Source organism: Phyllostomus hastatus, unplaced genomic scaffold, assembly GCF_019186645.2.
Source record: "Phyllostomus hastatus isolate PE091 unplaced genomic scaffold, TTU_PhHast_1.1 phas_scaffold_78, whole genome shotgun sequence".
In the NCBI taxonomy this organism is placed as follows: Eukaryota; Metazoa; Chordata; class Mammalia; order Chiroptera; family Phyllostomidae; genus Phyllostomus; species Phyllostomus hastatus.
In genome coordinates this window covers 14,841,181-14,958,123 of record NW_025334041.1, presented here as the reverse complement: position 1 = coordinate 14,958,123, position 116,943 = coordinate 14,841,181, and the positions used below count along the sequence as shown (strand labels likewise).

Below are 116,943 nucleotides of genomic sequence, written 5' to 3'. Positions count from 1 at the left end.
GAGGTGGAGGGAGTAACCACAGAACATTGATGCACAAGCCCTGCACACGGACGACAAACTGGGGGCTGGCTTGGGGAGGGGAGAGGATGGGGCTGGGAGGAGGTGGGGAAAGGGGGAAAAATAAGAACAATTGTAACAGCATAAACAATAAATATAAAATAAAATAAAAATTCAGGCTACAATTTGAAAACTACTTAGCTCCTCTGAAACTTAAATTGCCAATTTGCAAAATAACATTTTGAATGGTATTTGTAAGGACTGAAGGAAATAATCCATATAAAAGTGCTTAGCACAGTGCCTGAACCATAGCCGGCATTCAGGAAGTGTTCATTTCCTCCCTGCCTAGTGCCTACTGGGAAATGTCATTTGCTGAATAAGGGGTTATAGAACACACTTATTTATTTCCCCAAATATTTCCATTCATAAGTGACTTAGTAAGTAGCACAAGGAATGGAAAGATTCTGCCTGTGACTTCTTGGCTAAAGCTTTTCTCTATCTAAGAACCCAGACAGAGAAGCTCATCCTGCACAAGAACAGCCCTAGAACTTCCGTCACTCCCCGCAGCACACACCCATGAATGAGTGTTTCCTTAACAATCTCTCCCAGAGTTTTTGCAAGTGCCCTGTGCAGGGCTGCATTTGAATTTGGATGACCATTTTCATGTTTCAGAGGTATACCTTTTAACCTGTGTTAATCTCAAAACAGAACAGTCACTGTGGGGTAAGGAATCTCCTCTTTCCTTTCACAGGCTCCCCTGCAACGGAGGGGTAGCAGCACCCACAGACAGTTTGGGGAACGTTATTTCACTCCTGACAACAAAGGTCATGCCTCCCTAGGAAAGAATCCCTGCTTTGAAGCAGCTATATCAACAAGGGAAGAATACCGCCCTCCAAGATCAGTGTGTGTTGTAAATATTTCCTGATTCACTTCCATGGGGTTTAAAGAATTGTTTAGGATGAATAGTTTTATGGTTCTATCAACACATCATTTTTAAAAGCAATAAATTTAGGAAACTCGGGCCTTTGAAATACTTGAAAAGTAAGAAGCTCTTATGTTTGTTTTAAATTTTAATGTTATAGTTGGTTGTGAGCTGTTTGGCTTTGTCATCCTGAAGAGCAGACATGTGGAGTAAATTTACAGTAAATGGCTTCAGAAGTTCTTTAATGCTGATACTTTCATATGACTTAATTCCAGCAGAGTGGGCATTTACAGCCTGGTGTTTTACACGGCCATGCCCAATGCTCCTTGTGGTCATGTTCAAAGCCAGTGCTGGACATTGGAAACTCATTCAGAGACCAGCTCCCTAACATGTTCCTTACCGTAACCAGGAAGCAGGAATTGATCGTGAAGATGAATGTACGTAATTATAACTCTGGTTGATGTAAAAACCACAAAATGATAAAAGCTTGTTTTATGGTCTCTCTTTATCTAACACGAGATCAAGAAAGCCTGTGGCCACTCTCTTGTGTCTTCATGAGCAGAGGAGAATATAAAATAGGGAAAGATCCAAATATGTCACTATTGATAGCCGTTCTTAATAACTCAACTCTATATTTGTGCCAAGTTTCCCTGTAGATTTTTTATTTGGAATATATATTATCTTATAAGTGTGTATACTTATATAACACATAGTTGTTCTGATGTTACAATACGGATAAATGTTTTTAATTACTAGCCACCAGAGCTGGGTTAATAACCAAGGATCTTGAAACTTCACGAGGTGAAACCCAGACGCAAGTCTGTTGCAGAGCTCCCCGAGTGACCGTAACGTGCAAGCAGAGTCAGAACCACTCATCTGAAAGCTCCACCAACCGCACATGAATATGAGGAACACATACATTTTCTCACCTTCACCGGGAACACCTACTACTAGTAGTAAAGTCTCCCAGTGCAGACAAGCTCAAGAGCCTTGCTGCTTGCTCTCTGCCTGCTCCCTCTCTCTATTATCCCCCCTCAATTTCCCCTTGAGCAGAATATCCAAGATAGGTTTGCCCGAGTGAGTGTGTATGTGTGTTTAGCAGCAACGTCCTGTTCTTTTGCCGAGTGATATTTCCTTCAGACTTAACAAATGAAACTGAACAAAGCGGAACTTACCAAATGGAAGTGGAATGAGTGCCTGGAGCCCTTTCTGTTCTCCAGCACCCTTCTCCTTCGTCATCGAAACCCCGGGGCTTCCGAGAACACCATTTCAAAACCTTCCGTGCAGACGCAGGTTACTTAGTGCCTGCCAGAAGGCTTATTCCAAACGTGAGAGGAAGACCCCCGGAACAATCTGCTGAACCGTACAGTAAACAACTCCACCCCAGGCGGGGCCTGGATATATCTCTGCTTGCCTGTGACCTTGCCGTGAAACGCTAGTAACTGGATTCTTGGAAGACTGTTATCCTCCTGTGATTGGTGTGAATAGTTCTAAGCAGAGCCTTTTCTAAAGGGTAGTGGAGCGAAGCGAACCATACCATGCTCTGCCCTCCCTGCTGTCTTCCTGCCTCAAAATCTGGTCTCAAGGAACATCCCAAGGGACCCCAGAAAAGGGACTGCCAGTCACGAATGAGCAGTATACGGTCTGAAAGGGGTGTGAGGAATACAGGAGGGCAGTTTCATCGTCTTTGCTTTGGTGATTTGAGGAAGTAGTGTTGGGCAGGTAGCGTATGAGTCTTGGTCTATGTTAAAAACAAAACAAAGAAAAGCTGGTTGACATCATGTCCTCTCTGGGGCCTCCGAGTCTTACCACTCTTCTTTGTGAGCCCCCTCCAGGGCTTGAGACCTGCATTAATCATTTTGATTTTACACACAAAAGAGAGCTTGGCCGAAGCTGCTACCTGAAAGTTATAGGGTGCATAAATGTTCTGTGCCTGCCAACAACCCCGTGGTTAACCTCAAGTTAACTTCTCTAACCAATGCTTAGAGAAGTTAAGCAATTCAGCCAAGGGCTCAGAGCAGTGCAGATGGAAGTCCACTCCACACCTGACTCCAAAGCCCACGGGCTTTTTTAATTTTGTCATCTTGAAGCATAACAGAATTTTAGAATACATTTACAATAAATGGCTCTAAGGACTGCATTTTCTTGTCCTTGGGCCAAGAAGTTTTGATTAGAGGATGAAGTAAGGGATGGGTGAATGTAGAGTCAGAGTAGGCCTAAGTTAATTTTTTTAGTAGGGGTCTCTAGGAAGACATAGGGAAGCGTGGAGCCCAGCCACCAGGGTGCTGGGAGGGGCAGGGCGAGGACAAGGAGAGGGAGGATGCGAGAGACAAACACCCCTACCCCCCAAACTTGAACACCACGAAACGAGCTCTGACCCCTAGACATGACTACATGTTTTATAGAAACTAAATACGTGTAGCTGTTAACTTTTGTGTATCTGTGTGACATTTTAATTTGACATTTCAAATTCTGTGCTCCCTTAATTCTCATCTCATTTGTGAAGCGGTTAACACAGGAAGATAATGTGACTTGTCAGAGGTGGTCAAACATCGCGAAACCTTGCACATTGGTTAAGGTGTCAGAGTGGTGATTTGTTTCACACAGATCACCAGCGGGGTTGATTTCCGGCCATGTCTTTCCTGGGCTATGTCAGAAATAGGTAAAGAGAGTCAAAATGTACAAACTTCCAGTTACAAAATAAAGAAATAATAGGGGTGTAATGTATAGCATGGTGACTATAGTTAGTAATACTGTATTATACTGTATTGCATATTTGAAAGTTGCAAAAAGAGGAGATCTTAAAAGTCTTCATCACAAGAAAAAATGTAACTATGCATGGTGATGGATGTTAACTAGACTTATTATAGAGATCATACTGCAATTTGTACACATATTGAATCCTGGTGCTGTATACCTGAAATTACTGTGATGTTATATGTCAATTGCATCTCAGTTTAAAAAAAAAAAAAGAGACATGCCCATTACTCACTGGTTCAGGAGTTCACTTACAATTTGTCATTGAGTCCCTCCCAGCTGCTGTGTATGTGGGTGTCATGATAGGTAGACCAAAATGAGGTAGTGTTCTAACTAATTTAAACAAGGCAGCTTAAGTAAAAATTAGCTCTAATCATCCTAATTCAACCTACCATTTAAAAGAACGTATAAGGCAATCAGGGAAATATGAACACTCACCGTAAATTTGATGTTAGAGAACTTACTGCCTGCTTCTTTTGGTGTTATAATAATAATAATATGATTAGTTTTTTTTCTTTTTTAGAAAGAATATGTATCCTATACAGCCACATACAAAAATATTTACTGATGAGATGATACCACGTTTGGGATTTACTACAAAATAATTCAGTGGTAGCGGGAGGGAGTGAAGAAAACGTAGGCAAGTAAAGATGTAAAAGATTGGCTGAGTTAACAATCGGAGAAGCAGGGTGAAGGGTACCTAGAGGTTCCTTACACTCTTATGGACAAAAAGGAGCCACACGCTAACCCTGACGAGGTCAGCGGAGGCCTGCGTGGCAGCCTTACAAACTCGGAGACCTCAAGTAACCCAACAGGATGGCCTGAAAATAAAACTTATTAACCAATAGCAATTTATAGCTAATAGTCATGCCCCAGGCTAGAATCTTCCCTGATAAAAGTCGGTCTTTACCTTAACTGAGCTTGTGTATCGTCTTTTCTGCATCTATGATAACATGCCTTTTGAATGTCAAATTTCTTTTTTCTGGACCCCTCAAAGCACAGGCACACACGAGAGGGAGACCACGAATCCCCTCATCGCCATTGTTATCGTGTTCATTGTTGACTGTTAACTATCCTGTACCCACCCATGTAAAAGAAGTATGTGTCTATTACTTGACTTTTTATCCAATACCAGAGACCTGCCGCATTTCTTTCTCCAGCCTCCCTAATCTATCACCAATGGATTTCACGTAACCCTCTTGTTACCTCCTTTAAAAAATATTTTATTTATTTACCTATCTGTCTATTTATTCATAGAGGGAGGGAGGGGGAAGGCAGGGAGAAAGAGAGGGAGAGGAACATTGAGGGGAGAGAGAAACACTGATCATTTGCCTTTTGCACACGTACTAAATGGGACCGAACCCGCAACCTAAGCCTGTGCCCTCCCTGACCGGGCATCAGACTGACAACCTTTTGCTCTGTGGGAAGATGCCCAACCAACTAAGCCACACCAGTCAGGGCACTACGCCTCACCTTTTGATTGTAATGGATAAAACAAGGTGCAAGACTGCCCTTTTCCCGAGCATTTTCACCACGTGCTGAGGTTTTGTTTTTCGGCAATTGTCAGTTTGGCTCCAATAAACTCACAAAAATTCTCTCCAGTTCGAATGTTTCTTATGTTGACACTATCCCCTCTTCCTTGGTTTTGGTTTAAGTTTTTTTAATTAAATAGCTTTGTTTTTCTAGAGATAGATCTAGTCAGTGCACCATCATGGAAATTTCAAGGGCTTTGGAGTCAGCAGACTCGAGCACAGGTGCTGGCTCTCTTCACTAACCAGGGTGGGGGCAGGGGGAGAGCCTGGGTGAGATCCTTAAACTCAGAGCTGCTTCTTCACACTTAAAATGAGGAGACCAACTTGTCGTGCCCTATAGATATTGAGAATTAAAGAAATAATATCTCATGCCCTGGCTGGCATAGCTCAGTGGATTGAGTGCGGGCTGCAAACCAAAGTGTCGCAGGTTCGATTCCCAGTCAGGGCACATGCCTGGTTTGCAGGCCACGGCCCCCAGCAACTGCACATTGATGTTTCTCTCTCTCTTTCTCCCTCCCTTCCCTCTCTAAAAATAAATAAATAAAATCTTAAAAAAAAAAGAAAAAAGAAATAATATCTCTAAAGCAACTAGTACAGAGCTTGATACATAGTAAACACTCGGTAACTACTTTTTTAAGTATATTTTATTCATTATGTTTAAAATGGAAGGGCAGATAAAGTGCTTCCCAGATAAGGTCAAGTTAAAGGAGTTCATCATCACCAAGCCCTTATTATATGAAATGTTAAAGAGACTTATCTAAGAAATAGAAAAAGATCAAAAACTATGAACAGTAGCTATTGTCATAACTGTATACTGTGTATCGAAGAAGTAGGCATTTCAAAGAAACTTGGAGCAACGTATTTTAAGATTTCAATGGAAATAAGTCTCAAATCAGAATGCAGTGCACTCACAAAGAGGAAGAGGTGCTGCACTTTCAGAGAGAGCCTGAGGTTAAAACTTATCTTCCTAGGCAACCAGACAATTACTCAGAACACAAAAGGGAACAACTTTCTGTCTACCTCATTTGTAGGTACCGAATTTTTTTGATGGTAAGACGCACTGGACCGTAAGACACACCTAGGTTATAGAGGAGGAAAATAGGAAAAAAAAATTTTGAAGCAAAAAATGTGGTAAAATATTGAATAACATAAATAACATAGGCTGCAGCCTGCCCCCATCCAGTGCCCTCCCCCTACAGCAACCAGGTACACTACATTCGGACTACAAGATACACCCCAATTTTCTAAAAAATTTGTGGGAAGTGAGTCTTATAGTCTGAAAAATATAGTAACTACTGTATCGGTAGTGAAACAGCCCAAAGGTAAACTGAAAATGTGGTTTGCAAGGTCTCCCATTCATTTGGTTTCAGTATTTTTTTTAAAGATTTTATTTATTTTTAGATAGGGGAAGGGAAAGAGAAAGAGAGGGAATGAAACATCAGTGTGTGGTGGCCTCTCACACCCCCCGACTGGGGACCTGGCCTGCAACCCAGGCATGTGTCCCGACTGGGAATTGAACTGGCGACGCTTTGGTTTGCAGGCTGGCACTCAATCCAGTGAGCTTCACCAGCCAGGGCCACTTTCTGTATTTGAATGAGAAGTAGCAAAGAAATGTGTCCTTGACTGGGGAAGAGGAAAACAGGATCCAGAATTTTTAAAAAGATTTTATTTATTTTATTTTTAGAGAGGGAAGGGAGGGAGAAAGAGAGAGAGAGAGAAACATCAATGTGCGGTTGCTGGGGGCCATGGCCTGCAACCCAGGCATGTGCCCTGAATGGGAATCGAACCTGCGACACTTTGGTTTGCAGCCCGCGCTCAATCCACTGAGCTATGCCAGCCAGGGCAGGATCCAGAATTTTTTTATTGATGTTTTGCTCTAACTTAAGCTTGTACTGGTTTTAGATCTCCTATGTGCAAATGGATCCTTATTAGACAATTGTGTTTAAAATTTGTTCTTCCTAATAAATTAACCAATTATTGACTTTACCATCCAGCTACTCACACCAGAACTCTAGTATACTTTGTATAGATTCAATTCCCTTTTCCCTCCTCGCCTCTCCTCTCCCTACACACTTTCAATCAATTCCCAAACCCACCAGTTTCACATACCTTTTGAAAGTGTCCCTTAATGTACACGTTCACTATCACTGCCTTGGGCCAGATTCAGAGCATCCCACAGTTAGATTTCTGCAGCAATCTTCAAACTGGTTTCCCTGTCTCTAGTTTTGCCTTTCTTCAGGTCGTATTAGAAAATGCTAGCAAAATGACATTTTTATACACAAATCTGGTAATGTATTACTCTGGGTAAAATTTTCAATAGCTCCCAACTGTCTACGGGAGAAGTCCGAATTCCTTAGCAGGGCAGACAAAGCCCCCTTGTCTGCTTTTCTAGCCACTTGTGCTCTTTGGCTATGCATTCAGAGGCGCTGTGTCCCTTGCTCCCTGGCCACACTAAATGAGGTCATTTTCTCCAAGTGCCACGTTCTCTTTTGCTGCTATCTGTTTTTGCATATGTGACACTCCCTGCCTTCCAAGACATTAGTTCCCTGTCTATTTGACAAACCTTGCTTATGCTTTAAGACCCAGCTTTAATGTCCTTTTATGGTCAAGTTTACCCTTTCATTAGGAGTTGTTCACAGCCACCATAATGAGTTAGACTGTCCGGTCTCTGGGCAACATGCATATACCCCTATTTTAAAATCTAACTGTAATTTTTGTATGTGTGCATGTGTGGGTATACATGAGCTGCTAGAGAACAGAAATCATAGCTTATTTGCTTTAATCTCATTAAGCCTTACCCACTACCTGACACAGAGTTGGATGCTCAGGAATATATAGAATGAATAATGAAGAGAACGAATTAAGTACAAGAAAAGTTAACAAATGTAATGCAATCAGTAACTGTGCTGGAATCTTTCAAAAATATTTATCTTTGTTAGAATGCATGTGGTACCTTGACACTGTGGTACCTCAGGTTACTTCTGTCTAGAATACCCTCCTCTTCAGTTTTATCCTTGGCTCATCCTTCAAGAAACTGCTCAGAGGGTACTATCATTATCACTAGTAGGCTTGGTCTTAGCCTCTTGGCAAAGTTATCCAGCTCCTCCCTTGGATGCCCATGGGTTTATGTGAAAAACTGACTCTCATTAGACACTTGAACTTTATACTGTATGCCACAGACCCATGGTGCACACCCCGAGACCCCACGGTTTGAACACGCACATGTTTACACGGCTGCTGGGTCTCTAGAGGCACCGCAACCCCGCCAGCACTAAGAGGTTTGCAGTGACATATCTCACTATGGTTTTAACTTACATGTCCCTAATGACTAATGATCTTTACAGAGTTGACCTGCCAGCTGTTTCTTGTTTTGTGAAATGTCTGTTCAAATACTTTGTCTATTTTTTCATGTGATTGTCTCTTGTTATTGAATTGTCAGAGTTCTTTCCTTATTAAGGAACTCGGTTGTTTATTAGACAGTGTTTTATAAATATTTTTTCCTGTCCGTGGCTTCTCCTTCATTTTCTTAACAGTATCTTGAAGAGTAGACAATTTTTATTTTGATCAAATCAAATTTGTCAACTTCTTCTATTCTGGTTTGCACTTTTGGGATGTTTTTAAGAAATCTTAGCCTAACTCAAGGTACAAAGATTTTCACCTGTTTACTTCTAAAAACTTTATAGTTTAGGTTCTGTACTTAGGTGTCTGATCCATTTTGAGTTAAGTTTGTAATATGGTGTGAGGTATAGGTCAAGGTTCACATTTTTGCACATAAATGTTTAATTGTTTCAGCAGCATGTATTTTAAGTGCATCCTTTCTCCATTGAATTACCTCAGCATGTGTGTCAAAGGTCAGTTGACACACATGCATGTGTGTGTGTGTGGCTGGATTTAACTGGCTAATACTTTGTTGGTAATCTGGGGGTCTATGTTTATGCAGGATACTGGCCAGTATCAATGGTTTGCAATGGTTTGTCTGGTTTCCATGCAATGGTTTGTCTGGTTTCCATGCAATGGTTTGTCTGGTTTCCATATGAGGATAATGCTGGCCTCATAAAATGAGTTTCCCACATCAACCCCTCCAGTACAAATGAGACAGCTTTTCAATTTTTACCCACTTACTTGATGAACATATTTAAAGACAAAAGAACCTCTTCAAAGTGATTCCCCACACAGGCATGCCCTGTTTCCTTGCACTTTGCCTTAGTATAAAAACAAGTGTGCATTAACAAAGCCTGTTTAGGATGTGGATGCCAAGCAGTAAGCTAGATATACCTATTGGTTCAGGAACTAGATCCAAAACCCTCAGGGTCTCCTCAGGGCTAAAGAAAAAATTATAAGCCTCAGTGCAGCTGTAGATTAGCGTACATAGGTCTCTTATTTTGGAACTAGCCAAAAAACATGTGTTAAATCCAATTGCATCTCAGTCTATGTAATTGCTACTCTAATTTTTATTTCCAAAAAACAAAACCAAAATTCTTTCTCACCACAATATAATCTCCTTATGGATAGGACATATAATATGTTCATCTTTTGTATTTACAATGCTATTATAAGGCCTAGGAAATCTTGGACATTAACATAATTTATTTAATGAATGAATGAGTACTTCAAAAATTAAAACAAAGCTTTTTTTTCTTATAGAAAAAAATTTTTATATCGAAAGAGGATAGTCTCTGAAACAACATATATGTCATTTAAATCTTTCATTGCTACTACAAGTATTCAATTTGTCTTTGTGTTTTCCAAGGAAAAAGATGTTATTAAATATAAGTAATGGTTATTGTTGGGGTTTTTTACACAGAGGCTTCAATAAACCTCCATATCATGTTGAAAGCATAATAGTCTTAAGTTGCCTGCTACATTATGTTTCAGGAGTTATACTATTGTTAGTTATACATATTCCCTTTGTAGAAATGTGTATTTTTAGCTAGGCTTTGAAATCTCCTTTAACGTTCAAAATAACCACAATTTTATACTAATAGTAGCTCGGTACATGTTTAAGAAAAGAAGACGTACATAATGCCTTTTTAATACATATGCACGTCAAGCATCAAGACAATAACACATTTTTAAATTCCCTGCCTTCAGGGTGGCTGATCAGTCCGCTGGCCGACGCTACCACGACACCTAGTGGCACTACCAGGACTGAGCGCCCGGAGGTAATCTGGGTTTTCCTCTGTGATTACCGGCTGACATCATGACTTGCACAAGTCTGATTTTCTTAAGAGGAGAAATCGTGTGTTTTTGACCACTGCACCCCCACTGACCAATGTCATGTTTGTCACATTAAAGATACTCCCGGAATACGCTGGGCGATCGATCATGGCTGTCACTGTCTGACCTTTCAAAAAGCATGGTCTCCAAACAACACTGCAACAGTGACTTAAACTTTAACATGATGGTAATAAATGCACTAACAGAGAGGCTCTTCATTTTTGTGGCTGATAAACTTCTTTTAAATTCTAATAATGAAAATGTCTTGTGTTCCAGAAAAACCACACACAACTTTATGTGCAATGCCACGAAGGTCCTAACCCTGTCTCTCAACTCCAGATTGAGGTCCCCGTACCAGGAGGAAGCAATATGTTTTTAGACACTTTAAAGTGCACGTAGAAAAAATAAAATGACCATGAAATAACACTACCTACCTGTTAGAATGGCTAAAATCCAAACCATGGACCCCACCGAAGGCTGACAAGCATGTGGAGCAACTGGAACTCGCATTCCTTGCTGGTGGGGATGTACAATGTTGCAGCCACGTTGGAAGACAGTGTGTCAGCTCCTTACAAAACTAAATATATCCTGCATATGACCGAGTGCTCGTGCTTCTTGGTATTTACCCAAACGAATGGAAAACTCACGTCCACACAAAAACCTGCACATGGATGTTTGCAGCAGCCGTAATCACAATTGCCAAAGCTTGAAAGCAAAACAGATGTCCTTTAGTAGGTGAATGGGAAAGCAAACTGTTGTACATCCATACAATAAAATATTATTCAGCAATAAAATAAAATGAACAATGGAGACACAAAGAGTCATGGATGAAGCTTAAATGCATATTGCTAAGTGTAGAAGCCGTCTGAAGAGCTGACATACTGTATGATTCCAACTATATGATATTCAAGAAAAGATAAAACTGAAACAGGAAGTTCAGGGGTTGCCAGGGATTAGTGGGGAGGGAGGGGCGGACAAGCATGGATGGGGACCTTTAGGACAGTAAAGCTCTTCAGGATGACACTGTAGTGGTGGACACATGTCATTACACATTTGTTCCAATGCACAACACACGGGTGAGCTCTCATGTACACTATGAACTTCAGTTAATAACATATCCGCATTGGTTTCATCAATTATAACAAATGTATCACACTAATGAAAGGTATTAAAAACAGTCTAAACTTTTTTAATTAAAAGAGGCAAACATCTATTGTATTGAGACATATTGTAGGATCTATTTATTAGAGTAAAAAAAACAAAAAAAAACGCATGTAGTCCCAAAAGAAATTACTTGAACAGGCTTATATTCCAATGTTTTTCTCTGCTGCATTTTAAAAGACACATCATTCGTGCCAGTTTACTTTAGAAGTGCTCCTGTAATCAAGTCTCTCTGACAGAAGGTTATTTTGTTACTGTAAGCCCATAGGAGACAAAGGCTTTTTACTTAATCTTTGGGTTGACGAAATTAAACACTTCACTTGGTGCGCTTTTCATTTTGATGTCCCTCAGGACTGAGAATTGCTTTTCTCAGAAAGTCCTATAAATCGACTGTGAATGGCTGGGATGAGAGAGGAAAGGATGATTCTATTACAGCTTCTGCCAGGAGCTCTCAGGCACATCAAGCAAGCTGCTGCCAAGAAATGTTTAATAGGGTGGCAGGGAGTTCTACTCCCCGGATCCTTGTAAAAAACTGAAAATTGCTTTTGATCTGTCAGTTCCATTATAAAAAGTCTTCGGCTTTAAAACTGATTAGCATTTTATCTCAGAAAGTGGAGTGGCGGCCTGGCACAGCACGATTCATACAAATCCGCATCTGAACCCCTAATGCTTATGTTGGGGAGAGAAAATCCCTGCCCTCTCCCCGTCTTTAGTTCTTATGGCTGGGCTAATAATAAAATAATGAAACTGACCCAGGACTAGGTCAACAGGAGAAAACCCAATTTCATGTGTGCACATGGGAGAATCACAATGTGATGCTCAGATCATAAAATGAGGCTCAAATCAATGCTCAAAACAGGCATTTTTTTCTTCTTTTTTTTATTTTAATCATTGTTCAAGTACAGTTTTCTGCCTTTTACTCCCATTCCAGCCCACCCACCCATCCCTCCCCACTTCCCTCCCATTACCACCACCACCCCCCCAGTTTTTGTCCACGTGTCCTTTATATTTGTTCCTGTATACCCTTCCCATTCTCCCCTGAAATACCCTCCCCTCTCCCCTCTGGTCACTGTCAACCTGTCCTCTATTTCAGTGTCTTTGACTATATTTTGCTTGTTTCTTTGTTTTGTTGTTTAGGTTCCTGTTAAAGGTGAGAAAAATGGGCATTTTTAAAATTTGTTTTACACAGAATCAATAAATTTGTTAGAAATTGGCAGGACAGAGAAAGTTAGTGCTCATTAGAAAGGACTCTAAGTAAGGTTTGGGCTTAGGCGGTAAATTAGTGAAGGCATTCCAAGGTTTACTTACACAGGCTTTTTAGACTCTGGATTTTTTTAACTCTCCTGATTAGGTTGTCTCTCAGCCCTGAGCTGCCTTCCACATGGAGATGTAGGTGCTGCATTTAGAGAGACAGAGAGAGTCAGATAGCTCCTCCCACTCCTGCTGCTTCTCAAGCAATTTTACTTCGAAATGATCAGTATGCCACACTTACCAGAAAGGAAACAGTTCTAGGCCATCTCCTACAGACCAAAGGGAAGTGGGCATTTGGGCAACTGAACAACTTCAGGGCAGCAATTTGTCTTTTGGCTTGGGTTACTTGGAGTTTGGGTCTGTTATAATAAAATTTTCACAAAATAATAACTTTCTGCCTTCATTACTGAGAAAGCCTAAATTTAACTAACAGGAAAAAATTAACTGTAAGATAAGATGATAGCCATAACTGTTGATATTACTCAAGGTACAAGATACTGTTTTGGTCTGATGTTATTTCACGTGCTATCCTGAGGTCTAAGAAAAAGACACTGCCCCCATGAAGAGACAAAACCGAAGAAGGTGAATCTCCGCACCCCACTGAGTCCCACCTCGCACTGAGCTTGCTCAGGGTAGAAACTGGTCCAGATACTAAGGTCTGGTCCACCAGTGTTGGGAACCGCCCTGCCTGGTATCAGAAGCCATAACCCCTGCCTAGGCTAAGGCTAAGGGAACAACCTTGGAACCGCCCTTGGAACTGTAAGCCAGCAAGGAGACAAAAGCTTATCTCCCTAGCTTCATTCATAACTGAACCCCAAAGCTTGGTCGGTTAGCCAAAGATGGGTAAGATTTCCCCAAGGGGGGAATGACTTAAGACAGGCATGATCACGTGAGAGGCCCCCAAAAGAAGGACTTTGGGGGCTACAGCAAAAGGGGGTGATGGACCCTCGCTCCTCGGCTTTGACATAGCCTGAGTCCTCATCGTCTGGGAGAAAAATCTCCTTATCTCTTGGTTGCCTTAGTTCCCTTGCTCCACCTAAGCCTGAAACAATGACAGGGTGGGGCAGCTCTGTGCTGAAAAGGGTGGGTTCTCTGGGTGATCAGGCCTAAGAAAGAATATGTAAAATCCTGTGAAACCTTCTTTGTTTAGAATGCTCTCAGTTGAATGATAAGGGTCCAAGGAGGAAGTTAGTTTGTTCCTCAAAGTCTTACAGTTCTTTGACCCTGACTCAAAATAGGCCCTCAGACTTCCTTGTTATCTATTGTTTGATCCTTACTTCCTAGCAATGAGTAATGAGCTTTTACCTGAATTCTTATGCAAACGAAACCAATAAAAAGCCTCTCCTGAGGGGGAACGGGGTGCTCTCTCCACCAGGAAGGGTGGCCATGGCGCCCTCCAGGAGATAGCATGGTGGCCAAGCGCTCCCCACTTGAGGAGTGGCCCTGCTGTTCCTATTCCCCAACAGGACCTGGTTGTCTCTGTGTATGTTTTTCTCTTTCTCGCATTTTGACAAGCCATCCGCAGCGTTCCATCATCACTGCTGGCTGGTGACCCACGCATCACACCAGGACTTCAGAGACCTTTCTGAAGGAGAGAGAAGACCATGGGAGATGTGAGGGACCTTAGAGAGTCTCCTACTCTAAAGTCCCTACCTAAACTCTTGTTAGAAATACATTTCTTTACCTTACATTTGCAAGGGGTTTTTTTTTTTTCTTTTTTTTTTCAGCTCTTTCACTGTAAATGGCAATTCTAGAGGCCCTAACAACTTTGGGCAAATTCATTTGTCAAATTTCCCTCTTCTGTAGCATTTGACCAAAAACAAGACCCTAGAGAAATTATGTAACCTTCATGCATGCCGAAGATAGGAAGAGGCATAATTTGGGGAGAAGGTAGTATGGGGACACTCAGCAGTAGGGGGCGGGGGTGTTGCCCAAATGTGCTATAGCAGCAATGTCTCTGCTTCGAGGTATTTATTACAGGCGACAACTGCAATGGCAACTATTCAGACTGTTTGCCTTCTGCTCCGTGTCCAGATTCCTTTGCTGAGAAACTCAAAGTCTAAGATACCCAGGGGAGAAGTGTTATCACCTTTTCTAACATTTCCCCCTTCCTCGAGTACTGAATGTTTTATGTGTGGTGGCACAGCTTTGGCCAGACGCTAACCTGAGAAGCTACTCTGAGCTCTAGTTATCCTCGAGGGAGAGGAGTCTGAGTGGCTCTACTCCGAGCAGCATCAACCTGATACGAGCAGCCACTGAGGATCAATCAGGCCTGTCGACACAGAACCGTGATTACAGGGAAGGGGTGATGTGGTGGACATCCTATTAAAACAGGTCAGATTCTTAAAACTCGCTCATTAACACAGTCATATGTTAGGCACGGAGAGTCTAGCATTTTGTCCCAAGTCACACAATTAGGATTTAAACCCTAGCCCAGCTGATTTGAAGCCCACATTATTTCCACATCCTCTCAATGACCCATTAGGTTTCAGCCACTACTTTAAGTGCTTTGTATCCATTAACTCATTTAATCTTCCCTATAGCTCTGTGAAGTAGATACTATCATCCCAATGTATACGAAGACAACAAGCTGAAACAATTTACCCAAGGTCATGCAGTTAATAAGTGGTAAAGCTTGGATTTGACCCCAGGCAACCTTGACATTTCAGTAGGTGACCCAGAAAAAAAATATATATACATATATATAAAATAATACCTGGCTAAAACTGTAAGTCAAGATTTGCTTTTTTACAAATGAATTTTGAATTCCTTCCCCATGGTGATCAGTTTCAGTCATTAGAAAACATCTGTCTTCCCACTCTCATGCCGCCACCCCCACCCCCGGCTCTTCATCTGCAGCAGGTCAGATCACGGGCTTCCTGAGAGCGGACACCACAGTCCTTCAGCAGGCTCCCTCCGACTCAGCCGACAAGATTCAAAGCCTAGCTCTCCATCCTATCGGCAACTCCTATAACCTTCCTCTTATTTCCCTCAGCTTTAAAATGCAGATATTCAACCCTATCTCATGAAGGTATTATGAGGATTAAAAATGTAGGTTTGGGAGACTTCCGGCCAAGATGGAGGCATAGGTAGACACACTGTGCCTCCTTGCACAACCAAAAGAAGGACAACAACAAATTTAGAAACAAAAAGCAACCAGAACTGACAGACAGTCAAACTGTATGGAAGTCTGACAACCAAGGAGTTAAAAAAGAAACATTCATCCAGACTGGTAGGAGGGGTGGAGAAGGGCATCTGGGTGGAGAGGACTCTCAGCAAGGTGGCAGCTGGCAGACCGGGTGGTCCCACATTCCCGTGCAGATAAACTGGGAGGAACAACTGGGGAGCGAGATAGATGGGGCAACCCAGAGTTTCAGTGCAGGGAAATAAAGCCTCACACCTCTGACTGAAAACACCTGTGGGGGTTGAGGCAGCAGCAGGAGAAACTCCCAGACTCACAGGAGAGTTCGTTGGAGAGACCCACAGGGTCCTAGAACGTACACAAACCCACCCACCTGGGAATCAGCACCAGAAGGGCCCAATTAGCTTGTGGGAAGTGGGGGAAGTGACTGAAAACCAGCAGAGAACAGAGCAAGTGCCATTGTTCCCTCTTGGACCCCTCCCTCACAATGCAGCCATGTGGGATGCCTCACCCTGGTGAACACCTGAGGTTCCACCCCTTAGTACATAACAGGTGCACTGAGACAAAAAAAAAAAAAAATGGCCCAAATGAAAGAACAGATCAAAGCTCCAGAAAAACTACAAGTGACAAAGAGATAGCCAATCTATCAGATGCACAGTTCAAAACACTGGTAATCAGGATGCTCACAGAATTGGTTGAATATGGTCACAAATTAGATGAAAAAAATGAAGGCTATGCTAAGTGAAATAGAGGAAAATGTACAGGGAACCAATAGTGACGGGAAGGAATCTGGGACTCAAATCAACGGTGTAGACCAGAAGGAAAAAAGAAACATTCGACCAGAACAGAATGAGGAAACAAGAATTCAAAAAAATGAAGAGACTCTTAGGAACCTCCAGGACATCTTTAAAACATTCCAACATCCGAATTACACAGGTGTCAAAAGGAGAAGAGGAAGACCAAGAAATTGAAAACTCATTTGAACAAATAATGAAGAACTTCCCCAGTCTGGCTAAGGAAATAGACTTCCAGGAAGTCCAGGAAGCTCAGAGAGTCCCAAAGAAGTTGGACCCAAGGAGGAACACACCAAAGCACATCATAATTACATTAGCCAAGGTAAAAATGAAGGAGAGAATCCTAGAAGCAGCAAGACAAAAAGAGACAGTTACCTACAAAGGAATTCCCATAAGACTGTCAGCTGATTTCTAAAAAGAAACCTTATAGGCAAGAAGGGGCTGGAAAGAAGTATTCCAGGTCATGAAAGGCAAGGACCTACATCCAAGATTGCTCTATCCAGTAAAGCTATCCTTAAGAATGGAAGGGCAGATAAAGCGATTCTCAGATAAGGTAAAGTTAAAGGACTTCATCACCACTCAGCCCTTATTATATGAAATGTTAAAGGGACTTATCTAAGGAAAAGAATAAGATCAAAAACTATGAACAGTAAAATGACAACAAACTCACAACTATCAACAACCAAACCTTAAAAAAGAAAAAAAAAACTAAAACAAACTAAGCAAACAACAATAAGAGGAACAGAATCACAGAAATGGATATCAAATGAGGGTTATCAGTGGGGAAGTGGGAAGGGGAGAGGGGGGAAAAGGTACAGAGAATAAGTAGCATAAATGGTAGGTACAAAATAGACAGGGGGAGGTTAAGAACAGTATAGGACATGTAGAAGCCAAAGAACTTATATGTATGACCCATGGACAAGAGCTAAAGGGGGAGAATGTGGGTGAGAGGGGGTGTGCAGGGCAGAGGAGAAGAAACGGGGGGAAATGGGACAACTGTCATAGCAAAATCAATAAAATATATATATATTTTTAAGATTTTATTTATTTATTTATTTATTTTATAGGGAGGGAGAGGGAGGGAGAGAGAGAGAGAGAAAGAGAGGGAGAGAGAGAGAGAGAGAAACATCAATGTGCGGTTGCTGGAGGTCATGGCCTGCAACCCAGGCATGTACCCTGGGAAACTGGGAATCAAACCTGCGACACTTTGGTTCGCAGCCCACACTCAATAATAAAATATATTTTTTATAGAAAGAAGAAAAAATGTAGGTTTGTATAAATGTTCTCAGACCAGTAGCCAATACCATTTGATACATGGTAGCTATTATTATTGTTATTATCATCATTACTATTGGAATTATATTACTGTGTTGTTATTATACCAGGGACACAAACCATGAGGACGAGAGTGCTTGCCATTTCTAGTTACATATTTGCGTGCTATTTCCAAAGGGAGGTCCTCACATTTTCAATCCTGTGACAGTTGACTCATTGTTTTTTTTTCAAAACCATTTGAAGCAAAGTAGTAAGAATTGGGAAGAATAATATGCTTTATATGAAAGCACCATGCACCAGAGAATGACAGTTATTTCTCACAAGTGCCGTCAGACACTTGAACCCAGCTCTTGTCATGAAGCCAAAGGGCAAGGATGACAGGGAGGCATTAGTTATGAAGGAGGAGTTGCTCCCAAACACAGGCACAGTGACTCAGCACAGCAGCCCTGCCCACGAGGTCCACTGCTAGGAGCCATTGGCATAGAATCCCGTGGCAGACACTGTGGCCCCAGCTGCCTTTTCTTCCTTCTCCATCACTCCTGCAAGGCCAAATGTGTTCCGAGCCCGGCAGCCATCTGCTCGGGGAAGGTCCGTTCTGCCTCTGGGCCTTAGGCAGCCTTGGTATTCTCACTTCCCTTCACTTCCAGCAGTGTGATGCAAGCGTGATGCAACAGGGCTCCAGCAGCTATAAGGGGAAACCGGCCGAGGGTTATTAAGAAGATTTTCCTCCCTGATAAAAGAGAAGTCCTATGAGAAGAAAAACCTTTCTTTGTGCAGGCATTGTCGGATGCTGGTATAATGCTTAGAACAGTGGCAGCTATCTCCTGACCATGAAGGGAAAGCCAGGAGAATCGCAGCCTCGCTGACCAGATCTCGAGCATCCTCAAACCTCTGGAAATCCCTACCTCTAGACTTCTTTTTACCTGAGATAATAGACCCCTGTTGTTGAGCCATGTTTAATCAGATATTCTGTTACTTGCAACCAAAAGTTTCCCAATTAATTCAAACTGTGATCCATTAGGTTCTAAACTACAATCTGATGTGTGAAGTTAGGAGCGTTCCCAAAGCTCTCCGTGCAGGGATATGCAATGAGGAAGTAAGCATGGCATAACTTAACTAGGCTCACAATAATGCAGGGTTGTCACATACCCCCAAACTGCCTCATACATAGAATGAGAAAAGAATGAAAAGATGATGAGCTTTAGGATGAGACAGGTGTGGCCTTGAATCTTGGCTCTGCCAATTACCGGCCGTGTGACCTCCAGCAAATCATTGAAAATCTTCGCGTCTCACTTTTGAAATGTGTCAAATAAGAAGAACAATACCGACCTGATAGCACTTTTGGTAAGGAACATCTAGAAATACGTAGAAAGCGCTGTCTTGCTTAACCTCTCTTTCAACTCTGCAGACCCTGGCACAGAGGAGGGCCTTAATTCAGTGACTGTGCGATTTGTTGCTGAAACTGGGACTGATCCAGGCACCCAAGACACAGTCATCCTAGGTTAGTAAGTGTACTCCCTTCCCTGCCTCCAACTAACTCTCTCCAATTGAGAAACCATCTTGTTTAAACCCTTAGTGTTTACATGCAGTGCCGATCATGGCTGGAGGCATCTCAGCCCTCACCTCTCCTGCCACTCCCCTGGCCAAAGGGGGGAGTTGGAAGGCCTCTCCAAGATGTCAGTGAATTAGCATCTCAGGACCCCTCAGCTCCAGTCACCCATGTCCTCTTGAGTGGCACCAGCCCTGCACCTCACTACCTCTCATGTCAAACTTGGGACAAAGTTCTTCAGTGCCTATACCGTCAAAAACAAAACCACTCACACCTAACATCCCAGAAGAAAGTAGATTCTACTGAGGATTTCAGGGAGATGGGGGCGGGGGTTATACTCAGGTACCATAAGCACTGTCATTTTCAAAAGACCCTTTGGTCAGGCCACGGCCGGGGACTTTCACTGGCTTTGCCTAATTCCAGACTCGAGCTTGCTGGCCTCTTCCTCCACCTCCCCCCCCACCCCCACCCTTGCCTTTCCTTATCCTAGTATGATGCAGCTTACCCCCGCAACTCCTAAATCTTGACCTTATCCAACATCCAAGCCCTTGGCAGTACTTCCCTTCTTCCCAAATGTGGCAGCTGGAGTCTCTCAGATGGCCCTCATCACCCACCTCACGGTGTTCGTGTCCTTGTACAATCCCCTCCCACTGAGTGTGGACCACACCTGCAACCTGCTACTAACCAACAGAATGAGGCCAAGGTAGTGAGGTGTCACTTCTGTGACCACATGTCTTCACGTAGGCTCTGTCTTGCTAGCCACACCCTCCAGAGACTCTCCTTGCGGGCTGGTGAAGTAAGCAGCCCTGTTGGGAGGGGCCCGAGGCAGGAAACCGCGGGCAGCGTCTAGGAACCGTAGGGTTTCCAGGAGTCAAGGGTGGCCTCCAGTGGCGGCAGGAAGCTGGGGCCCTCGGCACCGCCAACGCAAGGAAATGAATCCTGTCAACCAGCTGAGTGAGCTCAGGAGTGTTTCTTCCCCAGAGAAGCCTCCCACCGAGGCCACATCTTGACTGCAGTTGGGTGAGGCCCGAACTAGAGAGCACAGCTAAGCTGTGCCTAGACTCCTAACCCGCAGAGATGGTGAGATGATAAACATTATTTTCAGCTGCTAAGTTTGTGGTGATTTGCTGCACAGCAATAGATACCTAATACACCAACTATTTAGCAAGGTGTTTTTCCAGGTGAAGATGCTTCTTTCAAAACAGAGCCAGACTCAGAGAGAGAGCAGGCTGACAGCTCTGTGGGGGAGGCAGTTAGGGGGTGAAGGGTTGAGCAAAAATGAAAAAGGACTCACGGACATGGACAACACTGGGGTGATTGCGGGGGTGGGGGGTAAGGGGAATAAATAGCAATGGAAAAAATACAATTAAAAAAAGATGGTTCTCTCTCCAAAAGGAATTCTGATGAAATATTAATTCTGTTACAATAATCTTAATATTGTACTCTTAATAATTATCTTAAAATAACAAGTTCTGCACATTATGATATGCAAACTGGGAAGCAGGCTCAGAAAGATTTAGTGACTATATTAAGAGGGGTAATGAAAAAGAATTTAAAAAAGAGTCTGTTTATAATGAAGCTGTTACCAGGGTTAGGGAAAGCAACAGAGCCAGTTTCAGAGGGAACGCTTTACCATCCCAGGTCTGAACGAGAGAGAAGAGGGAGCAGTTACTAAACCAGAGGGGCTGTATGAGAAGGGCTGCCTGACGGGAAGGCCCAGCCAGCCCGTGGTCACGTGGGTGGGAGGGACGGAGGGGCTAGAGGAATAAATTCCCTGACCTCACCGTTCTCCCTCCTGTCCCCAGCCAAAGCTCTGCTTTTGCTGAATTTAACCAAAGCAGAGGGAAAGGGGACTCAATGATCCAGTTCATCTGGGCCAGGCTCCCAGGGCAAGCAGACAGGTGGAAGAGAGCAGAAAGTACACCTGTAAGCAACATTCAAAGAGTTCCAGGACAGTGACTGATTCAACATCTCACAGGGAGTCGGCAATAGAAATGGGACTAGGACCTATGCCTCTGACCTCCAGCCCCAAATTCTCTGGTCAGAGACAATGAGGACAATGGAATGTCCAGGGGAATAAACAGTAATTGCAGAAGGTTCTCCTTCTCCTCAGTAGCATCTAGTATATAGTGTGTGCAATCAGTACAATTTTACCAAATGAAGAAGATAAGCGAAGAACGAAAGAATTCTGACCAACTCACCATCTACAGGGATTCAGCCAGGCCTGCCCACAGGCCCCCTGCCCTCCACAGGCCTGAGAGCAGAAGTGCCAACACTGTCCTACCCACGCAGAGCAGGCCGGACAGCTATGGAGGAAGCCAGGCCCCTACGGTCCAGGCTACTTCGGCTCTCTCCCTCCACCATGCAGTACTGCGTGAATGACCCCACTCTACCAAGCCCTATTTGCCCTCAGGTGCAGCAGAGCCTAAAACAACCCTCTGGTCGCCAAAAGTGCAACAGAACATTAAAGGCTGCAGTCAGACCCTGTTCTGTGTAAGTTCTGTGCAAGTTGTGTGTCCAGACACTGGTGAGGAGGAAGAGCGTTGGACTAGAAGTAGGTTGAGCTGGATCCCAATGCCTTCTCCGTCCCTGTGTTATACATTCATTTATTCGGTCAACAAACCTCTGTTGAGAACCAGTCCTGAATCAGGCACTGTGCCATGTGCTGGAATTACAAAGATTTTTAAGACCCCAGAGTCATCTTTGAGGAGTTTATACTAACCAGCTGGTGGACCCCAGGGCAACTCATTCAACTTTATCTTTTTCATCTGAAACAGAGGGATGATAAAAGACTCTACTTCCTTTTTTTAAATTTATTGATTTTAGAGAGCGAGAGGAAGAGGAGAGAGAGAGAGAGAGAGAGAGAGAGAGAGAGAAACACTGATTTGTTGTTACACTTATTTCTGCATTCATTGCTTGATTCTTGTGTGTGCCCTGACCAAGGATCAAACCCCCAACCCTAGCGTACAAGAATGACACTCTAACCAACTGAGCTACCTGACCAGGGCCTCTTCCCTTTCTTTTAAATAGCACCAGTTTATAGATGGATTTCACCTGGCTGTCATGGAGCAAAATAAACACAAGAAAGTGTTCTGAAGAGAAGATAAAATTTGATGCAGACACATGCTTCCATGCAGAGGGAATTAAAAGGCTGTTATTTCCTCTGAGCACCTGCCTAAAGGGACAATATCATTTGACCTGAGGGTGTTACAAAAAGCAAAAAAGTATATCTATATTATTATTATCGTTAATCTTTTCTTTCCTCAGATTATCATTATTATCCCCAAATGCTGGCATCTGAGAGCCGAATTATTATGTGTGTTTGCTTGCTTGCTTGCTTCTTTGTTTTAAACATATGACCCCTGTATTGAAAGCAATTTGGGAGATAAATACTATAATTATATATTCATATTATATATTCCCTATATCAAGCCTCCTTTTAATAAACATAAGTATCTTAATCCTTTCTATAGTTTGTTTTAGAAAACTATAAAAACAATATAAAATTACAACCAGTTTACTTGAACAATCCAGACTTCACAGAGGGTGAGCAAAAACAATGCAATTTTTTCTCCCCACTGCCTTTCCACATCCTCTCTAATTGTTCTTTTCTTGGATAAGCGGATCTCTTAGCTTTTCTTGCCATTCTCAGATAACAAAGGAATTTTCCCCCTTTTCAGGTCTTAAATAACCCAGTTCTGTGAAATATTAAAACTGTAATCTCTCAGTTGAAAACATCTCTCCTCCCTCCTTCTTCTGGGGGGTGGCGGGGATTAGAACCAAGACTTTCAAGGGTGCTGCCTCACTTCCTTCTGTCTCACGTGATTCTGTCCCTGACCTGCTGTTAACCACCCTCCCAGGTTTGGGGCAGGGGTGGAGAAGCGTTGGGAGCAGGCAGAGTCTCACCTGACCAGCACAGCGGCGATCTGGGTGTGCTGCTTTCCGAAGGCAGCTCTGACTCTCCGGGGCACCACTCGGGTTCTTTAGTAAAGCCCCATCCCATCCCCCTCCACACCTTTCCACCTCTGGGATCAATCATTTCCACTCCCTGTGATGTGCGTGATGCCTCTAAAGCAGGGGTGTCAAACTCGTTTCCACCGGGAGCCACATCAGCCTCATGGTTGCCTTCAAAGGGCTGAATATAATTTTAGGGCTGTATATATGTAACTACTCCTTAACAGTTAAGCGAGAGCTCAGGCTGCCACCGGGTAGAAACAAGTTGCCGGGCTGAATAAAACAAGGAGGATTCAGCCCACTAGACTTGTATTTGCTACCTGTGCTCTAAAGGGTCGTCTGCAGCTTCTTCCAGTGTGGACATCTCACCCTATCAGGAGGCCCTCTTGGGCACAGCCCATTTCAAGACAACAGCCCATGGCCACACTTAATCTGCAGGGCCCAGTGCTGGCTCAGGGGAAATAGGACCTGCTGGGGCACTTCCTGCCCTGTCAGGCCCAGGCTCAGCCTCTCCACGCTTCAGGTATGAGTCTAATGTCAATCTTCATGTCCCACCTACTCCAAGGACATATGCCGAGTTCCCCAAATGGCTCCCCTGAAGCCTATTGCGCCTGGTTTCTGATGAAGGTTAAGTCTCTCCCTTCTGCAGCCTTCCTTCTTCGAGGCAGAAAGAAGAAATGCACAGGAAGCACCCTGCCCCTCTTTCTAAGGTTCTGCAAATATGCATGCTTCCCATCCTCTGAGACGGCCTGAGAGTAGGGCCACCCTGAGGTAGCCTCGCCTTTTCTTCAGAATGTGAGACTATTTCATATGTATCGTATTATTTTGGGCTTTTGAAGCTTCTGCTAAAACTTTCAAGGAATAGGAAAAGTTCACTTAAAATCCAGTTCCCAGAGTATATAAAAATATTAAATACATTTTAAAAGTTAATACCTTCTCTGAGACATTCTTAAATACTCCTCCCAGGGATGGTGTCCACCTCACATGTTTTCTACATAAAAAATATTAAATCTTGCTCTGGCTGGTGTGGCTCAGTGGATTGAGTGCCGGTCTGTAAACCCAAGGGTCGCTCGCTGGTTTGATTCCCAGTCAGGGCGCATGCCTGGGTTGGGGGCCAGGTCCCCAGTAGGGGGCGCGTGAGAGGCAACCACACATTGATGTTTCTCTCCCTCTCTCTCTACCTGTCTTCCTGTCTCTCTAAAAATAAATAAGTAAAATCTTTTTAAAAATATTAAATCTTTGTGAGGCTCTTCTTGAAGGCCCAGGCTTCTTTGAAACCACCCAAATTTGATGTCTGGGAGCAAAGATCAGTAGGGAGCTTTGCCCAGGTATAAAAAGTACTAATTTTGATGAGCTGTAAATGGCGGTTTAAACTGACAAAGGTTACAGTCCCAACTGAAAATGCTGAGCCCCTTGGGCCATGCTACAGTCAGGATCCTCTAGGCTTATCAGACTGGAGAGGATCTGCCTGTCTGAGGGATCAGTGAGGCCTGAGCTTTGAGACATCATTCTAGTCACTTGTTTGTTTTCCTTATGCCCGGGAGCAGGTTGGGGTTGAGACACTCATAAAAAGCCATAAGACAGAGTCAAGATAACTATATCCTGGAGATCTGAACACGTAACTTTAGCCCCACCGGCCCAGTGCTCTTGCTAACTGAGCTCATATTGTGGAGATCAGTGAGTAACACAGCAGTGGTCCTAAGCATGCTGTTTCCCTCTTTGCCCAGAATGGTTCTAAAATACATACAGCCCTCCTCTTGACTGGGTAACCAATCTCACAGTCTAGACTTTCCCGTCAAGTTTCCATCAATATGATTCGGAGTTCCAAAGGGATTTTAAAGAGCCGAGGAGATGTATGAGGGAGATGATACCTTCTGAGAAGGTTTCGATTCTCAGAGTGTCACCCCACAGGACACGATGCTATCAGTGTTCTGCCATCAAGGCAGCTCTGCTGGTCCTGGGTGCCGGCAGCCACAGAACAGAGGCAGGAGAGGTGGTGTTTCCCTCTCTGTGGAGAAAGCCGTTCATCTCCCAGGTCACAGCAAGTCCTGATGGAGTTGGGGATGTGTTTGAAATTTCCTCCAGGAGACTCCACAAAACTCTGCTCTGGATAGGACTGGATAAGCTGAACATTATGTATGAAGGGGTTTCCATTTCTTAAAAAGCCAGAAGAGCAGGAGCAGCCTTGATTCTGTGAGTTATGGCTCCTGCTAGAACAGTGCCTCCAGTCTTCCCAGGTGGCCGTCAACCAGCGAAGGGGAGGTGTTCCCTCTGAGGTGCTGAAGGCCACAGAGCAGCAGCTGACTGTCCTAAAGCTGACAATCCTGGAGTCCAGCCACAGAGAGAGGGCAAGGGGAATTAGGACAGTGCAAACGGGACTTCTTTTGACCAGAGATGAAGGATGGCTGATAGGCAGGACAGGGGTTCCTATTGCCTAGGCTGTAACAACATGCAATTTGGAGATGACTAATTGATTTTTCTGTCTTATTCTTAGATAATCCTCATCACCCCTGGCTGTCCCCAAACCCTCAAAATACTCACAAACATAAAGTTAATGGCTGTTTACAAATGAACATCAACCTTCACATCGTGTAGGTCCTGGATTGCTCTCCATGGTGTTGCCTCAGAAGACAGCAGACCTAAAAGCAGAAACAAACCTGACTTTCTGAAATATCATTCAACGTGAGCCCTGACAAATACAAAGTGTCAGCGTAACCGCTACAGAACTTTGAAAAATTCACATCCTTTTCTCTTTTGCTTTTCGGAGCCAGGGCCTCCTCTTGAAAGAGCTAAAAGCACCCACCTGTGTGCCTGTTGAGGGAGGGTGGTAATTAGGAACAAAAGGAGTAGCAGTCTGCTTCTGACGTACTAACTAGGATTTTGCAGTGAGAAACTGTCAAGGTAAAAGGTGTTTTTCTACATCACTTGGCTCTCACTTAACACGTTAGGAGCTAGACTTGGCGAACCAAATCATAGAGCTTTTCCTCTTTGCCTGTAACACTCTGCCAGAAAACTTTCCACTCTGTGGTAGAAAGAGGATGTGATAGAGGAGAAGTACAAGTAAACTTTCCTCTTGTAGTGCAGAGGATGGTGAGAAGAAAAAGAGGGATCAGAGGAAGGGAAAGGTGGACCCTGAGAAACTCACGCTTCAAGCAGTCATCTGGCCCCCTCTTGTGGGACTCTGGGATAGCTGCTCTGACTAGCTTCATCTCAGCACGGGATGATTAAGAGACTGGAGTGCTGAGGTCCCTGAGAGGAGGTGGGGGAGGGGGGAGGGGGGGCAGGAGAGAGAGGGGACAAGGGAGAGGAGAGAGGAGAGGGAGCCTAGTTTTCACTCCCGGGCCTCCCTTGGTAACACACACAACGCACAGCTGAGAGCCAGCAGCCTGCCCTGGGACCTGCTGTGGTGGCGATGGGAGGGACGATCCTGCAGGTGAGCAGCCTGGCCGGAGCTTGACAGGGGGACACATTTAAGGGTCTGCAGCCAGAAAGAGCTGAAGGGCAGCCAAGCCAACAAGGAAGGGTGACCAGACCCTGACGGAACCAGAAAAAAATAGATATATTTAGCAGCCACTGAGGTCCATAGCCAAAACTCGGGTGAACTAACCAAAACACAATCAAGAACCAGAAAGCCATAGGGGCCCCTCCCTCCACCCCCTATCATAAGAATACAATAGTCTATAATCGTCCGTGTACTTTCAGATAAAAGCCGTGAAAATGTGGAGAATCCAAGAACCTGAGGACTGCCTAATAAGGTGGTTTAAATTACTGGATCAGAATACATTTTAAACCAGATTAAATTGAGTTTCACTTTGTTTTTTCTTTCCAGCTACCTATCAGGTCACAAGATCAAATAGGCTATAGAAAAATAAGAAAACTAAACCCCTCCTAAATTTCTGTACCATGAGTAATTTTGCAATCCTGCTACAAAAACACTGAGATCAAATGATGTTCTCATCATATTGCATTTGATCCCCCCAATATGAATCATCTTTCACTAACCAGAAATTTGCTATAGAAAGTCTTTTACTTATGAGACTTTCGTGCACAGAAAATGATCACTACTACTTCTGCTTCAGTACATATCCAGTATTTTGATTTCATGGCTGTACTGAGTGTGGAAGATTACATCATTTGTTCACAGTTCTTCCTTGCCTCCTCCCTTTTGCCACAGTTCACGAATGCAGGTAGAGCAGTCTTCCCTACTTCTTCAGTGTTCGCCTTGGCCTTGTGACTTGCTTTAGACTATGGCATGTGGACCAAAAAGGGAGCCTGCCAGTTTTGAGCCGTGGGTTTAAGGTAGTCACGTGTCTTCATTCTCCTCTTTACAGTTCTTCCATGTACTCTGAGAAGTCCCCTGAGCAATCACTGGTCCCACAACAGAAACACATGGAACATACTTGAACTCAACTCACAGGCGGGGGGATGGCCTCCCCAGACTACCTGCAGGCCACTAATATGAAATAAGTGATTTGGGAGTTGTATTTTATACACCAATATTGCAGAAGAAATGCATTAAACAATCAGCATCTCTTTATATACTAAACAATCAACACTATCCTAAACATTCCTACACTACCCATACAACTGACACACCAGATCACAGATTTAGCAACTTTAAGTTTCCCAAATATTCAGTTAATTATATACTCTAATTACTTAAAGTGACAAATTTAACATAGCAGGTTCTCATAAATATTTTAAACAACTTATATAGAGACAAACACAATATTATACTGATTACCAGCACTGCAGGGCTCGGGTAGTCAAATAATTGCTGCTCATATTAACAGGCCCGTAATTGGATTTGGAATCCGATCACAATCCAAAAATGATTCTACCCCAAACCACTAGTTATTCAGTTAAACCTTTATTTTAGTTAAAGCTCGCTATTACTTTTAATTGGTTGCCTTTCCTATAGATTTTGATTTTTGATACATGGTTTCTCTCTATAAAATGATATACTCTTTCATATATTCTGGGTCTGGCACTTATCTAACCAATAGTCTTACCACTGTGACACAATAGTTGGGCATATGAATCACCTGTGAATCTTGTTAAAAAAACAGACTTCGGTTTAGAAGGACAGGAAGAGGACCTGAGACTCTGCATTTCTCATAACCTCCCAAGGGAGGGCAACACTACTCACCCCTGAACCATATTTTGCACAGCAAGGGTGTAGAAATAGCTTCTCCAGGGTGGTGAGGGATTGAGTCTATGTAGTTAATTCTCTTCTTTGGGATATCCGGCGCTTTTATTTTCTTGAAATACATTACCTACCCGCATGACTACTATGTGTACTGAATAATTGCCAAACCTCCATTCTCCTGGTTATTTCATGTGGTTGCTGGTGTTGATCAACTTTTCTCTTTCTTGGAACAATATGTGCTTCAGAAATTTATACATGCTTCTGATGTTCTTTGTGCATATTATTTCCTTTATAAAGACATAGAAATAAGAACATTTATATACTTTATGAGTAGACTGTCAGAATGAAATGTGAAAGACTTTGAAATAGGCAGAAAAAAATACATATATATAGGGATGGGCAAGGGTAGGTTTACAGCCCTGGCTGGTGTGACTCAGGGGATTGAGTGCCAGCCTGCAAACCAAAGGGTCTTTGGTTTGATTTCCAGTCAGGGCACATGCCTGTGTTGTGGGCCAGGTCACCAGTACGGGGTGCTCAAGAAACAACCACACACTGATATTTCTCTCCTCTTTTTCCATCCCTTCCCCTGTCTCCAAAAATAATAAAAAATCTTTTTAAAAGAGTAGGTTTACAGTTGTAAGTGACATTCTTTTGAATTAATAAAGCTATTGTAATAATCATATCATGCCTTTTTCTTTATGAACAACTGTGAAGCTACTTTGCCCACGCCTGTACTGACTGTCCTGTCTGACACATTTTCCATGTTCCATTGTCTTTGAACTTGATGTGCTATCCCAAAATACGGCACCTCGACATGCTGAATATTTTAAGCTAAAGGAATTTGAAAAATGGCAACTACGGGAAGAACATTCTGAATTTCCCCTGAAGCAGGTCATAAAACTGTCATGTGGGAGGCGCCCTTCCTATTCCGGGAGGAAAGGAACATCCTTATCTCCAAGATAGGAATCTGCACAAACAGGCCTTGCTGTTTACTCCAGCTGATGATACCCTTTGTGCGAGTGGGTGCCTGCTATCACATTTTCTGCTGTTCTCCACCCTTCAGGAAACCTAGCACTGAAACACTCAGGTATAACTACTTCTTTCAGCTTTGATTTCCTTATGAAGTCTCCTCTGTCACATAGAACGTACACAAATTTGTATAAACTTTTCTTGTGAATCCTTGTTACAGGGTCCCAGCCAAGAACTTAGGAAGGAAGGAGAAATGCTATTTTCCCCTCACTACAAACTATTTTACAACTCTCTGAGTTGTAGTAGCCTAATAATAATACAAAGGATTCTTGTCCATAGAAATGCAAATTAACAGTTGAATGCAATTTATTGCTGCCTATGGATAGAACCATTTTGCATCTATTTGTATATTCATTTCAACATTCCTTACTGCCTACATATATGTAGTTCTTGAAATTCTCCTTTGACCAAGTGGTAACATAAGGCTGGTCTCCTCATTAACTAATGAGTTAAGTCAAATCTTTTACATGGATTCATTTTATATTGTTAAAGAAGAGACAACAGGCCCATAATGGAGTCACTTGTGCTAAGCCTTACATCAGCAAAGCAAGACTTAATAATTCAGACTAACCAACACTGACCTGATTGCAGATTCAGCCTCTCCCATAACTAACCTTTAGCTAATCTAGAATTACCTGGTCTGCACTAGTGAGGTAATAGACCCTGTCTGTCCCCCAAAGGAGAATGACCTTGTCTGAAACAATACGCTTTTTGTGAGAATAACTTCCTTGCCCTACCTTCTTCTCTGTATAGAAGTTTTCCATTTTGTACAGCTCCTTGGAGCTCTTTCTGTCTGCTACATGTAATACTGTCCGATTCATGAATCATTAAATAAAGTCAATTCCATCTTTAAACTCATTCCGTTGAATTGTGTGTCTTAGTATCTACATCAGAGAGTCCTATAAGTATAATGCCCTCTTTTTAAAATTATCCTTTAGCGAGACATAAATTGAAAACAAAAAACTATCTTATTATTTCATTAGTGAGTAAAATTGAACAAGTATATTTATAGTCGCAATTCTTTTGTCTTATATTCATCTCTTTTCTTACACTTTAACTTTTTTCTTTGTCAGCATTCAAAATATTTTTAATAACAAAGTGTGATCTGGAGTTAGTTTTTGTAGCCATGGCTGGCCCACTGACCCCTGGCCTGCTTGGACTCCAGACTGTGGGAGCGCAGGTAGTTTGGTGAGGCTGTGTGGAGTTCCAGGGGCCTTGCAGAAATGCCTGTAGACCTCTCCGCCCTTGCGAGGACCAGAAAGATGATGCCACATGCCTTGGGGGAGTCCAGGGCCAGCTGGTCAAAGATGAGGATCTTACCCCTGGCCTTGAGGATGAAGCTCCGGGTGCAGCTGCTCACACAAGCGCACGCACCTGCAGTCTAGCACCTCCTGGGCAAGCACGTGGTCTGTGATAGTCCCCACAACCACAGTGGTTTTGTCCTCCCATCCAGGAAGCATCATCTTTTGGGACATCAGGGAAAGGGACAGAGGCAGCCGGTTGGTGGCACTCATGAACAACCTCTCCAGCACCACTTGGTTGAAGGTGGAGTTGGTTCATCTGGCCAGAAACCGGCACAGCTTGACCAACAGCCTTAGGTAGATGTCCTGGCTCTTGGGGTCCTTGCGCTGAACCATTCCTCTTTGTCATGGCAGATGTCCACTCCCATGATGGCGCCTCCTGCTCTACCTAGCCTTTTTCTTCTGTATATCATTATGAACTTAACATAGCAGAAAGGGCATTTGATTCTTAATTTTTCAAAATTGAGCCAGTGGAAACAAATGCCTATTGCAGAAAAGGCATCTGTAAATTGGTAATGGCCATGGTGGGGCAACCCATTTTGCCACTTTGTGGCTCTGGGGGCAGTGAAGGGGGGTGGTGTGAGACAGATACCAATCCAGCAGTATCCATAGCTGCAGATGCTCGTCGAAACACAAGAAAAACATACACACAGACAACCAAGTCCTGTGGAGAAATAGGTACGAAACAGCCGCTCTCTCTAGTGGAGAGCGTCTCATTTTCCCACCCAAGCAGGCTTTTTTTAAACATTCCAATACAGTTTTTGAATTACAGTCTGACAAGGAAGATAAAACAAGCAGTTAACTTTGAAAGGGAGTGACAGATCTCCCTCTGGGATTCTGAGATTTGGGGGTTTTATCATTTAAAAAGACTATAGGACCTAAAAGGCTAGTCTCATTTCCTGCCTACGCCTTCATATTCTAATTAAAGAGCATTCTCCAGCAAGCAGATCTCACAGGATCTTGCATATTCTATGTCCCAGGCCTGATTACCCCAGGAGTCCACTGACTCTGGTCTGGACTGCAACGCCCCTGTTATTTCCACAGGCCTGAGTCGGGCAAAGGAGACAAAAGCCGCCGAGAGACTTGGATCTCTCAAGGACTCAGGCTTTGGCAAAGCCGACGGGGCAGGGATCAGTGTCAATCACCCCTTCATTCCACAGCCCCCCAAGTCCTTCCCTGAGGCTTCCACGTCATCATGCCTGTCTTAGGCGATTCCCCCTGTGGGAAATCTAAGCCGTCATTGGCTAACTGATCAAGCATTGGGGGCCAGCATAGAACAGGCAGTGTTCATGCCAGGGAGATAAGTTTTGTCTCCTTAGTGTTTCCTGGTTTGGAGTCCTCTTACTCAGCCTTAGCCACGGGCAGTTACAGTTTCCTGAGACCAGGCAGGGCGGACCTCAACAGCGGTGAGCTCGGAGAGAGTACAGCGCTGCTGCTTGGCTTCTGCAGTTCTGCCCGGCACTCACCATGTTTCCAGTCACTTCACCCACTCCCCGTATGTGACTGGCACCCTTCCAGCTGCTGCTCTGGTGGCAAATCCCAGAGTGGGTGGGTTTGTGTATGTTCTAAGACCATGTGGGCCCTTCAAGTAGAGTCTCCTGAAAATCCAGCAGTTTCTTCTACCACCCCAATCCCCACTGGTTTTACAGCCAGAAGTTGCAGAGATTTATCTTCCAGGCACTGGAACCCTGGGCTGTGCTGCCTGGCCTTGGGCTAGGATCACTTGCTCCCAAGGTGTCCCTCCTGATTTTTATCCACCTGGACTCCCCATTCTGCCACTGCCACCACCTCTGCATGCCACACCGTGTCTCCTTGCCTCTCTGCCCTTCTCCATGTCTCTGCTCCTCCATCAGATGAGTGTGGCTTCTTTAAATCCTTGGTAGTCAGACTTCCATACAGTTCAATTTTCTGACAGTTGTGGGTGTTGCTTTGATGTTTAGTTGTAATTCTCTCTGTGGCTGCACAAGGAGGCAAAGTGTGTCTACCTACGCCTCCATCTTGACTGGAAGTCCTTAATGTATTTTTAAAGAATCATTGTTTTCTGGCAATAGAAGAATATTTCCTGATCCATTAAAATGTTTCGTTCTTGTCTCTAATCTTGGAAACTGCTGCCATCCGAGGAGTCCAGGCTCCTTCTAGTGGAGAAAAGGAACACAGACCCGAACCTGAGCACTGTACCAGGGGAGCTGGTGTGAACGAGTGCTACTTCTTGCTGGGGCATGTAACAAGTTGCAGAGCTGGAAAATGTCCTTTTAAGGTGTTGAGTTTACACTGATTTTCCTAAGCATATTAAGTTGCTATATACTCCTTTTTTTTTAAGTCTGGGGTTTTTCACTTATCTCTGGGATGTTTTACCATGTTTCTGCTAAGAAAAAGATGCTAATGCATATGTGGAAAGAAACATACATAAACTTCCAGATGCAAAAAGGGGTTTGGGAAAGGGCTGCAAAAACAAAAATTTGGATTTTAATTCTAATTTATTTACTTGCTCTAATCTTGTATGGATAGTTGTTTACATATAACCAGAGAAGGGCAGAAGGTGGGAAACCACAAGGATTTAGGAAAATCACTTTAGAGACAGAATGAAGACAATATATGAACCATGAGCAAGAAATGAAATAATCTGTCTCAAACAATCTCCATTCCTCTGAGGTTAAGCTGGCTTCCCAAATGGTTGGAGAAAGTATTCACGTTATCCTCCCCTTTGGCCGTGACGGAGAAGCCAATGTCCTCCAGGGACACTGGGACTGTGGAGTGTGATTCCCCCAGAGCTTTCTCAAAAAAGGAAATACAATTTTTTTCATTTGCTTTGCCAATGAAAATCAGGTATCACTTGATTCTAAGGAGTTCTGCTCTTACAAGCTAATTCCCCACCGCGTGTCTTCCCCTTAGCTGCAGTTTTCATCAGAGCAAATTGTATCCCAGATGACAGAAACCATGACTAATGTCAGATTCTTGGACCTAAGCATTACATACAGCCACATCTGAGTCAGAGGGTCCAGGCCCCCTGCCAGGCCCTTTGTAAGGCAGCGGGCGGGAGGAGAGAGAGTTTGCCCCATGGAGTCGTCATGCCTCAGCACAGAGTTCGTGTGACCTGGGCCCAGCTTCTCTCTAAAAATCTAGATTTTTCCCAGACAAAAATAAATAAATCAAACATTTAGGCTCCTTGTCCACCCCCATCCACCCCCACCTAAAAATACACACACACACGAACGTACACACAAAATAGTTAAATGCTGTTATGTTACAATAAGTTTCTTCCTAACACTCTATCACAGATTACCAGGTAAAGAATACACTTGCATAATTTTTATCTGCTTTGCAGGAATACTACAGAATCTGTCAAGTGGTAGTATGATATTTCAGTCTTGACAATAGCTTTCCCCTGCTGGTCTGAAGCAAGTAGCCGTTAACGCCAAGTGAGCATGCAGAGATGAAGTGCTGTGTTCGTGTCTGATTGCTGAGAGGTTAATAGTGCCCCCAAAGAAGAGAAGTTATCCTTTAAAGATTACAAATGAACCAAATCTGGGAACACATTCAAGTTGCTATCTTTTGAAGCATTTATAAGAGAAAATATTAGGGGTGCTTAGCCTCACAAATGCAGGAGAATGAAAAAATGTATAAAAGATTTTTTTCGTACTCAGAGACAGGAGGGTGAGATTAGTTAACAGAATACCTGACTGCCTTGTTTCCTGAAAAACACACTGCAGTGCAAACAGGCATTTCCCAAACTCCATTTATGCAATTTCATCACACTCCAGCCTAGGTAAAGTTCATGGGTGAGGGGTATTTATAGCTAGTTAAGTTTCCTTATGCTCACTTCACTTACTGAGTGTGCCAGGTCCTGTGTTAGGACTCAGGACACAAAGATAAGGAGAAAAAATAAATCCTTGCCATTCACAAGATTTCCCTTGGTCCTGGTTTCACAAATAGTTCTCTGACCTGCATTTAAGAGAAGCAGTGGTGGTTGTGAAAGCAGGTAAAGAAATAACAGTTTTTTGTGTGTTTGTGTTTGTTTGTTTGTTTGTTTGCCTATATAGAATTCAGTGGGGAATTAGCTGGTGGGCAAAGGAAAGTTCTGAGAAGCCAGAACTGATTTCACACGTTCCAAATACTGAAAGTCACGGGTTGCATCCGTAGTCATGCCTCCTGGAGCCTAGTTATTCCTGTTTCAGACACAATTCGAGCCACGGCGGTATAGGAAAATACCAGCTCCCTACGAAGGTAAATGTTGAGAACTTCCCCAGTTAATACTGGAAGGCAGACTGGGTGAAACCACGCGGTCCTGGTTTACCCTCATCTCATTCCAGGGGGCTTGGTCACTTTGTTTTCCAAGTGTGTTCCACGAGCAATCCACGCCGGATAAAAGGGCAAATGGTGCTACATCCCCGTGAAGTTAGAGGCTGCTCTGAAGGATTTGACCAAGTGTTCCCGTGTGATAGCTTCTGGAGAAATCAGTCCCAAAGATGTTATGGTTTTATTGCCCTGTAGAATGTTACTCAGTTTAGTATCTCAAGTAGCAATGTTTTTGTTTGCTAACTGTGTGTGTTTGTACATATTTCAGGAAACCAAATCTTGTGTCTTATTTGGTAATTCCTGGTTCCCTCACTGAGTTCAGTAAAAATCAGATACACTTTAACGAATGACTTTGTTCAAGCATTTTGCTTTTAAAGCTCTGTATTGTTCCACACATTCTCTGAGATATGTACCTGCCCTTCAAAAACTGACACGAGTTCATGGGTACTTGACCTGCGTCCCATCTTCTTAGCTCCCACCCTGTGTACAGAAGGAGGGAGTCATCCCAACATTCACCCGAGAGTATTGCTCTCTTCATTGTGTTGATGCCTTTGTGGTTGTAACAAAGAGAGAGAGAGAGAGAGAGAGAGAGAGAGAGAGAGAGAGAGAGATTTTTCTTCTCCCAACAGCTCTCTAGACCTGTCCTTCCCAGCTTCTCATGAGCTGGCTGCCACCATGAAGGACCTGACCTGGACTTTAACACACATCAGCATAGCCATCTTACTGCGGTAACACACCGAAGCTCTGTGCAAGCGAAGTGGGCCCAGAGGCCTCTGCTGAAACAACTCCGCAATATTTGCAACTTCCTTACGTTTGCTGTTTCTGTTACTCCTTTGTCTGCCTAAAATAAGTGGTAAAATTTAAAATAAGAAGAGCCTATATGGAGGGGTTATAAGAGTCATTTTTTTTCCTTTTTTATTTTTGTTCAAATATCTCTCATCCCCTACATATAAGCGCTGTTAGCAATTTGGTTTATAATTGGGTTTCCAGACAGTTTTTCTATGTCTTTTCCATATGTTCTGCTATTTTTCCATGTCAGAACTTTGCCTCACAATTATGAAATATTTTTCCCAACAGATTTTGAAAGTTGGTACAGCAATGGATTACTTGGGGACTATGTTTGACCTATTTGGGGTGTTTAGGACATCACTGTTTGTAATTTTTCTGTGTGTTTTGTCTCTTGTTGGACATGCTTGTGGAGTATGGGGAAAGGTGTGTGGAAATGTAGAGGGGAAGTGGATAGAAAAGAAACCTGGAGAAGCTGGAAAGAGTTACCCAGGTCAGCAAGTGCCCAGTGAGGAGAGAGTGGGGAGCAGAACCTCCCTGACTTCCCAGGGTCACTCTGCTGCGTGCGTTTGTGGGACAGAGGGGAGGGCAATGAAGAAGAACGAAGATAAACATAAACTCAAGAGAATGAATGCCCCGGTCCTTAAAAGGGTAGGGGGCTGGGGGGAAAGGGCAGCAGATGGCTATTCAAGATAAATTAGAAAAAGATGTTGCAACTCAGTGGGAAGGAATTTAGAAAACGCACGTTTTCCCCAGCCAGTTCGACCTGAGTTCTGAGGCAGAACTAAGTGCCTTGGGCTGCAATCCTCTCCTAGATGGATTTCTTGTCATGTTGTCATCCTAACTAAAGCAGTATTTTAGCTACAAGCTATGGTTACAGTGAATTAGTGTGTGACCCTCAGGCAAAATAGTCAATTAAGCAATTATAAAAAGTGTTCCAATCTGCTTGGGTTTCCTCTGTGTTCCAAATAATTTCTTGAGGGTGCTAGGGATATTGTCTTTCATTCCCGAGTCTTTTTCACTAAAGCATCTATGTATATAAATCATATCTTTTAAATTGAAAATGTAACTAAATTATATTTTTCCCACTAAAACTCCCATGAGTTTGGAAAACTAAGTATATTTGAACTTTAATTGGAAAAACAGAAACCACTACCTTCCTGGGCACGCCCACCTGACGTGCTGGCACGAGGGCTGGAGACCACCACCTCATCCCTTCCCATCGCGTTTGAAAGGGTGTTGACTCCTCACATTACACTTTCAGTATCAGGCTTTTCCCTTGGAGATTTAGACCAAAAGTGGATGATTTTGAAAGACATTTTCTTTCCTTCTTGCTTACATAGGAATTGTTTTTGTAATATAATATGGGGAAAGTCAAAACAATCCAATCATCCAGAAAACCTCAAACTTGATAGGAAAGAAGAAAAAATCAGTGCTTGGCAGTTGAACTACTCAGTTAAGAGTTCAGAGCAGAGCCCCATTTTCCAGCTTCTTCTTTTCATGTTCGAGGATCTTTTTGATCAGGTCTAGGTAAGGACTGAGAACCAACAGATAGGTAGAAAACGTGGGAGGTAAGTTTCCACTCCCCCAGGAAAGGCCTTTCCGCAGTTAACAAAGAAATAATTATAGCAGTAGCACACAACACTTTTGATTACCTACTAGGCCCCACACCCCATTCTATTGAAGTAGGTTCTCTAATTCCTGCAACAATCCTAGAAGACATGCACTAGTATCCCCATTTTCTAGCTGAGGACCCTCAGGTTCGGAGACGTTAAGTAACACACCCAGCCCTACCCAGCTAGTAAGAGATGGAATCGGGGATCGAATCACATCAGCTTGGTTCTATTATGCTACTTTACAAGTTAAAACAACAAAAACTTTTTCACAAAATTTTGGATCCGGGGTTTGCGGAGCCTAAAGTTTTTATAACTAAGGGGGTGGGGGAGTGGGATGGAGGGCACTTCTTTGAGAAAAAGAATACAAAAATATCTGCTTTTGCAAATGCTACAAAAATACGTGAGCTTCTGAACACACTGTGAGGGCCCTCCCTCGGGCAGGACCAGGGCAAGATACACTTCAGCTTCATTAACCTCACAGAAAGCCCACCTCTGTACCTCTGTGCCGGGGGCGGGGGGGGGGGGGGGTTCAACATTTCAGGGTAACTTCTGATTAAGAGAGAGAGAGAAGGTGCTGTTGTGATGCAACAGGACTTTTTTAATCTGATTTTTTAATCACAGTTTACATTTAATATTACTTTATGTTGGTTTCAGGTGTACAGCATAGTGGTTAGATGATTATATACTTTACAAAGTGTTCTCCCTGATATTTCTAGTACCCATCCAGTACCATACACAGTTATGACAACATTATTAACTGTATTCCCTACGCTGTGCTGTACATTCCCATGACTATTTTGTAACTTCTAATTTGTATTTCTTAATCCCTTCACCTTTTTTACTCAGTCCACCAGTCCCCCTCCCCTCTGGCAACCATCAGTCTGTTCTCTGTATCTCTGAGTCACAGCAGGGCACTTTGATAGCCCCCTCCCACCCCCAAACATATCCATTGCTGTTGAAAACTTAGATTCTGCTGGGAATGGGAATGAATTGGCCAAAGCCCTCAACACATGATGGTACTCTTGGGAGGAACGGAAGTGAGAACTTGTCTCTTTCCCTCTCAAATTCAAATGAGTCACAATTGTTTGATGGACTAAAATTAGGCAACAGAAAAGAACAAGATCCCTAGGAGATAATTTGCTGTGAACACAGGGAAAGATAGGTGAAGCAATTGACTGGGGGAAAAAAAGTGAATCCTGGCCTGGATTCATTAGTTGATATGCCCCCAACATAGCCAACCAGAGGCAGGCACGGCCCCAGGAAAGTGAGTGTGAATCATACGAGTTTGAAGCTGATAAGGTCACATTTGGTGAAGATTTCATTGGACCACGTATTGTGCATTTCTCCTCTGTACTACAAGGAACAACCATAACCTGGGTTAGGATCTGCATAATTAGAGCCACAGAGGTTTGGCTTGGCCTGGGTCTGCAGACAACCCTAGGGTTCAGTTTCAGCAATGGTAGCGACAGTGCAGAAGGTCCCCAGGCAACAAGAGCATGGCCTGCTCCGGGCACGTCTTCAGACTGCTCAGGCTTCAGAAGGCGGTGCACCCACACTGCATCAGCTGTACAATCTGGAGTCAGAACATCAGGATGGCTCTCTGGAATCCTCCAGCATCAAGGGGGCACACTGAGTTTTGGGTCTGCTAAGAAAAAAGTCTGCTAAGAAAAGAAGGACAAACATTTGGACATGAATCAGCACCCCTGAGGCTTCTTGCCTAAACTTGGGGGGTAAAACTAAAACAAACAAACAAACAAACAAAACAAACAAACCCTGGACTTCCTGGAGGCAGGCAGGCCGCACCAAACTGTGTAGTAATAGAAAGTGTGACTGCTAAGGATCATGTGAGGACATGTTTTACTAGATGACTCTGAACACTTCTGTGCCTCTGCTGGATCCTTTTCCTCCTTGACCTATGAATCAGTAAGCTGCTTTTGCTCATTTGTATTCTTGTCTTGGAGACCTCGTCTTGCATTTTCAATGACTTACTGGGCATGTTTACACATACATTATCTCAAACTCAATTTGCCTAAAACCCACCTCAGCAAAGTATGCTTACACATCAATAGACCAAAAAAAAAAAATCAAAAGGACATAAGCAATTTCACCAATGGCCAATAAACATATGAAAAGATGTTCAATGTCATTAGGTATTTTTTAAGTAACACTGAAAAATCATGTATTGCCTGTCACATTAATAAATGTGTCCAAGACCAAGGGTTCCATTGTCATAATCCAGAGACCTAAAGCTCTTTTTAAAAATGTGATCCCAAGATTATACTTTCACGGATCATTTCTATAGTTCTTTACTAAAAATGTGACACCCCCCCCAGTCTCCAGGATTGTTACCAGCTTCCTTTGTCCACTGGGGACACTTCCCTCCAGGTGAATGATCTCAGTAAACTTCACAAAAAGAACAAATGGAGGTCTTCTGACATTTAGAAAAACTAAGAAAACAATATGGGTCCAACCAAATCAACTGATTTCTTCTAAGTGTTCATTCATTCATTTACTCTTGGGAGCAGCAGGGGATATAAGATGAAAAGACGCAGTCCTACAAACCAATCCTCTGACTATTTTCACTTGCTATTATGATGCTGTTGATGCTTTCAAGTGCCTTACATCCCTAATTAGCATCTAAACTTTGTGGGGGACATGGAGCCAGGAACCATGTTTTATTTCTTTGACTTCTACTATAGTAATTCTTACACAGAAAATGTGAGATAGCCATGGCTGGTGTGGCTCAGTGGTTTGAGCACTGGCCTATAAACCAAAAGGTCACTGGTTTGATTCCCAGTCAGAGCACATACATGCCTGGGTTGTGGGCCAGATCCCCAGTTGGGGATGTATGAGAGGCAACCAATTGATGTTTCTCTCACATATCATTTTTCTCTCTCTCTCTTCCTCCCTCCCTCCCTCCCAGAAAGAAAGAAGGAAAGAAAGAAAATGTGAGATAAACATTTATTTCTTCATTACCTTCCACACTGTATAAAAATGTTAACAACAAATGTAATTCAGAAAAGCATATACCATAGACATTGAGTGCCTACGCCCCAGGGTTGGGCAGATATTTGTAAATGTTTTAGGTTTATAACATAAATCTTTCTCAAGATTGCCTTAGTCAGGGCATTTTGTGTTTCCATCAAAATAAAAATTTCAGGATTTTATTTTATTTCTGTGGAAATAATGCCATCAGAATCTCTTGTGTTCTATTAACTCTGATATCTGTAGTGTTGAATGTTACTTTGATTCACTCCCTTTGGTTTCTGAACAATGTTACATTTTATACAGCATAGCTCATGTATGCCCTTTCCTTTTGCTGTGTTCAGTTTTACTGGCTTAATCCAAATATCCCAATAGAAAATAGTCAAAATGTATGAACAGATATTTCAAAGGAGAGAAAATATGATGCAGGCACCGGCCTGCACTGTCTGTGGCATCATGGATGAGATATGAGACAAATTCACACAAACTACCGAGTCTTGTGGAGGAAAAGGGATAGCATGGCTACTCTCTCAAGAGGAGAATGCCCCAACGCTTGCCTTGATAGGTTTTTATTGGCTTTCAATCTACACAGGAATACAGGTAAAGCTTATTAATCATTGTCAGGCAGTAAGGATCAAACAATGAACAGCATACAAAGAACTACGAGTGCTTATTCTGAGTCAGATCTGTTAGCTAAAGGGCTACAAAACTTTGGGAAACAAACTCATTTCCTCCTCAGACCCTTATCATTTAATTGAGAGCATTCTAAACAAAACAGGTTTCACAGGATTTTATGTATTCTTTCTTAGGTCTGATCACCCGGGGAACCTGCCCTTTCCAGCACAGGGTTGCACCGCCCCCTGTCATTGTTTCAGGCTTAAGTCAGGCAGGGGAAGTAAGGCAGCGAAAAGATTAGGAGACTTCTCTCAGACAAATGAGGACTCAGGCTTTGTCAAAGCCCAGGGGCGAGGGTCCATCACCCCCTTTTGCTATAGCCCCCCAAGTCCTTCCCTGGGGCCTCTCTGTGATCATGCCTGACTTAGATCATCCCTCCCTTGAGAAATCTTACCCGTCATTGGTTAACTGATCAAGCATTGGGGGCTAGGCAGGGTGAAGTAAAAGGAGCAGAAGCGGCACCTCTGCCAGGGAGATAAGCTTTGTCTCCTCAGTGGCTTATGGTCCGAAGTTCGTTCACTCAGCCTTAGCCAAGGGGGGGGGGTGCGCAGAAGGTTACAGCTTCTGAAACCAGGCAGGGCAGGTCCCAAGAAAAATATATATGGCTAATAAAAATACAGCGAGATATTTAACATTAACAGAGATAAGGAAAGTAAATGATAATAGAATATCATTTTATGACCTTTGATTGATAAACATCAGTGGGTCTGACAATATCAGGCGTCAGAGGCTACAGATCCACCCCATCACTTACCCACTGTTGGGGGAGGTTGAGTTGGTGTAACAACTTCAGAAAACTGTTTTCCGTTATCTCTTTTATTTTTTCACTTTTTCATTGAATTTATTGGGATGACATTAGTTAATAAAATTATGTAGGTTTCAGGTGTTCAATTCTATAGTACATCATCTGTGTATTGTACTGTGTGTTCACCACCCCAAGTCAAGTCTCCTTCCATCACCATTTATCCCCCTTATCCCTTTTACTCCCCCCTTTCCCTCTGGTAATCATCATACTGTTGTCTGTGGCTATGAGTTTGTTTTTTTGGTTTTTTCCTTAATCCCTTCACCTTTTTCACCCAGCCCTGCAACACACCCTGAAAGCTGTCTGTTCTCTTCAAGTCTTTCTATTCTGTTAGTTTAGTTTGTTCATTAGATTCCACACATGAGTGAAGTCATATGGTACTTATTTTCTCTGACTGGCTTATTTCACTTAGCATAATGCTCTCCAGTTCCATCTGTGCTGTCACAAAGGGTAACATTTCCTTCTTTCTGGCCAAGTAGTATTCCATTCTGTAAATGTACCACACCTTTTTAACCCACTCATCCACTGATGGACAGTTGGGCTGCTTCTAAATCTCAGCTATTGTAAATAATGCTGCAATGAACACAGGGGTGTACACATTCTTTCAAATGAGAACTCAGTAAATACTAAATCTTTCCTTACATTTTTGCATATCTGAAAGGTTAAAGAATTCTCCACAGACCAGCTGCTGGCTTTATACATTTCAAACTCATTTCTCCTGAACTCCTTACATTTCCCTCCAGTGTTGGGCACTGTAGGGCATATTGTGATAAGATTTCTGCCCCCACATCTTTTCATTACAGCACAGCATTGGCACAGCGGGCATTGGGACTATTCCTGGAAGTTGTACCTACATCAGAAAGGCTAAAAATAATTACCTGTAGGTAGCTATGGTCTACAAAAATATATCCTACTCAACCCTAACAAAATGTATCCCCAACTCAAATTGTCCTTAGTTGGTTCCCCAAAATATCCATGTCTGCTCCAACACCCCCTAATAGCAAAAGAGGGGCAATAGAGGCAAAAACCAAAGTAGAATGAGACAACAAACTCAACTGACTGTGGTTAAAATACTTACTTTTATAAATTTTATAAAACCAAATGACCATGTGAACACACTGCTAGAACCAAGCTTTAAAAGAAGCCTGTTAAGCTTAGAGATCCTCGATTTTAAGCTTAGTTAACCTTACTTTATCTCCCTCTCCCTTCCCCCTCTGCCCTCTCCCTTTCTTTTACCACCTGGTCTCTTTCCTGACTTCTGAGTTTCTGCTTTAACTTTTCTCTCTGAAGTCTCAGAATACTGCCATTCTCTGATTATCTGGGCACATGGTCCAAGGACGGCTGCCTGAGCTCCTTGTACATATTCCCCGTGGAGCTGCCACATTCCAGCTCACCCAAATCCATCTCTCCAGTCTCCAGAGAGAATACGATGCTCTTTGCCTCAGTTTATTAATTGGCTTTCTTTGGTTCAGGTGTTCAACTTTGGTCCAATCAGTCAAAACCAAGTATAATGAAGTCCCATGAAACAAGTGCAACTATAGGACCCCATCTTCCATGAGAATAGAAAATTAATTCATGGCAAGTGGGAATGGGCTGACTGGGCACTTCAAAAGCCAGTATACCACAGCAAAGCTGATTAGGTTCAAGCAATAGATATAGCAAGTCTTCTCCAGAAACTTAATATGCAAATGTATTTGGGATTTTCTCCAAGAAGGACATATTATTTCCCAAAGTTGTATTCCCAACGGTCCTATTCTGGGGGAATTTGGGGGATGGTTCATAGCACTAATATTCTGAGAAACACATTTTGGGAAATGCTGGACTAAATAACAATAGTTAATGTTATTAACTCAGTAATACTGTTTGTCTTGTACTGACACCAATCTAAGCATTTTTGTAATCCTCATACCAGTTCCACAAAGTAGGTTCTGTTTTTACAGATGAGGAGCCTGAGGCATAAAAGCCGTTAAACAAGTTGGCCAAAATTGAACACCTGGAGAGTGGGAGTGCTTGACTTTGCATCTAGGCAAAGCCAAATGCTTAAGCTGTGGGCAATATAACCTTCATGGTCTCCTTCAGCTCTGAATTCTTTGGCTCTTCCATGACCCTTGATGGTCTACATTCTGCAATACAAGAAAGGACTGTCTATTCCAACATCAAGTGGAAAGGATGCTGTTCTTTGTTTCTTTTGCCTTGTTACAGAATAGCACTTAATCTCTCCACCTACACTTCTGCCTTTGAATCAAGTCCTTAGTGTCCCTCAAGCCTTAGAGTTAGAAGACACGTTTTCACTTCCTTTCCATTAAAAACAGTTTAACGTGTTCTCATTTTTCAAAGTCATAGGCCATTTAATAAAATAAACAAAAGTTCCCCAGTTTTAATTTCCTTAGGAATAAATGGTTCCTATTGTCAGGTCCATTAAAAAAAAACTCAAATTATTGGCTAGTTAAAACAAAAGACTATCTGGGAACATCTAGATTAAAAGGAACAAAACAACGTGCACAGCACCAAGGTGCGTCTCATTCAAAGTCTTATTCTTTGTAAAAAATGGAGGCTTATCTGCCACTGCTCTTTGTTGTACTATATCGTCTTCAAGAGAAAGCATAATGCTTCAATAGTGTGAATTATTTTACATAAAACATGTCTGTATATTCCTATACAGACCTAGGTATAAAATTAAAGGGTCTGTAGAAAGTTTTCAGAATGGAAATTTTCAAGTAATCCTGCACATTACCGCACACTAAAAAGAATAAATTATTAGACTTAGGAAAAGCATTAGCATCAATTTTGTGATGGAGTTTCGTGTTTCCTTAGAACACTTGGGGGAAGCCTAACTGATCTCTGGAGCTCACACCTGACCTTAGTTTAAACACGGATGAGTAAAAATACCAGCCCAAGTAGTCAAGCAATCCGCATCAAGGAGACATCGACGGGACTGTGTTCTCTTGCTTTATGAATCCCAAACAAATCTTGGGTTCCATGCAATAAGCCTTTAATTCGCAGTGTGTGACATTTAGTGAGTGCCTACTGACATTCCAATCTGATAGGGAAGAAAACACCAACCCTGTTTCTACGGAGATGACACTAATGGGAGACACTTTGATGTGTTCAACCGCCCAATTACCCAACACAAGATACTCTCCCCTGTAATCTAACTTTGGAAAATCTATCTTGGACAATAGGGAAGGGACGCACACCCTTGGGCCAGCGGGAACACCAAACATCCGGCTCCAGGCGCGCACCTAGGCAACCGAGGCGCCCCGCGTTGCGTGGCTCCGAGCGGCGCGCCGTTGTGACGATAGGCCCCGCCCCCTGCTCCCTTCATAGCGCCCCCGCCCCCTCCAGCGCAGTGCGCAAGCTCCTCCGCCTGGCTCCGGTTCTACCGGGGATGTAGCCGACCCCTCGACACTGCTTCTCGGCGAGCTCCAGAGCGGTCCTCCAGGCCTTGTTTTCCCGCAGTGGCCGTGCCTCTGCCGCCCGAACGCTCGGGAGCAGGGCGCTGCAGCCGCAGTCCTAGCCGTGGTGTTTGCTAAACAGAAGCTCCAGCGCGTCCGGGGGTGTGCAACCCCTCGCCCAGCCCGGCGAGCCCCGGGTGTGAACCGAGCCGACGGATGATGGCAGCCTCCGGAGTGGAGAAAAGCTGCAAGAAGAAGACCGAGAAGAAACTTGCTGCTCGAGAAGAAGCTAAATTGTTGGCAGGTTTCATGGGTGTCATGAATAACATGCGGAAACAGGTATCTCTGGGGTGGGTGTGACCGACTGCAGGGGGGAAGGTGGTCCGGGATTCCGGCCCCTTGGTCCCTGGGCTGAAATTCGCGCCCTGTGAATCGAGACCCTTTTCTTCCTCTGCCTTCCCATTTTTGCACGCTAGCAAAGCTGCTGTTAGTAGAGGGTCGCTTTAAATTGTCGAGCAAAAGTGCTATTTCGTCTGCTGATGCTGTGACTCCCAAGTCAGACTCGTGGGAGACTCCTCGGGCTGGCGTTCCGCGTCGGGTATCGCTTGTATAACAGCTCTGCCCTAGTTATCTCTTTGTGAGGCGAGGATCCCTCCATTGGACAGCCGTGTAAAGTGTCAGGAGATCTGTGCGAGGAAGCCAACCCGAAGCCCCCCAAGAGGGGAGAAGCACTGCTTGGCCAGAAATCAGCTCCTTTCAAATAAGGATCCCCGCCCCCTTCCGTGGTACCTGGGTGGAGCAAGTTGCGGTACCCTACAGTGCGTGTTAATTTAGAACAGAAAACAGTCGTCGATACACGCCGTGCAGTCTTTTAAGGGCACTGTGCGCCTCTGCTAGGACGAGGAGCTCTTTGTTCTATCTTTGGTACGTGGCGCATTAATGAAAGTCTTCACGCCGTTGGCGAGAGGTGGGTTATGAAAAGAACGAATTTCAATATGCCGGAGAATGTAAATTAGAGAGGTTTTATTTATTTATTTTTAAATCCATAACGTCTTATACCAACAAAGCATCAAGGAAAGTTACTTGGTTACTTCTTAATTCTGTAAACATTATGGATAGAAAATACGCGTCTAAGGAGACTTGTGGGAATGCTCTGGTTTTGTGATAGTGGTCTTGTTTTTCAAGGGGACAAAAGGCAGGTTGTATGAGTGACTGCAGAACCTGGTGTGCTTATCTAGTGGTTCTGATAGGAATGTGGATGACGGTAGAGGCATCTAAGATCTTTACGAAGATAATGGCTTTGCCTTCTTGAAGCAGATTCTGACTGATAGGATCTTGTCTTTGTCAGCAGATCTGGCATGGTGCTTGAATGCAGTAGATATCTGTGGGAATTCCTTTACATCTTTCCTGGCCTTTGTGCTGGAGTAGCTGTGACTGCCTGAATTCTGTATTTTATGTACCTTACTTTTACGTGTCTATTTTTATGTATACATTCGTGTTCCTTTCGTGCAAATGTTTTTGTATTTACAGCAACACTGACTGGTGCATTTAACTAGTGTCTGCCTGTAAATGATAATTAAACACAGTTCACTAGTGCTCTGATTTGTTTCCAACACCTTCCCATTGCCCCAAATAATGTGTTTTCATCCATGGGCTACAGCACTGTAAAGCAGCATCTCATTTCTTACACAGACAAGGTGCAACTGGGTTGCAGCATCACATGTTTACTTAAGAAGGAGGGGATTTGTGAGACTGTATAAATTAGCTCTTTAGTTTTAAAAATTCATTTATATCCATTCCTTAGACTTAGCTTTAGACTATATTATCGTGTGTTTATTTCCTGTCAAAATAGAAATACAGTTCCTGAAAAATCAGGATTGTCTCACTGAGTGGGAAGGGAAAATGGATGCTGGGTGGCATCTCTCTCACAATGGTTAACTGACCTTAATCTGCTGGATTCTCCTTTTGTCAGTGGCTTTGCATATAAGCCCAGCAGTTCTCCAATAGCACTTTTACCAGCCTCATGGAATCTTGCATCTTTTCTCAGATGTCTGGGTTCACTTTGCAGTTGATTTATGTTATACTTGTATTATTCTGCATAGCATCCTAACACTGAAGAGGCTCACCAAGAATGACTGACAAGGGCAGTTGATGGGAATTGGCAGAAATAGAAGCTGGTCTGAGCCAGGGGAAGAATGTTTGAGTGAAGACCAATTTTATGTCTTCTTGTCCTTTCATAAATATTTTTGTGTAATGACTAATTTTGCTTCTCCTAATGACCTCATTACTTTGGGGATCAGGATAATGAGTACCTGAATGACATGGATTCCTCTATATATGCCCAGAAACGTTTCTACAAGAATTTGAGAACACTGTGAAATTAGGAAATCTGAATTCTAATGCCTGCTCTACCATGAATTAACTTTATGATTTTTAAATAATATGATTTAGGTCATTTTATCTCTCTAACATAGCAGCCAATCCTATACATAGTGGTGAAAGAGGGTTCTGCAGAACCAGCAGCCTCAGCTTCTTTAAAGATTGTATTTATTTTTAGTAAGAGGGGAAGGAAAGGAGAGAGGAAGGGCAACATCTATGTGAGAGAGAAACATCAATCAGTTGCCTCCCAGATGTGTCCCAACCAGGGACCAAACCCTTAACCCAAGCATATGACCTGACCAGGAATCAAACCAGTGACCTTTCGCTTTGTGGGACAACACCCAACCAACTGAGCCACATTGGTCAGGGCTCAGCTTCTTTTTTGTTTGTTTTGTTTTGTTTTGTTTTGTTTTTTGTTTGGGCTTCAGCTTCTTATGAAACCTTTTCCTCTATCACCCTTTCAGTCATTTCCAGCCTTTTGTTTTTAATGAAGTATTCATCTTCATGTAAAAGGATACAAATCATAAACATGCAGTTCAGTGAATTGTTACAAAGTGACCACACCACCACCAATAAGAAACAGAATGTGACTAATACACCAGAGGTCATTCCTTATGTCCTTCTCAGTAACTACCCCTCAAAGGTAACCATTATTCTTCTGGAACCATAACTTTTTTTTTTAGCTTTTTTTGAACTTACATAAATGGAATCATACAGTAAATACTCGTGTCAAGAGAAGATGGCGGCTAAGTAGGTGGGAGCTGAGTCCACTTGCTCTTGCACCCAAAACAGACACTTAGCTGATCTTCCAAAAAAACAAGGTGAACAGTTAACAGAATCTTAGCTGATACAAAGTTTGGAAGCCAAAGAGTACAGAGGATGCTTCAAAATAGTTAGTAAGTAGGTTTTGTAGGTGGACGGGGAAAGTCCCCCAACTTTCAAAGACCCCCAAAGCCACAGCTGTCAAGGCGCCTACAAGCAGTCACCTGCATCCATGGAGAGCTTGGTCAGGGATAGCAGCCTAGCAGCTCCCTCCCCTCACAAAGTGGGGAATCCCCAGACCTGGCCAGGAGCAACTTGGATACGCAAAGTCCTTAGGGAGAACCAAGCTACACACACAGACACAGCCAGTGGCCCACGCTATCTGTGGCAGCAGTGCCAGCAGGGAGAGTGCCAGAGAGTGAGAGAGATACTGTCTGCACCTGGATGTAGTGGAGGGGGAAGGCCGCGCCTGGGATAGACTCTTGACTTTTTGGAGAGGTGGAGTGTGTGGAACACTAGGCAGAAGCTACGCACTGCAGCGGGAGCACCCAGAGAGACTTTTTTAAAAGGGGAGCTGAGGCATGATGGGCAGGGACCTGGCCCGTGCAGCTGCCCTGCCAACAAGAAGGGAGGATTGTGGGTGTAGTTTGCTCCCACTCAGTATAGAGGGGCAGAGCTTCTTTTGCTTCAATTGTATTCCAGCTAACTCACTACTCTTGGTCTGTTATTTTTTATTCTTTTCATTCAGATAATATATTTTTTTCAGATTATTGTTATTTCAAATCCCACTTAGCACCCTTTCCTGGTCTTACTCCATTTTGCCTTCTTCCTGACTTTTCTTATTGTTGCTGTAAACTTTATTTTCTTCCCTGCTATGCCATGTTCCTATTCCTTACCGTCACTATTTTCCCTCCATCTAACCTTGCAAAGCATTCTACCTTCCCTAAGTCAGCTCACATTCTTTTCCCTCTCTTAAAATAGTCTTATTTGCTTTCCATCTTTATAAATTGTGGCTAGTTGGGTGAGTATATCATGGTTATTGCTGTTCTTCTCCAACAGAATTCCTATTTGTCTACTATCTATTTGTACTTTAAATCCCACAGGATACTCTTCCCCTGTCTTATTTCATTTTGCCTCCCCCTGCCCTTGATCAGTTGAGTTAGGAATTTATTTTAATATTTGTCCCTTTCTTAGCCTGGGTTCAACCCGAAAAGACAGGCAGGCAAAGCAGAGCATCCTGAGATGCAGAAACAGACACAAAGAGTGACCAGAAATGAAGAGACAGAGAACCCCCCCCCATTGAAGAGAATGGAGGAATCCCCAGAAAAAAAGAAAGAGCTAAATGAAAATGAGGCAGTCTTTCAGACATAGAATTTTTAAAAAAATGGTTATAAGGATGCTCAATGAACTCAGTGACACCTACAAGGAACTGCTGAGTGGGAACTACAGCAGCATGAAAAAAGAAATAGAAACTGAACAAGAAGTAGGGGTCAGTATCTGCTCAGAGTTGGCCCGCTCCCATGTTCTGTGGAGTATACTGTCACTTAATAAATCTGCTCTCTCTCTCTTTCTGCTATTAAAAAAAAAAAAACAGGAAAAAATGAAGAATACAATATCTGAAATGAAAAATAAACTGGAAGGAATTAAAAGCAGGCTGGGTGAAGCAGAGGACCAAATCAGTGAACTTGAAGACAAGGTAGGAAAAACATCCAGGCAGAACAACCAAAGGAAAAAAAGACTCAAAAAGAACAGGGATAGTTTAAGGTAACTTCAGGACAACATGAAACGTAACAACATTCACATCATAGGAATATCAGAAGGAGACGAAAAGGAGCAAAGGATAGAAAACCTATTTGACAGTACAATGACAGAAAACTTCCCTAACTTGGTGAGGGGAAAAATCACGCAAGTTCAGGAAGCACAGAGGGTCCCAATCAAGATGAACCCAAAGAGGCCTACTCCAAGACACATCATAATTAAAATGCAAAATGTATATACAGAACCTTTCACCCCAAAGGAGCAAAACAGACATTCTTTTCAAATGCACGTAGAACATTTTCAAAGATAGACAACATGATAGGACACAAAACAAGCCTCAACAAATTCAAGAAAATTAAAATCATATCAAGCATGTTCTCAGATCACAATGGCTTGAAACTAGAAACCAAACTCAAGGAGAAAACTCAAAAACAATAAAATCCATTGAGACTGAATAGCATGTTATTGAACAATGAATGGGTTAACAATGAGATCAAAGAAGAAATCAAAAAGTTTCTGGAAACAAATGAAAATGAACACACATCCACATCAGCCCAGAACCTACTGGATACAGCAAAGGCAGTCGTGAGAGGGAAGTTTATACCAATATAGGCCTACCTAAAAAAGATAGAAAAATTTCAACTAAACAACCTAATCCTGTATCTACAAGAACTAGAGGAATAACAACAAAGTCCAAAGCAAGTAGAAGACAGGAAGTATTCAAAATCAGAGCAGAATAAGTAACATAGAGACTAAAAGAACAATTCAAAGGATCAATAAACCCAGGAGCTGGTTCTTTGAAAGATAAACAAAATTGACAAGCCTTTAATGAGACTCATCAAGAAAAAGAGAGGACCCAAATAAATAAAATCAGAAATGAAAGGGGAGAAATTACTACTGATACCACAGAAATATAAAGGGTTGTAAGAAATCACTACAAATAACTATATGCCAAGAAATCTGAAAACCTGAGTGACATGGACAAATTTCTAGAAACATACAATTCTCCAAAAACAACTCAAGAAACATAAAGCCTGAATAGACTGATAACAGCTGGGGAAATTGAAGCAGTGATCAAAAAACTCCTAGCACACAAAAGCCCTGGACTGTACAGCTTCACAGGAGAATTTTACCAAACATTTAGGGAAGAGCTTACCCCAATCCTTCTCAAACTATTCTAAAAATCCAAAAAGAGAGAAGACTCCCAAGCTTTTTTTTTTAAGATTTTATTTATTTATTTTTAGATAGGGGAAACAGCAATGTGTGGTTGCTTCTTACTCACCCCCTACTGGGGATGTGGCCCACAACCCAGGCATCTGCCCTAGACTGGGAATCAAACCAACAACCCTTTGGTTCACAGTCAGCACTCAATCCACTGAGCCACACCAGCCAGGGTGCAAACTCTTTTTATGAGGCCAGTACTACCCCAATTCCAAAGCCAGATAAAGACACAACAAAGAAAGAAAACTACAGGCCAATATCACTGATGAACATAGTTGATAAAATCCTCAATAAAATATTGGCAAATGGGATCCAGCAATTCATTAAAAAAATCATACACCATGATCAAGTGGGATTCATCCCAGGGATGCAAAGATGGTACAACATAAGCAAATCAATAATTGTAATACATCACATAAACAAGATGAAAAACAAAAAAAATCACATGATCATATTCAATATGCCAAAAAGCATTTGATAAAGTACAGCACCCATTTATGATGAAAACACTCAGCAAAGTGGGCGTAGAGGGAGCATCCTTCAACATAATAAAGGCCGTACATAAGAAGCCTGCAGCCAGCACCATACTCAACAGGCAAAAAGTAAAAGCTTGCCATCTAAGATCAGGAACAAGCCAAGGGTGTCCCCTTTCACCACTTGTATTCAACATTTTATTGGAAGCCCTAGCCACAGCAATCAGACAAGAAAAAGGAGTAAAAGATATCCAAATTGGAAAGGAGGAAGTAAAACTGTCATTGTTTGCAGATGATATGATAGTGTACATAGAAAACCCTAAAGACTCCACGAAAAAACTACTAACCTAATAAGTGAACTTGGCAAAAACAGCAGGATGCAGTTAATATTCAGAAATCAAAGGTATTTTTGTATATGAACAATGAATTAGCAGAAACAAATTGGGGAGGGGGGATCCCATTTTATAGCAACAAGAAAAAAAGTACCTAGGAATAAACTTAACCAAGAAGGTAAAAGACCTATACTCAGAAAATTACAGAACACTAAAGAAAGAAACTAAGGAAAACACAAATAAATGGAAGCATATACCATGTTCATGAACTAGAAAAATTAACATCATTAAAATGTCCATACTACCCAAAACAATCTACAGATTCAATGCAATCCCTATTAAAATATCAATGACATTTTCCACAGATATAGAACAAATATTTCAAAAATGTATGTGGAACCATAAATGACCCCAAGTAGCATCAGCAATTTTGAGAAAGAAGAACAAAGCCAAAGAGATCACAATACCTGATATCAAACTGGATTAAGAGGCCACTGTAATCAAAACAGTCTGGTACTGGCATAAGAACAGACACAGATCAACAGAACAGAATAGAGAGTGCAGAGATAAGCCCCATATCTCTATGGTCAATTTATATTTGACAAAGTGGGCAGGAGCATAAAATGGAATGAAATAGCCTTTTCAATAAATGGTGCTGGGAGAGCTGGACAAGTACATGCAAAAAAATGAAACTAGACCACCAACTTACATTATACACCAAAATAAACTCAAGATGGATAAAAGACTTAAATATAAGTCATGACACCATAGAAGTCCTAGAGAAGAACAGAGGGAGGAAAATATCAGATATCCCATGCAACAATATTTTCACCTATACATCCCCTAGGGGAGGAGTGTCAAACTCATTTTCACCAGGGGCCACATCAGCCTCCCTTCAGAGGGCCAAATGTAATTTCAGCTCCTTAACAGTTAAGGAGTAGTTATATTTATGCAATCCTAAAATTATTTCTGCCCTTTGAAGGCAACTGTGAGGCTGATGTGGCCCCCAATGAAAATGCTTTTGACACCCCTGCCCTCAGGTAAGGGATATAAGGGAAAGAATAAACAAATGGGACTACATCAAATTAAAAAGCTTCTGCATGGCTAAAGAAAATATCAAATAAATGAAAAGGGAATGAACTGTATGGGAAAACATATTTGCCAATGTTACCTCAGACAAGGGTTTGATCTCCAAGATATACAAAAGACTCACATGACTCCACACCAGAAGATAATCCAATTAAAAATGGGCAAAGGACCTGAACAGACATTTCTCCAAGGAGGATATACAGAGGACCCAGAGACATATGAAAGGATGCTCAACAACACTAGCCATCAGAGAGATGCAAATTAAAACCATAAAGAAATACCACTTCACACTGGTCAGAATGGCCATCATTAAGAAACCAACAAACAAGTGCTGGCAAGGCTGTGGAGAGAAGGAAACCCTAGTACACTCTTGGTGGAAATGCAGACTGGTGCAGCCACTGGAAAAAGGTATGGAATTTCCTAAAAAAAAAAAACTGCCTTTTGACCCAACAATTCCACTGCTGGGATTATACCCTAAGAATCCTGAAACACCAATTCAAAAGACCCTATGCACCCCAATGTTCATAGCAGCACAATTTACAATAGCAAAGTGCTGGAAACAGCCTAAGTGCCCATCAATAAACGAGTGAATTAAAGTACTGGTACATTTACACAATGGAATACCACACAGCAGAAAGAAAGAAGGAACTCCTACCCTTTGCAACAGCATGGGTAGAACTAGAGAATATTATGCTAAGTGAAATAATCCAGATGATGAAAGATAAATACCATATGATCTCACCTATAAGTGGAACCTAATCAACAAAACAAATGAGCCAAATAGAACCAGAGACATGGAAATAAAGAACAAACTGGCAGTGACCAGAGGGGAGGAGGGAAGGGATTATGGGGGAATGAAGGGGTTGGGTCAAGTTAAGGAAAATGTATATAGGACCCATGGACATGGACAACAGGGTGGGAATTGACTACAGAAGCAGGGGGATGGCAGGGCAGGGGAAAGCAATGGAGAAAAAAAGACAACTGTAATTGAACAACAATTTTAAAAAAATACTATTGTGTCTTAGTTTTTTATTAAAGACAATAGTATGTTTCTGAGATTTACCTATATTGTTTTGTTTAGCTCTAGTTCATCCCCATTGTACGAGGTCTGTCCAGAAGGTATCCAGCCATGTAATAGGAAAAATAGAGACACTTATTGAAGAAGGAACAAGAAACATTGTACACAGGACAATGATGCCTCAGTCCCATTCAAAGCAGGCACTTTGGGACCTCACACAATTCTCCCAATCACCATCAGCTGCCCTATCGTATTTTCCTGAATTTTATCAATATTCTGAAATCTCTTCCCTTTCAACAGTGATTTTACTTTTGGGAAAAGCCAGAGAAGTTGCAGGGCACGAAATTTGGGCTGTAGAGGGGGCTGAATCATCTGGGTGATTTGATGTTTCACCAAACAACACTGCATGAGACATGACGCATGTTCAGGCTTAACAAAATTTGATGCAGATTTGTTGCTCTATTTGCTCAGTCATTTTGAATGTGATGGCCACACAGTACACTTGCTCACTCAACAGTGTCTACCACCCCCACTGACCAGTACAGTGAAGGCATCATTGTTCACACATGCACAATCCAGTCCACTCTCCTGGGCTGCCAGTTACATCAGTGTCCCACAAACCATTCTCATTATATTAACAGTGGCTGAACTTTTTCCAGACCTTGTACATAGTATTCCATTGTATAAATACACCACAATTTATTCATTCTATCATCATGGATATTTGGGTTACTTTCACCTCCAGAAAGACTTAATTGCTGAGATCAAAACCAATTTTTTTAAGTTAATCATTAAGCATAATAGTGAGGGGGAACCTCTTCCATCCCTTGGTTGCCAGGCTAGTTCCAGCTGCAGAGAAACCATTCTGTGTATACAAATTATATGAAATAAGATCATTGAAAATGGATTCTGCTGATTAAAGAAAAAAGTTGAAAACTACTGGTGTATCTTTTCCCTGAAAGGAGAATGTACTGTGTGTGCATCTGTATCTCCACCTATGTGTGGTGTTGGGAACAGGGCAAAGGGACTGAGAGTGGGAAGGGGAGAATATTTCTAACTTTCTTCGCCAAAAGGAGAGGAAATGAGGTCTTGAGCTTAAATCTCTTCCTAATTTTGTCCAGTGTGTGTGTGTGTATGAGAGAGATTCTAATCTAAGTTAGAGCCTAAGACATTGCTGTTTTATTAACAATGAGGTTACTCTGTTGAGACCCACATACTTCCTTAAGCAGGACCATGACGTGTGTCTCATGGTAAACTCTGTAAACTAGATTTGAGCCCAGCCATCTTTTTATTCCCCTGAAGGACAAAAAATATATACAGATTCTGAAATTTAAATTATTGGGGTGTACAGAGGTGAAGAGAAAAAACTATCTACGGGCTTCTCAAGCACTGTGCAGTTGTCCAGCTTTATCTCATTAGAAAAGCACGGCACATGGGGGATTCCCAAGTCCTGGCCCGCCTGTCAAGAGTATGTTTCATTGTGTCTCATTTGGACGTGGATCTTCACATAAACTCCCTTGTTGGTACAGTTCAGACACCAGGGTCCCACCCCACTCCCAGCAGAAGTTAGCTGGACCGAGCCCCTGTAAGTTCTTGTTTCCAAGTTTGCTCGGTCTTTTAGGTTGTCTGTCTTCTTGCTGGCACAGAAAGTGTGGTTCTGTCTTCAGTGCTGATGAGGCATCCTCTGGCAACGATTGTTCTTTTGTGTATCCTCTGAAGACCCATTTAGGACGCTACTTAAGTCCTTACTCCAGAAAGCTTTGAAATGGACAGTTATCTATTAAATTAACTCCAGACTGGAAGTTCACTTCTATTTCCCATCTCAAGTTTTCCTCAAGATATCATTCATAGTGTTCCAGCTTGTCTGCAGTAAATCACATGACAGCTGAAAGCACTTCATCTAATTCCATACCAGCAACGTAAAGTCTCCCAAATTTGACTTTTATGAACCTTCTTATTAAATTACCACATCTGTGATCTCCCTAATGTAAATTCAAATGAAAGCAATTGAGTTGCAAATGTCTGCTCTCCCTGGTTTCGTGCACTGCTCAGCCTCAGCAACGAGGCATTTGCTTAAGTGTTTGGGTAGCAGGACAGCTTCTTCAGCAGCCGCAGCGTGGACTGTCTGCCATTGGAATAGATTTAATTTAATACCTCCAAAGGTGCATTTCTCCAGCTTCAAAGTAGTCAGTGCCACATGTTTTATTGCACATCAAAGGGACTCTGGAACTCTTAAAATTAGCACAGCATCACCCCCCACCTCCACAAACCTGAAGAGAGCCAAGTAAATCTCCCATCTCTATAATAAATAGTGCAGCTGTTGACACATTATTATACAGTCCTAACCCACACTATTGTTCCCAGCCAAAAACAGAACACAAACTTCAGTTTCTGAAGGAACCGAGGGTTTTCAAAGAAAATGTAAGAGAATCTTGGCTTTTGGTTCTGACAGGTTGCCAGTCTGTCACTGTAATGAGAGGCTCTGAGACTGAACTCAGCTGGGAGGAATCACTTCACAACAGCTAATAGAGACACTGTGTTTACCATATAGAGAAGGAATTTCATTTGTGCATAATAATGTTTCAGTGGCATAAGACACATTGTTTTCTTGGGCAAAATGTTAGACATTTGCCAGTGAGATTTACTCAGCTGCCAGGGTCTGCTAGAGTTTTCCCCTTTTCCCTGTTGTCCATCCTACACATTTAAAGTTTAATTTTTATTTATTTCTTTAATCTTGTGTTCCTGGCTACCCAGGGCTAAAAGGATTGAGTTCTGTCTTGTGACAAAACCTTCCCTCCCTCTTGTGAAAAGAGTACTCTGTGTTTGTAGCAGGCACAGAACAGCGTTTGTGCCCACGCATTCTCTCCAGTTCTGACCCTTCTGGTTGTTCTGCATGTTTGTGTCCCCATTATGATGCCGTCTTGCTGTTACGTTCCTTATATCGGTTAATGCTGTCTCTTGGAGGGGTCTTTTCTCTTGTCCCCTCCATCTGTCTCACCTGAAGGACCTCTAACAGATTGCTGTAAGGCCTGTGTTCCCCATAGGGACCAGTATGGCCTTTACTGTGTGCTCTTCAAAACCTTGTCTTTCCTCATTATCTGAGTTTTCCAAACCTTGGGAACTTAGTGGTAGCAGACATATTCCTTTCTGTCACCTGTTTGTGTCAAAATGGTCTATAGTCCTTTGTTCCTTTCCGACAGCGCCCACTGAATTGTTAACCTGTTTAAGTTGAATACTTTTCCTTTCTGTATCCTGTAGAGGTAACATTGTTTAGATCAGAATACCTGCCTTCCTTTTCCTTGGCTTTTCATTTTGGGCCCAGGTGTCCGTTTGCTAACTGCTTCTCCCCTGGTGCCTTTCTTACAGACTTTGCCGTGGTGGAAAATAAGAGGTCTGTGTGTTCAGGACTGACTCACTTGCTCAAGCCAGGCTTCACCACCCCCAGTTAGGTACTTCCAGTTATGGGGAAGTCCAGCATCAAACCTTGACCTGGACTATGTATGGGTTACTTGGCTTCCCTTTAATGTAACCTGCTACTCTCCCTTAAAGTCTTATTCCCACAGACTTCCCAGGTATGTTCCATTCCTGTCTTCCCACCCATATCACCTTATAAATTACCTAATAAATTCATAAAATACTGTGTTGCTGATCTTCCTTTTCCCCTTTCAAATCTATCTGGACTTACTCTAATTGCCTGTTGTAACTGCCCTAGCCTCTAAGGGCAGCCCTCTCGTTAGGTTTGTGATTTCTTAACTTTAGCTTTAACCTTCAAAAGCTTCCCAGGTCCAGGCTTTTTCTGAGAGAACTGCTTTAATCTATTCCTGAATTATTCTATTATATCTCTTTGATCCTTATCACCTTTCTTGAATAAATAGCAAAAATAACTCTTTCCTAGTTCCATGATTAAAGAGCAGTTATACCAAAGTGTATCTCCTTTCCCTTCAAAACTGTTTGGCCTAATTTATCCCATGTTTCCCTTAAAAAAGGGAAATCCCCTTTTTCCTTTATTAATCCAGGTATCTTCCTTTGTTTTCTTTCACTCTCCCACTTGCCTTTTTGTGATGATATGTATGTGTAAATCTAATGCTGTTTATTTTGCTTTTCTGAATAAACATGATTCTTAAAGAGGCTTTTTAAATATTTCTCTTAGCCTTTGGGTTTATTTTGGCTTTGTTGAGGCTTTTCTAGTATGTCTGTCCAGTCAAGAAGATGATTTGCCCCTATAAAAATAAGGGCTCCATTCCCTTTTATTTTTTCAGTGATTCAAATCCACCACCCAGCTGTAGGTGAGTCTACAGTCTGCTCAGGTATTTAGACTAAGGGCCAACTTGAAATTTCACTGAGAGGGACTGATTGTGGAACCTGTTGACAAGCTACATAAATCCAAAGGTTAGTGACTCCTCAGTCCTCTCCTTGGGATACACTGAAGAATGGCATTTGGGACAGCTGATTGCGTGCCTCCACCTAACGCCAGCACATTGTGTTAAAAGCTAGAACCTCATACAGTGCTGTGGAGCTTACACGAACCCTAGCTGCCTTTGGCGATTCTTTCTGACAAACTCATAGAGGGTAAAAGGTCATTCCACCTACACATGCCTAAAATGCTTGCCTGTCTTGATGTCTTTCCTGATAAAGGATCTCTTCTAACACTTGAAGGCACTAAAGCAACATCAAAATTTCTGTCTCCCTCCACGGTGCTTTGGTTATCTCTGCGTATGGACTTGAGAAGCTTCTTCCACTGATGTTCTAAACATTTGAGAAGTAGACACAGAAGACGGCTAAGTTAATGGTGACAGTCTGGAGAACGTGGCTTTGACCTGAGCATAAAACTGGGCTTCCTCTCCTTTCTCCCATGAACAAAATTTACCCACCGGCCTGAGGCAGAGCAGCCTGAGGAATGGGCGCAGTCCTGTCCTGCCTCAGGAGCAAGTCTGCCCCAAGAGGTAATGTTTCACTTTCGGGGCAGGTTTATGGAGGAAGAGTGAGTCAGGAGGTCTGGCTCTGTGTGACCGCTGCCCTGCTCCTGTCCATCCTGTAGTCACTCTTCCACAAGTGACAGGCTGAGAAAAGAACTGCAACTTCCTACCCAGTGCTTACCTTCCCCAGAGGAAGAAGGAATACATCAAGAGCCAAAAATCTAATGTTTCCACTAAAAGTGTAACAGCCATCCCAGTACATTTTTTTCAGTTATCTGATCTCTCACTACATTTTTAAATTAATAGACTGGGGTTTTTTTTAGAGCAGTTTTAGATTTTCAGGAAAATGGAGCCAAAGGACAAGGTTTCCAGTTGCCCCATCCCCACAGTTTCCCCTGTTATTAACATCTTGCATTAGTAGAGTGCATTTGTTAGAACTGATGAGCCAACATTGTTACATTACTAACCACAGTCTACGTTCCGGTTCACTCTTTCTGTTGTACATTCTATGACTTTTGATGGATGTATAATGACATGTATCCACTGCTACAGTATTATACAAATAGTTTCACTCCCCTAAACTTTATCTGGGCTCCACCCTCTCACCACATTTTTGAAATGGTATCTTTATCATATACTAAATTCCTGCTTGTTTCAAACTTGAATGAGAATGCCTCTCCTGTTTCACCATTAAATGTGATGTTTGCTGTTGATTTCTGATGAATGGCCTTTGCTATACAGACACATCATTTTCTTTATTAAAGAGCCTCAGGAAATGAATTTTTAATTTTATCCAACACGCCTTTTCTATGTATTGAAGTTTTCCTACAGGATGTTTTTCTCTTTTAACCTGACAATATGATTAATCGCATTAATAGAATTGTTTTTTGGAATGTGCCTTGCATTCCTAGAACAGTATTTGACTAATACCCTGTTGAATTCAGTTTGCAAATATTTGGCATATCTGTAATTAAGTCCCTAAAGAAAGAAAAAAGTGCAAGGAAAAAGTGACCAAAATAGCAACTGGCAGTTAAAGAAAAAAGAAGACAGCAAGGAAGCATAATAAACAGCATAAAAGAAGGTGCATTTGTAAGGTAAAACATAAGTTATCAGTAACAAATGTGAAGGATTAAACTAAACCCTATTGAAAATAATCTTAGATGGTGAGAACTTAGAGACTGAGTCACGAGAAAATCTGTGCTGTTTATAAGAGACTTAAGATTCAAAAGCTGAAATTAATACAAAGATAGAACTATTGTGGGGGACATAGAGAAATTGCAAGGGTTATTTTTCTTGGTTTATCCAATGAACGTGTATTGTCAACAGGTAGTTTTTTTGTTTAAGTTCTCTTCCATCCACCTAGGACTTGTTACCTCTCACATTCTCCATTTACCTGAGCCTCTTGCTCTTCCCATTTCCTGTCTGTGGATACCCTGCTTCCCCAGATGACTGACAGCAGGAGGGACCTCTCTATAGGTCAGTCCCATCTTTTGTTGAAACCTGTCAGTCTGTTGTAGTACAGTCACATAAATGTTCCACTTGGATATAGAAGATTCCCCCCCCCTCTTTTACACCTCCCCCCCACACACACATTAATATCCAGCTGGAGATTAATCTTAGATTAAGACTAAATGGTTCCATAAAGATCCCTCTGACTTCTCTAATTTCCTCCAGTGCCTATAAATTCCCTCTTCTGGAGCTCCCTGTTGCTGAGTGTGCCTAGGAAAGGTTTTTTGCTACATTTCAGTTTAGCTCTCCCTACGTTTTTTGCAACTTCCCATTAGCAGCCATGGATCCCTGCCCTGTCTGATTTGCTTGCTATTCTATCAATATTCTTTTCCTGTAAAAAAAAATTAAGGTTATTAGATTATTTTTTCCTTTTCCTTTTCCCTTTCCCTTCTCCCTTTCTTTTCCTCTCTTAAGCAATTTGATCAGCTTGTTTTGGTGGCAAATAATTGGTTTGGTTTTTACTACCCGGTTTTTTGTTTTTGTTTTTGTTTGGTGTGATATGTGACAAAATCGCCTAAGAGCTTTGACTATCCTGAACCCCCTCCCCAAATAAAAGGAAATAAAAATTTTAAAATTCAAGATATTATTGGAATAACAATAGCTTTAAGTAATCTGCATATAATTTCCAAGCAACATTTTACGGGCCTTATAAAAAACCTTCAGATAATCCATAAAAGTGACTGTTCATCCTTTAGCCTACTTTTGGGGGCCCATTTCCTTTCTTGGTCTAAGCATTACCATCATATTTGAATTTGTTTATGGAGTAAGGGAGTAGGAGGTATTAGTGATTTATCAGAAATTAGATTAATAGTTCAAGCAAAACACTTTTAAAAATGCAAAATGCTATATCCTCTGAGCTACAAGCCATTATTTAGATTTGTAGGTGATAGATTTTTTTTTCACTCTGAAAAAACTCTTTGCCTCATATTCCCAGTACCTAAAAGAGTGTATCTCAGGCTGTAAATTTTCTCTGAGCCTTACCTGTACATTATAACTTCATTTAAGAAATTAAAATTTTATTTTGCAGAAAGAACATTTGTTTCCTTGAAATTCATCTCTAATGGTTCTAGAGAACCATACATTTTTTTCTTTAATATTCCCTTTTTCCAACATTTTAAGTATTTAATCTAGATTTGTCTTCTTTTAGCAACCTAGAGTGACACCGTTTTGGCCTTGGTCAGAAATCATAATTTAAAGTGACTGATAGACAGCTCTTATCAGAAGTACATCTGAGAGAAGCGTTATTTAAGGAAAGAGTGCTGGATGGACATTGGGTTCATCCGCTCTGTGTATTCTGAGTTGTTTCTCTTTCAAGTCAGGTCTGTGGAGGCTACTCCCGTGGGAGTGCAGCGTGTACTCTGCGTTTTATCAGGGATAGGTCATTTTAAAAAAACAGATTGTTATGTTTGAAAAACCATCAAGGATGTTGTCATTGTGTCATTTACTGTCCCCATAAAAATCTCACTATGATAAATAGCTTAGAATTTGTCCCGGGGCGGGGGGGGGGGGGGGAGAAGGCTTTACTGAGAGATAGTAGACTACTTCTTTCCTGATTATAAAGGTTTTCCTGACTGTCGGGAAGCTCAGTGCCCGATTTTGATACAGCAGACTCATGACAGCAACTCTGTAAATCCTTCCTAAATGGGTCTTGTATTGTAAACAAATTCTGTACTGGAAAAAAGACAATTTAAAAGATTTTATTTATTTCTAGACAAAGGGGAAGGGAGGAAGAAAGAGAGGGAGAGAAACATCACTGTGTGGCTGCCTCTCGCACGCCCCTTACTAGGGACCTGACCCACAGCCCAGCTATGTGCCCCAACTGGGAATTGAACCTGTGACCCTCTGGTTCACAGGCCAATGCTTAGTCCACTGAGGCACACCAGCCCAGGGCATGGATTTAAACAAAATAGAGATGAAGCATTTGACAAGCACCTATTTTATGTGTTTGCTAAACCAGGCCCAATGAGCCACTTTTGATTTTATTTATTTCTCTCTTGATTAGAAAACGTTGTGTGATGTGATCCTTATGGTCCAGGAAAGAAAAATACCTGCTCATCGTGTTGTCCTTGCTGCAGCCAGTCATTTTTTTAACTTAATGTTCACAAGTAAGTATTTTAAGGTCAAACGTATTTATTTTTTGAGAATGAGGTGGGTCAAGATGAAAATATGCCATTTACCCTAATTTTTAAAGGACTTAAGAAAAGAAGGGGAAGAGGTTGAGAAGTGGTCGTGGTGATGATGAATCCCAGGAAACATGTCCTTTCATTAGCCAGAAAGGCCCAAGGTCTTTATTGATGGAGATGGAGCTTCTACTTGAATGCCTAGGGTTTTCTTCTTAATCTTGGGTGGAAAGGCAAGGGAGTAGGTAAACCTTATGACATTTTATCTAGCAAGGTAAACTAAATAAAAATGAGAAATGAAACATGGCACATCATATTGAAAAGAACCCTAGATTTGGAGTTGAGAACTGGGGCCAAGTCCTGGTGCCTCTACTGGGTACTGCTTTAAAATGAGCTTGATCAGGCTGTGAAACATATCTGTCTCAAGTTCCCTCTCTGATGCTCTGGCCACCTGCCAGGGTTTGGGGGAAGAATGTGAGCTTTGCTGGTTGTAGCTGGCTATATATAATGGTCATGGTTCTCATAGGTTTGTTCTAGCTGCATCAGAGGCATTTTGCTCACAGCAATTTAAAAGAGTGCTCCTAAATTATTCTAGGAGTTGGGAAAATACTGACTCTAGTTTTAGGTTTCTGTTCACTTGGGCTTTTTTTAAATAAGTACACTAATTCACTAACTTCTTAGATTGTTTTAATTTAAGGTGAATCTCATGTATGGAGAATTACATTGCGTTTTATCAATATTATAGGGATTTTGGGCTTTCTCGGGTATTTTCCGGCAAAGTCTCTGTCCAGTTCCCTACACCTGGCCTGGCCTGGCCTGGCCCCTAAGCAGTCGTGCCTGTGCCATTCATGTTTCTCATCTCTATTGCAGCTAACATGCTCGAGTCAAAGTCCTTCGAGGTAGAACTCAAAGATGCCGAACCTGACATCATTGAACAACTTGTGGAATTTGCTTATACTGCTAGGTAAGTGTACAAGAATCATTTCTGTTGTGGAGGGGTAAGATTGGGATCCCAAACACAAATAAATGTGTTCCACATTCTTCAGAATGAAAAACTTTTAAGGATTGGGGGTGGAGGGATGGGGGAGATCCTCTGCCGTACTAATTCAAGGACTGAAAAGTTTAACTTTTTGCTTAATTTCAGGGACTAGTGGGATGCATTCTGTAGCAGCATTGTTTAAATAAAAAGCTGTAGGAGATTAATATTCACTTTAACTTATTTACAGAATTTCTGTGAATAGCAACAACGTTCAGTCTTTATTAGATGCAGCAAACCAGTACCAGATTGAACCTGTGAAGAAAATGTGTGTTGATTTTTTGAAAGAACAAGTTGATGCTTCAAATTGTCTTGGTAAGAAATTAGATTTCCGTTTTTTAAAAAAAAATTCATTGTGTATTTTAGTAAAGGAAAAAATGTGCTTATAAGCGTCCTCATTTAATTTTAAAGACATTGTTCAGCAGAAATGTTTCTAGTCATGCATCTTAAGAAGAGCTCAGGGAAGTGCATATGACTTAGGCAGCAGTGAGCCCGTTAAATACTGTATCGTGTTTTCCAAAATATAAAATAGCTTTAATGATGAGTTTTTGTTTATCGAGACAAGGAGTAAGGGTTGCATCTGGTGGAGGTGTGTGATGGACGATAACATACACAAGAGTGTTTACCTTCGTTGAAGCCCTCATGACGCCTGGGGTTTGTCACAGATGAGGAAACTGAAGTTATGCAATGTGCTGAGGTCACATAGTATAGCTAGTATGTGGAAGAGCTGGGGCTGGAATTCAAGCAATCTTATTCTTGCCTGAGACACTGCGCTGCCTCTCCACACTGTCGGACAACGAGTGCTGGCGAAGATGTGCAGAAAACGGAGCCCTTGTGCAGTGCTGGTGGGAACGCAGCTTGGTGCGGCCACTGGAAAGCAGTGTGCCGTTGCCTCAGAAAATTAAAAATGAACTAACTACTGTAGGACCCAGCATTTCCATTTCTAGGACTACATCCAAAGACACCTGAAACGCTAATTCAAGAGAATATATGTGCTGCTGTGTTCATTGCAGCGTCATTTACAATAGCTGAGATTTGGAGGCAGCCCAGCTGTCCATCAGTGGGTGAGAAAGGTGTGGTGCAATTACACAATGGGATACTACTTGGCCATAAAAAGAAAAAGAAAATGTTACCCTTTGTGACAGCATGAAGGGACCTGGAGAGCATTATGCTAAGAGAAATAAGCCAGTCAGAGAAAGACAAATACCATATGATTTCACTCATATGTGGAATCTAATGCACAAAATAAACTAACAAAATAGAAACAGATTCATAGATAGAGAACAGACTGACAGTTGTCAAAAGGGAGGGGACTTACAGGGCTGGGTGAAAAAGGTGAAGGAATGAAGAAAAAAGGGGATGTAGAAGAGGGTGAAGGGGGATAAATGGTGATGGAAGGAAATGTGACTTGGGGTGATAAACACAGAATACAATATACAGATAATGCAGTATAGAATTGTACACCTGAAACTTATATAATTTGATTAATGAATGCCGCTCCAATAAATTCAACAAAAAAGAAAATATTTTGTACTTGATACCAGGAGAAGCAGAGAAAGTTGATGATAGTTTTCCGGAGTGTGGTGTGGTATGCTCTCCACTGTGAGATCATGCTTAGCAGCACGTGAATGAACATCCAGATCTCTGTAATTACATTTTCCTGCCCTCTCTGTGATTCAGAGGGGAAGAGGATCAGCGTAGGAGTGCTAGGACAGCAGAAGGGGGAGAGAAAGGAGAGAGAGAGAGGCCTGGGAACCCAGCCAGCGCAAAGGTTTCTGACCACAGGGGAGATGAGGGGCGCTGATGTCAGGAGGCCAAAGGCTGGGGCAGGGGGCTCCTGGAGATGCTCGAGAAGTTTTGCAGGCCTTGTCAGTTCCCCCTTGTCTGGGCTCCCCTCCTAGACCATGTCATTACTCCATCTGGCACACACCTCCACTGTGAGAAAAGGCAGGTAGAATGAAAACAGAATAAGTTTTAGGGAGGGGAAAAAAACAGGCAAAGGGCTGAGAATGAGATTGTTGCTGTATCCAGAAAAGGAACTGGACCAGATGGAGCAGAAGGGGAAACAGCTGTGCAGGTGAACGTGCTAATGGAATTTTTTTAAAGATAGCCATTGGTTTACAGTGAAAAGATCCCCATCTTAGGAAATAAAAGACCAGCCTTCGCTCCTGACAGTGACACTCAGGAATGAATCCCTCTATCTCTCTGGGCCATAACTTGGGGTTCCATTCATTAATAAGATCTAAGTTTATTTCCCCTTATATAAATACATATGCTCAAAAAATTATTACAAAAAGGATTTTAAAGAAGCGTTTGGAAGATGATGGCTTGAAGTATGTCTCCCTAACTCCCTAGCACTCTAAATTTCATACTGGGGCGACTGAACTAGTATGGAGGAGTCGATGTGGCAGTACAAAGCACAGTGTGGAACCCCAGGCAAGTCTGTGCTAACTACTTAAGGTTTGGGCTTTGAAGAGACCATGTAGGAGTCTTACCTCTGGATGCCTTCCTTCGTCATTGATTACAACCCTGGGAGGAAGGGCAGCTTGGCAGCCTAGAAGGGAGCCTGATAATCTGGCTGAGCCTGGGGCAAAGACAGGCCCAGCCAGCTGAGCCAAGTGCAGCTACTCAGTGGCCCCGGGAAGTGCTCCAGCCTGCTTTCTCTAAGCCCTGAGCTCTCCCTGACAGCTTATTAGAGAACACCTCTCTTATTTTTCATCGCTTGTCAATTTCAGACTGCAACAATCTGACTTCTATGAGTGTTAAAGGAATCCATGACAGCTGACAGAATTAGGCAAAGGTCATATGTATAAAGTTAAAGGAAACTCAGTCATTTAGGGACAGGAACTCTAGCTAAACAGCCAAAATGAATGGCTCCTACAGTCAAATTTAATGTAAGAAATGGAAGAGAACTTAAAATAGAAAGGGTGCATTTGAAGGGGGAAAACATGATTTGTCATGCAATTCAATTGAATTAAAACATAAGACAGAATTCCTGAAAATCAAAATAAAGATCAAACACGAAATTGCTTCATGATACAAAACAAAAATGCAAAGCAATGGAAACTATTACAGAAAAGAGAAATGACATGGAAAGAAGATACGGGGCACTAGTGTGAAGCAGGAACTTTAGAATGAATAGGAAAGGCAATAATTTAGTGAAGGTCTGAGTACACAGTCCCTCTAGAATTTTACAGTGTTTTCCAGATCTTATCAGATGTATTGGTCACACCTAATTTGAGCTTTTTTTCAAATCTGTCTTAATAAACCTTAAGATTAGTTTTTATAGAAACAACTACTTTTTACATTCCTATTGAGCTGTGTAATATTTGATTAGATTGCATAATTGCAACAAATTCAACTGCCAAAACCTAGTCAGTAAACAAATACTGGTTCTTGGTGAAAATGTCATCTCCCTGATGGGAGCAAAAGTATACATGTAGGTGACTACTCACCATGAAAACTTCCCATGCCCGGCTTCCGTCAGTACATTTAAAACTGGCAGCTGAGATGACAAGTTCATTAGCGGGCCTCAATTAAGAGAACCTTTATGGTATAAATATGAAAGCTTCAAAACTCTATCTGAAGACAACATGAAGAAGTTAAAACATGGAAAATCAAGGTAATGAACTGAAAAAATTTATCTCATGACTTTGAAGGGAGATCACATACAATACTCAATGATTGTATTTAGGAGAGAGGTTGGCAAGCTTTTTCTATAAAGGGCGAGACAGTATTTCAGGCCTTGTGTCACATGTGGTCCTTGTCACTCCTTGTCATCCTTCTCCTGCTGCCTTCCACTCTCCTCTGCCTCCCCTCTTCCTCCTTCTCACCTGCCCGTTTTCTTTTACACTTTAAAAATATAAACAAATAGTCTTAGCTGCTGACCCATAGACAATAAGTACTTTGCAGACTCCTAATAATGTGACATTAATAATCAATTAATAACTTCTCTCCCAAACAAAAATTAAAATAGCTAGGAAAAGGCTGAATGGAAGTATATAGGGTTTCTATGAAGAAAACTGTATAATTACACTGAGAATCACGAAATCTGAATAAATGCAGATCTGCCGTGTTTCCAGTTGGAGCTCCTCCAGACTGCTGAACAGTCAGTTGCCTGCCCCCAAAGTAATCTAAAAATTAGTGTGATCCTAATTAAAATCATGTCAGGGTTTTAAAAAGTAGGGTGTGATAAGCTTGCTTTAAAACTAATATGCAAGAGAAACTGTTTAATAGTAGCCAAGAAAAGTTGGAAAAGACACTGAAGGGGACTTGTTCTGCAAACTGTCAGAATCCGCCGTACATCAGATGGCATGACAGATAGACAAGTCAGCGGAGCAGAAAGGAACCCAGACTGAGGAGATCCGTGCAGACTTCCTGGAGTCATGGTTTATCTTCGACGCCTGTTTGGTTTTCTGCAAAGTGACTCTCCATTGTCGTTCTGCATCCAGGAATAAGTGTGCTAGCGGAGTGTCTGGACTGCCCTGAACTGAAAGCCACTGCGGATGACTTTATCCATCAGCATTTTACTGAAGTTTACAAAACCGATGAATTTCTACAACTCGATGTCAAGCGAGTGACACATCTCCTCAACCAGGACACTCTGACTGTGAGAGCAGAAGACCAGGTGACTACATTGCCTTCTCACATTTTTCTTAGTAAAAATATTGTTATTGATTTCTTATGCTTTGTGGTGGGATACGTGACAAGGAAAAGAATATTATTAGGAGAGAATGCGTTTTTTTACATTAGTGTCCCAAAGTCTGTTTCATAAGAAAATTAAGTCTTGGGTGCTTGTGATGCCTGGCTATATGAGAGCTGGGTCACATAGGAGAGAGAAAGCTATTGGGTGCCCTGGCTGGCAGAGCAGTGCCTCCCGCAAAGGTCTCTATACACTAATCCCCAAAATCTGGGAATAGGTCACCTTCCATGGCAGATGAGACTGTAGAAATGTGCTTACATTGATGATCTTGAGAAGAGGAGATGATCCCGGTGGGCCCATGTAACCACAAGGGTCCTTAGATGGGGAAGAGGGAGACAGAAGACTCTGTGTCAAAATGATGCGATGTGAGAACTTAGCTGGCCGCCGACCGACTTTGGATATGGAGGAAGGGGCCGCAAGCCAAGAAATGCAAGTGGCTGCTAGCTGCTGGCAAAGGCAGGGAAATGGTTTGTCCTCCAGAGCCTTTAGGCTGCCCTGCTGACAGTTGACTGTAGCCCAGTGTGACCCATATTGGACTGTGACCTTCTGAACTGCCACATAAATTATCAGAGGTGTAAGCTGGGCAGAGGCATTGGGGAGTAAGGTGGGATAACACCTTGATATGCAGATATTCACTTAATCCCTCTTTTCAGTCCCACATCCTTCTCTCTGTATTTTAAGCCAGGGAGTTTGTGGTAATTTGTTGTGGCACCATAGGAAACTAATAGAGGAAATGTGAGATCATAGGCTTCGAGTTACTTTTGTTCTAAAGATGCAGGGTTTGCACAGAGCCATGTTCTTTCATCCAGTCCTCTTCATGGCCCGAGTATTAGTTTGCAAGTTCACAGTTTGGACCAGGAAGACCTGACTAGGCAAAAAGAAAAATCTCACTTCCATCGTCAAAATTAATTGGCTTATATGCAGTATGGAAAGGGGAGAAAAAGCAACTTTAGGCTGAAGAAGCCTGACGAACACTACCCACCAGTGGTCAGCCCTGACAAACACTGCCTGCCGGTTAATGCCCTCAGCAATGTTATGTCGACAGGTAGTGTACGCCCTTGATACAATCCAATGAGAACAGCTTGTCACTGCCATAGTCTCTCTCCCCAAAATCTATAACCCTAGTCTAAACAAGGGTTGCAGAAAAACATCAAACAAATCCAGATTGAGGGAAATTCTACAAAATACCTGACCAGAACTCAAAATTGTCAAAGACCTCAGAAATCAGGAAAGTCTGAGAAGCTGTCACAGTCTAGAAGAGCCTAAGATGACATAGCTGAATATAACGGGGTACCTTTTATGGGGTTGGGACAGAAAAAGAGCATTGGATAAAAAACAAAAAAAACTGTTTAAAAGTATAGACTTCGATTAATAATAACGTATCGATGTTGGTTCATTAGTTGTAACAGTTGTAATTAGTTGTATCATACTAAAGTAATATTTTAACAACTAGGTGCAAGGTATTGGGAACTCGGAGCTATCTTTGCAATTTTTCTGTAAATCCAAAACTATTCCAAAAGAAAGAGTTTATTTGAAAGAAATAGAACAATTCCCATAAAAATTAACTAACTCATAAGGAGATAGAATTTAGGCATTATTAACACCAACCCAAATTTAACTAGCTCAAGCGTCTGTGTGGTAGATGTGTATGTACATAAAATAATGTTTGTTTTCAGTGTGTTTAAGCTGTGATTTGTTAATCAAATTACGTTAATAAACTTGGACTTGTTTGGTATAGTTAAATGAATGCCACAGAATTGTTTTGGAAACAATTCTTATATGAACTGTGATTTACTTTTTAAATATAGAATTTGTATATTATAAAGTTTCTGGAAAGCTGATAAGTCTGTCAATTCACAATTCGAGAACATCAGATTGAAATAAAACCACAGGTGCCTTTCACATCTTTTGGGATGGAAGGCCGCTTAGGAAATTAACCTGTTTCCCGTTCCCAAATGAATATATGTTGTAACTGTCATTGACCAGTAGATTTTTTTTTCAGCAGAAATGTGCATATCTCCTTCCAAAAAGGACGTGATCATTTGTTTTTAAAATTATAAATTCAACATTCTTCCTGTCGCTACATTATGTAGCAGTAATTAGCTCTAAACACACACACACACATTAACCTAAAAGAATCACTAGAGCAGTGTGGAGAGTGTTCTGAAGTATAGGCAAGTTTTGGGGGATGAAAGCAAATATCTGGATAAAATATGGGGAATCAGGGGTTATGAGATTCTCCCCCTTCCATGTGAGACTACATCTAGGTAACTGGAAATGTTCCTGCCATCCGAGAGCTTTACTGTGCTGTTTTTCCCCCCTTAGGTTTATGATGCTGCAGTCAGGTGGCTGAAATACGATGAACCTAATCGCCAGCCATTTATGGTTGATATCCTTGCTAAAGTCAGGTTTCCTCTTATATCAAAGAATTTCTTAAGTAAAACGGTACAAGCTGAACCACTTATTCAAGACAATCCTGAATGCCTTAAGATGGTGATAAGTAAGTTGCCTTAATATCCATTTATAACCTGATCGTGTAGTCAGTTTTTCATGGGCTTCAGAACCCCTTTAGAATGAATCAGACTCAGTCCAGGGAGACACATTCGAGACTTTGCTCTTCCAGATAATTAATCCACTGGGGTTCTGAGATGTCTACCTGAAGGAGACTCAGGCCAGCCCTTATATTATAAGGACGTGTGTGACAGAAGGTAGAAAAACATGCACATCACTTCTGCTTTGCCTCCTTTTGTGTATAAAAGCTTTCATGCACTTCGTTTCTAGCGTTCCCTTTTTCACATTATTTAGCCAAGTAGTGTACTGTAATCACATTTTTTTTCTCAAACAGCTTTTTTTTTTTTTTTTTTGCCTGGAGCTAATAATTTGTCACATTTTTTTCCATTTACTTCATTTTCTTGATTTGTAGGCTAAGTTGCAACCACTCTGTAAAATGCCACTTGATAAAATTGTACAATTAAATAAAATTTTGCTTTTATTTTATTTCTTGGGAACATCCTTCATGGAGCCTTCCTCCTGCCTCTTCCAACTGGGACTGTTTGCTCTCCAGGCCTAAGGCGCGTTTTTGTCCTTGGGCCTCCCTCTCTGCCACCCTGGGGTGTCCATTCACTCCTCCCCTGGACCCTGGTCTTCCCCTTTCCCGATTCTCTCTGTTGAGTGGGGTGTGTCCCTGGAGGTTCCTGAGGAGGGGTGCACAATCAGTAACTACTTGGAAACTTGACAAATCTCGTCTCTTTATTTAACTGTAAGGTTGAGGAACAGTTAAACTAGTTATAGAATTATGTTGAAAACCATTGTCTGTTAGAATTTGGAAGACATTTCTCCATTATTTACTAGCTTCCAGTGTTACTTTTGAGAAATCTGATGCCACTCTGATCCTTTATTTTTTTTATTCCTCTTTATAAACATATAAAATATTTTTTTATCCCTAATGTTTTGAAATTTCACAATAATGTATCTTGCTGTGCATTTTATTTTTTTTTAAGTTATCGTGTTGGGTATTCCCTACCTTTTTAGTCACAGATTTCTCATTTTTCTGTTATTGGTAATGTGACTCTTCAGCTGTTGAGTCTCCCTTCTTATTCATCTTTACCTCTTCATTCTGTCTTCTGATAGATTGCCTCAATTTTTTTTCCAACACTTTTTTCAGTTATTTTTTTTATTTCTGTGAGCTTTTACTTATTCTCTAATTTTATTTCATGTCTGTAATATCATTTTAAAGTAATATTATAGTGCCTTTGATTTTTCTCATCTTGTCTACATTTTCTATATTGCCTTTGAATTTTTTTCTGTTTTTGTTGTTCTTGGAAGCTTTTCTTAAATGTTTGGTTTCATTGTGAATTATATTTATAAGAGTGAGCTATATAAACCTGATAGGATAAGTTCCGTATATGTGAGTAGGCTTCTCAGTTCATGGATAACTGTAGGGTAATCAGTGAAGCCAGATAACTTTTTAATTGGGGATCCTCAGATGTCAGTCTCTGTAAATATTTTCTCAGGTAACTGGGTACACCATTATAATTTGGTATCTTTACATGTGTGTCATATAGTTATTTTATACTCTATATGTAATAATACCAATATCTAAAGTCTTTAAAGATCAAATGCTGCTATTTGTTAGCTCTGTTGGTTTATTTCTGGTGGCTTAATTCCTTGTGTTTTGTAATTTTAGATTGTGAGTTTATATTTGATTGATCTGAATTGCCAGGAATACTGGGAGGCCTGGTTGTATTCCTGCAGGCCTTCCCTCTTCTGCTCAAGAGGAGAAGAGTATTTGCTTTTGCTAAGTACCTGGGGCCCAACAATCCAGGACTACTTTGAATTTTTCTTAGCTTGTGGTTTCCTAGACTTACAGGTAGGCAAACTCAGACCTCAAACCTGCAGGAGAGCAGGGCTATTGTTATAAATTCTCAAAGGAGGGATACTTTACCTTCACCTGGAATTGAAATTAAAAAAGGCAGATGACTATTCTGCCCTTCGCCATCAGGCAGATTTTTTTTCTCAGCCTCTCGTCATTAAAAGTATAACCCATCCAAGTAATCTGGCTTTGGCGGAAATCTCAGTTCCAACACCTTATCTTGTGCAGACCTTACCTCCTCTCCCTTATACAGCCAGTAAAATCAATGTCTGGTTTCCAGTATTATTAAAAGCCCTCAGAGTAGCTCCAGCATCTCTTACCATTCTGGTGTTTAGTTCCCTCTTCATTTCTGGCCCTTTGACCTTAGCTATGCACTTAAAAAAACGTGTGTTTTATTCTTTCCAGCGTTACAGTTATTTTGTAATAAGAAAGTATTTCTGAAAGCCTAAACTGCCATACTGCTCTCAGTGGAAATTCAGCTCGCTCTTTAAACGGGCACAAGATATGCCATGTAATGATGGTGATAATATGCTGAGTTCGGGATGCTCCTCCTAACTCTCCCAGGCTCTTCTTGAATTCCTACTCTTCCTAATTAATCAAACCAAAAACCTCATGGACAGTGTCTTAGAAATAGGACAGCAGTATCGATTCCAGTTAATACAGGCATACCATGTTTTATTATGCTTCACTTTTTTTTATTGTACTTCATGGATGTTGCACTTTTTATAAATTGACAGCAAGACGCTCCACCAGCAAAAAGATGATGACTGGCCTTATTGCAATACTTGCTTTATTGCAGTGGTCTGACGCTGAACCTGCAATGAGCAAGAAAGCGTCTTCTAGACCTACCCTGAACCTTACCTTGTTATCAGTATCTCATCTGGACATTTTATTTAAGATATAGCTAGTATCAGGCACAAAGCTATGGAAACAAAAGAGAAATGAGCACTTTCACTCCTGCGTAACACAACCTTCTCAAGAATGGTGAGAAATTTGAGTATCCTAATTATTATGTGGTATCACTTTCCTCCCTTAATTTGGAAGTTAAGAAAAATTTCCCTCAGACTCATCATATGGAGCTATTACTTAATAATATTGTTGTGGTTTTAGATAAGTTGTCACCCAGATTGGAAAAGTATTATATAACCATATAATGGAATTCTTTATACCTAGTAAAAAATATTGTAGATGAATAATATGGAAAATTTTTATAAGTGACAAAAGCATAAAACAGAGGCAATATAATATAATATACCTCTCTATTAAATAAAAATAATTTTTTAAAGACGTGGATATTTGAATCCAGTTAAGGTGTCAGGGGACAGGAGAAAAGGGTGTGACTCAAGGACACAATGTTGTTAGTATCTGCGAGTGAGACGAGGAGGAGGAGGGAAAGGGCCAGGAGAGAAGCAGTCACTGAGCTACTGGAACCAAAGGCTGGGGTCTTGAAAACCAAGGTGTAGTGTTATAAAAAGTAGGACATAGGTGGCCTCTAGTCTCTTAAATGAAGAGAGATGAAAGAAAATTTGGACCAAGTAGATGGTTTTATATTAGGGTTTCTCATCTTTAGATTTCATACATGTTAACACTGGGGTTTTTGCTATGCCTCATTCTCAGGTTGTGTGCTATATTTCTGGGCTTAGCATTTTATTGGGCAGAGAGCTGCACTTTTTTCTTCATACATGGTTGAGGAAAACTAGCTATTCTCAGTCAAGTATAGTATTTAGTCCTTATGTGGATTCTGAATTGATTTAGAAAAAGGATAGCAGGACCATTCCAGAAATCCAATCTAGTGTGGAGATTAGACTCTTGAGGTCTTGTTGTTTATTACATATTCTTATTTGTTTGTTTGTTTGCTTGCTTATTTTGATAAAGAACAGTGAGTCCTAAAACTTCTTGACTTAGCACAAGCAGCAGAGACTCTTTCAGACTCCGGGGCCTGGGCAGAGCTACCTGGGGGAAGGAAGGCCTCCAGTCTCCTGTCTTAAGATCATCAGTTATCTTCCTGCCACCTGACTTAGTGCTGCCTGTGAGACTGGGAGAAAAACAAAAATAGACTAAAAGTAAACTAAAAGAATTTACAACTAAAAGGAAATTAGTTATGAAAATGAACACACAGCCACCACAAAGGACCAAACCAAGGTCTTAACTCAGAATTTGCAAATGACAAGACCAGACTCTCACAGAGACCCCCTCCCAAAGGAACAGTCCTAAGGAGCAAGACATTCCTTAGGGAAGTGGGCCAAAGTGCTTTTCCTATCCCTGTCCTTGGAGAGAAAGGCCTGTCAATAAAGGAGCCCAAGTTCATGTTTCCTGTAGGGGTCAGTACAGTTGGCCACAGTCAGCCACTTTGCCCAGTGGCCTATTCCCTCCTGTCTCTCTTTCCCCACTACCTTCCCTGTCCTGTTGGGAGATTGTGTCTGTAGATTTCAAAGGGTACCTGTGACCTGTGTGGAGCCCTCCGAGAGCAGTGACTGTCAAACTCCAGTGTTTCTGATTTGGAAGGTCTGGGGTAGCATTCAATAATTTGGATTTCTAACAAGTTTCCAGGGCAACACACTTTAAGAACCACTGTCTTAGAGCAGAAGGGGTGGCAGTGAAGTCAGCAAACTACACTCCATAGACTAAATCCAGTCTTGAGCCTAAGAGTGGTTTTTACATTTGTAAAGAACTGTAAAAAACAAATGAAGGATATGAGGCAAAAACCATATGTGATCTGCAGATCCTAAAATATTTACTCTCTGGACCTTTGCAGGAAAAGATTGTAGACCCTGACCTCGAGCATGCCCCAGAGCCTCGGCCCCTGAGATTTCTGCCGTTCCAATGCCAGGCGCTTCCACTCAAACTCTGAAATGGAAGGAAATGCCAAATATTGATACTGATTTGTATCCACTCACAAACTCTTCTCTACACCTGTCTTCTCCCAATTATAAGGGCCCAACACAACCTCATGAACAGCAGTGTTTTGCCTGGGTTGGGAATTGTTTACCTTATTTTATTTTTTGGATCAATAATAAATACTGCACATCATATACATGTCAAAAAGTATAAAAAGGTATATAGAGAAAAGTAGGTCTCTGATAACCTTGCCCCCTACCCCCTCACCCCCTTAGTATGGAGGTTACCATTATCATTTTGTGTGTCCTTCCAAAGATGGTCTTGAGTCTGTGCATACACAGTCATTTACTTACATAGGCTTGTATAAATTAAATATATGAATAAGTATATATATATATGCATAAAATATAAAATTTTAAGCACAAATGGTATCACACTGTACACTCTTCTACATCCTGCTTTTTGCACTCCACATTATTTCTTGGACACCATTCCATGTCTACATCTCTACCCTTCCTCATTCTTCCCAACAGCCCCAATAATATTCCATTGTATGGGTATACCGTAACTTTTAACCATTTCCCTGATGGTGAACTTCAGGCTGATAGACTCCTAAAAGGGGAATTACTGGCTCAAGGGCGTATGTATTTGTGATTTTCGTGGGTCACGCTGTACTGCCCCCAGATAGTTTGTACCCATCCACATCCCCACCAGCAATGGATGGGGTGCTGTTCCCCTATACTTCCCTCCGTGTTCCAGACAGTAGGATCTTGGCCAATCTCATAAGTGAAAAATATGATTTTAATTTGTATCTAACTTGAGCATCTTCTCATATGTTGAAGAGTTGTTTATAGGTAGTTTGTTTTCTGTGAACCGTGTTCAGATACTGAATCTAGTTTTCTGTTGCTAGTCTTAATCTTATTCATTAATAGGGTATCTTTTTATATTTGCCTTTTACATGATTTATAAATGTCCTAGTTTGCCATTGTCTTTTGATTTTTTTTTTGCCATGCTATAATTTTAACTTAAAATCTTATGTAGTTAAGTCTGAGTTTTTTTTTCATGTCTCCTGTGGAGTTTTGTTTTTTGTTTTTGTTTTTGTTTTGGGGGGGTATTTTTTGACTATTCTTTTAAGTATAAAGAACCATTTTTTTAGTATATTTATGAGATTTTTTGCATATTCATATATTCTATTGATTTTAAACTTAGAGTAAATATGAGTGGGGGGACAAATTTGTTCTCCATGTCATTGTCTGCCATCATTTCTTGAACAGTCTACCTTCCCCGCAGTGATCTAAAATGACACCTTAAAGGTTTTCCATTGTTAAATGGCCCTTGACAAAATCATAAAGGATCGTGTTAGATTACAAGAGTTCTGAATCCCCACTGCATTTTAGAATCATCTAAGGCAGTGCTTCTCAAAATTTTATGTGCATCTGAATTACTTTGATACTTTGTTTAAAATGCAGATTCTTATTCAGTAGGTTTAGGGTAAGTTCTGGAATTCAGTTCTAACAAATTCCCCGATGCAGAAGATACTGGTCTTTGAACCACATTTTAAGTGGCAATACCAGTGCTGAGGCCCTACCCCCAGGAATTTTCATCTAATTAACGTGTAGTACGACCCAGGCTTGGCTTCAGAGATCTGCTACACGATTTCTAATCTACATTTAAGATTGAGAACCACTAGGCTAGGAGATCTGAATTTCAATAATTATTATTTTGGCAGCTATTGCTTGAAGAACCAGACAGTTCACTGGTAGATAGTAAGTCAGTGGGCAATCAGCACAATGGTAATTGCTGAGAATAATGAATTGGTTAGAAGTCAGATCCTCCTGCCTCTTCTCCCTCACTCTTTCCTTAAATGCAGTAGGGGGATGATGGAAAAAATAGTTTGCACAAATAAAAGCACTATTATATGTGGGTGTTTTTCTACTCCCAAGCATTCAAGTGCCCAAAGTTCTTAGAGCATTACCATGTATTTTTCTACAGGTGGAATGAGGTATCACCTCCTGTCTCCAGAGGATCGAGAAGAACTGGTAGAAGGCACAAGGCCCAGAAGGAAGAAACACGACTACCGCATAGCCCTTTTTGGAGGCTCGCAGCCACAGTCTTGTAGATACTTTAACCCAAAGGTAACTGATTTTTCTTGTTTTCTTTCTGAAAGCTTTGAGCACATAAGCTGCTACCTACCACCAGTAGTAATAACTCATGCCTGTAGCAATGCTACTGTTTATGATGTTCTTTCACACACCTTATGAGATACATAGTTATCTTCATTTTACAAATTAGGAAACTGGGACTCAGTCAGACTTCAAATGCTTCCATAACTGCTCTGGAGCACTGCGCAGTAACCACTAAAAAGAAAGTGGAAAACTAGTTCTCCTGTCTTAACCTCATTTTGTTAGCAGCGCCTTCCTTTCATTCCAAGTCCTTACTTTTGTTATGTGCCGTTTTCCATGAAAATCTGCTTCTGGACCTATATGTGTGTGTGTGTTTTTTTAGTTTAGTAATTATGTTTTCATATAAAATCATACAGTCATTTTAGAAAAATTTGGGAAACCAAACTATCATGAAGATGAAATTACCTTTAATCCCACCATCTAGAAATGATCACCAATTTTAATGTGTTTTCCAGTACACATTATGTCAGTTGGGCCAGCAGAGCTTCAGTCATAGTTTAAGGGACACATTTTTTTTTTATGATTTTATTTCTTTATTTTTAGAGAAAGGGGAAGGGATGGAGAAAGAAAGGGAGAGAAAGATGGATCTGTTGCCTCTCACATGTCCACAGCTGGGGACCTGGCCTACAACCCAGACATGTGCCCTGACCAGGAATATAACCAGCAACCTTTCAGTTTGCAGGATGATGCCCAGTCAACTAAACCACACCAGGCAGGGCTGGGGACACAGATTTTTAAATAGATTATTAATTATAACCTTAGTAGAGTCCACTCACATTTCTACCCCTTATTCCTTAGACCTGTGTTTTTTGGCTATGGGGAAGATAATACAATATTTTGCTGACTGTACATGTACTGCTGGTACAAAACAAATACCACAATCCTAAAAGATAGCATTCCAACCTGCAAGTTCATAACTGGTTTGAGTCTAAGCACATAAGGGTCCCTTCTCTTTCATCATTTTGTAGGCCTATTTTTGGCTGATGATAGATACCTGCAGAATCCAGGGCACCCTGTTGACATCAGGGTACTTGTCTGATCTTTGTCACGGAAGTGGGTCCTTGGAGGCATTTTGTACGTTACTGTAGTGGAGACGTACAAGGAATTTATAAAAACACATGTGGTGATGATGTTAAGAGTGCAAAAGACCACAAAGGCCAATCCAGATCCAGAGTTTCAATTCCAGTGAGGGCAGGGCATTGTCCCTTCAACAATGGAGAGGTCCCAGTGCAGTGAGCCTGGTACTAACTAACTGGTTCCCTCAAGGCATGGTACAGATCAGGGGCTCACAGCTGGCTAATGCTGCTGACAAAGTGGGTGCTGGCCAGTATGGACATTCACACTGACTTCAGAGTGGGTTGTTCATTAGCTTCTATAATCACTGGCTGATACAAGCCTCTGTCACTGCCAGGGTGGTGACTCATAAGGCCACTGAGCAAGTATCAGATTGGGGAGGGAAGATAGAGACGCAGCCTTGTCCACATGATGACTGAGAGACCTCACTGTAGTTATGGGCACTCAGGAAAGAATTCATACTGAACACAAATTTGTGTCCTTTCTGGAGGCCATCTACTTTATCTTTCCTCAGTTCTCATCAGCATCTTCCATCCTCACTATTTCAAGTCTACATCCCCTTTGGGTAAACCATTAGCCACTGTCTAAGAATTGATACGACACTGACCAAAGGCTTTCCATCCTAATGGACAGTGAAAGAAACTGCTTGAAATTTTGCCAAATCAGAAGGTGTTTCTTCCATATGGTTTTCCAGCACCATCCCTGCAGGGGCTGTAATGCTGTATCAGTGCCCTTGTGACTAGAACTATCACAAATGAACCAAGCTCAGGTCTCTCAGATTATACCACCTGATTATAGAGACTGCCTCTGTGAGGACAACCCTGGTTGAGGGGAAAAGCCTACTGGGTAAAGGTTGTGATTAGCCCGCTCAGGTATTCTATGCCTTTGGGACCTCGGTAAGCCCAGTCTTATTTTTACATGTCAGATTATTGGTTAAAAGCATGCTGTGTATAATTTGGTAGATCAGGTAAAACTTCAAAAAGGATTAATGATGTGATCACCTGGGTTCCTTGGGAGTCAGGTATTCACTGTCTGTTGGAACCTAGTGGCCAGCCAGAGCTGTTACTGAGAAAATGGCACCTGTTTAGTAGGGTGGCCTTGCTCCAGAATCCAGCGGCATGCTCTGCGATCATGCTGGGGCATGCTTCAAGCTATATGCAGCATCCTGGTCGCATCCTGGTGCCCCAGGGTCACAGTGCAGCCTGAGCAGCCAAGTCATGCCACTGAGCCTGTCCCACTTACTGAACATTCTCCTGCTCTGAGTTTTACTTGCAATTGGCGGCTTTTGGGTTTACCCAGTAAAAGTGTAAAAGTAGGACACCCAAATATAGGATATGTGTCATCTATAATATGTAGGAAATTCTTGGGGCAGGCAAGCTATCCTTCATTTCCAAAGGGTTATATACCAACATGCAATAATCAAGGCTTGGCAAACTTTTTCTATGAAGGAGCAGATAATAAATATTTTGAGCTTTGTCTACTAAATAGTCTCTGCTGTAACTGTTCAGCTCTGATGCTACAGCAAGAAATCAGCCATAAACAATACATAAACAAATGGACATGGCTGTATTACAACAAAACTTTACTCACAGAAACCGGCAGACGGCTGGATTTGGCACAGCCTTGCACTAGACCTCTGGGCATCTAGGGAATTCGAAGTAACCAACACTGTGTTCAAGGATAACTGCTGTCCTGTGAAGCATTTGTCTTACCAAGACATACAGGAAGGATCCTTCCCATTTCCTATTCTCCAGAGCTCATGAGTATTATGAGCATCACTATAAGGAGACCAGCATGTGACTGACTGCTTTGGGGAAGGTGAGACAGACCAGGGCTCCTGCGGCTTATGGCATACAGCTAGAGAGAGATCCCCGAGGTCAGACCATAAAGTATGGTCTTGCCATTTGAAAAGAAATTCCATCTACTGGTCTGTGTAGACAGTAACAGAGATGTTCGTTAGCCACAGTGTTAGCTATATGCCAACTTTTAGTGGTTGCTCAGTCCGGGCCAGTAAGACCACACCTGGCCTGGCTGCCGCATAGTCCCCAGCCTTGGCAGTTCCTCCTCTATTGTGGTGGAGAAGGAGGCCTCAGCAGCTTCTCCTTCTTATTATAATACTTAACATCGTAATGCAGTGAGTGGACATGCTGCCAGATATCCAGAAGACCTCTTCAGGGAAGGAGGGTCAGATTAGAATAGGTAAATACCTTCATATTTGGGCTTTCCCTGTTGGGCTGCTCTCAGCTTCTACATCCATCTCTGGTCCATTTCTCCATCTCCAGAGTATAGGCAGGTTTTTTTTTTTTTTTACTAAAGATATATTTGGCTCTTCTTCTCAGTAGAAGACTGAGGTACCAGGAGGCCTCATGGCCTGTGCCAAACAATCCAGTGAGCACAGTGTCAGGGTACTTGAGAGGCTGTCACACCTGCACATCCATTTCACTCCAGGTAAGGTTAAGTCTGTGCAGGGGCTATTTAATTTTAGTACTTTTTAATTTCTCAGGATCCTTTGAAGTCAAGAGCAGGAAATTTATAAATACACTCTTTTTTCCCAAGTAAAAACTGAAACCAGAGGAATTTAAATTGTAATTCTATGAGCCAGAGCTTTCAGGTGTCAATAATAGTTACACCCAGCCTGTTTCCCAAAACCGAACTGTCGTGAACTTGATCATTAAAAAGAATTAAACACGTTTTTTTAGAAATGTTTTATCATAAAATAAAGTTGGTAGCTATTTTGATATACAGAGGGATAAAAAGAATCCTGATTTCATTTAGGAGACAGTGAACATTGTTTCTAGAATAAGGCAAATGTAGAATGACTCTCAGCACTTTGTGTTTTAGTCTGTAGTTCTAACGCTTTCCTTGATTTTTTTTATTGGACAGTTGAAAAGAGATATATATTCTGCACCAGCCTGGAGACTGTAACTTCAGAATTCTCATTTGATGCTTTACCTTGCTCTTATAAATGGCCCATACTTACTGCTATTGTGTATATTCAACCACAAATTTTTAGACTTCCAATGCAAAACTTCAAATAATTGAGGAAACAACTACCAATAAAAACCACTCATTCCATCAACTCTCTCTTATTCCCTGACACTAACACCTTAGAATTTTATTACATTATTTATTAAATGTTTCTATTGGAAGTATCGGGCTATCCCTTCTTTTTGCTGTAAAGCTTCATCTTGAAAAATTTGCACCATTTACTATTTGTATATAACATTTCAATATGAGTTGATTGGTCTTTATTCTGTCTAATAGTAAAACAATTGGGAAGGTTGATTTCATTATAAATTATTATTTACACTGAATCTCCCAAAGTGAACATAGGAAGTACTATTAGTAATTATCTCATTTAAAAATTCTTGAACTTAATATTTTTACAAATGTTAAAATGGTTTTAATGATCATTAAATGGGGTCCATTTTTGTGTGTTCTATACCAGCCCCAAATTACCATTTTTATTGGACTGAACTCCTCCAAAGAGGACAATTTACTCATTATTACTTAATTGAATTATCCAGAATTAAGCCCATATCCCTATAAACTATTGCCTTTAGATATTCCTTTGGATATCACTGATGAGAGGAGGCAAATATTTGTATTAATTGCTGATTTAAAAATTATAAGAAGATCTTAATATTTTTTTTAAGAATTGAGAGAAGGAACTCTTGGGTTACTGTATTGAATTGAAATGATATTGTTCCTGTTATGACCCTTTTATAAAGCCTGTTGAGCCATCCCTTCCCCTCCTGTACCTGCTTTTTTTTAAGGTTTTCAAGGGCTCAGTGATTACTAGGCATTATTTATTTGTATCTAGTGCTCTCCTCTCTTGGTGCTGGTGTTCTCAAATAGTAGCATGGGAATGTCTTATGATATTGATGCCTAATAAAATTTGACTTACTTCACCAATTTTTATTTGGACTCTTCTTGTCAAATAAATGATGAGCTCTGAGAACTAAGATCTTTGTGAGGGTCTAGGCTCACCATGTCCGTATGATGGAGAAACAGTCTGTGCCCTCGAGAAACGGGGATTCTGCTTATTGCCTATCAGAACAAGCCAGGAGTAGGACTACAGGGTGAGCCTAGATTATAAAGACAGAAAAATTATAAAGACAGAAAACCACAGGGACCATCATGCCCAGAAGGTTCACCCTGAGCACACTTGCTGACTCAGAACTCGGAAGTAGGTTCATCACTGGGATTAGTGTCTGGCCCAGCATGGGAACAGGCACACCTGTTTTGGGGGGCGGGGGGGGGGGGGGGTTGGAAATTTTCTTCATCATTGATAGGCCAGATTGGCTTCCCTACTTTAAATGAAGATTGATTTTATGAATGAAAATATTTTCTTAATTATTCCTGGCATTCTTTATAAAATTTGTGTAAGATTGACACTATTTCTTTTTGGGATAGAATTCATCATTAAAGCCATTTGGTCCTGGGCTGTTCTTTGTGGGAAGATTTTCAATTAATAATTCAAGTCCTTATAATCTGTTCATGTTTTCTGTTTCTTTATGAGTCCACTTTGGTAATTTGTGTCTTTCTGGTAATTTTTCATTTCATCTAAGTTGTCTAATTTGTTGGCATAAAGTTGTTCATAGTATCCTCTGATAATCCCTTTAATATCTATAAAGGTGTTAGTTATTTTCCTTTCATTCCTAATTTTAGTAATTTGTGTTCTTTCTTTCTTGGTCACTATAGCTAAAGATTTATTGGTTTTGTGGATTTTTTTCAAAGAAACAAAATAGTTTGGTTTCATTAATTTTTGTCTGTTTTGCTTTTTAAAAAATATTTTTTATTTTAATTGTTGTTGCAGTACAATTTTCTATCTTTTACTCCTATCCCAACCCACCCACCCAGCCCTCCCCACCTCCCTCCCATTTCCACCCACCCCTAGTTTTTATCCATGTGTCCTTTATACTTCTTCCTGTAAACTCTTCTCCTTTTCCCCTGAAATTCCCCTCAAATTCCCTCTCCTCTCCCCTCTGAGGCACACCTGTTTTATTGCACTTTGCTTTGTTGTGCTTCACATGTTGCATTTTTTATAAATTGTAAACTACACCCTCCACTAGCAAAAAGATTACAAATTGCTTTATTGCAATGGTCTGAAACCAGACCCGCAATATCTCCAAGAATGGCCTACACTCAAGCTTGTTAGGGTGAATGAACCAGTACAGTTTTATATAACATTTCACAAGCAGTTTTGTCTGTTGGTTTATAGGACTGGATTTAACTACAGATTGGCCCTAAATCAAGAGAAGTGAAATTACCTTCAAGTCAGAGTGCAGTTTCCTGCTCGAATTCTTGTGTATTTGAGGGATCACAGTGCCTTTTCTCACAGTAACATGGCCACTCTCCCTCTTAAACAGGCCGGCACTGTGGAGACGGTCCCACTCTGCGGGCAGGGTGGGAACCAGCAGTTAGAGTGTATCACATATGGCTTTTAAAAACCCAGTGCATAAAAGAAGCATGAACCTTAAAGGAAAGTGGTGTTACACTAAACAACAAGGCATTTATAAGAGCATCAGTAGTGTTTGCCCCCACAGAAGAGTATTGTTGAAGCAGTGCACTAGGGGGAAAGGTGAGCACTGCTAAAATGGGCAGGAGCCCCCCAATAACAGCATGCCCAAAACGGGCAGCAGGCATCTCAGGCAGGTGGCACCTATGGCTCTGTGCCCCAGACTGCCATTGCTGGAATACAAGTGTGGGTCGTCATGAGTCTCCCTTAGGCTTCCTAAGTCATCTGTGCAATAGGTACCCAGTGGCAGGAAAAAAAAAAAAAGAATCTGTGTTCTTTGCAGCTTGTACACAGTAAGTATGCCTCCTGCCTGATTGTTTGCGAGCAGTTTGGTAGACAGACGGTCCTCACATTCATGCAGAAGAGGTTAAAACCTACTCTGAGGTCAGTCTCAGAAGAGTGCTCTGCCTTTCTAGAATGTCTTCCAAAATAGCGACATTGAGAACCTCCATTTTGTTTTATTTTGTTTTGTTTTTCTTTTCAAACATCTACATAACAGTTTTTGTAGTTGTGTTCTAAAATCAACCTCGGCCACTTGCACCCGACACAGGTACAAGGCCTGAGGTTTTCACTTGCAGGGATCTGTTTCCTTTTGTGTTTAGTCACTGCATCTTCCAGAAACCCCAGGGAAATATGACTAACCATGGGAGGGATAACATCAGACTCCTCTGTAAGCCACAGCCAGAGCCATTATGAATGAACAGATCAGCCTCCTGAAAAGGCTGGGAGAGCAGAAACAGCTGCAGGTATTTGACTGAGGGCTGTAAGTGCGAAGTGATGGGGAAACTAGGAATGGTGTCTCTGTGCAGTGGTGTTTTAAGGGATCTAGCCATCCTGGAATTAACTGGAGGGTGGTAGGCACATGAATGCAGGGCCAGAAGCGTAAGAGTCAGGCTGAATGACCAATAGGGTAAGGGATAAATTACCACTATTTGCTATTTCACGTCACTTGGAAACTACTGTCAGCTGCCTTTAGTAAGTGTTCATATGATGACCCAGAGGCACAATACCATCTGCCATGCCAGAAGTATTAAATCATGTTCAGATAGGTTTGGTGTGATTATTCCCTTTGAAAACTGGTCATCGGGTATAAGAGGTAACTATCCTCAGCTGTTATCAACAACAGAGCATGTCGTACGGCAGCATGTGGTATGGTTAGCTGGTTATAAAAGTATAGTTTAAACAAATGATATTTTGGCATATGACCAGTATTACGGCTCATCTAGAATTTGAAATGTGTGGGTTGAGCAGCAGCAGGGTATGTGAAAAACACGTATCACGGTCCTGTCCTCAGATTCGCCGTGCATGAGATGGACACAGAAGCATGAAGCCGTCAGAGAGCACAGAGGCTCCTGCGGTGAGGCGGCCGCTGCACGGAGGCAGTTAAAGGTCCCGAGACAGGACGGACACTGACCGCCTTAGGGGCATGAGAGGAAGAGATCCCCTGGGTTGGATTTGTTCATAGAAGCTTCATGGGGGTTTTCTTGAGGGAAACATATTGGTAATTTGGATAGGAGGAAAGGGGAAAAAAAGAGAATATATTGTATCCTAAGTATGAATGCATCTTTTTGATCTTGATAAGTGTGATTATTAAAGTTCTTCATGAAAGCTTACAAAATATGATTTGATTGAATGGCACCTAACTTTGTGCTTAAGAAATTAGGTGTAGCTAAAAGAACTGAAGGAGTAGGCCATTGGTCTTTTTTCTCTTGTGAGGCCATTTTTTGTCCCTTTTCTCTTAAGGAAAGCAGCTGTTCGGTAAAAAGAGCATTTCACGTCTGGGTATATGAGTTTAGGCAAGTCAGTTAGCCTCAGTTTCCTGGTTCATTAATAAAAAGCATAAATCTTAGTATTTGTGTGAATAGCCACTATGTTCACTTAACTCCCTCTTTCTTTAAAATCAGTGTTCACCCAGGTTCTCCTTGCCATCCTTAGGTTTTCCATATTTAAATTTTAAAAAGCTTACCATCTTCATTTTTTTCTGTTTGCCTTCCCTAACTCTTCCACACCGCTTGGCCGTCTGCATCATCTCCTGTACTCTGCACATCTGAGACAGAACAGATGTTTGTCCCTTGGTGAGAGCCTTCTATTAAATGAGTCATGTTACTGCATTCTGGGACTTTAGATGACCATCTAAAGTATGCTATGCCTTCCTGTGCCAAGATTAAACATCACTTCTAAAGACAGATCTTGGGTTGAGACAACTGGCAGGTGCCAGCACCAGAATGTTTCCTACTATCTCATTTACTTTCTCAAGGAGAAGGGCTGTTACTGAGCACAAGATTCACGTCAGGTTTCACTTTTGGATCAAGTGAAACCGGTTTCATTTCATACTTAAACTTCTGCATAGTTCAGTTTGAGTTTTGTTTTTTAGTGATAGGGTTTTAGCTTGAGAGTGGAGGGGGAGAACATTCTGTGACCTTCTAAACCAACAGTGATTCTTAATTAGTAAGTCCCTTTGAGCTGGTCTCTGGCCTCACTTCAGATTCCTTGCTAATTTTAACTAGTCATTAAGAGCTCAGAAATACCCATCTATATATTCATTATTTTTCATTTTATCTGTCAGCTTAAAACAGCACAGTCATTTTCTGCCCACTTCAACTGTGGAAGCCCTTTTTTTCCCTAGCTACAATGCTATATCTCTTTCATTTTTTAAAAAGATTTTATTTTATTTTTTAAAGAGGGGAAGGGAGAGAGAAAGAGAGGGAGAGAAACATCAATGTATGGTTGCCTCTCACACACCCTCCACTGAAGACCTGGCCCGCAACCCAGGCCATGTGCCCTAGACTGGGAATCGAACCAGTGACCACTTTGATTCACAGGCCAGAGCTCAACCACTGAGCCACACCAGCCAGGGCCAATGCTATATTTCTTAAAGAACTTACTTTACAAGAGTATTTCTCCTAATGGCTGATTATTAAATCCTGTGGACTTTGGGGGGATTAATATACTTCTAGGAATATTTGTGTGACTGTTGAAAATAAGTGCATTTCAAAATGAGTACAGCCTATGAAATTACTTGGCATGATCAAGTGCTCTCTTCTGAAAAACCTGAGTGCCCTCACAAGAGTGCTGTTTTGCAGGAAGACAGAGACTATTTCTCATCCCCCTTGTAGGTGAAATCCAGCCTTATAACCCTTTATAAGGCCCTAATATAGCCCTAATATAACCCTTTAGGTTTTTCAGTTCTTAAAGCTTTTACTTAGTTTTAAATTTTACATTTCTATTAAAACACTTAACACTATTATAAATGTAAGATGTTGTTCTCCTTGTACCACACTTTTGGTATCATTGGCCTGGTTGTTGTATTTACTTTTTCTGTTTAGAACAAAAATAACACATGCTCATTGCAGAAAATTCAAATATAGCAAGACCTGAAGGAGGACGCCGAAGTGCTCCCAACACCGAGAGATGTCATCAGTACTTAGTGAACATCACTCTGGGCCTCTCATTGTGCACATATGGCATCATGCCATGCATGCTGTTTTGCAAAAACGTCTTTTACTCTCTCAGCATTTACATTACAGAGATATTTTCATGTCAGTGAAAATGCCATCCCTTTGAAGGCCTGCAGAGTACCCATCACAAAATATACCATACTTTGTTTAATGCCTGTCTTCTTCGCACAGATTTGGCCTGTTTCACATTTTGTCCTGTTACAATATCCCTGCAGTGAAACATCCTTGTATGTACCAACTTTATACACTGCCCAGTGCTTCCTTTAGGGTAAATTCCTAGGAAAATTGTTGTTCTAGCAAAGGATAAAAATGGAAACTATTTAGATTTTACCCCAAAAGTAGATGAAATCCTGTGGTCCCCAACCACAGTTACTGTTCGTTGGTTGGTCACAGGTCTCCCTGTTCTTCGCCACAGGGCCAGGAGCCATAGGGACAAGGTGCACACTGGAGTCTGTGTGACCTAAGGACAGTGCTGCAGGGAGAACTGGTCCAAGCTAGGAGTCGTGTCATATCTATAGCCTTTGACCTTCAGAAGGTCAAAAATGAAGGTGGCTGAGCTGGATGAGATATACTTTTCTACAAATGTGGCCTATCAGCCAGTACAAACATTCCTTTAGACATGCTAAGCTCCAAGCCAAATACCACACCAAGACATGGGGGAAATCCTGTTTTCAGACAACCTGTGGTTTTAGCGGTTGATCATTGTGTTTGTAAGTGGTAAGTTGTGGATGGAGGCTGTGCACAACCTCAGTGGCCATCTTGCCAACATCCTGAGTTTATAGGTGAATTTATAGAAGCCCAGGCACTTAGCTAAAAACACAACAATGGGAAGAGCCCACATTACTTCACTCCCAATCCAGTGTTCTTTCTTGGCTGCCGTGTAAGAGGATTTTTAGAGAAGCAGATCAGTCTAAGGTTTAGGAGCACTGCTTTGGAGCCTGATAGATTTAGACTTAAATCTTGGATTCAAAACTCTGTGACCTTTGACAAGATATGTAACATCTCTAAGATTTAGTTTTCTTATCTGTAAAATGAGGATATTACCTCATAGAATTATTGAGGAAATACTGTAATGTTTTAAGATATTTCAACATAGTTCCTAGAAAGGTAAAGTACTGAATAATGACTAAATTAATAGTAGCTCTTTGTTATTGACACATAAATCATTTGGACCCCAAAATCATTGGATTTTAGAGCTCAAAGGAGGGGCCCTGAGATCACCCCATTGTCTTGTTTTACAGATAAGGAAAGTAACAGCCAGAGAGGTTAACTGACTTCTGTGAGACCCACAGCTCCTCCATGCAGAGTCTAGCTCCTCCATGCAGGTTTACTAGTTTTTTGTGACTTGTGAAATGAATGAAGCCAAAAGTGTTTCTATGCATTTTTCATGAATCTTCTTCTAGGAATGTTCTGGCATCTGACATAAACCTGCTTTCAATATCAATTGTCACCATATTCTGTGATTTTATTTTTGACAGCCCTTAGAAACTGACTTCAAAAAAGTGTTTATAATTTGGTCATTTAAACTCAGGTTGACTCCTTGAGGTTTCTGCAAGAAATGTTAAGGTTGTTTACCATTTTGTTAATTGTTCTTTCCTTTTCTCTAAGACCCTATCTTCCCTAATTTTGTGTGGCTTCCTCTCACAGTGATTCAAAATAAGTCCTTAAGTCTTAAAAATAAAAAGTATTTCTTTTAGTTTGGATTTTGGTTGCCTTGATTATTAAAACCTACATCTTGCAGTGTTTTTGTTTTTTGAGGATTTGCGTGTTTTCAGAATACGGGTTACATAAAATCTGTTCTTACCCTCAAGAAAAAGAGTACAGACTGATGTGTTTGTCTTGAGGCATTCAGAGATACAGTGACAGCCGCTCCACTCCAGCAGCGTGTTACTCGCCTGCAGCACAGCACTGCAGCTGGGAAGTCACCCAGGACAGGGCGTAGCGGAGCGTTCCATCGCCAGTGTGGTGGGGGTTCACAGCAGGGAAGTCGGGGAAACTGACGAAAGGAAAAGGAGTCTAGAACTTGAAAAAAAAAGTCTATAGTGTGGCTCAATATGGCAGAGGCCAGAAAAGCTGACCAGGATCAGGGAAGACGGGACTTTCCACAAGGGAGTTCTGCATGCGTGTGTGTGTGTGTGTGTGTGTGTCCTTCCACTTGCATCTTTTCCAGGCTTTCCACTTGCCCTATTTTCATATATTCTCAGCAGCTAAATGCAGAACCTCGCACAGACTAGGTAAACTCAATTGAACTTAACTAAATTAAATTCTATTTTTAGGGTGACAGTTCCCTGCCCCCACACATACACTGTGACTCAAGTGCCCTTTTTCCATCTTCTTGCTACCCGGAAAGCTCATGTCCCTCTAGCCTGCCCTTAGTCTAGGTTTGCAAGGAGCTGTAAGTGACCCTTCACCTGCAGGCCCCAGGTTGGCAATGGTCCCAACACGAGGATAAGGCCAGGTGCTCACACCCACTGAGTTGACAATCCTTCCTTCCCATCTGTTTTTCTCCCCTCAGCTCACACGTCACCACCTAGGCAGTATAACATACTGCTAAAGGGCAGACATCGAATGGCCTTCTCAGTAGTCTGTTTCAGATGACGGGTATCAGGCAGATTGGAGGAATCGATAGACTTCCCAGGGAGATCTACCTATACACACACACACACACACACACACACACACAAATCATGAGCTCCCCTCCTGCTACACGTACCTACATACGGCCAAAGCCAGAGAGCTGTTCCAACACAGGTGTGCTTAATTGCTTAATAACACCTGCCAGCCAGGCATAATGAGCCCAGGTGTAAAGCATTAACTTTTAGTTGAAATAAAGTCCATTTTACATTCTAGGTAAAAATTCTTGCAAAGATCATTTTACTTTCTGCCTAGAAGATGAACTATTAGGCAGGATATCATATAATATGGTGTTTATCAAGCTTAGTGCCTCCTTTGTACAACAACCAATGAATGACAGTATTTGTTTAAAAACTTGAGGATTTCTAGAGACGTCAGAGCCCAAATTGCAAGTAACCAGAAGCACGTGCCTAGTCTTATGTCACACACACGTGCTACACACACAAAGGTTAATCATTTTCCCCATGGGCTTATAGTTCCAAAAGAGCAATTTGTTTTAGTTCTTAAATCTGAAACCTTGTATGACAGGTACCTATGAACACCTGTCAATTTCCTACTCAAATCCCCGAGTAAGATTAGAAAGTTAGAATTATTCTGTTACCAAACTCCTCAGAATTCATTCTTTGGAACCTCATATCCTAGCATCTAAATGTTTAAGCTGATCTAGCTAAAAGAAAAAAAGTATTTTGTTTGTTTTAATTCCAGCTTCTACATGGGCAGTTATTTTTAATTTGAACAGTAGCAGGTCTTAAGAGATAAACCAATTTTCTCATCCTGAAGTTAAATAAGGAACAGCATGGAAATAATGTTCTTGAGGACACCTTTAGAAACTATGGAAAAGTTGCCATATTGCCTTCTAATAATAAATAGCAATATGTTGGATGTAAGAGTGGCAAGACTTGAGATTCTCTGAGTTATCCAATGTCCACTGAGTAAAACTGAAGCTTTGGGAAGGTGCTGTGTTTATCCCATAGTTGTGTGTGCCTGCGAATACACATACCACACAGTAAGCCAGGGGATGCATAGATCCTAATTTGAGAATAAAAAATGAATTAAGGCTCTATTTTTCTTGTCACCTAAAAAGCAGAATGTTTACCATCACTAGGAATCAAGGTATTCTATATTAGGGACCTTAATAAAACTTACTTCCTGTGATACTTCGACCTAATGCACTGAATGCCTGAAACTCGGGATACTAGCATGGTATTAGTTGATTATTTTCCCAAAGGGAACTGAACACTAATAATCATAGACAGTGCTTTATTCAGTGAGACTGGCCGTTTGGATGTCTGCCTGACCCTTATTATCTCCAACCACTTTCCAAAAGCAGCAGGAACACTATAGCTTCCTCACCCAAAGAGGGAGGACCCAAGATTCTGTGACTTTGGGTGCATCCCCAGACAGTTACATAGGAGAAGGGCGCAGGCGCCCGCGGGTGTCACCTGACACAGCAAGGAAACAGAGTGGTGCTGTGAGCAGGCCTTCCTGTGAAGCACGGATAAGTGCCCACTTCTCATTGCTGGGAAGAAGAGAGTGAGTTTCCAGACTACTCAGAACAGACTACAGCGGTACCCCTTTTTCACAGTTTCACTTTCTGCAATTCCAGTTACAGTTAACCATGGTCTGAAAACAGTAAATGGAAAATTCCAGAAATAATTCCTAAGTCATGGCCCAGTGATCCTCCTTTTGACGTTTCGTCAGAAGGTCAATAGTAGCCTAACACTGCGTCACAACGCCTGCATCGCTCACCTCGCTTCACCTCGTCACGCAGACATGGTACCATCTCACCTCATCACAAAAGGAAGGGTGGGTGCAGCACAGTGAGGCATTCTGAGAGGCTCCACATTCACTTCACTTTTACAGTATATTATTGCAATTATTCTATTTTATTGTTAGTTATTGTTAATCTCTTACTGTGCCTAATCGACAAATTAAACTTCATCATAGGTATGTATGTATGGATGTGTAGGAAAACACATAGTATGTATAGGGGTTCAGGCATCCACTGGGGGTCTTGGAACAAACCCACCGTGGATAATGGGGAACTACTGTACTCAAGTATTTCATAGTAAGTACCACAGCTTTAAGCATCCGGCTGAATACAGTGGCTCAACTGAATGTTTACAGAAAATTAATATCTCACAGAAAGTCCACAAAATATTTTCTAGCTTTAGACATCAGAAAGATAATGGCAGTTTCAACTCCATATTAACCACCGATTCTTTATAACACTCTATACATCTGGCAGGGAAGGTATTGAGGATACTTGGAAAAAAGCTTGCTTAAAATAACAAACCTACTTGTTTTAGAATCTTCTTGTATTACCCTCAGTACCAGCAGGAATAGAAGACTAGATGATGACGATGCATCCAAATCTATTAGAATTCATTTCAGAGCCAGAAAGGACCCAAAGCAGCCACTGTCTTCTTCTTGACTTCTGCCAACATTCTGAAAAATAAATCACACAGACTAGATTAATAATCTCAAACCAAACATTTTTATATGTACTCTCCTAAATTAACATATTCTTATATTTTGCATTTTTCAACTACATCTTTGCCTTATCCTTTTCGATTATATTTTCCCATCACTGAAAGCTTCCTGTGCTTTTCTATTACAGGATTATAGCTGGACAGACATCCGCTGCCCCTTTGAAAAACGCAGAGATGCAGCATGTGTGTTTTGGGACAATGTTGTGTACATTTTGGGTGGCTCTCAGCTTTTCCCCATTAAACGAATGGACTGCTATAATGTCGTGAAGGATAGCTGGTATTCCAAACTGGGACCCCCAACACCTCGAGACAGCCTGGCTGCCTGTGCCGCAGAGGGCAAAATTTATACATCTGGCGGTTCCGAAGTCGGTAAGGACTGGACTCATGTTTCTGTTTGGGGCATGTGCTTTAAAGCTGAGTATCTCAGCTTTCATATTTAAATAAACTGTTGGTGTTATTTGTTCAGATACTTTTTGACATAATTTAAATGTGTATGGTACATTTTGCAGCCCATTTCCCTGAAGGCTTACTTTACTCCTTAAAATGTTTATAAGAACTTCAACTTCCTAGATTATATTAATTGTCCATTTTTGTCATGACGAAGCTTTCATTGACAACATCTGGATTTTAGTTCTAGATTAGTTGTTTTTGATACATAGTATTATTTGCTTTAAAGATTTCAGAGTTTGGCTTACTTAGAAACGCTTTAAGTCCTCTTTCTACATTCAAGCTTTTAAAATTTGTATTATCTTTCCTTTCTTTGCATCATAAAAAAAACTGAGAATGAACTTTTCATTTGCTTCATTCTTTATCTTTTTAATGTAATTTATTTCTTCCATATACTGTATATTTCTCCTAATGTCAACCAATTAAATCTACCAAATTGGAAACATTTTTTAAAAAAGGAAGTTGTTGTTAGTCACGACCATTGCTTTTTCTGTTTGTTACTTTCTGATCTTTGCTTTTTGTACATTTTGATAGTGGTATTTTATGTTCATTGATCAGAATAGTTAGGTACGGAGGTAAAAACCTTTCTTGATATTAAGCGTCCAGTAGTGGTCTTTCTCAAAATGAATAATTTTTTCTGTTTGTTCCATTTTTATTTTTTAATTGTAATTGATATTCACTATCATATTAGTTTCAGATGTACAGCATACTGGTTACAAATTTATGTAACTTAGAAAGTGATCCCCCACCCCAGTAAGTCTAGTAATGAAGAATTTGTCTAAGTGAATATTCTAGGTGAAGACTAGACACATAATAGCTTTTATATGCTTTCACCTTTTCAAGTAATTTCTTTAGCCAAATAATGGGCTGACAAGGAAAACTAGGAATACTGAGTAAACCTAAAATATGGAATTTAAATGTTGTCTTAATATTTTCTTTGATAATTTTTATATTAGCCCAGAGAATATTTTACTTTTTTCTGCATATTTATGTTTTAAGCTTTTACCCCTCCCAGATAAATACAAGAAAAAATACGATTTCCTAAATGTGATTTAAGAGATGATTTTTCTCATTTAAAAGCATTTTTCACAGAATGTCTAATACATACAATAAATGCTAAAAATAATAAAAATTAACTGTTCTATAAATACACTTTTTGCAGCAAGTATTATAGATAACTTCATTTACTCTTAAGTCAGTATTTTACTTACATAGATTTTATTTCTGCCATATACTGTATATTTCTCCTAATGTCAACCAATTAAACCTACCAAATTGGAAACATTTTTTAAAAAAGGAAGTTGTTGTTAGTCACGACCATTGCTTTTTCTGTTTGTTACTTTCTGATCTTTGCTTTTTGTACATTTTGATTGTGATTGAGAATTATAAGGGCAGCAGTGTGTTATTGTTGTTTTTTAGCATTAGCAAAGTTCAGAAAACGGCAGATGAGAAATAATTTGGTCAAGTTCTAACTTCTCTTTTCTTGGAAGAAAAGCACTTTGATAGTATCATTTCTGAAACGTCATTGGGACTCCTATAATATGCAGAAGTTGAAAAACAGAATATATGTTTTGCCATTAAAAGGTATAATCAAAGTACACCAGAAACATACAGCGATGCCTTGAGCGTATACTCAGGAACGGACCAGCGTGACTTCAGGGCTTACCCACACAACCACTGAGAGCAGTCAGGAAGAGCAATTTGTTAATGGTGCAGTGGCTGTTATAGAATATTAAATGATAAGTCTCAGCATGTTACCAGATAGTAATTTTTGTATTTTAAGGTATGGGTTTACCATCTGTAAATAGTTATGCTTTTCTCCTCTGTATAAACATTTCAAAGTTTGATAATTCCTATCATGCACAACTGGGCTTAAAGATATATATAAAGTTTCTTATTTAATTTTCTTTAAAATAAAACCAATTTCTTTTTCTAAAATTTAATTACCAATAAGTCTCTCCAATGTATGCTGTGAATATTTTCCAAGGTCTCTACCAACTATTCCTACATGTTGCTGCTATTACTGATTGAGTATAGAGAAGACTCTATAACCCTAAATTCTTTCTTCCAGCCACTGACTCGACTCTACAGTCAGCTCGCCCCAAGCCCACACACACACACACGGCAGCAGGCATGATGGGGCCCTCTTCTCTTACAGGAAACTCAGCCCTGTATTTATTTGAGTGCTATGACACGAGGACTGAGAGCTGGCACACGAAGCCCAGCATGCTGACCCAGCGCTGCAGCCACGGGATGGTGGAGGCCAATGGCCTCATCTATGTTTGTGGTGGGAGCTTAGGGAACAATGTTTCTGGCCGTGTGTTGAATTCCTGTGAAGTTTATGATCCTGCCACAGAAACGTATGTATTATCAGTATTGTATTCTGTAAACTCTTAATTCACAGTATTGTATTCTGTAAGCTTAATGAAAGAACGTCAAAGTGCAGAAGGAGCCTTGTATTAAGAATGCACAGACACTTTTAAATGTGCCAAAGTCAGGGGCATGTTTACAGCCTGGACTCTTCCTATAGCTTAAGAAATGGCTTCACCTTGCACCCTGTGGGAGCCCCTCCCTTAGACTAGGAAATGTCTTGAGATCATCAGGTTCATTAAGAGAGCACAAGAGTTTAGGTGCAGCTCATTGGCACAACATTTAAGTTGAAAACATTTACCCAATAACTTGTTCTGGTAAGGGAAGAACAATCCTATAAAAAGCAAGTGAATTTTCTTTCTGAAGTTCTTTGTATGTTTTTGAGTGTGAACAAGAGGTCTGACTGGGATTTCTTCTGCATTCATTTCCTCATTAGTTTCATGTCACTGTACTTACACCACCTCTGCTACTCAACAATTAGCACGTCCCTTTATTTGCCAATTTGCTAGAGACCTGTGATAAGTTTGTGTTTCACTTACTCATACATACATTTAATTAAAACCACGTGACACTATTTGTGCTTTATAGTCTTTGATGTATCTTTCTCTTCATTTTTTATACCATTTTACAAGGCATTGTGAACTACAGGAAGTAGATTTCTTCCAAAGACATGTTAGTAGTCTCCAGATATCCTCTATATCTCATTTCCTGTCAGAGCTGAAGGGAATAAAATCCGTATTTACCCATCTGTAGATAAACTGTTCCAAACCACTGTGAAGCTTTTGTTTTCTAGCCTTCCAGATGTGTGTGTGTGCGCGCGCACGTGCGCGTGTGTACACATATGCAGCTGGCCTTTCTTATGAATCAGCATGAGTCCTTTTACTGCCAGTGAACAAGCATACTGAAACCTTCCTTTTCTTTCCCCAGATGGACTGAGCTGTGTCCAATGATTGAGGCCAGGAAGAATCACGGACTGGTCTTTGTGAAAGATAAGATATTTGCTGTGGGTGGTCAGAATGGCTTAGGTGTGTGATGTCACTTCACTGTGCAACCTTCCCGATGAGTTTGCTGATTATTTTCTTATCTTAAATTATGGAAACATTTCTTAAAATCTAGATACAAGCATTCATCACACATATCATTATACTTACTTTTATAGTTTCTGGGAACTAGCATTTTAGGAAATATTGGAGCACATTTAACATCCTTTTTCATGAAATGTGGGGAATGGCCATCAGTCAGGGTAACTGTCTCAAATGGCTTCCACACATTTCTAAGTGCTCCTGGGGTATGGCATCACACTAGCGTAAGAACTCTTGAGTGACAGAAATAATCAAAGTTTTAAAAAATACTTTTTAAACTTTTTAAATACAGGTTTTAGGACTTGTGTCCAGGCTCTGAATAGCAAAGTTTCCTAAACATTTTTAAACACTGCATGAAAACATTACTACTGTTTTTTAAATGAGTGAATTAAACCTTTGTATTGTCTTAAATAATGTACTAAAATCTTCAGTAATTGCTTTAAATAAGGGAAATCTGGACTGAATCTATATATACTCCATCACCTCATTTTAGTCAGGACCTTTAAACATTACTTAAGTGCAACAATAAAATAACTTCTTTCCCTTCTCCTCTCTCTGCTCATTGCTATTTTCTGTAAACTACTGAAAGACAGAAAGACAAAGTGGGACATTTGAATAATTATAATTAATCCAAAGGAAAACTCAGATTGGTATACTTTTTTATTCTTCTAGAACAGATAGAAAATTTTTAATTTTGTATAATTAAATATTTATTATTTGAAAATAATAAAAATTAAATTTCTGCTGTGTTAAGGTAAGCATAAGAATTTAAATGGTAGATATGTGGGCACTGTAAAATTCTTACACCTTTTTTGCATGCTTGAAAATTTTCATAATAAAAGTGTTGGAAAAATGCAAAGAATTATTACTTTAAGAGCTCTCTGGATTGCGTACAGTGTTTGTGTTTTATCCTTTTGCAGGTGGTCTGGACAATGTGGAGTATTATGATATTAAATTAAATGAATGGAAGATGGTCTCGCCGATGCCGTGGAAGGGTGTGACAGTGAAGTGTGCAGCAGTTGGCTCTATAGTTTATGTTCTGGCTGGTTTTCAAGGTGTGGGTCGATTAGGACACATCCTTGAATATAATACTGAAACAGACAAATGGTTTGCCAACTCCAAAGTTCGGGCTTTTCCAGTAACAAGTTGTTTAATTTGTGTTGTTGATACTTGTGGAGCAAATGAAGAAACCCTTGAAACATGAAAAATGAGTGGACTTCAAGACTCTTTGGAAACCCAAAACTATGGCCACCAGTGCTTTGTTCCAAGAGTTTGGTTACAAAGTTTTAATTTGGTGGGATGTTTTTTGTTTTTTTTGGAAGGAAGTTCCAAGTAAAGAAAGATCCTTATAAAATACATGTATTTTATTTAAATTTCCTTACTTGACTACAGACCTTATTTTAGCCGGCCACATAATCATGAACATATCTAGCAAGAAAACTTGAAAAATAATGAGCATCAGTGAAAGTACAAATTCTTAAATGAATTTCGCATTTGTAACTATGATTATGACAGAGTGGGGGATTGGCTCCTCAGTGAAACTGTCTCATCTTAGCTCTAGATTCTATTTTCATACATCACAGAAGTGCTGTGTAATTAGGTCTGTTTGTTTGGATTCACTCAAGAACTAAGAAACAGTATAGAGCAGCTTAGCCTCACATGGTTTTGCTTGTCTTCCTTCATTGCATTTAGTGCCAAGTGTGTTCCATTTTTAAAAGCAAGGCAGAGTGAGTCAAGGCATACACATACTCTCTCACAAACTTCATAATCGCATTTTGGGATTTTAAAAAATGTACTATACACCTGATGAAATATATTCAATTAAATATATTCCATCTTTTAAACAAATGTCAAGCTTAGCACCCATAGTTAATTTATATCACTGTTTTATCCAGTGCTTTCAAAAATGATTACATGTCAACCATGGACAGGTAGCTCAGTTGGTTACTGTCATCCTGATACACCAAGGTTGTGGGTTCAGTCCCATCAGGGCACACGCAAGAATCAACCAATGAATGCATAAATAAGCGGAACAACAAATCGATGTTCCTCTCTCCCCCATTCCCTCCCATCACCTTCCTCTCTCTCTCTCTAAAATCAACCAATAAAATAAATGATTGTCTCTTCAATCCTCACTTTAAATAAAATCCAAGTATCATTCCAAAAATAAAACTATTTAGAGCAAATGTATAAGTCACTAGAATAGCACTGATTGTGTTGACTTTGATCAGTGTCAATCAAAGTCAACAACTGATCAGTGTTGACTTTGAACTTCTTATGGATTATAAAGGTACATGATTTCCTTAGCAAGACACATTGGAGATATTTGTCCCCACTGTGTCTAAAGTTTTGTAAGAATTTGAATTAAATATTTGTCATCTCATATTAATTGCTTTTATGTGGTAAACAAGTCTCTTATAAACCCATCTACTTATTTCTTTCCTCATAATGCTTTGTCCTTTTACATTATGAAATGTATGGAATGAGCCATATAAAGCTGTCACCATCAATGTTTTTACCTGGTAATATTAAATATTTTTAACTTAAAATAGACTGCTAAATTTATTTGTTCTTTATTTTAGATGTGTTCATTATTGTTTTTAAAATTTGTGAAGCAGTGTTTCTATTTAAATTTTCATTGTTTTCTTTATATGGGAGTTTTATAATCTTAAACACTAAAAATGTTTAAATGAGAATGAAACTGTGAGAAGCATAATGGTATTTGTATTTATGTAGGTTTTTTATGTACATAACAGCTTTATTGAGATATAAGTCTCATATCAAACAGTTCACCATGTGAAGTGCACCATTCCAGGGTCTTTAATACATTCACAGAGTTGTGCAACTATCACCACGATTTTGGAACGTTCTCATCACTGCAGGAAGAAACCCCACACTCAGTCGCAGTCACCCCCCCAGGTTCTCTGTGTATCAGTTCCCCACAGCTCCTGCAAAAAAGCACCACAAACGTGGCAGCTTACAACAGCAGATGTGTTCTTCCTCAGTTCAGGAGGCCAGACGTCCTGCATCAAGGTTGTCAGGGTTGCTCCCTTCTGGAGGCTCTGAGGCAGAAACTACCCAAGCCTCTCTCCTGGCTGCTGGTGGCTGCTGACAGTCTTGCCGTTTCTTGGCTTGTAACTGCCTCCCTTCATTCACTGTGTCTGTTTTCACATGGCCTTCTTGCCTGTGTGTCTCTGGCTTTATGCGGTGTTACAAAGACAACCGTCATTGGATTTGGCCTACCTTCTCCCCACCTGCCATCCAGTATGACCTAATCTTAACTAATGACATTTGCAAAGACCTCATTTCCAAATAAGGTCATATTCTCAAGTTCTGGGTGGTCATAACTTTTGGGAGGACATTATTCAACTCAGTTATACCCCTCAAACACCCAGCCTTAGACAACCATTAATCTTTCTCTAGATTTGCCTATTCTGAACATTTTTATGTTGGGTTTTGAATTTTTCTCTCCACTAGAAAAGAAATGTGTCATGGGAAAACAGATAAATCTTCACTGAGGAACTTTACAAATAACAAGCTAGGATCTTTAATAGTGTCAAGGTCACAAAAGTCAAGGAAAGACTGAGGAAAAGTTCCAGTGTGGAGTCCAAAGAAACATGAGGCCTGCCCTGGCCAGGTGGTTCAGCTTGCTGGAGCATCGTCCCGTACACCAGAAGGTTGTGGGTTCAGTCCCCCAGTCAGGGCACAGACCTAGGTTGTGGGTTTCACCCCTGATCTGGACATGTACAGGAGGCAACCAATCAATATGCCTGTCTCTCTCAAAAATCAGTAAATACGTCCTCAAGTGAGGATTAAGAGAGAGAGAGAGAGAACGGGAGGGAGAAGATGAAGCCTGGCCAGCTAGCTCAGTTGATCAGAGCATCTACCTGACAGGCCCAGGTTGAGATTTCCATCCTGCATCAGGGCACTTACAAGAATCAGCTAATGAATGTATAAATAAGTAGAACAACAAATTGATGTTTCTCTCCCTCTCTCTCAATTTTTAAAATTATAAAGATATGAGTAAGGCAATACATATATGGTAATTAACATATGACAGGAGGCAAGAACATACAATGGAGTAAAGATAGTCTATTCAATAAACGCACTTGGGAGAATTGGACAGATGCAAAAACATCAAATTACACCACCTTCTTACACTACATACAAGAATAAGCTCCAAATGGACTAAAGACTTAAATGTTAAGACTCGAAACCATAAAATTCCTAAAAGAAAACATAGGCAGTAAAATCTCTGACACCTCCCCTAGAAATATTTTTTCTGATATATCTCCTCTGGCAAGGAGGAGAAATGAAGGCTAAAAAGTTTTTGCACAACAAAGGAAATCCACAAAATGAGAAGACAACCTATTGAACTGAAGAAGATATTCACCAATGATACATCTGATAAGGTGTTAATATCCAAAATTTATAAAGAACTTATACAACTCAACACCAAAAAACAATCAAAATAAAAACAGGCTCAGAGAGGAGCAGGTTGGGGTGGGGGGAGTTGGGTGGAAAAGGTGAAGAGATTAAGAAGGAAAAGCTGGCAGTTACAAAATAGTGATGGGGATATAAAGTACTGCGTAGGGAACATACAATATCCAACAATATTGTAATAACTATATACAGTATCTAATGGGTACTACAACTATTGGGGGAACACTTTGTAAAGTACATGAATGTCTAACCACTATGCTGTACTCCTGAAACTAATACAAAATAGTATTGAGTGTACACTGTAATTGAAAAATAAAATTTAAATTAAAAAAGAAATATAAGTCCACAATGATTTTGAACTGGATTCTTTTCCTCTGAAGGACATTATTGGGACATTTGGCAAAATATAAATGGAACCTAAGGATCAGATGGTATTAATGCATCAATATTAATGTTCTGATTTGGGTAATTATATTGTGCTTAAGTGGGAGAATTTCCTTATTTGTAGGAAATAAGTATTTGGGTGATGGACGTTAGGTTTGCAATACAGTCCCAAATGGCTCAGGGTGAAAAAACACATTCTTTGTACTCTATTTGTAATCTTAAGTTTGTTGTAAAATAAATGAATTAAACTGCTTTTAAAAAAATAAGCTAGGTTGCACCCGTTATTCCCACTGCTCCTGTAGATTGGATTGGCCTCAAAAATCCAAAGTATATGAGCAAGTTCAATAGTCAATCAACCTAAACCAGGAATTTTCAACCATCTTCAACTCATGGAACACAAACTAATTACTAAAATTGCGCAGCACACCAAAAATATATACATTTTTGTTGACAAAAAAAATAGATTTAATTTTGATTCATTCACACTGGACAGTTATTGTTGTGCTGGCTGTTCTTTTTTTTAACTTGACAATCTAAGGGAAGAGAGGTCATTGACCTTAACTAAACAGGTACTGCATGTTTTAAAAATCCTTGCAGCACACTGACTGAAAATCGCTGTCCTAAAAGCCAGAGACAAACCTGCAGCCCAACAAAAGTCAGGTTCATTGATTCGTCGCAATCAAAGAGACTGAACACCAGAACTGTAGGGTGTCTCACCATAAAAAGCGTTGTAGGCTTTGGGGGGAAGGTAGACTTTAGGTAAACTTTAAATGAAACAGTATTGACAGACTCAAAGTAAAGCAGCTGTGTGTAAAGGCATCAACATCAGACCTGGACTGAGAAATGGATGTAAGGTCATGTCTCCTTGGAAACGACAAAGAAAATATGGGATGTTCTTTTGGGGAGTCCCTTATCTGAGCTCCGCCCCTGGGTAGAAATCGAAACCGCTTCCCTGTTTGTGTCTTAGATCCTCCAAGCAAGAGTGGGAAGTTTCATTCCTGCTGATATAATTTCAAACAGCAACGTTTATGTGGACTTTAATGAACAAGGTTTCTCGTTGTGTAAGAACATATACCATTTAAGAAATGAGGGCTGTTACAATACCTTTCAGGTGCAGTCGGTTCTTAAACATTTTCCCGTTACCGTTACAATTTGCCTTTGACACTCTATCCTTATGAATAGCTGGGCACACTTTTACTTTCCCAGCTGTTGCAAATGAATATACAATCGGTTTTTCAAACCGCAGCTAATCCTCCTCTCCCGCCCTTGCTTCACTTCTAGGTGTGATGGTCTCACTTTCTACTCATTTCGACTTCTAGTCTCCCTCAGCAATGCAACGGCGCCAAACTTGCCTTTTTCTCAACGTACCGGTTCAATCTTTGCGCTTTCCGCGGCCTCACGCCGTACAGGAGGCCCGCCCCCCTCTTCACAATTCCTATTGGGTAAAACCCACGCCTCTCATAGCAGTGGGGGAGGGACGAAAGACCCGCGGCCCTGCGTGGGCGCTATGAGATGATGTCACAGCAGCGGGACCGGAACTTTCGGTTGCTTTAGAATCTCCAGGCTCTCCCCTCGCTGAGGGCGCTCACTGAGACCGTTGGGTCGGCTCCGGCGCCGCAATGACCATCTGTCAGTTCTTCCTTCAAGGCCGGTGTCGCTTTGGAGAGCGGTGCTGGAATGAACATCCCGGTGCCTGGAGTGCGGGCGGGGGACGGCAGCATCAGCCCTCAAGTGAGATCGCCCTCAGTCCTGCGCCACCTCTAGCCGAGCTGGGTTGGGCCTAACGTGGGGGCCAGCCGGTGGGGAACGGGCGTCCCGCGTGGGGCTCGGCGCGCGCTGCGGCGCACCGGTGAGGGGACTTCTGACCGCCGCGCCCAGCACAGTCTCCTTCCGACGTGTTTACTCGCGTATGAGGCACTCGGTCGGTTTTTGTTGAGCGGACAAAGGCAGGGGCTTGGCTCTGAAAAGTAATGCCAACAATGAGTTTTAAGTCAAATGTACGGGTCAAAACTACCCTGTCGGTGAGTGGCAGTGGTTCGGAGAACTGGCAAAGGTCGACCCAGACGCCTCCTTGCTTTACTATACTCTTATGGGTACTTGTTTTTTGTTTTTGTTTTTTAACCCTTTACTCGAATATAATTTTTACTAAACTTGGTTTTCGAGGGAGAGGCTAGCAACTGGAATCAGAGTCAGGGGTCTCTGAGGAAGTCGCGAACGTCTTTGGAAATATAACAATAAATAGCTTACAGAGCCGCTCCTCAGACTGATGCACATGCTCATAAAATTTGGGGCAAAATTGGGAGGATGGGATGCCCGATTAAGAACTCTGGGCTACGAGGGAACGGGGTGTGGAGGACCACGTTGACTTGCTTCCCTGGCCTAAGTGAATGCCGAAGGTGTTGGCATATTTCATTATATCACTTACGGATGGTGCGAAAAGCACTGTCTTCGAGGAGAGATCAGGCATGAAACCATAGTACAACACAGGGTTTTAATGGTCAGATGAAGAAGTTTTGTTTTCCTAGAATTAGAACTTCGTCCTTAAAGGCATCACGAGATGCTGACTCCCCTGACGCACTCTCCCCTCTTTGCCCGTTTTTGGGGATATTCTGTATCTGCCCTTTCAACCTGGAGTTGCATTGCGTTTTCTCACCTAGTCCCTCTTCTTGAAGGCAGTCTTTTTTGCATTACCACCAGCAGACCTAATGAAATATTCCAAACCAAAAAGTTGGACTCAGGGTCTGATAAATGTGAGCGCACTTCCATTAACAACAGAATGTAATATTTGACATTCTGTGGAGACTCCTTCTACATGGAATAGTTAGAAAATAAACGTTGAATGGATAGAGTAATTGAGGAAAGAAGTGTAATAAAACTCGTCAAACAAACAGTGTATTTAGCTACCTGAAGCAAGCGAATGCTTCTGGAATGAAGAAGTATGAAGGCTAAAAGCTATATTCAGAAGATGAATTGAATTTCTTCAGTTGTTTCATTCCCAAAGGATTTGGAGCTTTAGAAAAATAAAATATCATTAATCCATACTTGAGGGATCTGGTCCAGCAGTCTGCTGCCTGTTCTCCTTGGTTTTATTAGGTTAGGTAGTTTTACATTTGGGAGATGAATTTTCATAAGCGAGTGTATCTCCCATCACTCCACATTTGTATATATTAATATTTAACAGAATACCTCCAATTCAGTGAGAAACAAGGTGAATTATCTTAGAACTAAGTAGAAAGTGATGAGTAATTGAGATAGTTGAAGTGATGACTTTTTCAAAATATATAGAGAGATGATAGTCCTGTTGGCTCATTTTGATAATTATGAAATATTAGTAATTTGCTCATAATAGAGGAACTCGGCACATTATTTACATATAAATTACCTTTATAATTGCCCTATGAAAGATAAGTGGGTATGTGTTTTCCCAAAGGGAAGACTGAGTCAGATAGATTTAAGCATCTCTTCAAGGACAGAGTCTAGAATCTAACTTTTTATCTTCAACAAACTTTTTAATACATTCCCCATTTTTCAGACGTTATTACTATATCAGGCCCAGTGGGGGAGCAAAGAATGATAAAGGCAGCTTTTTATCCTGAAGGAACGGATGATATGCCTTCACTCCACTCCACTACCAAGCAGTTATTTACTTAATAAGCTTATGTCAGCTGAACTTAGTAATATATCATTATTTTTCTAGGGATTTAAAGTCCTCTCAATCTTGTCATTCAGAAATGCAGTTAGACCATTAGGTGATTTGTTGATACTACACTGAATTTTGTACATCAAAAATGAAGAAAAAGTTTTGTGATTTAAAACGAGTGGGGATGTTGAATCTTTGCATAATGTCTATATGTAATAAGACAAAATATAGTGAACTTTTTAGAGGTTTAAAAGATGAGTTGCCAGTAAAATTTTTTGTTTCATTGTTTATTTCAGATAGTAACAGACGCGTGTGGAATGCCAACAGCCCAAGATCCTCCAGTGTTATCCAGCCGTCCAGTTTCTCCAGACCTGCGCCATGGGGGGGCAGCAGAGAGCAAGACAAGTCGTCTTTTGGTTCCTTCGATTCTGGAGCTTCAACTAACAGGAACAGGGGGGTGGGATTACCTCAGAACCTGTTTGCTTCTTCACCTAGCACTGATGCACAGAGAGATGAAAAGAAGCTTCTGTAAGTGAAAGCTTTCAGAAAAATTACTTATCCATTTGCTTATTTTTTTAAAAAGTACCTACAATATATTTTTAAACAGAAGTAATACATTATTTTAAAAATCAGAATAAGCAAAAAGAAGAAGAAGCACCCATGATCCAATCACTCAGAGATAACCACTATTTTTATATATATGTATATATAAAACATATCATACTAGACTTTATTTCACTTAAAAATGTGTCATCTTTCCATATCAGTACAGTGCCTTCTCGGAGCTAATTATGCTTTTTCCGCTTTTCTATTGTTAACCCTATATTGTGAATATCTTTCTAAGGTAGTCCCGCTTAAGTTTGTTGTAAATTATAAGACCTTTAAAAAGTATGAGGTAACATAAAGCAACTTGTGATCTTAGAGGTCACATAATCTCATGTTTTTAATTTTTATTTATTTATTAGAGGGGAAAGGAGGGAGGAAGAGAGGGAGAGAAACATCAATATTCACACATCGATCAGCCAGGGCATATTTTTCTTTCTAAAACTTTTACTTCATTTACCTCATTCAAATTAGTTTCATTTGGTTTTCTTTATTATTATAGAATAAATTCCTTATCATTTCTTGAGAACATTTGTACTAGAATTTATGGCTGGTGCCAAAATAATGCCTGGCCATGCATGTGCAACTTCCCTCAGCTCCTGGCTCCTAGGACAAAACACCAGTGTACTTGCTGGTCTCTTACCTTTCATACATTAGAACCAGTGGTAAACATTTTGAGCCATGTACCATATACTACTGATATTTTAAAAAAGAAAAAACAAATGAAACCCCTTCTTCCTGTATTTGATGATGTTATAAAAATCCTAAATTCAATATAGATTCTCTGTTGTATCTATCATTTTATTAATCGTAGCATTCTGGACAGAGGATTTAATTTAGAACAGATTCTATCTACAGCTTTGACAACAAATTAACTGAATGGGTATGGGTCTGTTTACCCTTTTGCAAAATGTGAAAATTAGACTAAATGTTCTCTAAAGTCCTACCCCTGTAAAAATGTTATGCTTCTATATTACGTGGTACTTTCTGTCTTTCCCAGTTAAATGATCATTGATGTTAAAGTTTTAAAAAGTTAAAGTTATATATTTTATTATATTTTAGTTCTTTAATATATGTGTGGTACAATAGTTATCAATTAAATGTGTTGGTTAATGGTTCAGAGTACTGGGAAACCAAAATTATCAACTTCTTTAATATGTAATATATCTATAATATGAAATATAGTTTGTATTTCTATATGCTTCTGCTTTAAAGTACACTTGAGAAAATATAATGGAAAAATCTAAAGTTATATATTTACTACAGTTTAAAATTTCAATCATTGAAAATTATAAAAGATAAATTTTAATAAGCAGATGAAAACTATTCTTTTTTTTCGTCAGGGAAGGAATTGTCAAAGATATGGAGGTTTGGGAATCATCAGGGCAGTGGATGTTCTCTGCTTATTCACCAATGAAAAAAAAATCTAGTATTTCAGGTAACTGAGAAACTTGTTAAAATATGTTTTACAACTCTTATTTTTCTAAAACCAAGACAATGCCACATAAAGAAATTAAGCACAAACTTAACTGTAGTTAGTACAGCTAAGTACCTGAGTATTCTAGCTGAACTTCATGATTTGGAGATTGAGGTTGGAAGGTATAGTTCTTTTAAGATTTGTAGTTCTCATGAGAAAATAGTAAAATCGGGACCCTCCACAGGTCCATTTCCAAGGCACAGAGAGGCTCTTCCGTGGCTCTCTCTGGGTACCCCTGCAGAACCTCTCGGCTGCCTGCGGTGGGTAGAAGAGTCTTATCCTGCCTGCTATTAAGGCCTTAGCTGTCTGATTCTGTTTTCTCTTTCTTCCCTATCTTTCCTTTTAAGGATAGTTGTTTTTTATAAAGCACAGGAAGGCCTATCCTGGAGATGTTTGTAGGTAAGGAGCTTTAGCTGGGCTGCAGGGATAGCATTTCTATAGAATATGCCTTTGCCTCCCCTTTTCTTTTGTCCATTGTTTCTAAGCCCTTTCTGGGCTGAAACCTAGATTGCCACCCTTCTCTAAGCCCACCCTGGGTGGTCCTGGGCCTCTGGCCTATGGAGTAAACAGCAAGCACCTACCAGATGGGAGTCCTTGCGGTCCCTCAGAACTCTGGGATCTCTACTCTGTCCCAGTTCTGCCTGCTCATTCTCTCTGAACATTTGTGTCTCACAACTCCTTAGTTATTTATTTACTCATTCAACAAATTCTTGTTGATTTCCTTTTGTGCTAGGCCCTATTCTAAGGCTAGGAATATTGTGATGAGCAAGAAGGGCAAGATCCCTCCCTTATGAAGCATGTTCTTGAGGGAGGGGGACAATAAGTAATACAAATAAATAAGAGAATTCCGATTGTGATTTTTCAGTAAAGAAAATGAGGAAGTATTCAGCCTTTTAAAATTAGTTCAGAATTGAGCCTAATGCCTAATGAATGCCCTAAAGCAGCTGTTCTCAATATGTGGACTGTAGATCCCTAAGTAGGGTTGCCAGGTTTATCTAAATTTTAGATCAACAAAGAGTAATATTTTAGCATATGAATAACCATGTAACATTTGTGATGCACACTGAAAAAGTTCTTCTACGTCTGAAATTCAGATTTAACTGGGCATCCTGTATTATTATTTGCTGAATTTAGCAACCCTATTCCTGAGACCCTTGTAAGGGCTGTAAAGTTCAAAAATATTTTCATAATAATGCTAGCACATTAATTGTCATTTTCACTGTGTTTACATTTGCACAGTGAGAGCAAAAGCATGGGTGCATAAAACTCCTCGTATCGAAGTATAACTCAAGGCAGAGACAGTGCGCTGTGTTACCAGCCTTTAACAGTAGCCAATTCAAAAATGAGTGTCATTTTCACTTAAAAATGTCCTTGATGAAATGGTAGAAGTTATTAATTTTATTAAATCTTGGTCTTTAAGTGCAAACCTTTTTACTATACCCTGTGACAAAATGGGAAGCACGCATGAAGCTGTTTCTGCCACATACTCAAATGTGAGGGTTTTCTTATAAGGGGAAGTTCTGGTGTGATTATTTGACTTGGGAGCTGAACTAGCCGCTTTTCTTCCCCCACAGGTCAGTTTTTAATGAGAGAATGACGGAGAACAATGCTTATTTAGACTTAAGTATTTGGTGACATTTTCTTAAAAAATAAATGAAGTGAGGCTGTCACTTCATAGAGAACAACTGTTTATTGACAATGATAAAATTCAGGGTTTCAAGTGAAAATTAGATTATGGAAAACTGTTTTCTTCTAATGTGAGCTTGATGACTTCTTGATACTGGAAGTCTCTGCTAATGAGATGGACAGCGACATGAACAAATATGAATACTTTGGTGCAGTAAAATAACATTTGAAGTTCTGGATATCTCAGGGATCCAGTGTTTTCCAAATGTTCAATCTGTAATATTACAAAATTACACATACCTGAAAAATCCGTTCTAAGTGCTAAGTTATCAGTGGATTTAGCATAATAGTACAACAAGTTTGAACCCACATTATAGCCAACCTTTTAGAAACTACCCCCTGTCAAGTTTTGGTGTAATATCAAGGAATAATAGTCACAATTATCTGAAGAGGCCATTAAAGTCATCCTTTTCCAACTACATACCTGTGTGAAAACAAGTTTTCTTCATATACCACAACCAGGCAATATATTGTAGTAGATTGAATGCATCTAATTATTTCCTGAGGTTAAATCCTAAAAATCCTATTGAGATTAGAAGGTGTGAACATTTCTAAGGCAACTGATGCTCATTGACAATTTTTCTCCTGTAAAAGTGGTACATTTTTAATCTCCTCAATGGCCATTTAGGCCATTCTACTTTACCACATTTTTTTTAGTTCTTAAAATTAAAAGATTTTATGTACTTATTTTTAGAGAGGGGGAGGGGAGGGAGAAACAGAGGAGAGTAACATTGATTGGCCACCTCTCACACATGGCCCAACTGGGGAGTGGGCCCACAGTCTGGGCATGTACCCTGATTGGGAATCGAACCAGCAAGCTTTCACTTTGCAGGACAGTGCCCAACCAGCTGAGCACTGGTCAGGGCCACTTCACCACATTCCTAAAAACAATAAATAACATTCATTTTTAATCTTTGCCAGTCTGATAAATAAAGCATTTTATCTCTATTTTAAGTTGTATTTTTAATTGAACTTTTTTATTTCATTTATTTACTGGCCATTTGAATTTTTTGTGAATTGCCTGATTATTATATTTGCTTACTATTCTTAGTGATTTGTAAGAGCTATTCATACATTAACATCAGTTCTTCTCCTGCATGTTGTAGTTACGGTTTTCCCAGCTTGCCTGCCTTTTAATTTTGCTTATTATAGTTTCTGACATAGAGAATCTGTGTTTAGACAGAAGTTTAAATGTATACATAGTCAACTTTCTTGTTCTTCTCTTTGTTTTTTTCTTCCTCTCCATTTATATTTAGAAAAAAATCCCCCTTCAAAGATAATAACTACATTTTATTCTAATTTTTTCTTATTGAATTTTTTCCTTATATTTTATGAAAATTTTCTAGTGACCCACATTAGTACATTATCTTGTCTAGCACCTCTAGCTTTACTGTACTATCAAAAGTATTGGCATTTATTTAAAAATTCCAATTGATTCCTTACTTCAGGTTTTACAGACATTTCACCAGAGGAGTTGAGGCTTGAATACCATAACTTCTTAACCAGCAATAACTTACAGAGTTATGTAAGTTTGTTTCCTATTCATCTACCTCCATAACAGATTAGGCTTCTCTGTAGTAGAGTCTTGCTTGTGTTGGCAAAGTGGGTAAGGTCTACAGTTTTTTCGAGACAAGGCAGTTTTTACTTTCTAAATTACTTTTACTTTCTACATTACTTTATTTGCAATTGATTGGTTATCTAAAATGGTGATGATATATTTTGACTGTAGAAACTAGGAATGTCATTATTTTATTACAAATTATCCAGCGATCTTTCCCAGAAATTAAACCCTTCATTGTTTGGTAAACATTTGTAGAGTGTCTCTTCAATGCAAGTGAAACTGTGATGAGTCTTAGGAAAGCAAAGTTAAATAAAGCAGTCTGTTATAGAGGTTAACATTCTCACATGTTAAATATCAAAAGTGAAAAGACTGAGTTTGAATAGGTTTGGTGCTAAAGGAAATGACAGAGACTGGATTTTTGTGTTGTCTACAGTCACGATCATGCTTTCTAACTAGTGCAGGTGTTCACCTCCCCTCCGAGTGTAACTGACTTTGCTGCCAGGCACTTGTGATTCTTAGCCAGGTAACTCAAGGAGTTGCAGAACAGGGAGAGGGGACTACAGCTGGAATATCGTTGGCAAATAGGAGCAGGTCAATGCAAATTTTACAAGTTATGGGCCATAAAAATGTTTCATAAACTTTTTGTAATTTTGGCAAAGACATGAAGTTGTCGTTTGAGAGATTAATATAAGCATTCAGTATTGGCTCATTATTTATCTGTCTTCTCTCTTCAGCTCAGTTCCATCCAACAGTTAATAAATCAGTGGAAGAACAGGGTGAATGAACTGAAAAGTCTAAATACATCAACTAAAATAGCTTTGGTGAGTACTAGAGAATTTACTATACGGAAGTATCTTATCTGTTGCTTTTTTGTAAGAATTTTACTTTCTGTTTGGAAAACAAAGTTAAAATTTTCTGCCAAGCCCTGACTGGTGTGGCTCAGTGGATTGAGCGCCGGTCTGCACACTGAAAGGTTGCTGGTTTGATTGATTCCCAGTCAGTGGGAATCAGCCCAGGCTCATGCCTGAGTTGTGGGCCAGGTCCCCAGTTGTGGCCATGTGAGAGGCAACCTATAGACGTTTCTCTCGTACATCAATGTTTCTCTCGTCTCTTTCTCCCTCCCCTCTCTCTAAAAATAAATAAATACTTTTAAAAAGAAAAATACGACTGCACATTTAAACTAATGTATACTTTTGTGACTGAAGAAGACTTACCATATGCTCCTTGTCCTATACAGAAATGCCTTTAGGAGTTATGTTATACTCACCTGTCTCCAAAGGTACATGATCGTAACTGTAGCATAGTCATTCTCCCTGTCAACAAGGTTATGCTTTTTCTACCCCCATAAAAAGTGCTTAAGAACCTTATTTTAAAATAAGATATTTACCTTTAGAATTTAATGTTTCCAGTTTCCCAGGTGGTTTATGTTTCTGCTTTCTAAAAAAAGGATATGAGAGTGGCAGTTGCCTAAACTTCCTGAATGACTGACTGTATGACCGTCCCAGCACCCCACCCCTTCTTAACTGCGCACTTCCTAAATAACTAGACTCTTATGCCAGCCAACCCCTTCCACCTTTCAGGTATTATAATGCCATTTCAATTTAGTAGGACTTGCTGAAAATATTCTGTCCCTAGGTGAGAGGTGGCCCTCTATCACCATTCTGAGAGCTGATCTAGAAGCGAAAACTGAGTCCACAGAGCTACAGAACTTCCCTCAGGGTTGGACGTTCCCTGCTCTCTGCCAGCTTCCTAGAGGCCCCCCTGTAGGTGAGGGTCTTGGACAGTCCACTCGCAACTGGCTTAGTGTATCAGTAACTCATTCTTTAAATCTGTTGTATGATTACAACATAATTTGTTTATTCATTTACCTGTTAATGAATATTACACTGAAGGAGAGAAGCTAGACCCCCGCCCCCCCCCAAAAAAAGAATACACTTTAGTGATTCCATTTATATGAAACTTTAGAAGAGACAAACCTCACCGTTCAGTACAGTGGGAGAGAGCAGCTGAGTGGACTTTGGGGGCCGGGAGAGGGCTGACGGGAAAGCGACGCAGGAGAGCTCTGTGGGGTGATGGGAATGTTCTAAGTCTTGATAGTGGTGGTGGTTAAAGTTTGTCAGACTCATTGACATATGTATATTTTATAGACATATAGACATCAAATGGATGCATTTTATTGTATATAAACTATACCTCAATAAAGTTTATTTTTTAAATAGGCTATTGGGGCTTCCAGGTGAGAGAAATCACATCTGTTTGGGTTGGTTAGAGAAGGAAAGGCTTCTTGGGAAGTGGTAAATGAAAAGTTTTTTGAAAGGAAGGTGAAGATTTCAGTAAGCAGAGCTGGAAGACATTTCTATAGCGGGAAATAGCAAGAGCATAGAGTATTTGCAGGCAATAGGAAATGTTTAATAGGTTTTAGTGGTAAGTTTTAGTAGTGTCTCTTAATATCTAGATTTCTTTATAAATGCAGATCAGCCTATAGATACTGACATACATTATTAAAATTATTTTTCTGACTTTAATATGTGTTCATTGGAGAAATTTAGAAAATATTTTTTAAGCTATTATTTATTTACTTTTTAGAGGGGAAGGAAGAGAAACACCAATGTGTGAGAGATATACCGATCAGTTGCCTCTCACATGCTCCCTGGGGACCTACCTGGCCCACAACCGAAGTATGTGCCCTGACTGGGAATCGAAATTGTGACCCTTTGGTTCTCAGGCCAGCATTCAGTCCACTGAGCCACACCAGCCAGGGCTAGGAAATATTTAAAAGCATAAGTAAAATTAAAACCATAATTCATCAGCCTTTACTCTTAATCCTTGAGGTCGGTATACTTTTTTCTATGCATATTCCTATTGTGGGCATTTTTCTATGTTAAACATTTAACTTCACATTTTTTAGTGCATTTAAGTTCAATTTTAAAAATTGAATTCGGCTCTAAAGCCTACAGAAAGGTACTTGAGAATTATTTATCCAGTACTCTATTATTTGCCCTTTTTTACAGCTCTCTGATATAAAGGATGGACTAAATCAAGCAGCACCTGCATTTGGATTTGGCAGCAGCCAAACAGCAGCATTTGGGTCACCAGGTAAGTGATAAAGTAATGCAGGATTTCACTGATTTTTGAAAAATAGGATTTTATAGTTTTCAAGTCATAAAGCCTGAAGGTACGTTAAGTACCATTTTAAATCACCCTTGAAAATTCTACCACCTTCCATAATGGAGCTTCAAAGAATTTGATTCATCAAGCATTGGTGAAAGGGGGAGGGGCCAGAATGGGCTTCACTATTCTTTGAAAGACCCTATGGCTCAAGCTTTAGAAATATATTTTAGGAATGGTTTTTTCAGACTTTCATAGCTGTGGTAGCAGCACCTTTGAGGACTTTCTTGTCACTGTGTATAACAGTGTAGTACCATCCTCAAGTGACAGCTCCCTTGACATGGGGGAGGGTGCCGGGGGTAGGCAAGCTTCCCCCTGGAGAAGTGTAAGTGCACTTCCCTGAGGTTCCTCAAAGCTGCCTCCTGGAGTGAAGGTAAATCATGGTGCAGAAGAGGTCAGTGTAGCAGGAAGACAGAACAACGGGGCTCAGTGGGTTTGTTCTAGCTTCTCAGTTGCACTCTTCTCCCTTCCAGTAATCTTCTCTCTCTGCAACATCCAAACATGGCAGGAATAAGGGGAAAATGAGGGGAGTCGGGTGGGAGTATATTAATGTTGCTGCATTTCTGACTATAATAGATTTCTTTTTCTGGTTTATTTGTAGGTTTTCCAGTGAATAACAGCATGAGTGATACTGCTCAAAATTTTAGTTTTAAAGCAAGCTCTGGATTTGCCACTGCCCCTTCCGGAAGCCCACCTGTGTTCGGGAGTTCGCCAGCGTTTGGAGCCGTTCCCTCTACCAGTCCTGCCATCACCACCTCTACTCCAATTCCTGGGTTCGGGAAACCCCAGGTCACATCTGCTGCCTCATTTTCATTCAAAACCCCTGCAGCTTCAGGATTTGGCTCACCTGGGTTTTCAGGGTTCCCAGCCCCCATGGCAGCGGGCCCTCTCGGAGCTCTAGGGGCCCCAGCCTTCGGGAGCGGCAGTTCTGTGGTTGGCTTTGGAAATCCAGGCTCACAGTCTCACACTACTTTTTCCAAGCCATCCAGTGACAGTTTTGGAAATAGCAACACATCCACCTCTGTCCCCATCTCAAACGGCAGCACGACAGATAATGAAATATTCACGCCCAAGCATCAACTAACAGCAGAAGAACTAGAGCAGTTTCAGTCTAAGAAGTTTACTCTGGGGAAAATTCCACTGAAGCCACCACCTGTGGAACTTCTAAATATTTGAAAGGACAATGTTAAATACAGAAAAGAATGTCTTTTAAAATTGTGAATGGTTCATATAAAAGAACAGATAGACACACGTATGTATATGTATATATATAAGGAGTAGAGCTTTCAATAATAAATTTAGAGGTTCGAAATTTAACATTTTTTCTTGAGCTTAAGTAAAACGATACTCAGCAGGTGATTTTCTTTCACTACAATTACTACAAATCTGTCAGTGTGCACTGAATAAAATACTTTTTTCATTCTACATCATTTTACTATCTTACCCTTTAAAGTTTTACTTTTAACCCTTTTTTAAGAAGGAGATAATATCTAGAACCATTAAGGGGGAAATGCTTAAATATTTGGCCTACTCACCAAACAAACATTAGTAGCATGACTTCCCTTCGTGTAAAAGAAGATACTCTCAAAGAGAGAAATAACAGTTTTTAAAGAGTGAAAACTTATATTTTTCGGACCTAAGAGGCATTTTCCCCTCATGCTTTTGTTCCCCCCTCAATTTTGGCTGTCTTATGGACTGCCATTTGAGTTTTCTTCAACAGTTTTGGGCTAATTTTTATCTTAGCCTAATTTTTATAAAACTATTTATTCCTTCCATTATCCTATCAAATGGTTGGATTGTAAGAGGGACAGAAATTGTGATCATGTGAATAAATAGTGTATGTAGAGGGGTCAGGAGTCCTCAGCTGTGTTTCTACAGCCTTTATCAGAATTCTCAGACACGCTGGGACCTCCTTGTCCCAAGCGGGGGCGCGGGGCGGGGTAACATCTTCATACCCAATACGTGGTTGACCCAAGAAACCAGAGACCTGGCACGCTTTGAGGCCCAGATGTCAGAGCTCTGTGCTCCTTCCTCAGGTCTCAAAAACAGCGCTTCAAGGACAGTTTCCTAATGTAGGAAGTGAAAATAAAACCTTACCTAATAAAAGATATGTATGCCAAATGATTTTTTTATGTGAAAAGGATTATAGCCCTTAGATGATCCAGATGCTCCAATACCATTTTTGAAGAGCTGTATGGCTCCAACTAACAAGTGCTGGGACCCCAGAATGTGGGATAGAATCTATACCTGAGCATTCCATGTTCGAAACCATCCTTGCTACAGAGATGGTAAAGAGACCACCGAAGTTCCTGCTTTGTTCTCGCGCCCTAAAGACTTTCCAATGTTTATTCCAACTTGCAGCTGACTTCTAGACTTTTCCTGCCCTGATGGAATGAATGTTGTCACTACCATCGGTAGGGTACGGGCTTACCAGGCTCCCTTGGGTCCCAACTGAACTTCCCAGTGGCCTGGGAGCTCTGAGTGAGGAGGGAAGGGGCCAGTGTTTCTAAGTTTTCATTATCGCCCGCATACTTGTTAAATGATGTGCCCACTGGGTTAGGCCTGGAAACGTGTGTTTTAATGAAGTGTCCCATGAGATCCTGCAAACTT

General features: G+C 41.0%; 2 protein-coding genes, 1 long non-coding RNA gene and 1 pseudogene across 6 annotated transcripts; 2 read left to right on the top strand and 2 right to left on the bottom strand.

The window, feature by feature from the left end:
- Nucleotides 1–30,840: 30,840 nt before the first annotated feature.
- LOC123811763 lies at nucleotides 30,841–31,398 on the bottom strand (annotated as a pseudogene).
- Nucleotides 31,399–38,327: 6,929 nt separating this feature from the next.
- Nucleotides 38,328–103,601, bottom strand: LOC123811764. The gene is made up of 3 exons (XR_006784436.1): nucleotides 103,567–103,601; nucleotides 93,281–93,428; nucleotides 38,328–39,370 (listed from the first exon to the last, which is right to left on the bottom strand). It is a non-coding gene; the product is annotated as an uncharacterized LOC123811764 (long non-coding RNA).
- KLHL7 (kelch like family member 7) lies at nucleotides 45,555–99,920 on the top strand. 4 transcript variants are annotated; one of them, XM_045828221.1, is made up of 12 exons: nucleotides 45,802–45,924; nucleotides 59,253–59,560; nucleotides 63,045–63,147; nucleotides 64,033–64,126; nucleotides 64,389–64,513; nucleotides 68,650–68,825; nucleotides 71,226–71,400; nucleotides 78,103–78,245; nucleotides 93,601–93,841; nucleotides 96,078–96,279; nucleotides 97,217–97,314; nucleotides 98,292–99,920. In XM_045828221.1, exons 3-12 carry the CDS (start codon nucleotides 63,069–63,071, stop codon nucleotides 98,573–98,575), a joined length of 1,617 nt encoding a protein of 538 aa, XP_045684177.1. In that variant the 5' UTR covers nucleotides 45,802–45,924; nucleotides 59,253–59,560; nucleotides 63,045–63,068; the 3' UTR covers nucleotides 98,576–99,920. The 4 variants fall into 4 exon arrangements, with proteins under 4 accessions (XP_045684176.1, XP_045684177.1, XP_045684179.1 ...); XM_045828220.1 differs by lacking the exon at nucleotides 59,253–59,560 and having other exon boundaries at nucleotides 45,555–45,924; XM_045828223.1 differs by lacking the exon at nucleotides 59,253–59,560 and having other exon boundaries at nucleotides 45,821–45,935.
- A 130-nt stretch (nucleotides 103,602–103,731) lies between the features above and the next one.
- On the top strand, nucleotides 103,732–115,650 carry NUP42 (nucleoporin 42). The gene is made up of 7 exons (XM_045828082.1): nucleotides 103,732–103,929; nucleotides 106,135–106,366; nucleotides 107,785–107,879; nucleotides 111,053–111,129; nucleotides 111,900–111,986; nucleotides 114,177–114,261; nucleotides 114,935–115,650. The coding sequence occupies exons 1-7, from the start codon at nucleotides 103,818–103,820 to the stop codon at nucleotides 115,507–115,509; spliced, it is 1,263 nt and encodes a 420-aa protein (XP_045684038.1). The 5' UTR covers nucleotides 103,732–103,817; the 3' UTR covers nucleotides 115,510–115,650.
- Nucleotides 115,651–116,943: the final 1,293 nt, after the last annotated feature.

Coding starts and splice junctions, on each gene's coding strand:
- NUP42 (XM_045828082.1), top strand. CDS start 103,818: ATGACCATCTGTCAGTTCTTCCTTCAAGGCCGGTGTCGCTTTGGAGAG. Junction 103,930..106,134: donor ACGGCAGCATCAGCCCTCAA/GTGAGATCGCCC, acceptor TGTTTATTTCAG/ATAGTAACAGACGCGTGTGG. Junction 111,987..114,176: donor CATCAACTAAAATAGCTTTG/GTGAGTACTAGA, acceptor CCTTTTTTACAG/CTCTCTGATATAAAGGATGG.
- KLHL7 (XM_045828220.1), top strand. CDS start 45,802: ATGATGGCAGCCTCCGGAGTGGAGAAAAGCTGCAAGAAGAAGACCGAG. Junction 64,127..64,388: donor GAATTTGCTTATACTGCTAG/GTAAGTGTACAA, acceptor ACTTATTTACAG/AATTTCTGTGAATAGCAACA. Junction 93,842..96,077: donor ATCTGGCGGTTCCGAAGTCG/GTAAGGACTGGA, acceptor CTTCTCTTACAG/GAAACTCAGCCCTGTATTTA.